The sequence below is a fragment of the Trichosurus vulpecula genome, chromosome 6, assembly GCF_011100635.1.
Source record: "Trichosurus vulpecula isolate mTriVul1 chromosome 6, mTriVul1.pri, whole genome shotgun sequence".
Lineage (NCBI taxonomy): Eukaryota > Metazoa > Chordata > Mammalia > Diprotodontia > Phalangeridae > Trichosurus > Trichosurus vulpecula.
This window is the reverse complement of record NC_050578.1, coordinates 98201574-98345752: the sequence shown is the minus strand read 5'-3', so window position 1 is coordinate 98345752 and position 144179 is coordinate 98201574. Positions and strand designations below refer to the sequence as shown.

The window sequence follows — 144179 nt, the reverse complement described above, 5'->3', positions numbered from 1 at the left end:
TATAATAGTTAATCACTGTGGATAAACAAAACAGCATTCTTAAGTATGACAAAATTGGTCATTTTTTACAATGTTGTTGTTATAGTTTAAAATTTTCTCCTTTTTTTCTCATTTCATTCTTTATCACTTAAAATGTCTTCCCTTTTTTTTAATGATACAAACATGGTGCTGATACCTAAGCTGGGAAGAGCCAAAACAGGGAAAGAAAATTATAGACCAATTTCCCTAATAAACACGGATGTAAACATTTTAAATAAAATATTAGCAAAGAGATCACAGCAACGTATCATGAGGATAATACACTATGACCAGGTAAGATTTAAACCAGGAATGCAGGGCTGGTTCAATATTAGGAAAACTATCAGCATAACTGACTATATCAACAACAAAATTAACGGAAATCATATGATTATCTCAATAGATGCAGAGAAAACTTTTGACAAAATGCAATACCCATTCCTATTAAAAATATTAGCGAGCATAGGGATCAATGGAGTTTTCCTTAAAACCTTAAGTAGCTTCTATCTAAAATCATCAGAAAGCATTATATGTAATGGGGATCTGCTAGAAGTGTTTCCAATAAGATTGGGGGTGAAGCAAGCATGTCTATTATCACAACTGTTATTCAGTATTATCCTAGGAATGTTAGCTTTAGCAATAAGTAAAATATGTCTTCCCCAGGTACTTTGAGATTGTCTTTTTTGTCCTTTCTTACAGCACAATAGGACTCCATTACTTTCATATACCATAATTTTTTTCCAGCCATTCTCTAAATAGATGTTGTTGCTGTTAGTTGTTTGTGTCCAACTTTGGGACCCCATTTGGAGTTTTCTTGGCAAAGATACTGGAGTGGTTTGCCGTTTTTTTTCTCCAGTTCATTTCACAGATGAGAAAACTGAGGCAAACAGGGTTAAGTGACTTGCCCAGGATCGCCCAGCTGTTAAGTGACTGAGGCCACATTTGAACTCAAGTCTTCCTGACTCCAGGCCTGGCTCTCTAGCCACTGTGCCACCTATCCAACTGGAAGGTACCCCTTTAGTACTACAAAGAGACCTGCTATAAATATGTTGGAACATATAGGACAATTTCCTATTTCTTTGATCTCTTTGGGGTGTGGCTCTAGTAGTGGTACCTCTGGGTCAAAGGACATGCACAGTATAGTACTTTGGGGGGGCATAGCTCCAAATTGCTTTTCAGAATGGTTGTAGACAGCCTCAGCATCAGTAGACCTGTTTTCTCACACTCTCCAACATTTTCCATTCTTGTTTTTTGTGAATTTTGCCAACCTGTAAGTCATGAGATAGAAACTCAGAGTTCCTTTAATGTGCATTTCTCTAATTATTAGTAAGTTGGAACATTATTTCATATAGCTATATAATTTGGATTTCTTCTCTTGAGAATGGCCCATTCATAGACTTTGATAATTTGTCAACTGGAGAGTGGCTCTTATTCTTATAAATCTGAATCAGTTCCTTATATATCCTAGAAAAGATATCTTTATCAGAGAAACTGTATTCAAAGATTTTTTTTTCTAAAATTAACTTTTTCCTTTAAATCTTAGTCACACTGGATTGTCTGTGCAAAAGCTGTTTAATTTATGTAATTGAAATTACCCATTTTATCTTCTGTGATTCTCTCAATTTCTCGTTTGGTTATGAGCAGGGATGAAATCTCATAGCCAGTATAAAGTTTGTGTTACTCAGAGCAGACCAGGAAGGGGACTGTTTAATGCAAGGAAAAAAGGGAGGTAGATATTCTTCATCTAGAGGAGGCAGAAGGGATTAGATTAGAGGCCTGATTAGAATAAGGGCCAGATAAGTAATAAATTCTCATTCCCCTATGCTATGAAGCACTGATTGAAGAACATCTTCCTTTTCCCTCCTATTTTTCTCCCCTTCTTCTGTTTAGGTGGAGCTGGAAATAGCTGGACTGTTCTGTTTTGCTATCTACCACTGCTGGATATATTTTGTGATTCTCTTTTTATAAATTATTTTTATAAATTATTTCATCCTCATATAAATCATTTCATTCTCGTGTATGCATGTTGCTGCTTGAGATTAGAGGACACGGAGGGACAGATCTGAGGAATTTTCCATTTCTACGAAATCTACTGTGAAGACTGCAATTCTAACTGTGTGGTGTACTCCCTTAGGGACATTGAGTAAGATTAGTCTTATGAATGATCCTTTAATTCTTCGAAGCAGAACCATAAAGTTTGTACCAACGGCTTAGTAAGAGTAAGTGAGAGTCCCTTGGAAAAATGAGCCATTCAAATGTGGTACTGCAAAAAGGTGTGAGCCAAAAGCTACACAGGGCAAAGGGGAAGGAAAGGAGGAAGACGGAAGGGTAGGGAATGGAAGGGAGCAGGGAAGTGAAGAGGGTGAGAAAGGACGGGAATAGCACCAAAGTGCTGTGCTATATAGTGACACCTAGGGTGATAATAATACCACAAAAAGCTGCTTTTCAGTTAAATGTTATGTAGATAGGTCTGTTGACCCATTTAAAAAGGTGTTTACTGAATAATGTACAAAATATTTTAGTAGTGAAAATGGTACTTCTTTTTCATCAAAAATGGGAGTACAAGGATGACATTTGGCTGAGCCACTGTTTTTGTGGCATGGTAGAAGGTGGCAACTACCTCAAATAAGAAATGGCAAGGGCCAATAATAGCAGGTTGTTCTCTAGGTAGCCAGAAACCAAAATAATGCAATGTCAACAGGCACATACTGCACATCTGGGAAAAAATGCACCAAGCAAATCAGCTCAATTCATTTCAACAAGCCTTTATAAATTACCTACTGTATATCTACTATATCTCTGGGGATACCAACACCAGCACTCAAGAAGCTTCCATGAACTGAGGGGAAATAATCTGTACAGAGGTAAGTACATACAAAATATGTAAAGACTAAATACGGGAGGGGAGAGCTCTAACAGGTCAGGGATTCAGGAGAGTTCTCCTCTGGGAGGTGGTACCTGAGTTACACTTTGAAGGAAGCTGAGGATTCTATAAGACAGATGTAGAAGGAAAACATTCTAGGCATGGAAAAACCATATACTCACAACCCAAGTTAGGAAGCAAAATATGTGCAGAGAAATCCGATTTCCCTTCCTCTAATCTCTATATCAGACATTCTGCATGTTGTTCTAGTAATCAACTGACATAAACATAACATGGTACTTTCCACTAATACATTACAACCTATTGGAAAAAACAAAAAAAAATTTATGGTACACTTTCCAACAAAAAACTCACTGGTTTGCCTAAGGATAGTCTGTCAATAGCAGAACAAAGTAAAGTATTACTTTCCTCAAAATATTCACTTGTTAGGTTTGCTTCTCTACTACAAGGAGGTCCTTTTAAAAGACAAACTCTATTTTTATCCTCTAGCTTACTTTCCCCCCCTGTTTAAAGATTCTTTTTTTTTTAAATTTTGAGTTCCAAATTTTTTCCCTCCCTCCTGTCCCTCCTTCACCCAATGAAAAGCAATATGATACCCATTATACATGTGAAGTCATACAAAACATATTTCTACATTAACCATATTGAAAAAAAATAAAGAAAAATAAAGAAAATGAAAAAAAATGCTTTAATTTGTGTCAGTCTCTCTGTGGAGGTGAACAGCACTTTTCACCACAAGATTTTTTATTATGTTGTGGATCATTATATAGATCAGAGTAGCAAAGTCTTTAAGAGTCAATCATCATTACTGTATTGTCATTTCTGTTTACAATGTTCTCCTGGTTCTGCTCATTTTACTTTGTAACAATTCACATAAGTCTTCCCAGGTTTCTCTAAACCCATTCCCCTTGTCATTTCTCATAGCAAAATAGTATTCCTTCTCAATCATATACCACAATTTGCTCAACCATTCCTTCAATTTCTAATTCTTTGCCACCACAAAAAGAGCTGCTATAAATATATTTGTATTTATACGTTCTTTCCCTTTTTCTTTGATCTCTTAGGAATACAGACCGTGTAGTGGTATTGCTGGGTCAAAGAGCATGGCAAAATTTTATCGCCCTTTGGGCATATTATCAAATTGTTCTCCTAAATGGCTGGACCAGTTCACAACTCTATCAACAATGCATTAGTGTACCTACTTTGCCACATTCCCTCCAACATTTGTCATTTTCTTTTTCTGTAGTGTTAGCTAATCTGATAGCTGTGAGGTGTTGCTTCAGAGTTTTTTAAATTTGTATTTCTCCAAATCAATAGTGATTTAGAGCATTTTTTCCCATATAGCTTTGATTTCTTCATCTGAAAATGGCTTGTTTATGTCTTTTGACCATTTATCAATTGGGGAATGGCTCTTACTTTTATAAATTAGGCTCTATTACCTATATACTTGAGAAATGAGGCCTTTAAAGAAACGTGCCTTCAGCTTAGTTTTGAAATAAGCTCAGCTCCTTTTCAAAAATACTCTTTGTTCCTTTGGACAGCTATTAAATGTTTCCTTCGACTTTACTTGTGTTAGCAAACTAGCCCCCAGTCATTCATCAAGGAGCCACCTAATACTAAACAATGAATTCACTACATTCCACTCAGAGAACCCTTTATAATTTCAAATTCACACTTTACTATAACCTTAGAAAGAAGATCACTAGAAGAAAAGTCTCTCTCTATTACCTTAGATTTGTTTGACCCTTTAGGAATTTTACCTAAAGAATGGTTACTCAATCATTTTCTAGGTAAATCACCTTTGACAATTTTTCCACTAGGGAAAATTTTTCCCTTATTTTTTGGACCCAATTTTTTCTTTAGGGTAAACTATGCACATTCTGTACCCCATGATCTGTTACGCATTATCTAGAAAAGATTTATCTTTTTGAGTTTACTTCAGGATTCAATTTGGTAGACAGCAAAGATATAATTGAGAGCATGCTTCAAAGGAAACCAAGTTGAGAGGGAGACTGTGGGGAGGAGGGGAGAATTGAACAACAAGAGGAGATATTAAGCCAATAAATGAATAAAAACCAAGACCTATTATTACTGAGAACAAAAATTCCAAGTTCTTTAGCCAATATTTATGAGACTAACCAGCAGTTTTATAGCTCTCTATATCTTTTATCACCACAGGCTACAAATTCCCTTGTTTATTTCTTCTTGGTCACCAACCTGGAAGGCATATTCTTCATGTACAGGGTTAGTCAAGAAGCACCAAAAGCCCCAAATTAAAACACTATAGCCTAGATATTAAGGTAAACAGCTAGAAGAACCACTATATCTTGGGCAAGCCATTTATCTTCTTTGGGCCTCAGTCTCCTAATACGTTGAATGTATTAGGCTGCCTTTCTGGTTTGTCCCAGCTCTGAAATCTATTGTCCTATAGGGAGATAGCTGGCCGGACTCTGGAGCCAAGGAGTGCTTGCTAAATGGATCTAGCCCAAGGAAGGCATAGAGAATGTCAAAGGGAGATCTGTTCACTCCTTGCCTGCTCAGATGCTTTGAAAGAGTAAGCCTGGCCAATCCTGCATATAGGCTGTAAATAGTTTTGGAGTCACTTCTTTGGAACTTGATAATCTGATTCCTTTCTTACTATGCTAATGTTCTGCCTCCTTTCTCTTTAATTTCATCAAACACCACAAGAAAAGTTAACAGTTGGTTGTGAATCTCCTTCTGGCTGCTGCTTGTCATTAGGTTTTGTCACCTAAGGTTAAGAAGCTCAATGGTGCCCTTTGGACGGCCCAAAGCGTAAGTAAAAGCTTCCTAATGCAGATTTAGAATTTGCTACAGTACGAAAGCACCGAGCTGAAGTGTGCTCCAGCATTTTAATAATACTAGCTCAAATTCATACTGTATTTTTTAAGGTAACAGATCATTTTCACCTTCATCACAACCCTGTGAGGTAGAGAAGGAAAATGAGGCTGATAAGACTAAATTGATTTGCTCAAGATTACCCAGCTAGTAAGGGTCTAAGGCAGTCCAACACCCAACCCATTAAATCACCTGGCTGGCTCTATACATAATTTGCTGTGGAAGTCAACAAGGTTGCAGAAAGAAAGGATACGCTACTCAGATGAATAAATAGATTTCTAGCACCTACAAGTCTTTTAGAAACATCTATTCATTATTTTATTTAAAAGATAACAGAGGGGTAGCTAGGTGGTGTACTGAATACAGCACCCGCCCTGGAGTCAGGAGGACCTCAGTTCAAATGTAGCCTCAGACATTGGACACTTACTAGCTATGTGACCTTGGGCAAATCATTTAATCCAAATTGCCTTGCCTTCCCCCCTTCCAAAAAAAAAAAAGTTAATAGATCTAGAAGGGTCCTCAGAGGCTATCTCATTCAAACCAAGGTCACCAAAAGGCAGGATTTGAGCTTACATTTTCTGACCGCAAAGACAGAGTTCTTTCTAATGCAACATAACAATGCTCCCTTATCACAGTCACAGGCTCCCTCAACTACTCACTAAGCATATTCCTCTAAGGATTTCTACTAGTCAGCGCTGCTAGATCCTGTTATCTATGTATCCAAAAGGAATACTTGCATTTTCATTTTACGAATAATCTTCAAACCAGACTTTGGACAAATAAAGACTGATCTTTTCTCCAATTAGCTTGAGTTAATGTGTTTTTATTCTAAAGTAAATTCAGAACCAGGTGCACTGTGGTTCAGTAGCCACCCTTTGGTTATAAGAGCTTAGTCCTCACAGGTAAGAAGGTGAGCTGTGGCATAGGCATTATAGCTATCAGAGGGAACACTCTTATCCAAGTGACCTAGTTTTCACCCCAAACACTTATCTAGTAGGTGGGAGGAGTATAGGAAAAGATACCTCCAAGGAGCTGGCCTTGCTAGAGGACCCCTGGGGCTGGGAGCGTGTTGCCTCTAACATATTCACCCTTATATTAAGACAAGTAAATATGACAGTTTTCTTTGTGCTCAAATTTGTTCAAGAAGACTCAGACAAGTACTTCTGGCTGCTGAGTTTTAAAAAGCCAATACTAACCTAGGCTAAACCATGAGAAAAAGAGTGCTCAGAAAGTATGATGTGCTAGCCTTTACTGGACTCTGTCTGCCTTTTGGAATACGAGCCCATTACTAGTCACGTGTTAGGAAACACGCTAGAGTGTAAAGAGAAAAGGGCAACCAGCATGGTGAGAGAAGAAGATCACAGCACACGGATCATGGCATGGCCTTTGGAGGCACTGTGGAGAGTTAGTCTGGATGAGAGAAGACTGGGCAGGGGAAACATGAAGGCTCTTTTCAAACATTTCAAAGGCTATCATGTGGAAGAAGGATGAGATTTGGGTTTTTGTTTTGTTTTGGGGCCCAGAGAGAACAGAACTGGGAAAAACCAGTAGAAACTACAGAAATTCAGATTTAAGCTTGGTATCAGGACAAAAAATCCTTTTCTAAGTGGAACTGCCCAAATGTGGAAGAGGTTGGCTGGGGAGGGAATGAATTTTATTTCCCTGGGGGTCTGTGGGCAGAGGATGGATGATGGCTTGCTTGTCTGCCATGATGTAGAGAATGTTCAGCTAGAGGTGGGGCAAATGACCTTTGAGTTCCTTACAAGATTCTTGGAATACAATATTTATATAATCCTTTGGCCTATTAGTAATAGTTATTGTCAAGTTTTAAATATATGTTGATGAGAGATTAAACATCAACGAACATTTTAAGTACCCCCTGTGTGAAAGGCACATTGCTAACTTTTTTTTTTCTTTTTTAAGCTGAGACTCATTTTCTATCCCAATTAGGTAGCACAGGGGTAGGGAACTTGCAGCTTTGAGTCTTCTAGATCCTTAAGTGGGGCCTTTGATTCACATGGCCTCCAGGCTGCAGGTTCCTCACCCTGATCTAGATCCTAAGGTACCAATTTAGCTTCAATCAGAAGAGTTGAAGATTTTTAAGTTTTAGAAGAAATATATTATTGGAGTATCCAGTGGAGATAAGGAAATACATTGAGGTAATCATTAAAGCAATCTGACCTTGATTTTTTTTAAAGTGAGGTCAGTCAATAGAACAAACTACATTTGCAAACAAATAGAGTAGCATAGTATTTGATAAGCCCAAAGACCTTCCTTACTGGGGAAAGGAGTGAGTATTCAACAAAAACTGCTGGGAAAACTGGAGAGGAGTCTAGCAGAGATTAGTTTTAAATCTATATCTAGTGCCATTTACCAAGATAAGCTCTAAATGTATATGTGAGTTAGATATAAAAGATCAGATTATAAATAAAGGAGTTAGAAATGCAAGGAAGAAATTGCCTTTCAGATATATGGTTGGGGAAGAGTTCATAAGTGACCAAGATAATTTCCAAAAGATAAAAATGAAGATTTTGGTTATATAACATTATAAATTTTTGCACACTAGAAGGTAATCAGGTAACTGGAAGAAAAATCTTTACATTTTGTTTCTCTGATAAAGCTTTCAATCCCAAGATAAGGATTCAAGGCTATAAGAACAAGAGCCAAAGATAAATGGTCAAGAACATGCCCGGCATTTTTCAATTCCTTCAAAGGAAGAAATATCAGTAACTATATTTCTAAAAAGCTCTAAATCACTAATAATTAGAGAAATGCAAATTTTCTACCTCACAGCTATCAGACTGGCATAGATGGCAAAAGAGGAAAAACGACAAATCTCGGAAGGGTTGTGGGAAAACAAGAACACGAGAGCACTAATGGTGGCATCCTTAATTGATCTAGCCATTCTAGAAAGCAATTTGGAAGTATTCCCAGAAGGCTGCCAGACTGGGCATACACTGCCTCTAAACACTACCTGGCCTATGCCCAAAGAAGTCACAGAGAGAAAAAGGAACTATATAAACAGAAATATTTATAGCATTTCTTAACATAGTAGCCAAAAAAATCAGAAACTAAGGCAGTATCTTCCTTTGCATCTTTGCCACTGCTTACCAAGCACCATGGGACCTTTCCATCTGACTTGCAGCTGAGACCTTCCATACATGTCCCCTCCTTCATTAGAATGTGAGCTCCTTGTGAACTGTCTTTCCAGCTTATATGCCCAGTGCTTAGTACAGAAGATGCTCTTAATAAATGCTTCATTCACTCATTCATTTATGTTCTATTGGGAATGGATAAACATATGGCATATGAATGTAAAAGCATATTATCATTCCATAAGAAATGAAATGGACAATTTCAGAGATATCTGGGAAGATTTTTATAAACTGATGTTGAGCAAAGTGAACAGAACTAGGAGAACAATTTATACATTAATAACATTATAGAGAAAAATGACTTTGAAAGACTTTAGAATTCTGATCAGTGCAATGATAAACCATGAGTCCAGAGGCCTAAAGAAGAAATATGCCATTCAACTCCTAACAGATGGGTAATAAACTTAAAATGCAGAAAAAGACATTTCAGATGTAGCTAATGTGGGAATTTGTTTTGTGGGCCTATGCATCGTATGTCCTGAGGGCTTCACATATACATTCATTCATTTAGTCTTGCGCATGTCAGAGAAGTGGGATGGTAGTGGAAGAGACAGATTGATAAAAAAATTGCTACTTGAATTTCAAAAAGTAGATATTTTACTTGTATTTATAACCTATCCTGCCCAAATGAACCACAGCAAATAAAACTTGTACCATAAACATGTATAATTCAGCAAAATGAACCGCCACATATGACATGTTTAAAAATCTTGGATATGAGACCTTTATTGTTGCAAAGACTCCCCCTAGTCAGTTTCGTTTCCCTTCTAATTTTTACTACATTAAGTTTGTTTATGCCAAAACTTTTAAATATTACATAATCAAAATTATCATTTTATCTTTTGGGATCTTCTTTGGCACTTGTCACGAATATAGTTATGAATTCTTCCCCTAAACACACATCTGAAAGGTAATTTCTTCCTTGCTCCTCTAAAACCATTATTTAGGATATTACTTTTTATATCTAGGTCATATTTCCCTTGGAGCTTATTTTGATGTAAGGTGTGAGGTGCTGGTCTAAATCTAATTTCTGCCAGATGACTGTCCAATTCTCCCAGAAGTTTTTGTTAAATCTTGATTCTTTCCCCCACTGACTGGAGTCTTTAGGTTTATTGAACACTATACTACTGTGTTTATTTGCTTTCCTATGTTGTTCTTCAAAGCCTAGAAAATTGGCACAATGGCTTTGTGGAGAACCCCCTTGTTCTCAGGAAGAAGAAAAATGCAATTCGTTCTTCGTTACAAGTGCAGAGGGCAACCCTTTCCACAGATATATATGTGTGTGTGTGTGTGTGTGTGTGTATGTATATATATACACACACATATATGTATATAGATACACACACATATATATACACACATATGTGTGTATATATATATATTAATAACACTAATAGCTAGCATTTATATAATGCTTTAAGGTTTGCAAAGTCCAATAATGTTTTGTTATGCTCACAACAGCCCTGAGAAGTTGGTACTCTTATTATCTCCACTTTACATATGAGGAAACTGAGGCTGAAAAGTTAACTGGCTTGCCTAGGGTCATCTAGCTAGTAAGTAACTAAAGGAGAATTTAAACTCAGGTCTTCTCAACTCCAAGATATGCATTCTCTCTACTTTATTCACTAGGCCACCAACATGACACGTACTATCCAGACCAAGGAAGTAAGCATGTCATTTCTCACAGAGGCTGTATAAGCTTTCCCTTCATCCCTCCAGCCTAGCCGGTTATTCTTCCATCTCTCTCTCCTTCACTGTTAAAACTTATGGAAAAAGCTGTTGATACCAGACACCTCTATTTCCTTACTACTCCCCCCCCCTTTTTTTTTTTTTACTAAATTCCTTTAACCTGGGTTTTTTCTAACTTTAAAACTCTGATCAATGCAATGACAAACCACAAATCCAAAAGAATATTGATGAAATAAACCAAAGAGGTGATGAACTTAAAAGGCAAAGAGATAAACATCTTTGGAGATGGCTAATGTGGAAGTATGTTTTGCTGGGCTACATACACATGTATTGAAGACTTTAGTTTTCCTTTCTCTCTGTTTAAAAAAAAGATCAATTGGAGACAGGGGGATGTAGTGGGAGGGATGGATTAATAAAAGAAAAAAAAACATTAGTTTTTTGACCACTCTACTCAAATTATTCTCTCTAAGCAAGTGTGGGGGTTTTTTGGTTTCCTTTAAGATGCTCTGTATTTTATTTTCTGTATTTATATTGTTCTGAGAAGAGTCTGGTTTTCACCAAACTGCCAAAGGGGCCCATGATGTAAAAAATCTTAAGATCTCCTTAACAAGGTAATGTCCAAGATTTCTTCCAGCTCTAACAGTCTATGACCTAAGATCCCTCCAGGCTACGACATTCTGTGTTCCAAGGCCCCTCCCAGCTCTGACATTCTTTGTTCTAAGACACCTCCCAGCTCTGACATCCTATGTTCTTTTCTTAAAGTTAATTTATTATTATTATTATTATTATTATTATTATTATTATTATTATTATTTTTAGTTTACAACACTCAGTTCCACAAGTTTTTGAGTTCCAAATTTTCTCCTCCCCCCAGCAAGACGGCATGTGATCTGACATAGGTTCTACATATACCTTCACATTAAATTTATTTTCCCAATAATCAAGTTGTAAAGAAGAATTATAACCAATTAAATGAACCATGAGAAAAATGAAACAAAACCAATAATAAAATAAAATAAAAGAGAGAAAACGGTTTGCTTCACTCTGCATTCAGACTCCGTAATTCTTTCCTTGGATGTGGATACCCTTTTCCATCATGAGTCTTTTGGAGCTGTCTTAGAACCTTGCATCGTTGAGAAGAACCAAGTCTATCAAAGTTAGTCATCACAGAAGCAATGTGTCTGTGGCTGTGTACAATGTTTTCCTGGTTCTGCTCCCTTCACTCATCATCAGATCATATAAGTTTCTCCAGGTTTTTATGAAGTCCGTCTGCTCCTCATTTCATGTAGCACAATAGTATTCCATTACATTCATATACTACAATTTGTTTAGCCATTCCCCAAATGATGGGCATCCCCTTGATTTCCAATTCTTTGCCACCACAAAAAGAGCTGCTATAAATATTTTTTCACACACAGGTCTTTTTTCCCCTTGTATGATCTCTTTGGGATATAGTCCTGGAATTGGTATTGCTGGGTCAAAGGGTATGCACATTTTTATAGCCCTTTGGTCATAGTTCCAAATTGCTCTCCAGAATGGCTGGATCAGTTCACAACTCCACCAACAATACAATTGTGTTCCAATTTTCCCACATCTTCTCCAGCATTTATCATTTTCCTGTTTTGTCATGTTAGCCAATCTGACAGGAGAGATGTGCTACCTAAGAGTTGTTTTGATTTAAGCAAGTGTTCTTAACCTTTTTTTCTGTGATGGACTCTGTCATTCTGGTGAAACCTGTGGACCCTTTCTCAGAATAATGTTTTTAAACACATAAAATCAAATACATAGGATAAGAAAAGAAACCAATCATATCAACATTCAATTATCAAAACAAAGAAAAAAAGTCCAGATAATTCTGGTAGATAAATAGGATACCATCCTCTCTGGATTTTTGTGACAATACTCTCTCTTATTTCTCTTCCTAATTCTGGATCTCCTTTTTTGGATTATCTACATCCTGCCCCCTAACGTCAGTCCTCCAAGGCTTTGTCCTGTGTCTTCTCTCTATACATCTTCTCTCTTGGTGATCTCATCAGTGCCCATGGGTTCTTCTGATTCTCCTATCAGCTAATTGCTCCTTCTCTGCCTTCTAAAACAACATACTTCATACTTTTAATTCTGAGACAGAATATTCTCCTGATTCTCCATCCCTTCAACATCTTTTAAATCAGTTAATCCCCCTTAGACCTCGCATAACATTTGTTTTATATCTCAATAATGCAATTGCTGGGGGGCAGTTAGGTGGCATAATGGATAGAGGACTGGGCATAGAGTGAGGAAGATTCATCTTCCTGAGTTCAAATCTGACCTCAGACATTACTAGCTGTGTGACCCCGGGCAAGTCACTTAACCCTGTGTGCCTCAGTTTCCTCATCTGAAAAAACAAACATGAGAAGGAAATGGCAAAGGCTTCCAGCATCTTTGCCAAGAACACCCCAAATGGAGTCACTAAGAGCCAGACACGATTGAAATGACTGAACGACAACAATGCAATTGTCAGGTAATACTGAAGTAAAAGCCAATTTAAAACAACACCAACTATGACAAAAGGCTGGTATATGGGGCAAGATAGCCCATAGATTTCAACTGTAATATAATTAAGCTGCAGTTCGTCAGCCATTGTGAACATTACAAGTAGGCTGGCAGGCACTTCAACCATATGGATTTAGAGTGAAATTATGCTTAACAGAGTTCCAGGGCTAGAATCCTTTGTTCAGCTCCTCTTACAATTCCATATACTCTCTCTTCCCTTTCCTTTTGAGAAGATGCTAGCAACTGCATCCTCCCGGAAATGAAGAGCAACGTCCTACCACAACTGCAAAGAACAAGAACCCAATTATACGAGAACTGAAGGGAGGGGCTCAGCTGAGAAGGACCCCTCCCCGGGGGGGGGGGGGCGGCAATGAAGTTCCCAATCTGACTCCCAAGAACACAGGGGCACCCTTATTGATTTTGCTCTGTCCCACACATCCTTTGGGGCCCGGGCACCGTGGAACATGCACACACATGTAAGAGCTGCTTGAAATTGGCCTACGTCTCCTCTTCTCATTGTGAAAGAAGGGAGGATCAGCTTAAAGATTCACGAAGTTGGAAGGAACTCTGAAAGATTAACCAGCTCAGTACGTGCTCTTCATTCATACTAAGCTATATAAAAGAAATGAGAATCTATTGGCAGAAGGAGATTCTACTTCAGGAGGCAGCACCAGCGAGGTAGTTTCTTTGTGTCTAACAATTTTTTTTCATGCTGCAATTTAAGCACTTGTCTTTCAGAGGTTACAAGAACAAAAACAGTTTGTTCCGTATGACAACATAAATGATGTTCCAGTCCTCATTTATGGCCATCTCCAATACACTACCTGAACTTTAATAATTCTTCGTGTTGCACATGATATTAATAAAGGCTGCCAACCAGAAATGCCAATGTAGAGCTAGGTCTGTCAGCTCAGTCGGTTAATAATAATAACTCATATTTATAAAGCACTTTAAAGTATTCAACGTACTTTACTCAATGAAAGGAGGGAGCTGAGGCTGAGGAAGGCAGCATGATTTGCCCAAGGTCACATAGCTAAATAATAATAATTGACTTTATACAGTAGCTTAAGATTTGCAAAATGTTTGACATAATTTAATTTGATCCTGATAATAGCCCCATGAAATGAAGGGATATAGGCATTATTATTCTCACTTTTCAAATGAAGAAACTGACTCTTGGAGGTCATGTAACTTGTCCAGGCTTACAACAGCTAGTAAATATCAGAGCCGGCAACACAAATCTGGTTTTCTTAATTCAGATTCAGTGTGTGTGGTCCCCTATAATCAAATTAGCATTGGACCAAGCAAAGGTCTTTTATATATAGCAACAGACGGCAGCCTTGACACTGGCCAACCCTCTGGGAGATGCAGGTTGCTAACCACAAGAGTAAACACTACCAGCCTGAATCATCACTACTTCTGAGGGAAAAAAACCCCTCAAAGCACACATCATATTTGTGTATGAAGGATACAGCATAGCTAAGAAAGTTCAGCTAAAGACAATACCTTAGAAAAAGAGATGTCCAATCAGTTTGGGTATGAAAGGTCAGGTGGCCAGCTGGAGATTTAAATAAACATATTAAGTAGGAATAAAAACTTACACTTTAAAGCACTGATAATCTGCCTGGGCCTGTATGCTGAAGAAGTATTTCCATGTCTTTTAGATTGCCATTTCTGACAGATGCCAAATAAATGAGGGCCTTTTCTCTCTGTGCCAGGACTTGGAGAATTCTGACACCACTAATGAGTAAGCTAGTGTTCCTATTTTGGGTGGATCTGTGCCATTCCTGAGAAATAAGGAAAGGAGGGAACTTTAATGCCTGCCTGGAAAAAGCTGACCCATAAACTTGTACCAGAATAATTAACTTTTCTGTTTCAAATGAAGCCATTCACTTTTCATTTCTTTTATTGGGGGGAGAATCGGACTGAAGACAACCAGCCCATCCCCAGCTAAAAACATGCTTTGCAATCACATTCCATTGCTTTTTCTTGCTTTTGCTCAGGGAGGTTTTCTTGGGGTGGTTAGTTATGACCAAGTCTCTGTACATATTAATAAAGAAAAAATGAAAATGGTCCTGAACAACTAAAGAAGCCTCTGCTGCAGCTAGTCAAGTATCTTAAACAATTCCCAAATTTTGTTTTGCCAGCTAACTTGCCAGCACCTACGATGTCAGACACTTTGTTAAGAGTTGAGGATACAAAGAAAAGCAAACAAAGCAATTAAGCAGTGCTCACTCTCAAAGAGCTCACAATCTAATGGGACAGACAACATGCAAACGGTGTACAAACAACACACACACAGGATAAATTGGAGATGGTCCCAGAGGAAAGGCATTGGGGAGACCTCCCAGAAGGTGGGGCTTTGGCTGTGACCCGAAGGAAGCCAGGGAAGTCAGGAGAATGAAAAGAAGAGGCAAGAGGTCTAGCTGTGAGAAGCAACCAGGGAAAATGTCCTGTATGCCTAGCTATCCTCACTATATTTCTAGTTAATGTGTATTTTTTCCTCTTAGTATTCATTATATTCTTTTAAAAATAATTTTATTTCTTTACTTTGTTTTTACATTGCCAAAATTTTCCCCAGTATCCCTGTCTCCCTATCCCTTATGACAGATTTTTAAAAAAGAGAAACAAGGGAAAAATTAAGCAAACTGCCCAATACAATTGTAAAGAGAGGGCAAACATTCTTCATCACCACCATCAGTAACATCTGACTGAATGCCACCAACAGGCAGGTTGCCCAGGAGCCCTGGGTAGTGCAGCTTCTCCCATACCACCAGTCCAGCTTCCGGCTCTGCCTACCCTCACAGGCAGCATCCAGGTAGAGGCTCTTGTGGAGAAAGGGCCATGGATTCCCACTAACTTCCAACCATCTGCACACAGACAGCTGGCAAGCCAGCCTAGCTGAAGCACCAGGCCCCCTGAGGGAGACACAGGAGGCAGCAAGTGCCAAGCAAGAAGGCAAACTGACCACACCACCCTGATAACCATCTCTACTCAGACCCAGAGAAAAACAGCCCAGGACCCTGAACCCACGAGCCTGGGGAACAGCACTGCTTCCAGCCCAGTGCCCTCAGCCAGCATCCTGGGAAGATGCAGTCTGGCCACTGTTTCTGCAGGTGCTATAAGCCATAGTTACTTTAGACTCAGAAAGAAAGTTCTTACCACCAAAAAGTCCTTGGCATTGGCAGATGGTATGAATCAGAAACTGATATGATTTTAATGTAAATTTAGAGGAAATGATAGTAAAGAAGAGGTATTAATACCTGATTTGCTGCTATAACTTAAGACCATTTTTCCATCTGATTGGCATCTGAAGCTTTCCACATGAGTTGTCTCTGCCACTAGAATGTGAACTTCTCAGAAGCAGGGACTGTCTTACTTTTTCTGTTTGTATTCCCAGCACTTAAAACAGTGCTAAGGGCTTAATCAGTGCTTTACTTACAAACAAACATCTGAAAATATGTGCAGTGTTCCACACTGGTGCACCTCCCACTTCTGTAAAGGATTGGGATGATGCTGTCTTCTTATCTCTTCTTTGGGGTCAGGCTTGTTTTCTGTAGTTTTGTAACATTTGCTTTTGGTTTTGTGGTTCTTGTTCTTTCTGTTTGCATAGTTGTAGCCATCGTGTGTATGGCTGTGTTGTCTCTGCTTACCTCACTCAGCACAGAACACTATTGTTCTGCCATATTCACGTACACAACTTGTTCAGCCATTCCCAGGTGATGGGCGTCTACTTTGCTTCTGGTTCTTTGCCATTGCAAAAAGCACAGCTATAAATATTTTGGAGGCATAAGGGGGTTTTCCCCTTACAAATGACTTAACTGGGGTACATGTCTAGTAGTGGAATCTCTAGGTGAAACAGTGTAGACATTTTAGTCACCTCACTCCATATTACTTTCTAAAATGTTTGTGCTGATTCACAGTTCCATCTACAATGCATTAGTGAGTCTATCTTCCCCCAATTCCTTCAACATTGATTATTTATTTTCTTTGCCAATTTGCCGGGTGTGAAATGAAGCCTAGGTGTTATGATTTGCAGGTCTCTTGTTATTAGTGATTTGGACCATTCCAAATGGTTACTAATGGTATTTAATAGTTTAATTAAAAACCACATTGGTTATTAGTAGTTTGCCATTCTTTTTCTGACAACTGTTTGCTCATTTATCTGTCTGGAAATGGCTTTTGGTCACACACACATACCTATACACATGCATACATACATACACAAATGAACATGTATATATTGGGGCTTTTGGTCACACGATACATACATACATACACATATGTACATGTATATATTGGGGCAGCAAGGTGAGGCAGGGCCTGGAGTCTGGGAGATTCATCTTCCTGAGTTCAAACCTGGCCTTAGACATTTAGCAGCTGTATGACCCTGGGCAAGTCACTTAACCCTGTTTGTCTCAGGTGAAGAAAATGGCAAAACAAAAATATCTTTGCCAAGAAAACCCTAAATGGGGTCACGAAGAGTCAGATGTGACTGCAAAGGAATGAACAACAAAAGCAACAAAATATTAATTGTCTATATCTATCTTGGACACCTGAGAAGTCTGGTACAGATTTTCTCCCCCATTTTTTAACCTAGATGTTTTAGTTTTGTTTGTGCAGAAGATTTTCAGTATCATGTCATCAAAGTTATCTATTTTATCCTTAGTAAGGGTCTCTAGCTTTTGTTTGTTTAAGAGTACATCTCCAACTCATAGCCATGGAAAGATTATGATTTGTTTCTCTCCTAATTTTTGATGGCGTGACATTAATATTAGGGATATGCACCCATTTAGGACGTATTGTGGAACGTGTCGTAAGATGCTGGTCCAGTTCCTGCCAGATGGCTTTCTGGTTATCCCGAGGCTCTTGCTTTCTACGTGACTTGTTTCCAGCTGCTGGATTAGGGAGCCGATGGTTTCTGGCTCTCCTCTGTCCAGTCTGTTTCACTGATCTGCTTCTGTATTTTTAACCAATACCAAGGGGTTTTTATAGCTGCTGATCTGGAAGTGCTACTTCCCCTTCGTTTCTACCTTTTTGCTTTATATCCACTGATATTCTAGATTTTTTTTTCTCCAAATAATTACCTTCTAATTCTGCTTCTTTCATCCCAGGATGCCCTTGCGCTTCACCTTCAGGTAACTACAGGCCATTGGCTAAAGCAGTAGAGTTAGAATCAGAAAGGCTTGCGTTCAAATCATGCCCTGGCTACTGTGTGATCCCATACAGTCATTTAAGCTCTTGGGGTTAAGTTTCTACATCTGTAAAATGGGGGTAGTAACAGTACCTACCTCAGAGGGTCGTTTTAGCGTCAAATGAGATAATCTACATAAGGCACTTCAAAAAACTTAAAATACTATGTGAATGTTGGCTGCATTATTGTTTCCAGGGTGGTTTTCTATTTATTATTTTATTAAGGGGCACAGGGCGGCACAGTGGACAGAGTGCTGGAGCCAGGAAGCCCAGGTTCAGATCCTGCTTTCCATACTGACTGGCTGTGTTAATATACATTAGACCACCCAAGCTTCTGAGCCTCACATTTCTCATGTTTAAAATGAGGGGAATCGATGCTCGTAGTACCTCCCACACAGCATTATTATGAGGCTCAAGTGAGAGGATGAAGGTAAGGTTCTTTGAAAACCTTAAGCCACTATGTTGGTAATGTTGGTAATTATTACTAATAATATCATTATTATTCTTATTATTGATCTCTTCCTGCTTCTCAGGATTATCATACTATTAATTCTGATACATAATGAAAAAAGGAAGTGCTAAAAAGAATGTCATTCACAGAAGGATTCTGAAGAACAAAACCAGAGGGTGTCCCAAAAGTCTTAGTGCAGCCTTTTAGCTAGATGGGAGCTTAAAACTGCACCGCGGCTTTGGGGACATTTGGGGGCCATGCCCTAGGACGACAGCTACATCCGGGTCAGAATAGTAGCTTACACCTGGAACTTTCCTCACCTCTGACTCCTAGGCACCTTGGTTTACAGCCTTTCCCCTCCCCACCTTAAGCCACTGCCTTTCTTCCCTCTGTCCGTTTTCTCCAATTCATTCTGTAAGTAGCTTGTCTGGACATAATTGCTTGCATGCAGCGTCCTCTGCTAGACTGAGAGCCCCTTGAGAACAGGAGGGCTGTCTTTTCCTTTTCTTTGCATCCTTGGCACTTCGTTTAGTCCCTGGCACACAGCAGGTGCTTAATAAGTGCTGACTGACCATGTCTGTCTTTGAAGCCTGGCTGACATTTCTCGGCTGGGTGACATCGGGCAGGTTATTTTGCTACTCTACCTCAATTTCCTCCTTTGTCAAATATCCTATGTTCGACCTCCCCCAAGGATGCTTTGTAAAGTTTCATGTGTTCACTTTGCAAACATGAGCTGCTGTTATTCCAACTGTTCACAGATAGTGCGTAAAACCCATTTATTAAGATTTTAATATAGAAAATACAGATTTGACAGGAAAGTAATATAGGCATGATGTTCTAGGAAACCTGTTGAATAGGGAGCTTTTGATTTCCCTTCCTGCAACCTACAATTACTCCAATGGGTGGAATTTGGCAGATTATAAACTTCCTAAGGGCAGGTATTCATTTCATCTTTTAATCCCTAAAAATGACATCCTAAGGGCTTAATGAAGTTGTGGCATTGAATGTCTTTTAAATTGAATTGCACCAATATGGGTCTATCAAGTTAAAGAGGTTTACTGAAGGATCACAGAATTTAGAGCGGGAAGGAACCTTAGAGATTTACCCCAAACCCCTGGGTTTTGTTTTTCAGAATAAGTACCTGAGGCAATGAAGCTTGTCCTAAGGTCACACAGATAAGCAGCAGGATTCGAATCCGGGTCTTCTGATTCCACACTAACATATGACAACCTGGTTCTGTGGCTAGGCCCCCATAGATTGCCTCACTGAGGTTCTTAAGAGTTTTTCTGTTCTGTTGCTCCTTGACAAAGACTGACAAAGTGAGGAGGCTGAGCTAGATCAGAGATTTCCGCCATGTGGCCAGCACACTGGGCCCAGCATGCTCGCTCTGGAGTGAGTCCTAAACTGGAATGCACAATCTCTAGGTCCCCTTTCAGCTCAAATTCTGTGAGAAGTGATGTTAAAACACCATACTCTTTGCAACTCCTGAAAAAGGACTTTCCCCCGTAACACAAAATAACACCTCCACCTAGTGACTACTTAGGAACCTACAACTCCTGATACTACAATCTTATGGGGCTGTTTCAGGGTTGATTTTTAATCTCCAAATGAGAAATCAGCGATTTGATATTTAATTATCCCAGATCATTTCAGCAGTCAGCTGTGAAAAGAAAATTATTTGGAGCTACTTATTTATCGTCACTTCCTCTAAGGTTGTGCCCCAAGTCTCATGAAGGCAGGGAAATGGTCCCAGATTCTCCAATGATACCATTGATTCTGAGAGACCTCTGAGCCATTAAGCTCTGGCAGGTGTGACCAAGATGGAGACACAACACCGGGCCTGGTCATGAAATGCAAATGGAGAAAGAGCCTAGCTAAATTCAGGGAGGCCCACCACTGGGCTGTTTTGCTGCTGCACAATGAGTTTTTTATTCATACCATCCTCTGTATATTGTCTGCTAAAGTAAGAGTGGTTGGTTTTTAAAACTTTTACTTTTGGCATAGACATGATTTCATCTTGTTTGGACGTTTCTACTTTTTCTTCGCTATGCTTAAGCGTACAGCTAAGTGCTTGATGAGTGCTTTCTAGGAGGCTGCCAGATAGCATGCCAGGCCTGGAGTCAGGTAGATTCATTTTCCCGAGTTCAAATCCTGCCTCAGACACTTACTACCCTGTGCAAGTCACTTAATCCTATTTGCCTCAGTTTCTTCATCTGTAAAATGAAAAGGAGAAGGAAATGGCAAACTGTAAGAAATGGGAGGAGGAGTTTTGTTTCCACAGAACTAAAGGTGTGCTTCCCTGCCCTCCCCCACCCCAGCTTTAGCAGAGACCAGGCCTCAAGGTCGGTCAGGTGAGAGGTCAGAGGCTTGTACGCATGTGCATACTTTTTGAGAAGGCAGTCTGGGGAATTAGAGAGGCCAAACCCACTTGAACCAGTTCAAGCTTATCTAGGGTCTGGTCTTGGTCAAGAATCCAGGCCTACTGATTTGCATCATTTGCATATGTTAAAGAGGGAAAGTAGGGGAAATAAAAGAATATAGTTTAATCCTAAACTAAGACAAGGAAAATCTAATTAACTTCACTTTTGCTTCTGCATCCTTATTACCCTATTTATATAAACTATATCACCTAGGGAAACTATGTAAAAAACAAAGATTGTAAACTAACCATGACTCTAGCAGGAGTGGAGGGAATGGTTACCCCTGCTCCTGCAGCTGTATCAGTGTGAGTGTTCCCGCGAGCACTACACCCGCTCTCCCGGGGAGCGTAATAAAATGCCTTCCTCTGCCCACTCTGGTCCTGAATTCTTTGGGTGTGAATGGGCAAATCACATGGATTTTCCTAAGGTCAAGTGAAGGGAAGCAACAGGCAGCGGAAGCTCGCCAGGCTTACTCCTGGATCTTGTCTTGGGGTGTCCTGTGATCCCCACTGCGGTGTTAAGAGGGCTACCACTCTGGATTCCCTTGGGGAACCCTGTGGTCTGCACGGCCTTCTTAAGGGGACATCACATGGGACTTCCGGCCCTGTCTCGGGAGCCTTGTGATCTTACTGCCATCCTAAGGGGCCATCACTTGGGTCTTCTTTAGGGTCTGACCCGTAGGAGGCCCTGTGATCCCCACAGATTAAGGGATGGCTACCACTTGGTCTTCCTCTGGGAGTCCTGTGGTCTGTACAGCCTTCCCTAGGGATTATCACAGGGTTCTTCTTCAGGACTTTGGCCCTGCCTAGGAAGTCCAGTGATCGCCAAAACCACGTTTCTCACACAAACTATTCCAGATCTTTGCCAGGTAAACTCCAAATGGGCTTATGAAGAGTTGGACATGAATGAAAAACAATTGTAATATATATATTTTTTCCTAATTCTGCGTATTTCACTTTGCATCAGTTAGTATGAGTTTTCCTATGATTCTCTATATTCTTCATCCTCATTGTAATGCTTCCTTACATTCATGTACCACAGATTGTATGGTCATTCAAGGGAAACTGTTAAATCCCTCTTCCAGGGTCACATAGTCAGCATGCGTCAGATATAGGACTTGATGGTAGGTCTTCTGTACTCCTGAGGCCAGCTCTCTAAATACCAGGCCAGGCTCCCTCATCAGACTTACAGGACTAGAATTTGTTGAAGCATTGATTGAAGCTATTTGTTGGCCACTTTTGTATTTTTCCCTCAATGTTTTTTCCATATTTTATTTGTAATACAGCTATTAACGTTTATTCCTCCATTATATTTTCCATAAACAGAACTTTCAATAAATGCAGACTAGCCTATGGAAGCACAAAAATGAGATGCTTCTTTTCATTAAAAGTGACTAATTAAAATGACTTAACTGCATTAAAAACTAAAAATGCTTCTTTTGTATTTTCATGAATGGGCTGCCCATTACTGATTTATTTTATCCTGTTTTTAAAGGTACTTTAGTGGAAGGAGTTGGTGAACAGGAGAACGGAGTTCGCATCCAAGCCCTGCTCCTGTGTGTCTTTCAGCAAATTACTTCATTTCTATCTCTAAAATGAGGGCATTGGACAAGGCTGTTTAGAATACCTTGGGCCCTGTATCCATCAGATTTTAAGATTGAGGTATGCCACTTTGGACAGAACCTGATTTTACAGCTTTTCATAATCTTTTTATTTTTTACACATATACAAGACAGTGCATCTTTGTAAGATAAGTGGGTAGGCTAGGAGATGGGACACTTTGGCAACCGTGTTATAACTTGGTTGGTTGGCAATTTTAATGGTACTTCTGGCCACAGTGAAATGTTAAATTTCCTTAAAATGATGACCCAAATTATTATATAATTTCACATATTTATTGCTCTCCTTTGAATGAATGAAGTTAGTAACAATGAACTTTGTGCATCTAAAAATAATGAAAAAGAATTCAACATAGTTAACTACATCACCTACTTCTTGTTGTTGAGTTTAGTCGTGTCTGACTCTTCACGGCCCCATTTGGGGTTTTCTTGGCAAAGATACTGGAGGGGTTTTGCCATTTTCTTCTCCAGCTCATTTTAGAGATGAGGAATCTGAGGCAAACAGGATTAAGTGACTTGCCCAGGGTCACACAGCTTGTATGTGTCTGAGGTTGAATTTGAATTCAGGTTCTCCTGACTCCAGGCCTGGTGCTCTATTCACTTTGCCACCAAGGTGCCCTTTTTCAGGGTTACAAGTGCGAGATCCAGGATGAGATTCAAACTTGTGTCAATTCTAATCCAGATAGCAGAAGTGACTGAATATAAGTAACACATTTTTGTTCAATCGTTTCAGCTGTATCCAACTGTTTGTGACCCCATTTTGGGGTTTTCTTGACAAAGATACTGGAGTGGTTTGCCATTTCCTTCTCCGGCTCATTTTAGAGATGAGGAAACTGAGGCAAACAGGGTTAAGTGACTTGCCCGGGGTCACACAGCTAGTAAGTATCTGAGGCCAGATTTGAGTTTAGGAAAATAAGTCTTCCTGACTCCAGGCCCGGCACTCTATCCACTTGGCCACCTACCTATCTACTTGTACAGATCAGCTATAGCAGATCTCCTATCATTTAAAAGACTGGTGATTTCAGTGTCGCGGGTACTGTCTGTGCCAAAACTGCCTCCTTTCAGCTTGTAGCTTCATGAATTGCAGTAGCCAAAAAATTGTTGGGCAATCCCCTGTGGTAATGAGCCTTTATGTACTTAATTAGGCTTCTCTCCACTCAGTCTTTCTTCTTTTGGTGTGATCAGAGTTTTTAGAAAACCCATGGCAGAACTTTAGTGGAGGAGGCAATTTCCTGTGAGCTCTTTCTGGCTTATTCTATGTATAAAAACCCTTTACAATCACTGCTCAATCTTTCCTCGTTTATTTTGATCTCTGAGGAAGATGTGGCCCTTCTCCAGGGCTGACCCCTCTCCTAGTCCCCCTGATTGCACTCTCCCCTTAAGCAATCATCATCTTTCTTTTTAGTTTTCAGTAAGGCATCTTCCATTTTTAAAACTTTCCTTAGACTTTACCAACCTCTCAACCTATCACCCTATATCTTTCCTCCCTTTCCTAGCCACATTTCTAGAAAAAAAACAAAACAAAAAAACTGTCTACACTCCTTACCCATTTCTCTCCTTTCACTTACTTCTCAACACTTTGCAAAGTCTTCCAACTCACTGTTCAATTGAAACACCTCTCTCCAAAGTTACCAGTGATTTCCCAATTACTAAATGATGGCCTTTTCTCAGTCCTCATCCTTCTTCATCTTTATGGAGCATTAAATACTGTCGACTTCCCTCTCTTTCTGGATATTCTCTCCTCCCTTGGTTCTTTTCCTGTACATCTGATCGCTCTTCCTCAGTCTCTTGTGCTCTATGATTATCCATGACTCACCTTTTAAATATGGGTGTACCTCAAGGTTCTGATCTCAGTCCTTTTCTCCCAGTGATCTAGTCAATTCTCATGTGTTCAATTATCATCTGTTTGCACATGAATTGCAGATCTTTATATCCAGTCTGCATTTCTCTACTGAGATACCCACATACTGAGTCTGGGGGCAGTGGATCTGCCTATGTTTTAGTTTGGGGGCCTGTGATATGGTTAAAACCAGATTGTGTGGTCAAATCAGGATGTGACTGCTGTTCAGTAGGGCCCATAAGGAAGCTAGAATATTGGGGCTGGGGCAGCTCTATTAGGACTCCTTGATATCTTAAGCATGCACCTCCATCCCTCCAGTCACATCATCAACCTTTCACCTGGACTACCAAAATAATCTAATTAGTTTTCCTGCTTTAAGTTTCTCCTTATTGAAATCCATCCTCCACACAGCTGTCAAAGTGGTATTTTTAAGACATAGCCCTGACCTTGTCATTCCTGACTCCAGGAGCTCCAGATCTTAATGTCCTCTTGGTTCTAGGATCACATATGAGCTTATTTGTTTGGTTTTAAGGTCCACTGTCAACTGGTTCCAACTAATATTTTCCAGGCTTACATATTACTCCCCTTCTTATTCTGCTACAGGACCATAAAAATATGGTGGCCAAGATTCATTTCACTTGTGGCTGCTATAAGATTTGTTAGAACTTTTAAAACTGCAAATGCTACGCTATTTCACTCTGGGGAATACAGAGTAATTGATGATGTTTGCTATAGATTATTTACATGCATATAGACATTTATACATAACTACATTAATAACTAAGGACTTCCCTCCTTCCCCTCTACCTTTTTAGGATCTTTGTGCATTGGAAGGAATACAAAGATACCCTCTCTTCTAGAGAATCTGGACTGGTTCCTTTTCAGAATCCTGAGGAGAAAGCCACATGAGGCTCTATAAAGCCTTTGGTCCTCACTCTGACATAACTCCAGTATAGGGAACTTCATCCCAATTTAGACATGTATTTGGGGCCCTGCTGCATCACAATCTACTATCCAGTTGGCTATAAAGAATATCTCTTTACAAATCTCTTTTCAATGTTGTATATGTGTTTCTTTTCTCCTTTTCCGGTCTGAAAATGGATCCCCACATTACCAGTCACTCATTTGGAGGAGACAACTGCCACTACATGAAGGAATTAAAATGGGAAGAGAAAAAATTCATCTGTTTCTTCATTTTAAAACTCCTTCAAATAAGACATCCCTCGTTCAGATTTCTCCACTGAATGGCCTTAATTTATGCACTTTGCTTGGCCAAACTAGTCTCAATGTTCCATATACTTACTGTCTGCATGTTTTTGTACAGGCTGTCTTCCAAGGCTGGGATGTAGCTCCTTCTCTGCCTATTGGAGTCCCTAGCTCCTTTCAAAGCTCAGCTGAAGTTATTCCACTGACAAAGCATCTTCCCTGATCTTCCCAAATACTTATTAATGCCTGCCCCCCATTATTATTTATTTATCTAAGGATGCTGGGGAAAAGCCACTTTCTTCCCTGGAAGGGTAATCTGCATATGAAAGAGTTCCCTTTCACCCTTAAATGTATCTGACAAAAATACACTTTGTATGTACTTATGCATATATGTGGTTGTTCTTCCTGCCCTCCCACCCCCCAGTTTTGGTTTTGTTTTTTTTTAAAAGATACTTGAAGGCAGGGACTGTTTAGCGTTTGTCTCTGTATTCTCGCCCTACCATCTAGCTTGGCACCTTGAAAGCATTTAAATTGTTCGCTGAATTGAATTCAACTCAATTTCATTTGATATAGTGGCAATGAGCATTATTAAAGTCTGTGATTAGACCAGAAATCTCCCAGGCAAGTGTGCTTTGAAGTATAAGCCTTATGAACTGACAGGAAAACCTGGTTCCAAGATGTCCATAACTATAAAATACTAAATTAGTTTATCTGAAGTAACTGTAGTTTCTGATTTACTTAGATGTTCCTTATTTGCTTTACCAGCTCTGTTAGACAACTTCTTCTGCTTATGTTTTGGTGGTATGTCTTTTTTTTTAATTGAATTATCCATTTTATGAAGAGCAGAATGTGTTGTTCAATGGCCAAAATGTGTTAACTGCATGCCAGCAATTTTATGGATAACTGTGACTTTTTGAGGTCACTTGGTTCACATAAGGAAAGGGGTAGAGGTATAAAGTGACCTCTCCAAAGTCATAAGCCAAAAAAGGCCTCCAATTAGGTCTTTTGACTCACCATTCAGTAGTGAACCTCTTCTTTCCCTTAGTTTGATCAGTACTATAATCAGCATTTACAATTCTGGATTTCAAAGTCACACCCATGAGCCCTTCATAAAGATATATGCCTATGTTAGAAACCCAGGGAGACTCGTTGCTTAGGATGAAATCACAGTCACAAACACCAGCCCTGCAAACCCAAATCCAGAAAGTGCCAGTCAGCTCCCAGGAAAGATTCGTGCTCCCAAACCTACGTTCGAAAATTGTGCCCCCTATGCACAGCTACCCCTTGGAGGCTTCCAGCTGTAAGTAAAATAACTTGTACCAAATAAGTATCTTGATGCCTTGAACAGAAAATTTCTAGCACTAAAATGCAAATATGTATACATATATATACAAATAGACTATAAGTTCCTTGAGAGCAAGAAGGAAGGAAAGAAACATTTAAGTGCCTACTATGTGCCAGGTACTTTACTCATAAATATCTCATTTCAGCTTCACAGCAATCCTGGGAGGTAGGTGCTACAATTATCCCCAATTTGCAGCCGAGGAAACTGAGGCAAAATGGGGTTATGTGGTCACCTGGCTCCTTTATATCCCCAGGGCTTAGCACTGTACCTGTTAAATAGTATTAATCATTTATTAAGTGCCTACTGCGTACTGGACACTCATTGCAAAATGAGGCAAAACACAAAGTAGGTGCTTCATTAATGCTTGTTGATCGGTACACATAAATTCACATATTTATAGGTTACATATTGTATATAAAGTATGTTGTTCATCTAACTAGAGGAAGGTGACACTTCCGCCATCCAATCAGCTTATTAAGGAGGTGCATATTTTTGGATTTTTTAAAAAGTGTTCTCTGCTGAGTTAATTTTAAAACTAATTTGATAACTGTAATTTGAAGATGATTGATAATTGCAAAGGATTGCAACTCTAGGTTTTTTCTTTTAAATGCATTTAAAGTTAGCATTCAGAGAAAGGGTCCACAGGGTCTTCCAGACCGCTAATGTGGCTCTCTGAAACAAACAAGTACAAACCCCTCCCCTATAACCTTCTTCCCTAAGTTTCCACCTCTCCCGACAGTTCACTTGACAAATAATTAGTCAATTGAAAACAAAACGCCACCGCACCTTCAGCTACGCAACTTTTCACCGGAGCAGGTTCCCCTCCGCCACGTGCGCCCTACCTCGAAGTAGCCCTTCTTGATTGGCTTCCCCAAAACATTTCTGGGCCGGAGCTTCTCCTCCATTGGCTACCCTCCTTGCCCGTCCGAACCATCGGGCCCGCCCATTTCTGCGTCTCGGATCATTCCCACCAAGTGAGCAGCAGTCTGGGTGGGGGGAGGGGGCCGCTCTTTCTCCCAGCCCTCCCACCTCCGGGGGCCCCTAGGGGCTGGCGCCTGATTGGCTGGGAGCGGCCCCGGCTCCGGCGGGCGGGGAGGTCTCGACGCGGGCCGGTGGAGTACGCCGGGCGCTGGTGCCTGCGCTCGGGGCGCGAGCGGCCGAGGCTGAGGCGCGAGGACAGCGCGAGCCCCTCCCACCCCCCGGCCCCCGCTCCCCGGCTGCCGCTGCTGCTGCTGCAGCTGTCGCTGCTGCAGCTGCCCCCTGCCCGCCTCCCCTCTCCCCGCGGCAGCCCCCACACGGCCCGCTGGGTCCCCGAAGCAGCGGCGACGGTTTGTGGTCGTTGGTCCCAGAGACTTGTGACCAACATCCGGAGACCGAAGGGGTGAGGAGGGGAGAGGGGGGCGCCACCAAACCGCCGGTAACGGCCGGACCCCCCCCGCCCCCCGCCTCGCCCCTCCCCCAGGCACCCACACGCGCTTACACACTCGGACTCACGCTCACCTCCAGCGCCCGGGGCCGCCGCAGGCGTGTAAGAAGCTTTGGCCGCCCCTCCCCTTCACCGCCCCGAGGTGGGGTGAGGGTTCGGGGGTGTCCGGGCCGGGTAAAGGCCGTTATAGGTTCAGCCTCCCGGGGACCTCGCCCGGCGGTGACCTGCCCAGCCCCCTCGCCCCTTCTGGGCCAGCCGAGGTCAGCCTCCCACACTCCTCCCCCACCTGCCGCCTCCAGGGGTCCCCCACTGGGCCAAACCCATGCTGTGCTCAGCCCCTTGGCCCTTTTCGAGACTTCCCCATTCTTCCTTCCCGGGCGTTTTATCTTCCTTACCTGTAGTTCACTCCTTCACGGCCCCTCGGGGGCTGGACAGGTAAATTCCACTCCGGGCCCTTCCCCCAACCTGTAGGAAGGACGCGCAGACCGAGGCACGAAACCTAGGGCTCCCCCTTCCCCCAAAACTTTTAGGTAATAACGCTCCCTTCCCCTCGTTGTTTTGTAGAGGTCTTCCCCCGGGTGGATGCTCGGAACCGTAGGATTCCTCTGCCTTTGACTCCCGGGATCTTATCTTTATTGATTATTGTGCATTGGAAGGCTTCTGGAGGGACAGGAACCACACCAGCTGATCCTTCTCAACCGTAATACGAGGGCAGGCAGCCAGACACGGTAATCGATAGTTAAAAAGGGATATACCGCCTCGATCCCTCAGTAATGGCAGGAGAGCGCTATTGGACCGTCCCTTGCCCTTGTTGATGTGTAAAGAGCGCTGGACGGGGAGTCCAGAAGATGCGGTTCTGCCCCACCCCCCCCACCCCCCGCGTTAATATTAGCAGTGAAGGAATCGTACTGTATGTACTTCAAGGGAACCCTAGTTCTTTAGACCAGTCACCCGCTTTGGGGCCGGGTTTCCTTATCGGCAACATCAAGGGCTCTAATTAGTGATCAGTCATCATTAGCTATCGGATGGCTACCGAAAGGTGTGAGATAAGAACCGGGGGTGTCCCGTGATCTCATTGCATAGGCGTTAAGAAATAGAGCGGAGTCTTGCTTTTAGACCTTTAGTGTTGTTTATCAGGAGTCTCTTGGGGTTTAATCATTGGAAGCTTCAGAAGGCTTTGTAATAATATAACCCGACCTGCGGCTTTGTCTCGGACTAGATGGACGCGAGGCTAGCATTAAAAGAAAGGTGGCTGTGTATGTCAGTATATATCTGCATACATATATCTGCATCCAGATACGTGTGTGTAAATTATCCGTGGCTGGGGTGGTTTCTTTGATTATTTAAAAAAAAAATTGGAAGAGGTTTTCCTGCAAACATCACCAGTAGCACTAGGGCATTCGACAGTTTATGGATGTGAAGAAAAAAAAAGAACGAAAGCATTTTTTACGTAAAGTTAAAAGGCATATCACATGATAGTAATTATTTTCAAATAATCTGACACCCGCTTTTTACAGTGGAAAGGTAAAAGACACAGAATTCACATTGAATATTTACATTATTAAAGATCTGGCCATAAATTTAATGGACTCTAGGTATTTTCGAAATGTGTATTTTAAAATTCCAGGTGTTTGCAGTTATTTCATCAGTTCTGCAAGGCACTGTGCTAAATTCAAAAAGTTGAAACCTCCTGTTCTCAAGGAGTTTATGTTCTACCTTTGACATTAAGTAGTGAAGATTACTATTGGTTTTATAACTCCTCCTTATTTGCTAAAAATTAAAAGTGCTACTCGTTGCCCTGTAAAGCATATATTCTCCATTGAAATAATTTTGTAACCTGACTTTTCACATAAATGATGACGTTAGGACCAGACTGATGGTATGGTTATATATTCTAATGCGTTGCTTACCATCGTATCTCCCTTTTTAAATCTTAAACTCCATGTTGGTCTCTAGCTGTGTAGCATGAGATAATAACATTTCTTTAATGGGTAGGATGCAGGCGCACTTCATAACATTTCCATTTTACAATTAGAAAATCTTAGCAAGTAGGCTTTGATTTGTGAGATCACGTACATAAACAACTGTTGGCCATAGAGTCCATGTTTGCACATAGGAATAGTTTGTACTAGTTCTATATTATTATGACAACTCTTGTATAACCTTTGAAATTTTTGTCACTAAGGTCCACCGAGCTCCCCATGCACTCATTCATTTTAATTTACTACCTGATGATTGGTGAAAGAGGGAAGAAAATAAAAATCAATATTTTCACAGAAGACCTTGGAGAATATTACGTAAGGAATTGTAGTGTATTTCATGAGGAAGAGAGTTCTTGTCTTAGGAAAAGAAAGGTCTTTAATCTAGGGTCAAACACGTTGCCTCTTGACATTCATAATAATTTAAAAATTCTAACTCCAGTATAAGATGGTTATATATTTTTAAAAATTTTATAACTTAGCCATTCTAAACTTAAAGCAAATCTGACATTATTCCTAAAATATATGAAGCATCCTTTTGAAAATATTTTAATAAGTTCTTTGTAGATCTATGAAAATAATGTGTTGGCCACATAATGCTGTGTATTATACTGTATGCCCAATATATTTGTGGTGATCCAGCCACACTTCTTTGGCTAATTCCTTTTGTTATAAATGTTTTAGTGGTGGGTTCCATGACTGGAACAGTGAACTTCATGGCTCAACCATTCGTTGAGTGAACTACGAACCCTAGCCATACCACCCTTGAAACCGTCAGACGAAAAGGCTAGAAACTTAGCTACTCCATATTATATGTAATGCATTACAGGATTGACTTAACGTAGTTTTGGATCTTAAGCCAATGTTTTAAATTTTTGATTTCATTTAAAAGTTCAGGTAAAGTAGTGATCATTTAAAAAACTTTACAACAACACTTCATGACTTGCTTTAGGAAAGGGGAATTTCTATAAAAGGATTTAAATTTGATAAATGAAATATAATTCTATGGACTAATTGTTTACATTTATCAAGTTATAATTATGTTTAGTTATAAAACTACTTTCCTGAGTATCACTATCTGTTGCTGCTGCTGCTGTTCAGTTTTTCAGTCATGTCCAACTCTTCTTAATAGCATTTGGGGTTTCTTGGCAGAGATACTGGAGTGCTTTCTCATCTTCTTCACCAGCTCATTTTATAGATGACATAAACAGGGTTAAGTGACTGACTTGCCTCGTAGTGTCTTAGGAGCTCTATCCACTGCACTACCTAGCTGTCTACTATTTTTTTAAAAGGCAACAAAAATTTTACAGTCTTGATTATTACTGAAAACAAGATTTTAAAATGTAAAAAATTTACAGTCAATACTTAAACCTAATGGTCCTTTTTTTGGCTATGTTATTTCCTTGCCTCTGTGGCTTGCTGGTTTTATCATTGCCCCTTAGCGTCAGGAGACATCTTTGAAAGTTCACAGTCTTGGTCTAGAGAATTGTCTGTAGAGATCACACTTAGGTGTGGTACTGCATTTTCTACCTTATAATTTACACTTTTATATGAGCAGTGCCCTGATTACATTCTCATGTCCATCACCTTTGCTCTTGAAAGCACAAGATTGTATTGTGGCTTAGGCTAACACTAGTAAGCTTGTGACAGTGCTTTGGGTGACAGCTAGGATTCAAGTAGTAACTGAGAAGGCAGTAATTAGTTTTGGCACCTCATTTGAGAATGGGACACTTTCAGATAGGTAATCAGCGTGTATAGCTCATTACCTATGATTGCTAAACTGTTAAAGGGAACTCACTAGTGGATTTTCCCAGGATCAAATGTAAAGATGATTTTTCTCATTGAAACTAAAAGAAAATCCAACTCTCCTGGAAGTGAACTTAAACATAAACCGCTCAGATTAGATATGAGAATTTCTTGACAGTAAAGATGCCTGGGCATTTGAAATTTGAAGGGGTCTATAAAGAAAACTATGTAATCTCTTCCCTGGAAATCTTACATTTTAATAATTCTCCTTTCGTCATGGCTTCAGTTAGTGATTTCTTCATTTTCCTGCTATTTCTTCATTTGTATGATTTCAAGATTCTGTGCTTAACTTTGTTCAGTGTATATTCCCTACTTATTCCTTTGCTTCCTGGAGTAAGAGGGTTGAAGTACTTCTCATGAGGAAAATCCTAGATATTCCCTGGGGAAAAACCTGCAACAGTGTTCTCCAGAGCTTAGTATGACAGGATGTGACTCCCAAATAAATTTGTTTTGGAATAAATTAGCGACTTAATAGCTTGCTGGTGTTGAAAATGTTAACAAAGCTTTAATTATTACTAGAAAAAATAAATTTTCACAGTGAACTTCAGGATAGAAGGTTAAAAACAAATCAGTGACAATTTGTGAGAATCTCAGAAAAACCGAAAGGTTTAAATAAAAAAAATGGTGTTATTAAGTAATCTGGAGTCTCTTCAGGGGATACTTTAAGGGAAGGATTAGGCAAAAGAAAATCTTAAATACGGAACAGATGGCAGTCAGTAGAATTTCAAAATCTCGGAATTTCAAAATGATACTATTGTGAGTGATGGGGAAGTTCAAGAGGTACTGGTAAGTTGCTGAAGTAGAGAATGATTTAATAGAATATCAGTGAAGTCAAATTCTTCATCATCAATGTGGACAAGAGTCTACTCTGTTAATATTCCTGGTTCAGAAAGCGTTTTGCCTCAGATGACCTTTTAGATGACACTTTCCAATTTTATGATTCTCTAAAAAAAAACCAGTATGTACAGTAAGGGCTAGGAATGTTTAGCCTTGTTCTCTTTGGAAAATTCTTGCAACTTCACCCTTCAATTTAACTTATTTTCAAAACTTAACTCCTTTAGTAGACTCCTTTATGATATGATTCTTTATAGTACATATTTGTATGTCATTAATCAGATTATGTCCCCAAAAATACACTGTGGCATGCTATTAGCTTGTAATTTAGTTGGAAACTTGATTGTGAGGTTTATCCCAATACTAATTCTATAAAGAAAGTTTTTCTATTTCTAATGAAATTGATCATGATTACTAAAATAAACATGATATCAAAATTTTAAAAGATGTTTGTGGATTTAGTTATATGGAGTTTGGTTGTAATACTTCAGTTGTATTGTTACTAGTGCACATTTAACTGTATATTTCAGAATTTGAGATTAATTTGATTAATGGAAATTGCAGTATTGGGGAAATCAGGCTAATACGCTTTTCTGGTGGGGGTTATTTGGGGAGGCAGCCAGATAAAGAGGAAAGTGCCCCAAAAGTGGAGTGCCAGGAACTGATTTCAAGGCCCTCCCACTACTTGTGTGACCGTGGGTAAATCAGTGTCTCTTGGCATTAATTTATTTTGAGCTATAAAATGAAGGGGCTGTACAAAATGTTTTCTAAGGTCTTTTTCCATGACCCTAGCCCTAGGGTGTGATCTTAATTGATGAAATTAACTAGATAATTATCCTGGGAATATTTGATTAACGAAGCAGGAATAATTGTATTTTATATTGACTATATGTTTTTGGGAGGTTTTTACTTAGACTAAATTTTTTGAGTTACACTGTTTCTTCAAGAAATCTTGGGCTATGTTCTTCAGTTCATTTATTTATTTTTAATTACACTTAGGAAGTATTTCAGTGTACCTAGAAAAAAGCTATAATGATAAGTCTTGAGTGTACACAGAGAAGATATTTGTTAAATTCATTTGTGTTTAATTTTTATAATATCTCTAATGGTGGTGGTGGTGTTAATGGTAGTAGTAGTATCTTAATTGCTTTAATATGATTACTCCATGCATGATTTTTTTTTCTGGACTAGAGCTATGATTTCATTAGCATAGCAAACTCCCAAACAGCCCCTTCTACCAATGCATATTGGCACAGTCTCTTAAATTAGAGAGTTGCCTGTTTGGCAGTGATCACATAGCAAGTATGTCAGAGGTGGAACATAAAGTCAGTATTTCCAAATTCTCAGGCTAGTTCTTTACCCATCATACCTTACTGCTTATCTGTAGGAATTTTCCCTCTAATTTTATTACTTTTTAAGCTCTGTAGATAAGGGATTATTCCTAAGTTGAAAAGGGAAGTTTTTGAAAATCTTTGTGTTCTTCAACACAATGAAAATAATGAAAATGAAAATTAATAATTTTTTATGTTTTCCCCTAAATAAGCATATGTTCTTCAGTAGAAGTCAGTGGAAGGTTTTTAAAGAACAGTATTAATAAGAAATTCAGACCTCTGTTCCTCACATCCTTTAATGAACTGTTTGTGGAACCAAATCTGTTTAATAGAACTTAATCCAGAGAATTTTAGTGTTGGGAGGAACATTAGAGATCAGCTAGTCAGACTCATGAACACTATGTGACTTGATCAACTAGTTTTACTAAGTGAGTAGATTTTTTTACTCTCACTCGTGTTCTTTCACTGTTCCGTGCTGTGGGACTTCCATTGTCACTTACTTTTAATTAAAACTCAAGTGATACTTTCTCTAGAGGTTATCTCTGGGTTTTTTAGAGACTCCTGAAAGGAAATTGTGGTTGCAGTCTTATCAGGGAAGGTTACCTCAACCTTTCCCTCACACCAATCTGGTTTTATACTTTTTTGTTCTAAGATTGATTGCAGCAAAAACAATAGCAACAACAAATAGCCTTGATTTCTTGGAGGACTAATTAAATAGGTTGGAATTTAATGCTTGATTACTGGGTTGATTATTATATATGATAATTAGTTTAAAAATCTTCCCAAAGGGTATATGTAAGTTTTTTTTAATTGTTGCTTTTTATTTTGTTTTGTTTGTGGCTTTAGGAGGCGGTAGATAAAGGAACTTCGGATGCAAAGCAGTGTGATGAATCTTAGTGCTCTCTTAAGATTCAATGGAACTTTGGAGATTATTGCTTTTACTACTATGCCAATTATGACTTGTTTTTTGCTTATACCTATGAGAGTGCTACTTTAAGGCAAAGTGGATTACACAATTTTGTACCCAGCAACTGACTTTTTTTCCTTTAGAAGAAATGCCACTTAGAAATAAAGGAATACAGAATTCACTCAAGTAGAACCCTAGTGACAAATATGCATACGTATATCTATATGTTGATATATATAGCTGTAAACTTCCTAGGCAGCAAGAATGGAGTGTGTACATAATTTAGAAAGATAGAGAAAACCAGATGAAGTCCAATGTGGTTTTTTTGAGAGATAACAACACCAATATAGCATCCCTAAATGAGATGCTATATCTCATTTAGATGAGATATATGTGAATGTCTGGCACACATAGCAGGGCAGCGTGGTTCTGTAAAAGACAAAACAAAGCACTGAATTTTGAATTTTTCTTAATTGGGGAGGTAGTGTAGAAAAGATAGGGTTCCCTATTCTTATGAACTTACAGAAGATGGGATAAAGTTTCTAAGGTTAAAACAGGCTTCTCCCCACCCAAATTGCTGTAATTTTATTTTGTGGGATCTTGGATCTCTGCTTCAGTTGCTAATTAGCCCTTATACAACAAGAAATTTCCCCAAACCTCTGTTTCTCCTTCAGCAGCTTTGAGCAATCACTTATTGGCATCTACATAAGCAGCTGAGCCACAGAGAATATCAGTAGCATTGGGATGAGGTGAGACTTTAGTTTTGCCTTTTTTTTTATTGATACCTTAAGATTTAATATCACCTTAATTTCCTAATCTCTCTACCTTACTCAAATAAATCTTTGAACAACAATTTTAAAAAGAAAAAAAATTCAGTAAAACTAATCACATTAGTTGTATCTGGCAGTACAGTCAATATCCTACACCTATAATTTGTTAACCTGTGCAAAGTGGGGAGGTATGGTTTGTCAACTTTTCTCTGGGGCCAGGCTTTTAGCTCTTTGTTATTTGGGGGAAATGGTAGAGGGAATAAGTATATAGTGTCTATGACGTGCCAGGTACTATACTAAGTGCTTTACAGTTATCGTATTTGATCCTCATAAAAACCTTGGGAAATAGGTGCTATTATTTTCCCCATTTTTCATTTGAGGAAACTGAGGCAAATGGAGGTTGAGGGATTTGCCCAGGGTCATGCAGCTAGTAAGTGTCTGAGGTCAAATGTGAACTCCAGTCTTCCTGATTCCAGGATTAATGCTCTATTCACTACACCATTGAATGTATTAGGAAAAAATCAGGTTGCCTCACCTCTACATTGTATCATCCTTCTTTTATGTACTCTGTATGCATCTTAACTTTTTTTTTCACTCAGTTTTACTTTTCCTTTTTCCTTACTACTTTTCCTTTATTCATTACTTTTTTCTTTTCTTCTGTCTGCTTTTGACTTGGGCCTTTTCTAAGCATTTGTAGGTTTTAATGTTCTTCTGAATTAAAGAAGGTGCTGAAATTTGCTCTAGGTCAGATTGAAGAGGTACAAAGGCATGATAGTGTTCAAGCTTTTTTGTAATTACTGTAGTTGTATAGTTAATCTTGAGCCACTTAATATCACCTGTTAACCACCTTTCTTACTGTTGAAAGGACCTATGTAGGTTTTTCCTTCACTGATGAAGGTCACAATCCTTCCATAGTTTAGTGGATGGTTTAAATCAGTTGCTGTAGTTATAAAACATGACCAATTGTAGTGCTAAATGTCTCGGAACCTTCCTTCAGCTGGTCCTTGGATAACAGGCATATGAATAGGAACTTTTTGGTCTGATAGGATCTGCTAGAGATGGACTCCACTGGCATAGACTTTGAGAACCTGGAGTAAGATTTTTAGTGAGTTTTAACTAGCCACATTCTATTTGTTAAATACCTACAGAAAAGCTCTGAGCTAGGTATCAAGGATACAAAGACAAAACAATCTACAGTCTACTGGCAAGATAAAGAATTTCTACAAGTAAAATACAAGATTATTTGGGGAGAGGAAGAGCGTATTTGGTGTTAAGTACTAAAAATAGCAGGAGCATTCATATATTTGATATTACTGATACACTTGGCATTATATGCTAATGAAATTTTATTTATTTTACTTTTTTCTCTTTTTAAATTAGTTTAAACTTAAATACACAATAAGTAAAAAAAAGAAACAATATAAAGAAATATTAAAACTTAAATACAAAATTTAAAAAGGAAAAGCATTGCCATGTGCACAGCAGAATGTAAGAGGATTCAAAATATATAATAGTAATTTTCCATTTCAAGAAAGCCTACGTAATAATGTGAATACATTGTGTTCACAGCTGTCCATCTTTGCTTGTAAGTTTTCTTTTGTTTTCTGCTGTATACTTTTTTACTTCGTTCTTATTTTTCCCTTTCTCCCACTCCTTCCCCCTCCCAAGAAGGCTACAATTAAATGTGGATATATTTATATATATATAATATATAAATACATATACATATATGTACATATACACACGTACAGATACATATACTTAGATATCTATAATCATTTTCGTACATAGACATATACATTCACATTTATCTTATGTAAGACCGTACTAATTTGTCCTGTTTCTCTGAGGGTAGGTAACCTCTTCCTTCATCAGTCTGAGTCGTTCCATATTTTTCTAAGTCCACCAACCATTTCCTGTACCACGGCAATATTCCAGCCTTATACTGTAGTTATTTTAAATAGTCTAAAACAGTATTAATATGGCTGACATATAGTATATTTTCCCTGTTTTTTGATTAAATCTGCTTTAGCTTTAACTTTGAGATCTTGATTATTACCTCTGCTTTTTTTTCTAGTAAATTCTGCTTCTAATCTTTTTTTATGTTTGTATGTATGTTATTTCCTATCCCTCCTGACTCCTCTATTTCACTACTACATGCTATCTTGCCCTTCTGTTACTTTAACCTTCCCCCCCCCCAGGATCTCTCCCTTCTTCTCCCATTCCCCATAATCTAAACACCCTTTTATACCCCCCCTTATTCTATTCCCTTACTTTCCATTCTAAAAATACATCCCTTATCCTTTCTCTGCTTCGTATCCCCTTAGCCTTTCTGAATTTATTTCTTTCTGAATTTAGAAGACTTTTATGCATACATACATGCAAACGTATATGTGGATGTGTTAAACCCATTCCCGATGAAAGTAAGGTTCTAGAACTGCTAGCCCTCCTCCCCATCTAATTCCTCTGTATCAGTTCTTCCTCTTGCACCTCATTTATATAAGATATTCTTTTTACCTTTTCCTAAATGGTTTTCCTTTTTAGAATCATATCATACTCAAATCTACCCCAGTCTTTCTTTTGAACTACCCAATTACTAATAACAATCTTAGAAATACATTTTATATTTCCTCATATAAAAAGTAAACAGCCTGTCCTTATTGAATCCCTTGTAATTAGTCTTTGATACATATCTTATATTTCTCTTCAATCTTATATGTCAAATCTTCTATTAAGTTCAGGGTTTTTTTTTTTTTTAAACAAAATCCTGAAAGTCTGGCAATTCATTAAATGTCTATACTTTTTCCATTCAGGATTAATCTTAACTTTGCTAGGAATGAGATTTTCAGCCGCAACGCCATTTCTTTTGCTCTTCAATATATAGTGTTTCAAGACTGGTCTTTTAGTGTCGCTGCTGTTATGTGTTGTGTGATTCTAATTGTGGCACCCCCATGTTTTTTTCTTGTTGCTTGCAATATTTTATCCTTGAGCTGGGGGTTTCATAATTTGACTATGATATTCCTGTAGGTTTTCTTCATAGGATTTCTTGCAGGTGGTAATAAGTGGATTTTTTTCTATTTCTACTTTCCCCTATTGTTGTAATGCTTCAGGACAATTTTAATTATTTCTTGTATTATTGTATCAAGATTATCTTTTTGATCATAGCTACCAGGCAGTCTGATTATTCTTATGTTTTCTCTTCTTGATCTGTTCTCCAGATCAGTTATTTTTCTTAAGAGATGTTTCACATTCACTTCTATTTTTTCGTTCTTTATATTTTGTTTTATTATTTCTTAGTCTCTTATAACTTTGCTGGCTTTCCCTTGCCCAATTGTAATTTTTAAGGAGTTGTTTTCTTTCTTAAGATTCTGAATCTCCTTTTCTAGTTGGTTGTTGTTTTTCTTGAATTGTCCTTAATTTTTTGAAATATTCTCAATCTCATTTGATTTTTAAAGTCTTTCTAAAGTTCTCTGAATTCTTTTTGGGCTATTCTTCTGTGTCTTTAATTTTATGTTATTACAAGAACTATTCCTTCCAGAAGAAATGACACTAGAAATACACAGGAATACAAAATTTACTCAGAAATAAGGAGTCCACCCAACATCCCGTAGGCTTTCCTCAGTTTCTCCTGATATTATGAAAATATCAGGGGCATATTCTGTCACTCTGTCATTCATGTCATCACTCTTCCCATCCCATCTTCTCTTCCAGTCATATTTTACCCTGATGGCATCTTTTACTTCCTTTTTAATTTGAAGTTCCTCATTGGCTATATAGTCTTTTTAACATTTGTCATGTGCCTCTTTCTGTTGCTATGTGTGTCATACTAATTTTTGAATTGAAGACTGTTGTGTTCAATGTCTAGCTGGCCTATACCCACAAGTAGTAGGATTGTTGGTATTAGAAAAGGATGAGCCTTTTTTTTCTTGGAAGATAAATCTGTTCTGCACTCCTTCCCCTGTTCAACTTCAGGCTTAACTCCTTATCCATTTATACTGTCCTAGATACATTGTACGTATTGATGGACAAACTATGGGTTGATGATCTCACTATGCTCAATGGACAATCTATCCCCTCAGTCTTACCTGTGTAAGTGGTAAGGCAATGATTAGTGGTTATTTATCTCTTTTAGGAGTTTTCACAGTGTTCTAGATCTTGCAGACATGTGCAAGTAGGTGCATGTGGAGGATCTCACATTCCAAGGGACACAACTTGCATGCACTAGATTTCCTCTATCATAGTGGTAAGCACCTTTTGCCAGCAGATATATCCTGTTTCTATGCCTTACATGACCTTTATGATGGGAGGGTGGTTGAACTAGGGTTATTTGTTATAGCTTTTAAGGAATTTGGAATGATTTTGATGTGTAGATGGGTGACACCTTGTTGGATAAGAGATGTTTTGCTCCGCTGAATCAATGTTTTGTTTTTTTTTTTTAAATCAGTGAACAGTAAGCAAAATAGTAATGTGTACTCTATATCTTTGAGTAAGTTGTAAAATGATAAAACTGTGGTCCATTTTTTGATATTGCTTGTGAATATGTATTTTTTCCTTGCTACTAGTTAGGTGGTACAGTAGATAGCGTGCTAGGCCTGGAGTCAGGAAGACTCATTTTCCTGAGTTCAAATCCTGCCCCAGACATTTAATAGCTGTGTGACCTGGGCAAATCACTTAACCCAGTTTGCGTCAGTTTCCTCATCGGTAAAATGAGCTGGAGAAGGAAATGGCAGTATCTTTGCCTAGGTCATAAAGAGTTGGACATGACTGTGATAACTGAGCAACTACCTTCATCATAAAGGAGGACTTACCAAGGTTTTGTGGTGGAAAAGTAGGTGTATAGGTTGGTAGTTGTTGCCATTTTTGTTGCATTTTGTTTTGGTCCTAATAAAGTTTAATTTTTTCCAACTCTTTTGGTGTATTCTCCTATTTCAGATGCCTTTATTGATCCCTTAAGACTCAAAATTTGTCCACCTGAAGCACAGATCCCTTATACACTTGGTCCAGTCCAGCTGTTCTTCCTCATCATTGTTGCCTTTAGTACCATTTCTGTCTTTCCTCTAAACATCTTAAAGCCTATCTGTTGCGGTGCCCATGTGCTTGATGGTAAAAACAATTAACTATAATAATCTTCACAGCTCTTTTCTACTGCTTTTTTGTATTCCTTTCATTTTTATCCTTTTGTTTTTTAAAATAATATTTTATTATCTTTTGCTTTATGGCATCAAAATTTTCCTCAGTATTCCTTTCTGTTTTCCCTCCTGGACAATCATATTTTTTAAGAAAGATTTTTTTTGAATAAAAAGAGGAAAGGAGAGAAAAAATAAGCTAAGTTGGGTCAGGACATTAAAAAATAACTTGCAGCATTCTCTATCAGTGGACCTCCCATTTCTTGAAGGGAATGGGGGGAGCTGTCTTTTCATATTTCTCTTTGAGGCCATGCTTATTCTTTGTAATTTTGCAACATTCTTTTTTTATTATTTTGTGGTAATTTTAATTTACATTGTTATAGTCATTGTATATGTTGTTTTCTTGGCTCTCTTCATTTTGCATCAATTCCTTCATGTTATTTCCATGTTTTTCTGTATTAATATGAATTCACTATTTCTCGCAAGCATAGTAATATTCCTTTACATTCATGTAATGCAGTTTGTTTAGCCGTCCCACAGTTGATGGAGCTTTGCTACCACAAAAGCATTGCTATAAATATTTTCATGTATATGAGTACTTTATTTTTATGAATGAGCTCTTTTGGGCATTTGCCTAGTATGGAATCTCTGGGTGAAAGGGTATGGATATTTTAGTGACTTTATTCACATAATTCTAAAATGCTTTCCAGAATGGTTATATTGATTCTTCACCTCCACAATGCACTAATGTGCCTATCTTCCTTAAATCCCATGGAACATTGGCTTTCCCCATCTTTTGTCATCTGCCCTGTTTTTTTAGTGTGAGATGAAATTCCAGGATTATTTTGATTTATATTCCTCTTATTGTTAGTGATTTGGAGCTTTCTTATGATTGTTAAGAGTTTGTAATTCTTCTTTTCAGGAATGCTTGTTCAAGTCTTTTGGCCACTTAACTATTGGGAATGACTTTTGGTATTTATATATGTTTATTAATTGTCTATATATATTGGATACCAAGGCTTTAATTCAAGAAAATTTACCTATTCGATTGCTTCCTTTCTTATCCTAGATGCATTAATTTTTATTTGTGCAGAAGTATTTGTTTCATATAATCAAAATTACTTAATCTTTTGTAATTGTCTTTATTGTTGTTCAAAAATACATCTCCTCATAGCTGTGAAAGGTAAATGATCTGCTATTCTAACTCTTTTATAAAAGTGTGATATTAAAGTCACATAGCCATTTTGAATTTATTGTGAAACAAGGTATAAGATGTTGGCCCAAACCTAATTTCTGCTATACTACATTCCATTTGTTCCAGCAGTTCTTATTAAATAGAGAATTCTTTCCCAATGTCAAAATGCCAATCAGAAATTCAAAAGACTCATAATAAAATATGCAATCTCCCTCTAGGTAGAAAGCTGTTGGACTCATAATGCAGATTGAATTAATCCATCCTTCCTCCCTCCCTCCCTCCCTCCATCTCCCCCCTTCTTCCTCTCCTTTTTTATGGACATGTTTAATTTTAATGTAGGAATTCATTTTTGTTTGACTGTATGGTTTAGGTAGTATAGTAGATAAAGCATAGGGCTTGGAATCAGGAAGACTCACCTTCATGAGTTCAAATATGGTCTTATATGCTTACTAGGTATTTGACTCGGGGCGAGTCACTGTTTGCCTGAGTTTCTTCATTTGTAAAATGGACTGGAGAAGGACAGGCAAACCACTGCAGTATCTTTGCCAAAAAAAAAGCCCAAAATGGGGTTACAAAGAATCAGACACAACTGAAACAACCAAACATCAACAATATATTTGTAAATGGTTTTGTTTTTCTTACCTTCTAATAGAATAGGGGAGGGAGAGAGGTAAGAAGGTGAGAATTAAGAACTTAATTAAAAAAATTGTTTTCTAGTTTAACACACATTAGGTTATTGTGTTTTTATTTTTCATTCTTCCTTGGGTAAGCCTCTTCTCTTAATCTTCTGTTTTAAAAAACCAATAGCAAATAATCTTGGTGACTGCTGCTTTATAATATAGCTTAAGCTCTAGAAGTGTTATTTGCCCTTTTTATTCCAACCTTTTCATTATCTCTCTTGATATTTTAAATATTTTGTGTCTTCTGATGAATTTTATTATCATATTATCATATTCTGCAAGGTATTCTTTTGATAATTTGGTATAGTACTAAAACTTTAATTTTGATAATGTTGACATTTTAATTATGTTAGCATCGCCCAATCATAAGCAATGAACATTCCTTCATCTGCTTAAGTTGTACTTTATTTAAAGAGTACCTTGTAATTTAATTGATTCAGGTATTGAATGTGCTTTGGTAGACTGATTTCCAAATATTGTATGCATTTTTTAGCTATTTTGGATAGTATTTATTTCCCTTTCCATTATTGCATCTTCAACTTTGTTATTATGAAGTGATTGTTCTTGTTTGTTAATGGATTTATTTCATAGACTGTAACTTTGCTGGGGCTATTAATTGTCTCAATTAGTAAACCATTGCATCATCAGCAGATAGTTTTATCTGCCTTCTACACCTTTAATTTTTTTCTCTGGTGTTAATGCTATTGCTGCCATTTCTAGAACTATATCAAATAATACTGGGGACATTGGGTCTCTTTGTTTTATTCCTGTATTGATATGAAAAGCATCTAGTTTATTTCCATTGCATATGTTGCTTGCTTTTGTTTTTAGGCAAGTAATTTTAATGGTGTTTTTAAAAAGTTCCTCTATTCCTATGCTTTGTAGCATAGTTTATAGCATACTCATGTGGTTTTGGATATTGTCATTTTTAATATGATTATATTGATTATTTTACTAATGCTAACCATCTTTTGCATTCCTGGTATTAGTCCAGCTTGGTCATATTAGATTATTTCTTGGATGAATTGCTATTGTGTTTTTGACAGAATTTTATTTACTTTTTTAAATTTTATATTCATTGATGATTTTGGTCTATAGTTCTCCTTTTTTGCTTTATACTTGGTTCAAGTTTTAGAGTGAAATTATTTTATAAAAGGAATTTGTTAGAGCACTTCTCATTTTTAAAGAATATGTTGTGTAGAATTAGTCTTAACTGTCTAAGAGTTTCATAGAATTATCCAGTAAAGCCATTAGAACCACAAGTTTAGGTTTTTTCCCTCTTTAGTGGTTTCTTTTATACCTTTTTTTTGGTGATTGGATTAAAATCTCTGGTCTTCCGTCAGTTTGGGTAATTTTTATTTTTGAAGATATGCCTTTATTTTGTGTTCTTAATTTTGTTATTACTAAGCCTGAACTATGCATAGTATGGTCAAATAATTCTTTTTATTTCTTCTGGTTTTGTTATGACTTCACCTTATTTATTTTCTGTTTTATTGATTTGATTTTGACTTCTTATCAACCAGTTTGGCTAAAAGGTTTGTCGATTTTGTTAGTCTTTTCAAAATGCCACTTTTTAGTTTTGCTTTTTCCTTACTATGGCATTTTTGGCCTCCAGTTTTGCTATTTACCCTCTATTTTTACTCTCTCCTCTTCTGTGCTTTTATTAGGTTTATTTATATGTTGACTTTCTAATTTCTAACAATGTATACGTATTGTTACTTAATCTTTTCCTTTTTGGTTTTGTTAACATGTGTTTTAGGGAATATCATTTTTCCTGACTACTTTAGTTGCATGCCGCAAAATTTGGCATGTTGGTTTAATCGTTATCATTGTTTTTCATATAATTAATATTCTCTCTGATTTGTTATTTGATTCATTCAGTATTTAGGATGTCACGATTAAGTCTATTTGGGTCTGTCTTTTGTTTGTGTTCCCTCAAGTGGTTATTGTTTTGGTTTTTTTTTTTTTTGCTTTGTGATCTATAAAGGATACATTTATCATTTCTGACCTTTTACATTATTTGCAATATCTCTTTGCCCTAAGACATGGTAAATTGTTGTAAAAATTCCATGTGGTGATAAGAACCATATATATTCTTTAATGTTGTTATTTGTCCTTCATTCATAACATCAGGCAGATGATGCCGTGTTGTTATCTCTTTCTTAAATTATATTTTATTTCTTTCAGTCAACCAAAGTCCACACTCACCCTCCTCCCTCTTTATCCCAATTGAGAATGAAAGAAAAATAAAACCCCTTTTACAGACATGTATAGCCCAGAAAAACAAATATCTTCATTGTCCTTGTCCCCATCAAAAATGTATTATTCTTCACTGTGAATCCTTTACTTTTCTTTCAGGAGGTGGGTACTCTTGAATCATTGTTGGTCATTATGCTGAAGAGAATTTCTTTAAAGTTATCTTTATTATTATCATTGTATAACTTTTTCTTCTAGTTATGTTCACTTCCCTCTGCATCAGTTCATGTAAGTCTTCCCCAAACTTCTCTGAAACCATGCCCTTCATTATTTCTTACAGCACAATAGTATTCCATCACATTTATATACCATAACTTGTTCAGCCATTGCCCAGTTAACAGACACCCCCTCAGATTTCCTTCCAGAAAGAGCTAGAAATAGTTTTCTATATCTTCAGGGTTTGTTTTGCGTGGGAGACTAATCTACTCTCACTCTAGTTTCCTATTCCCTCTTCTCCCCTTTCATTCCTAATACACTTTTGAGTAAAATAATATTTCTGTTTCCAAATGAATGTGTCTTTGTCAAGTGGATTTTTCATTCTTGTGCATTTCAAATGAGGGTGAGGTTCAAGTGTTAACCACTTCCCCAACCCTTTTTCCTTATGTCTTTTTGCACACCTTGATTATGTGAGATAATTTTACCTAACCTACTTTTCCTTCCCTCCCACCCCCAGTGTATTTCCTTCCCCCACTCTTTCCATTATCTTCTTAAGATCATCTAACGATAACAAAACTACTTGTTGCAGTTGTTTTTAATTCTTTGTGACCCCATTTGGGTTTTTCTTGGCAAAGATATTGGGGTAGTTTTACATTTCCTCCAAAAACTGGATCTTTCCTAGTTAGCCTTTCCCTATCAGAAGGGGGCACATCATCTCTGTATATATTATAATGTAGGGAACTTATCTTTGTTTAAACTCATGGTTAATCATTCCTATTTACCTTTTTATGTTTCTCCTGTGTTTGAACTTAAAAAGTTTCTGTGGAACTCTTGTGTTTTCATCAGGAATGCTTGGAAGTCCTTTATTTCATTAAAGGTTCCTACAGTAGCACTGTTCATCTTTTTGGAGTAAGCTGTTCTTGGCTGTAAGCTTTCTAGATGATCATATTACAGTTTCTCTGGTGCTTTATAATGGTGGTTGTATTATATCTGATCCTAACCGTGGTTCTCTTGCTTATTTTTTTTTCTATTTGTGATATTTTTCTTTGACCTGGAAGCTCTGGATTTTCCATATAATGTTCCAGGGATTTTCATTTTCGGATTTATTTTAGAAGGAGGCTGGCCAGTTTATTTTTTCTTTTTTAACTTGGCCCTGTGGTTCTAAACGATCTGGTCAGGGTGTTTTGTTTTTGTTTTTCTTCTAAGATTGCTTGAAAGGCGATGTCTAGTCACTTTTTTTGGTCATGGCAGTATGTTCGGGTAACTCAATGATTCTTAAAATTTCTTCTTCTCAATCTGTTTTCCAAGTCAGTTGTTTGCATTTTATTCTATTATTTTCAGTCTTTTGACTGTTTTAATATTTCTTGCAGTCTCTTGGAGTCTTTGGCTTTTTTAATCCATTCTAGTTTTCAAGAACTTTGTTGTTTGGTCAATGTTTTGTACCATGTTTTATCAAATTATTAATTGCCGTTCCAGTTCTTTCATAGCTGTAATTTCACTTCAGATTTTTTTTTTTTAGTACTCATTGCATTTATAAACATTTTAACTCTTCTAAAAACACTTCCTTTATCTCATCTAGGAATTCTAATTGAATTTGTACCCAATCTGTTGGGGTGGGTGTTTTTCTTTTGGTTATTGTTTTATTTGTTTTTAGGTTTAGCTCTTTATTTTGGAGTTATTCTCTTATTTGGCCATTGTATTTTGAGCTTTCCTGTCACTATACTAGCTTTTTATGATGGGATTCTTTTTTCATTTACTCATTCTTCCAGTCTACTTCCTGACTTTGAACTTGGTATTAGGGCTGAGGTCTGTACACTTTCGGAGGGAAGGTCCAAGCTGATCCCATTTCTGCTTTCTTGAGCTATTGGAAGTTGTTTTATTCCTGGATCTCAGGGACCGCTCAGGGTTCTGGAAAGTTCTCAGTGCTTCCAAAGTGGTCTCCTGCAGCACAGTGTCTGAGTTCTACCCAGCTTGAGTTCTGCAGGTTACTGACCTGGATTTGGGTCTTAGAAACATTGTGTACTGCTCCCACTTCTGCCCTTACCAGCCATTTGGGAAGTTCTATTGGTTGAAAGTGTGAGAACCTCAAGATCCCCTTTGGTCCAGGATTCCTGCCTGGGTTATTCCTCTGCAGGCTTATGACTTGGATAGAAGCTGGACTCTTTTCTACTTTTGGGGTTGAAGCTACATGAAGTTTGCTAATCAGATCCTCTCCTAGTATACCACCTATAGCTTTCAGCTGGTCTTTACCCCAAAATACTACCCCCGGGCACGGTTGCTTCCTCTCCCTATTGGTGACCTAGAACGTAGTATAGTGGGTGAAAGAGATGCCAGTTGTCATCTGTTCCTGTTGCAATGCCCAGGTATGGTTCTGGGACAACTTGCCTTATTGCTCTGCCTTTCATTTGAGCTGGAATGCTCAGTACTTCTGCCTCTGGCCAGACTCAGTCTGCAGTATCCCCAATTATCTTGTTTCCCTGGGCTGATTTGGGCTAGAAAAATAACTCATTATGATTTTTTATTTGAGTTTCCTGATCAAGATTTGGTCTAATGTGAGTGGGAGAGTTTGCTGTACCTCCCACTACTCTACAATACTACTTTTAGCTTTAGTTTTTCCAGCAGTTTGTTTATTCCTGCATTTTACTTTTTGTTTATATTTGTTGGATTTGTATAATTTTAGAAGCTAAGACATTTGGAGCATATAAGTTTTTTATTGATACTGGTTTTTTATCTGTGTTTTCTTACTGTATAACGTAATTTCTTTTTTTATTCCTATTTATATTGTAATTATTTGCGTTTTCTTTTTCTGATAGAATGATTGCAAATCTTCCTTTGGGGTTCGCCTGATGTATAATAAATTTTGTTCCAGCCTCTCATTTTTAATCTTTGTATGTCTGTTTTCTAGATTTTCTGGTAAGCATAGCATTATGGGGTTTTGTTTTCTTATCCAATCTGAGTCACACCTTTCATTGTATTGTTTAATCCATTCACATTTAAAGTTAAGAGGATTATATTTATATTTTTCTCTATTGTTTCTCCGATATAGCTTTTTCTTTCTTAATTAGGACTTTTTAGGTTGCTTATTCTATTTCCAGGCAGTACTCTGTCCCTACAGTTATTTTTGTTTGATCTACCTTAAAGCAACCCTGTACCCACAGGTTCTCTTTCCCTGGTGTTCAACTTGTACCCCCTCACATTTGTCACTCCTTTCACCTGGAGTTTTGCTTACTGATTTCTTTTTATTTTATTTAGTTATATAATTCTTTGTCTCCTTTTTTCCTTTCTCAGTTGAATAATTAAAATATTTCCTGCTTCTTATTTTTCCTTCAACTTGTTTTGATTTTATGGTCCCCCCTCCAATTTTCTATACCTTTTTCTTAAAAAATATTTCTTTACCTTTTCTTTTCATCATTTCCCTTCCCTTTATGTATATTCTAAACTTTATTCTGTGATACTTATTTATGCCCTCTTTTGGAAGTACAGCTTCTAAGATACCCATTTTGAGTTCCTTCTAATTTTGATTTGTTGCCTTGTAGATTTTATCCCTTTTCCCCCTTTTTTCTTTTGTCCCTTGCTCTTGTATCAATTCCTGGAGGAGTTAGAGAGGATAGGACTATTATTATCATAATATGGTAGAGATCTCCCTGTGTTACTGATACTATGGTTTATGCCCTCTTTATTCTATCATCTTTTTCCATTGCAGTGGAATATCTTTTCTGGGTCCATGGCATTCCCATCCTTCTGGGTACTAGTTGCTCTCAGGAGCTTTTATTTTTCTTCTCTTAGATCATGTTGTCCAGGAAGTAGTCTCTCTGCATATCAAATCTCACCAGATCATGCCTATTGTAGAGTCCCTATTTCCCATTAGAGAATCTACCTTTATAGCCCGATGGCACCCAGTTCTGCCTCTGTGCCAAAGTTTCCTCTTTTTTTCCCCCTTTCTTAACAATTCTTCCCTTTGCCACCTTACCCACTCTTCTTGCTAAGCAACTTGAGGAGTTGTTTTCCTTTTGTTGTTTACTATTGACTTAATTAGGGTATCTTTTCCCACCTCCATCCCTTTATGTACACCTTCCCATTCTGTAGTTTAGTCTCACAGAATCATTTGATTAGTCTAGGGTGATGGTATAGGCCTGTTTCTCCACTATTGTCACTTTTCCTATTTCTTCTTTCAGTTTTATCTCCTTATGTGCTTTCAGAAAAACATCTCCCAATTGTTAGTTTCTCCTTTTTTAAAAAAAATCCTGTAGCTTTATCTTTTAAGTTTTTTTTTTAATACTTTCTAGGCACAGGGTAATTGATTTCATTATTCGTGCTTTTCTTGGTAATTTTCGTTGAATAATCTGCTCATGTATGTTTTTTTTAAAAGGAATATTTCATGTGCTTCTCTTTTATTCAGTGTTCATCTTTTTCATTGATAATTAGGCTTAGGATTTTAGGGTATTGTCATTTTGGGTTGTATCGTGAACTGCTTTGTTTTTTAGAATGTATTCATTCTCTTATATACACATATATATTATAATATATGTTATATATTCTCTTACATTCTGGTTGGTATAGAACTGACTTAGGTTATTTAAATTTTCTTTCCTTTATATTTGAAGATTTTCCTCCAGGTCACTTGTAGAACTTAATGTTTTTCATTGGAGTTCTTGGATTTAACCACTCTGGGTCTTGAAGTTTGAAGCATAGGTTTTCTTTTTTTGAAGGTTATCTGTAGATCTTCCTTAGTTGGTGCTTTGTTTTCTACATTCATAAATTCTGGACAGTTTTCTAGTATTACTTTTTACTTTGCTGTATTTAGGGTTTTTTTTGTCTTGTTATGTTTTTCTATGAGACATATGATCCTTAATGATCTCAGCACAGCTGTCTTTGAGATTGTTGTGTTTTGCCTAGAGATCATGTGTTCTTTTGACGGTATTGCTTTTTGCTTCTCTTTTTCCGGGTGTTTTTTCACTTCACTATATTTGTATTCTCAATCAATTGTTTTCTCTTTTGCTTTTTTGGGGAAACTAGCCATTGTGGATTCAGGTTTTTCTATTTTGCTTATTATTTTTTCTGGGCAATTCAAAAATTATGCCATTTGCTCCCTTTTTCTTTCAAGGTTTTGAATGCTCTTTTGAAGCATTTTGGAATATCCTCTGTTCTAAGCCCTCTTTGGAATTAACAGGATCCTATGTTTTCTCAAGTGTTTGTTCAGTTCCCTTTATCTTGCAATAGTTAATGATATTGGAAATCATTTAGATATCTTCCCATCTCTTTTTATGTCTTTCTGTTGATTTATTACTGCTGTTTTTTTAATTGAGTTTTATTTCTCCTGAGGTCTTTGACAGTTTTAGCTTTTTCCCTTCATATTCTGTTACTCACTTTCTGACTCTTTTGAAAGAGTCATGGACCTCAAAGCTGTTTCAGTCTCTTCCTTTGTTGGGGAATTCTCATTTTTTGTGCTTAGTTGAGTTCCTGTCCCAGTGACTTGTAGGAGGTGGGGTGTATGTGTGCACAGATGCACTTGCTCCAGCAGGATGTCTTCCCTCCCTTCCCGCCCCGCCCCCCCACCGGTCTTTTCTGTTCTTTAGTTCGATGAATAAGTGAAACTGTGCAGAGTTGAAGTCTACTGCTTGTTGCCACAGAATGATGGCATGAGGGCCTGTGCATGTCAGGGTATGTTGACAGAGACTTCAGTGAGTATGTAAGGGTTATAAGTTCTGGGCAGGGTAAGGGACTAGTGTTCTCCACTGGGAATTCATAGGGCTTTTATCTGGTCATACTTTTTGGTATTTTGACCTATGGGTACAACTATAATTTCTCTACTTATGGCACCTAATTCTTCATTGGGCTTTTTGTTTTTGCAAGTTAATAGGCACTAGACAAAATGTCTAGTCTTCTGTTATGTTGGTCCTTTGATGTAAATCTTCCCATTTTTATCCTTAAATACCCTTGAGATGATTTTGCTTTGTTGAATCTCTTGCTTAGATCTTTAAAATAGATTTTGCTTGCTATTGCTTCTCATTATGAAACAATATTTTTTAATAGTGACCAATCATCTGTTGCAACATTGTATAAATGAGTTTGTGTTCTAAACTGCCTTTGGCCATCCTCTCTTCACTTCGCAATTATGCTAAGTATTTACTAAGGTGTGTAATCACTTACTTGGTTTTATTGTTGTGATAATTGATTTATATTAGTTAAAATCCACATAAAATTGATATAATTAGTGATGATGTGATTTCTGTTGTCCATTTCTCATTTTTATTCTCATATTTTTTTTGAATAATTAAATCCACAGAATCTTACTCTAATGCTTCACCTTGGCACAGAGATGACCCTGACTTCTTGAAGATTAGTCCTGTGAGTGGCAAACTCTGTTAGGTTCTCCCATGCTTGTAGGACTTTATGTATGGTTGTGACAATAGGATGAGTCTGCTTTCTGAGGACTGGCCTAGCTAAATACAGAAAGGCTTTTCACAAGTAATCTGATTAAGGCAATTATTTATTGGATGTGGCAATCCATGAAACTGAAAAATACAAAATGCTTTAGACTTGTGTTATTTGCTTTCTGCATCTGTAATAGAATGGTAGACATGGGAAAAGAGGATTCTAAGAAACATAGTTTCTAAAATATCAAACTTTTTTAATTTTGCTGTTGGTACTTTAAATGTAAAATCCTTGTCTAGTGACCAACAAGGGGATAAATACATTGCTGGAGAAGCTGAATCAATTAGTCTTCCTATTCTTTCTATAAATGAAACCACAACAAATAAGGAGGTTGCAGCCAAATGGAAAGATAGTGCAGTGGATAGAGTGTTAGCCCCGGAGTAAGACTCATCTTACTAAGTTCAAATCTTGTCTCAGACACTTTGTAGCTGTGTGATGCTGGGCAAGTCACTTGACCCTGTTTGTTTCAGTTTCCTCATCTAAAAAATGAGCTGGAGAAGGAATTGGCAAACCACTCCACTATCATTGCCAAGAAAACCCTAAATGGAACAACTGAAACAACTGAGCAACAATGACGTTTCCTTGGAGAGACCAAAAAATGAGACATGATGGTCTTAAAAATAGAAATATTTTTCATAGGCTATATGGTTGTCTTATAGTACTCATAATAAACATATGCAAAAAACCCCACCATGAAAATAAATAATTGCAATGTATCCACCAGCATTTTTAGGGATGGAGAGGTTGAGAATTGTGTTTTTTTTTTTTTTTTTTTTTTTTGGTTAAAAAAATTTTTAGGACTCTACCCCTTTACATGAAATTAACATATACTCTGAAATTTGGTGACTTCATTAAAAGGGGGAAGGGAGGCTAGAATAGTGAGAAATAAGTGGGAAAATGTGACTCAGGAAGAAGGAATAAAAGAGACCAAAGACTTGTAGACTTCACAGAAGTATTGTAACTTTACATCATGAATACTTTGAGAAAAGAATTGGTAGGTATTGCACATAGTGAGCATCAAATTACATAACAAAAGAAATGAAATTGATTAGATTTGTTACTGAAATATCTCCAGGTTGGCTGTCTGTGTATAGGCATAGTGCCAGCTTTTCAGAGCAAAGGTCAAAATTAGCAAAAAGCTAAAAGAAATGATGAGCTTCTGAGATGCTGAGAAAAAAGATATGACTTGCAATTGAGATAATTTACTCCTAATCTGTTTCATTAAGCATTCTTGAATTATTGTGTATAAATTGTCTTTTAATAAATTGCCTTAAGTGTTTTATTGACTTGCGACTTAACAGAATATTTTTATCTTCATTTAGTATTAATGCTCAGTTGGTGATTCTCTCAGTGCCACATTCTAGGTGTCAACACAGTGACTTAATCGATGGAGGGAATTTTCTCATTGGGAGATAAACTTATATTGGTGACTCATAGGGAACCATTAAAATAATAATAAAAATGCAGTTGTTTTGTAGAAAGAATATCAGAATAATTTTTCTTAACTCTTCTTGGTTTGTAAAGAACTATGAATTTTTTTTGTATGTGTACACTTTAAGGCATATTAAGGGTCCTCACCTTGCTATCCCTTGCCGCATTATATATGCTCTTCTGTATGTAATGATCTGCCAGCCATTCAGCTTTTATTCACTGTGGTTACCACCCTGATCTCTTGACTGCCTTTGTCCACAAGGATTCATCATAAACCTGGTTAGTCAGAAATTGGAAAAGCAAAGTTCAGAAACCCGGTACATTCTTAAATACTCATTGGGAAACAGAATAGTTAAAGGAAGTTCAAAAAGTGACTAGAGATTCATTATAGAATGGTATCAGGATTGTTGAGTGCCTATTTGTGGATTTCTTGGGAAAGAACTATTAGTATTCTACCTCTTCACTTATTTTTGTGAACAGAATATGATTTTTTTTTGAGTATGATATTTGTGAGAGGGAGTGACTTCAATAGAAATAGCCTTTATTAAGTGCCTGCTATGTTCCAGGCACGGTGATAGGCATTGGTGACAAAAACACAAAAAAAGAAATAATTCTTAACCTTAAGAAGCTTACATTCTATCAGGGATATGTGTATACACACATATAATATGTATTATATATAAATATAAACATAAACATACACATAACTATACAGAATAAATGCGAAGTAAATACAAGGTAGCTAAATATATGGTGCTAAGGGTACTAGAAGTTGGGAGAGTAGGAAAGACTTTGTATGGAGCTGCATCTTGAAAGAAGGGGATTCTGTGAGGTGGATGTGAGAAGGCAATGCCTTCCATTTGTGAAGGAATTCCAGTGCAGAGGCACAGGATTAATGTGAGAGCGCCATGTGTGAAGAAAAGGGGAAAGCTATTTTGGCTTGACCCTAAAATTCAAGAAAGGGAGTAGTATATAAAAAAGTTTGAAAGATAGGTTGGAGCCAGGTTGTGAAGAGCTTTAAAAGTCTAACAGATAAATTTATATTTAATCCTAGAAGCAAGAGGGAACCACTAGAGTTGGGGAGCAGCAAAATTAAATCTTTGCTTAAGGGAAATATCTTTGGCAACTACATAAGATAGATTGAAGTGAGGAGAGGCTATTTAGAAGGCTTTTGTCATTCAGGTGAGAGATGATTAGGACCTGTGGGAACATAAACGAGTCAGTCAAATGCAAAGTAAGATTTGACAACTGATTAGGTTTCTGAGGTGAGGAAGAGTGAGGCATCTAGGATCATGATGAGGTTATAAGCCTGGGAGACTGGAAAAATGTTAGTGCCTTCAACAAAAATAGGGAAGTTTGGAAAAGAGGTATGCTATTTTAGAGATGTTAAATTTGATTTGTCTCTGGAATATTTAGTTTGATATGTCCGTTAGGCATTTGGTGATATGATTGAAGTTCAGGGAGTTATATTGGGTGGTGTTTATAGATCTGAGTCGTCTGGCTGTGAAGATATTTAGATAAATAAATTTATGGAGTTGATGAGGTTAGCAAGATTGTATAGGAAGAGAAGAAGGCCTAGGGTGAAGGCTTGTGGAACTCCCACAGATAGGGGGATATGGATGATGAACCAGCAAAGGAGATTGAAGAGTAAGACAGGTAAGTAAACCCTGTGAGAATAGTGTCATGAAAACTCAGGTAGGAGAGAATATCCAGGAAAAGAGTGAGGTCAGCAGTGTCATGGATTGGAAGGGTTATGAAAGGTGATGACTGGGAAAAGACCATTACGTTAAGCAATTTAGATCATTCTAACTTTAGAGAGAGCTGTTTGAATTTTGAGATCAGACATCAGATTCTAGAGGGTTGAATGAGTGAGAGGAGAGGAAATGCGCATAGAAAGATTTTTTTTTTCTGGAAATTAGGTTGAGAAGGAATAGAGATACCTGATAATAGCTTGAGGGGATGGATGGAAGGATTTAGGAAACTTTTTTAAGGTCAGGGAAAATTTGGGTATGTTTTAGGCAGTAGAGAAGGAACAGTATAAATAGGTAAGGATTGAAGACAAAAGAGAAGGGGAATGATGAAGGGGCCAGTTCCCTGGGGAAGATAGGAGATAGGATCAAGGGCATATGAAGAGAGATTGACATTGGCAAAGATGTTATTTCATCTAAAGTGAGTGATGATGTCACGGGGTTTTGTAATAAGAAGGGGGAAAGGGAGCTTATAGTGAATTGGCTTCAGCCTCAATTTTCTTAGCAAAATAAGAGGGAGTTCTTCAGTGAAAAAAATGGGAGGAGGGACAGTGTGGAAGATGAGAGAAAAAAGTTTTGAAATATATTTTATGGGAAGTGAGATAGGAAACTAGGAATTAATTGTCTTGCTGCTGTGAAGGCACAGTTGAAGTTAGGGAAGTTTTTAGTGAACCTAGTCAGTGAGGTTGTGACTTCCTCTAGTTCTCTGTACTACCATGTGATTTAGGAACAAAGTAGGTAAATAGTGGGAGTGATCTAGGGTTGGGGTTTTGGATGGATTTACCGTGGGTGAGGTGATGGGAGATATGGGATGATAAGAGGTTATGGTCAGATAGAAGATTGTTGGAAGGTCATAGGATCATAGATTTAGAGCTGAAAGGGACCTTCAAGGCCATCAAGTCAACATTTCACAGATCAGGGAACTGAGACTCAGGTTGAATGACGTTATCCAGGATTATACAGCTAGTGTTGGTAGGATTTTTTGATCCAAGAAGTAGAATATTAGTGAGTATTGGTGAGATTTAGAGTGTGACCATCTTAATGTGTAGCTGAGATGGAATAGAGGAATAAGCTATGAGATTTGAGTAGACTAGGGAACTGAGAGGCTTAGGTGTTGAAGGAAACATTGGCCTATAAATGCTGAAGTACCCACTTGTGAGGGCATAAGTTGGAGAGGAGACAAAGATGGCTGCTAAACTACTTTAGAAATGAGAGAGGGTGGAGCCAAGATGGTGGGGGAAAAGGCAAGGACACCTGAACTTTCCCACAAACCCCTCCAAATAATTTTAAATAATGCCTTGAAATAAATTCTGTGGTGGAAGAACTCAAAAGAGGAAGGGGTGAAACAATTTTGCAGCCCAAGACAACTTAGAAAATTGTCAGGAAAGGTCCGTTACACTGGTGTGAGAGTGGAATGCAGTCCAGCACAGCCTATGCCCCAGCAAACCAACAGTAGGCCTTGGTGTTGGGGTGGTGTGAGACTGAATCAGTGGTGGCAGCGGTGGTTTCTGGACCTCTCAGCCCACAGTAAGGCGGAGGGGGGTGGGGCCTGTTAGTTGATCAGAAGGAGATTACAGGGGTCCTTTTGCTGGTGTATTGCCCATACTTGGATCTGGGTTGCAGTCCCAGGTCTCAGTCTTGAGAGCGAGGAGGAGCATTAGCATACCAGAGCTTGTAGCCTCAGTGGAGCTGGGACCCTCTGGTCACAGTTCCATGGTGGAAAAAAGTGCTTGTGGTCACGGACCAGAGGACAAGCCAGGAGAGTAGTGAACTCACCTCTTCCTATATCATTCCACCTTGGAAGAAGCGAAAACTTACAGGTCCCTAGAATTATCTCTGAAAGTAGCTGCACAAAAAACCTGAAGCTTGGGAAAGTGCCCTCTCCACTCTGGAAGCAGAGCCCCACTTTAGCATAGAGTTAAAAGTCAAGAAATAGGCAGGAAAAATGGGAAAACAGCCAAAAACAATCTTGACTTATAGAAAGTTTCCTTGGTGACAGGAAAGATCAAAACAAACTCAGAAGAAGACAAAAAAGTCAAAACTCCTATATCTGAAACCTCAAAGGAAAATAATGAATTGGTGTCAGGCCATGGGTGACCTCAAAAAGAATTTTAAAAAGAGAGGTGGAAGAAAAATTAGGAAAAGCAATGAGAGTAATGCAAGTAAATCATAAAAAGAGTCAACATCTGGGTAAAAGAGGCACAAAAACACTTAAGAAAATAACACTTAAAAAACAAAATAGCCTAAACGATGAAAGAGGCACAAGATTGTAGAGATGAGAAGAATGCCTTGAAAAATAGAATTAGCCAAATGGTAAAAAAGATACACAGTTATCTCTTCCGTGTTGTAGAGGTTAGGGATATGGTGTTCACATGATGTGGAAAATCTGTGTAAAATTTTTTGGACCTCCCTTCAGACCAGAGAAGTCTGATTTTTTTTTTCTTTTATGGAGTGTTTGCAGTACCTTATTGTAAAATTGTGTTAAGTATTTGGTCACAGGCTCCATGTCATCTGCTGGCCATTATTTGTCATCTGCAACTTCTGCAAAACTCCCCCCAAAATTCCCATTTAATTTCTTAGGTAATATATTGAAACCTCAGTTGGGTAAGTCACAATATGGAAGGGATAACTACAAAAATTCATTGAAGAGAACTCTTTAAAAAGCAGAATTGGCCAAATGGAAAAAAAGAGTTAGAAAAATTAACTGAAGAAAAAACTTCTTAAAAAAACAAAACGCCTTAAAAAGTAGAATTGGACAAATGGAAAAGGAGGTACAAAATCTCACTAAAGAAAATAATTTCCTTAAAAATTAGAATTGGGCAAGTGGGAACTAATAACTTCATGAGACATCAAGAAACAATAAGACAAAATCAAAAGAATGAAAAATAGATAAAAATGTGAAATATCTCATTGGAAAAACAACTGACCTGGAAAATAGATCTAGGAGAGAGAATGTAAAAATTAATCAACTTCCTGAAAGCAATGATCAAAAAAAGGAGTCTACATAGCATCTTTCAAGAAATTATCAAGGAAGACTGCCCTAATATTTAGAACCAGAGGGTAATCACCTCCTGAAAGAGATCCTAAAATGAAAACTCCTGGGAAGCCAATATAGCCAAATTCTGAGTTCCCAGGTCAAGGTGAGAATATTGTAAGCAGCCAGAAAGGAACAATTCAAATGTTGTGGAAGCACAGTCAGGATAACACAAGATTTAGCAGCTTCTACCTGAAAGTATCAGCAGGCTTGGGATGTGATATTCTGGAGGGCAAAAGATCTAGGATTACACTAAATTACCTCTACCCGTCAATACTGAGTATATAGGGGGAAAAAAAGAATATTCAGTGAGATAGAGAACTTTTAAGCATTCCTGATTGAAGAGACTAGAGCTAAGTAGAAAATTTGTCTTTACATACAAGACTTGAGAAGAAAAAACATAAACAGGAAAGAGAAAGCATAAGGGATTCAATAGGTTAAACTGTTTACATTCCTACATAGGAAAATCATACTTGTAACTCCTAAAAGCTTTCACATCATTAGGGCAGTTGGAAGTATACATAGACAGAAGGCATGGGTTTGAGTTGAATATAATGGGATTATTAGAAAATGAAATTAATGGGTGAGGAGGAATGCATTGGGAGGAGAAAGGGAGAGGTAGAATAGGGTAAATTATCTGACATGTAAGAGGCACCAAAGAACTTTCACAGTGGGGAGGAAGATGGGGGAGACTACACGAACCTTACTCTCATCAGAATTGGCTCAAAGAGGGAATAATATACACACTCAGTTGGGTATAGAAATATGTCTTGCCATCCAGGAAAGTAGGAAGGGAAAGGGATGGTGGGGCACCGATGGAAAAAAGGGCAGATTTGGGGAGGTAAAAGTTAGAAGCAAAACACTTTTTTAAAAATAAGTTTATTTTTAGTTTTCAGCATTCACTTCCATGAGTTCTCCAAGATGGCATGCAATCCAATATACTACATATACATTCCTATTAAACATATTTTCACATTAGTCATGTTGTATAGAAGAATTAGAACTAATGGGAGTAGCCATGAGAAAGAAAAACATAAAACAAAGAAAATAGTTGCTTCAATATGTATTCAGTCTCCGTGTTTTTTTTTTTTTTCTGGTTGTGGATGGCATATTCCATCATGAGTCTTGGAATTGTTTTACATCCTTGCATTGCTGTGAAGAGCTAAGTCTATCAAAGTCAGCCATCGAACACTGTGGCTGTTACTGTATGTAATGTTCTGGTTCTGCATCAGTTCATATATGTCTTTCCAGGTTTTTCTGAAGTCTGCCTGTTCATCATTTCTTACAGCACAATAGTATTCCATTACATTCATATACCACAACTTGTTTAGCCATTCCCCAATTGATGGGCATCCCCTCAATTTCCAGGTCTTGGCTACCATTAAAAGAGCTGCGATAAATATTTTGGTTTATGCGGGTCCTTTCCCCACTTGTATGATCTCTTTGGGATACAGCCCTAGAAGTGGTATTGCTGGGTAAAAGGATATGCACATTTTTATAGCCCTTTGGCATGGTTCCAAATTGTTCTCCAGAATGGTTGGATCAGTTCACAGCTCCACCAGCAATGAATTAGTGTTCCAAGTTTCTCACATCTCCAACATTTATCATTTTCCTCTTTTGTCGTGTTAGCCAATCTGATAGCTGTGATGCAGTACCTCAGAGTTGTTTTGATTTGCATTTCTCTAATCAATAATGATTTAGAGCATTTTTTTCATATGACTATAGATAGCTTTAATTTCTTCCTCTGAAAACTGCTTGTTCATATCCTTTGACCATTTATCAATTGGGGAATGACTTGTATTCTTGTAAATTTGACTCAGTACTCTATGTATTTTAGAAATGAGGCCTTTTTCAGAGACACTATTTGTAAAAATTCTTTCAGAAGTGAGTGTTCCTGTGAGCACTACACCCGCTCTCTCGAGGAGCGTAATAAAATGCCTTCCTCTGCCCAAAAAAAAAAATTCTTTCAGAGTTTTCTCAGAAGCAAAACACTTGAGAAATGGGACAGGGTGAAAGGAGAGAGAGAGAGTAGGATAAACAAGGAGAAAATAGGATAGAGGAAATACATAGTAATCATAACTTGCAAAATTTCTTTTACAGCAAGTAGGTCTGTATCTCAGATAAAAAAACAAAAAAGGAAAAGGAATTACAGGCACAAAAATACAGTACCTCTTATAGTGGTGGCAAAGAATTGGAAATTGAGGAGATGTCAAGATGTCCATCAATTGGGGAATGGCTGAACAAATTGTATACAATTGTGATGGAATACTAAAATCTGGAAAGACTTGCATGCACTGATGCAGAGTGAAATGAGCAGAATCAGGAGAACATTGTATACATTAATACCAATGTTGTATGATGCTCAACTCTGAATGACTTAGCTGTTTCCAACAATGCAATGATCCAAGACAGTTCTGAAGGTCTTAAGACAAAAAATGCTATCCTTCTTGAGAGAAAGAACTGATGGGAGTCTAAATGCACATTGAAGCATACTTCTTTAAAATTTTTTCTTTTTTGTCTGTTTTTTCTTTCACAACATGACTAACATGGAAATACATTTTACATGACTGCACATGTATAAACCTGTATTAAATTGATTGCCTTTTCAATGAGGGAGGAAGGGTAAGGAGGGAATTTGGAACTCAAAATTTTTTAAATGAGTGTTAAATTTGTTTTTACATGTAATTTGGAAAAATTTAAATAGTAAATTTTTTTTAAAAGGAGAGAATAATTTGGGAGATAGTAAAAAGTAGACAATAGCCACCATGATTTGTGTGGGAGTGAAAAATTTTAATAGAGTGAATTTCAAAGGATGAGAGGCTGCTGGGTATTGGTGTTAAAGGGATACTCTAGATGTAGCATTGGGTAGCAAGGTGTAGTCTGATCTTGTAGGACCATTGGTTTGGGGAATGTGAGTAAAGGTACAACTAGTGGTAGAGAGAATAGTCAAGGATATGGTTGTCTGTGGGAAGAAGGCAAGCTTAGAGCAAGTGGATAGAAGAAAATTGAAAGGTAATTATGCAAAATATAGAGATTTTGTTTTATTATTGTTTGCATTATTATTATTATTATAACAGGAATTCCAGCAGGCATAGTGTAGGGAGTGAGCAAAGTTGGAATTGGACATGGTTAGTGTAGAGTTGAGGAGGGTGGGGATTTGAGAATAGGAGATGAGAAGGGAGGGCTAATGGATAGAGGGTCATTGCTAGAGTGAGAAAAGATTCAGATTTAAGTTCTATACATACTAGTTAATACATATTAGGTCTATCACCTTGGGGAAGTCACAACTTCTAAGTGCTGTAGATCTCAGGTTGCAGAATGGGACATGTAAAACTCCCATTCTGCGTTAGTAGAGGGGAATTTCTAAGGTAATAATTCCTTTTGCTGATGAAATCATAGATCTAGACGAAGAAAGAAAAAGGTGGGGAATGACTGATTATAGAGGTAACTTGTTATAGTGGATAGAATTTTGGCTTTGGAGTCAGAAATTCAAATAACTTCAAAATATTTATTAAATTCCTACTTTCTCAGACTCTGGGGATAAACTAACTTACATTCTAATCAGAAAAAAACTTGGGAAACCATGGGCAACTCATTTAGCCTATCTAAACTCAAGACATTTCTGTAATGTTATAAATTGTTGACTGGTTGTGTTCTACATTGGTGAGAAAAGAAAAAAAATGAGAAAACCACATCCTTAGTGTAGTAATGTCTGATATTTATGATGTTGATAACAGACTATAAGTATTCTTTGCCAAGTTTTCCAAATAATATATTATTTTAAAGAACTTGAAAATTTATTTCTTATACAAGATACCTCAATATTTCAAAAGATCTATAACACTTCTTCCACTGAAGCAGATTACACCCCATCTAATAACCTTAGTATCAGATGATATATTGTTAACATAAAATTAATAGGTTCAGTATTTGATAATTCCACATTTAACTAGGCAGGGCAAATATTTGAAACATTCTCATTTGGGTCAGATTGGGTAGAGCTTGTGCTCCGTTGTAGTCTTTGAGAACTTGGGTCACCTTCATACCATGACTTGTGAAACTCTTGAGTAGTTTTCCCTTTGTGAGGTTTAGTAAACCCTAATCATTGCTGTAGTATTGGGGCAGAGCTTTAGAGTAGGTGTAACATACAGCAGATTCGTTAGCTGTTTCTATGAACCCATTGAGGCCATAAGATTATAGTGGCAAAAACTATACTACTGTGTTACTGCACACTGCTACTTTAAACCTTTTCTTAATCTTTTTATATAGAAATTGCAACTATGAATGAAGAAAATCTAGATGTAACAAATGGATGCAGCAAAGTTCGGAGTGGTACTCAGAATGAAGCAGCCTTGTTAGCTTTAATGGAAAAAACTGGTTACAACATGGTTCAAGAAAATGGACAAAGGAAATTTGGTGGGCCACCTCCAGGTGAGGATTGTCTGTGTACCAAATCTTTTTAAACCTTTACTGTAGGCATTCATATTATCAGTATCTTCTTGCCTAGTACAAATGTCTTTAGCAGAAATTTTTTCTTTCTAGCCTCTTCTTAACTGTCAAGTTGTGTTTAATTTTTGAGAAAGAAAAAAAAAATTGCTCCTGAGTATTTTTCTCTGGAACTTTCTTATAGCTAATCCATCAACTCTTTGTTTATTTTAGAAGACCAGCTTTGGGAGAGAGGGTGATGATGGGAATTAAGGAACAATGTTAAGGTTGTAATGATGGACTAATAAGAGCTGTCTTACTTTAGAATCATAGAAAGTTAGAGCTGGAAGGTTACTTAAAAGATCATCTACTCTGACCTCCACATTTGAGAGATAATGAGACTGAGGCCCAGAGAGGCTAAACTGACTTGCCCAGGACTACAAAGGCTATTAAGGGGCAGAGCTAGAAATCAAACTCAACTTTTCTAAGTCCCTTTTTGTCATTTTATCATACTTGGAGAGTTTGACTGGCTGAGTAGTGGGTATTGAAGTAATGGAAGTGAGAACGAATCAGTAAAACCAAGGTATAGATAGATACTATGTTTGCCTTATCTTCAAATAATAAGCAATCTCCCAATATCAAACCAGTAAACAGGTGTGATTTACAAATATCTTCCTTGAAAATTATTCTTCCCTTTCAGGTTGGGAAGGTCCACCTCCACCTAGAGGGTGTGAAGTTTTTGTAGGAAAGATCCCTCGTGATATGTATGAAGATGAATTAGTTCCTGTTTTTGAAAGAGCTGGAAAGATATATGAATTCCGACTTATGATGGAGTTTAGTGGTGAAAATCGAGGATATGCTTTTGTTATGTATACAACTAAAGAAGAAGCCCAATTAGCCATTAGAATTCTTAATAATTATGAGATTCGTCCAGGGAAATTTATTGGTGTGTGTGTAAGTTTGGATAATTGCAGATTATTTATTGGAGCTATTCCCAAAGAAAAGAAAAAAGAAGAAATACTTGATGAAATGAAGAAAGTTACAGAAGGAGTTGTGGATGTCATTGTTTATCCAAGTGCAACTGATAAGACCAAAAATCGTGGTTTCGCATTTGTGGAATATGAGTCCCACAGAGCTGCTGCCATGGCAAGGAGAAAACTGATTCCAGGTGAACAAATAATTTTTTGTTTCTGGTTTTTTTTTTTTTAATCTGGAGCTGTGATTTCATTGATGTAGGGAACTCCTAGTGAGGAAATTCTCTCTACTGGTGCGGGTCAGTAAGTGTTCTTCATCTTACAGTTGTAGAGCATACCTGGGACACTGAAAAATTAAGTGACTTGCCAGGCTTATGTAGCCAGTATGTGTCAGAGGTAGGACTTTAATGTAGATCTGATTCTGAGCTTCTGTATGCTGTGTGCTACACTGCTGCTGGAAAAAAAAATCAATTTTTAAAGGAAAATGAGGGATTATTATTTTTTTCCCTAAAAGGGTTATATAGCTTTTGAGGTCAATTTTATAAAACCCTACATAAAAAAATAAAAACAAATTTTCTGAGTAAACAGAAGTAAAATATTTCAGAAGCCTTACAATTAGATTTTTAAAAGTCAAGCAGGCTATTTATTACAGGAGGAAGTAATTTGTAAAAAATGCTTTTTGGTAATAATTTTCTCATTTATTTTAACAATGTGCATTATTTGAATTTCTCTTTTTTGCGGTGAAACTTAGAAATGGAGCTTGAAAAATATGAAGGCCAGTATTTATTACTTTGACTTAAACAGTTTCAAACTATGTATGCCCAAGTTGGATTTTATTTGAACAGAAAAAAATTGTTTCAGAGTTACAAATATTTGAGATATATCAGTTTCTCCTTTCTAGGGAGGAATTAGTCAAATCTTTGACTTTCATTTTGTCCATTTTAATTTTACCTGTAAGTGAATATTATTTGTAACTTTTACAGGAACATTCCAGCTGTGGGGCCACACTATACAGGTAGATTGGGCAGATCCAGAGAAAGAAGTTGATGAAGAAACAATGCAGAGAGTTAAAGTTTTATATGTAAGAAATTTAATGATCTCTACCACAGAGGAAACAATTAAAGCAGAATTCAACAAATTCAAACCTGGCGCTGTTGAAAGGGTGAAGAAACTTAGAGATTATGCTTTTGTTCATTTTTTTAACCGAGAAGATGCAGTGGCTGCTATGTCTGTTATGAATGGAAAATGTATTGATGGAGCAAGTATTGAAGTAACACTGGCTAAACCAGTAAACAAAGAAAGCACTTGGAGACAACATCTCAATGGTCAAATTAGCCCAAATTCTGAAAATCTGTTGGTATTTGCTAACAAAGAAGAGGGACACCAAAAAACTCTAGGAAAACCAACAAGTCTTCCAGCTCGCCTAAATGGTCAGCACAGCCCAAGCCCCCCAGAAATTGAAAGATGCACTTACCCATTTTTCCCTGGAACAAAGCTTACACCAATAAGTATGTATTCTCTAAAATCTAATCACTTCAATTCTGCAGTAATGCATTTGGATTATTACTGCAACAAAAATAATTGGGCACCACCAGAATATTATTTATATTCGACAACAAGTCAAGATGGAAAAGTACTCTTGGTATATAAAATAGTTATTCCTGCTATTGCAAATGGATCTCAGAGTTACTTCATGCCAGACAAACTATGTACAACACTAGAAGATGCAAAGGAATTGGCAGCCCAGTTTACTTTGCTTCATTTAGGTAAGTTAAATGCTCACATTAAAAATTGCAACATGAAACTAGAAAAATGTTATTACAGATTGTGACTAAATCAGTAGATTTTTTTGGCAATTGAATAGCAGCTATGGTTTTTAAATGAATTTTACCTCAACTTTACAAAGTTATGGTAGAATTCTTTTTTCTTGATTCTAATATAGCTTTTTAAAATGTTATTTTCTTGTGATACATGTAAAGTGACACTACCTTAGAGGATATAGCCCTGTTATTTATTCTCTTTTTCTGGAGTTATCACTTTGATTAATAACCTTAATTGAAATGATCTTTTTTAGAGGCGGTAAGTACAGTATCTGCTACTAAACTCAGTTCATGATTCCCGCATCTTAGGCAGTGTCTTCACATTGTTCTGACATTTGGTCTATAGTTAAGTCAGTTGATTAAATAATCATTTGATGTACTTAAAATATCAGTTAATTCAGTTGTTTGGGTAAATTGATCAGTCTTTTTGGTCAAAACAGCCAATCCATTTAACTGTGTAGACACAGACTTAAGTTCACCAATCTGGAATTTTGTCACTATTACTCATGATAAGCAATAAGCATCTTTAAGAAATCTTTTGTGGTCATTCTGATATATTCAAGCATTTTTAAAAAGTAAAAAATATTCTTCACGATGTGTGGGATGATTAATTCATAAAAACAACACAAGAGACTGAATTTTTCACAGTCTTCTGTGTTTTTACACTTTAACACTTAATGTGTTAAAGAAAGTATTTGAAATTATGAAGAAGGGGGTTGTAATACTGCTTTGGTTCCTGATTTTTTTCTATCTTAAAAAAATTTACATTTTTTTTTCTCCTCTTATTGGTCTCCATTTACAATGCTGTCCCAGTTATGTCATTTCTACTGGAAACACTCAATTATCAATGGTTTCTTGAAAGTCAACAGTAAAAAAAAAAAGATGCCTTTTTCAGTAATGGCTGCATACTCTTATGAAGTATTTGAAATGGTCCTTGGCAACCACAGGTTTAGCCATTAAGCCTTTAAAGTTTGTCTATTGGGTCCTAGCAAGAGTACTGAGAACAGACAGCAAAAGGAAATAGACCAAATAGTCCACAAGAGAGGGTATTCATGTATATTATTTTTTTAGTTTTTCTAAATACAACCACATTGTTGTTTGGATTCATTACATACTCTGGTTCCTGAGTCTGAACCTTTGGCTGCAGTAGTATCTGAACTATTAGATTGAGAGAGAAAAGGAAATAGAATATGCAGTTCTGATAGAGAGAATTTAGATAAGACTGCATTCAGTCAGTTAATATTCTCATGATTTCTCTTGATCATGTAGGCATTTGTAAAATCTACCCTCCTAATAAGTAAATCTGTTTTAAAATTATCATAGTGTAAAAAAGTGTCAATAATCTTTGACTTTGGAAGGAAATAGCTGACCTTTTAGGGGAGGAGGGAATGGTGGTTTGGAAGTGACCGCAGAAGCATTTAGTCCATGAGTGAGGAGGCCATGTGTAGCCTCGAGGTCCTTGGGTACAGCCTTTTGACTGTGTCCAAGTTTTACAAAACAAAAATTTTTATTAAGGGGGTTTGTTCTGTGAAGTTTGGATTCAGTCAAAGGGCTGCACTTGAGGACCTTGAAGGCCACAGGTTCCCCACTCCTAATTAGTCAGATAGTTCTCTTGGTAAGATTTCCTAGAACAGTTGTCAGTGAACTAGCGTAGTCATGTAGAAAATTATTATTGATATAGCGTCTCCTTTTTCCTTTCTTTACAAACTCTTAAAATCTTGACACCTTATAAAACCTAGCAAGATGCTTTCTATCCACTAATCTGTTAGTTCCTTTGATTGCTTTTTTATCTCTGCTTATTTTGTTATTTCCATGAAAAGTTCATAGCATAAGAGGAAATTGCATGATATCAGAAGTGTGTATTAATTGTTGCCTCCGTTATTGGAGGACTTTGGCATATAGAGTAGGTAAGAGGACAGTCATTGTTAAGTTGTTACTGACTTAAATAAAACCAAATATCTATTCAGATTCAGTAAGAATCCTAATTATCTTTGCTAATGGGTGCCAGGGGTTTGGGAGAGAGGAGGGGGAAAATTAATATGTCTTACTTAAAAATATGTAGCTATACCCTAAGTTCACTGTAGCCATTGATTTTGTCCTTTTAGCAAACCTTTTTATGGGCTGCAAATAAGCAGCAAGATTTTTTTTACTAATTGGAGTTTCTTTTCTCTCAGTCTCTTCGTGCTTTCTGAGGGAAGGGCTAACAAGGAGTTCGCATGGCCAAAAGGTAGGAAATGGGTGGAGTACAGGATTGAATATTCTTTTTGTATGGAAAACATAGGGCCTGGGCCTTAACCTATTTGACCAGGATATGGACCCATATGGTTGATAAGTGCTAGGCTCAAGAGCAGGAATGATGAAGGTAAAGGCTTGGGAATTAGAAGTAGGAGATATATTCAGAGAGCCAGTGTTTAGGAGGGTGAGGGTAAAGGAGCTCTGAAGTCCAGGAAAATTGAGATCCAGGGAATTTAAGATTCTAGCAAAACTGGATCAAGAGATAAATGCCAGAACCTTGATGAGCAGTGAAAGAGCCAAGACTAAGCACTATAAGCATAACCAGCCAAGTCAGTTCAATACACACACAGACACACACACACATACACACACACGCACGCACACGCACGCAGCCTGCTATGTGCAAGCCGCTGTGCTAGAATGTAGGTATATGAAGACAAAATGAACAACAGTCCCTGCCTTCAGTGAGCCTGCATGAATGTTGCTTCACCTTTGACTTAGAATAGTTGAATGCTTTTCTGGATCTTGTGGGGGGCAAGCTCCATTGTCTCCAACCTGTCATGGTTAAAGGATTGATATCTTCTGTACAAGCTGGTTTCATCAGGTGATTGGGGTCTCTCTTTAAAATCAGATATAGTTGTAACAGCTCCACATCCTCAAGGTTTGAGAAGTACTTTTGGGATTCCTACCAGGTGCCTGTTTTCTTAGTTTGAAGTTTCTAATAGGGTTGTTTGTTAGGTCTTCAAGATGATTTCTTTTCTGGGGAACAGGAAGCCTAAGTTATTCCTAGAGTTCACTGTGAACAATTGATGGTTGTTTATTTTTCCTCTTAGATCTTGTATTTAATTTTCTAGAAAGCCCTGTTAAACATTTAAGCTCAATTTCTAGTTTCGAGTAGTAAGACTTTTTAATTGGACCTCTACCTTAGATTTAAATTTGTCATATTTTTAAAGGTGGGCTGGCTTTGATAGACTTTTATTCATAGTATTTTTGAGTTTCATGTTAAAATGGTGCTGTCTAGTATTTATTCACATTGTTATACTCTTGGAACTATAACCTATCTGATCTTAAAAATACTTCAGTGGATCCCTGATCTCATGAATGTGGGGATACTTTCCATTGATTCAGATCATGACCCTGCCCTTAATTGTACAAGTCTTGTCTGTGTTTTACTAGAGATGTGTTTTCTGGAAGCCTTCTTCTAAGTCTCTTTAATATTATTGGGCTGCCCTTTTGTTATGTACAGTGCTCTACTTCACATGATTAATCTAACTTATTTTTTGATTATAAAATTCCTAGATGGTATCTTTTATGCCACTTCTTTGGATGTGTATCCTTCTTGGTAATATGCTGCCACCTACTTATATTCACCACGCTTCTAACCTTTGTCCTTGGGCTTATCTCCAATTTTACTTGTTCAAAAATCTGAGATAGAAATCTTGGTATTGGTATTGTAAAGATGGGTTTTTTATGTTAGGGAGCAGTTTTGGTTCACTGAAAATGCTGCACAAGTTCCTTTTTGCATTGTAGACCTTTCCCCTGCCCATTGTTGACCTATGATGCCTATACATGTGTAGAGTCCTACAGGTGTCACACACACAGACACACACACACGTATGTATGTATAAATACATACACGTATGTGTGTATTTGTTGCTCATCCAGCTACATGTCATGTTCTGGAAAATAAATACTTTTCATTATACTTTTTTCCTATATAGATTGCTAGGCTAATCACTTTTGAGAGGCTGTGGATTTTGTTTAGGAGTTATATAGCATTCTTGGGCTTGTTATAGTCAGCACATTTGCATATAGAAGTAGGGACATGTAATTGACCTCATCGTTTATAAGGAATCTTGTTATATTTTGATTTTGTACGAGACATTATCTGTGACATTCGGAGGATCTTTGCCAAGCATTATTTTTCCCGTTTTATGTTTTGCTCCATATTGATAGTCATCAGAGGAACAGTGAGCAAAATTATATTGGTGATTGCATCCATGAAGAAATCCTGTAAGATTTTTACTTATGTATGGGAAATAACTTTATTGGAAAAGTGCTCTTAAAGTAGCATTTTTTCCATTGAGCCAGGTGATTTTTTGTAATTAATAGGTAAACACAATTGGATCTCGCATTCCTTGCTCAATTGTATTCTTTTATTGTTAACATGTGGTCTCCTATAGGAAGTAACCTACCGAAGTCTGCCTACTCTATTATATTTTCATCAGTTCACATGTAGATGATTCACATAAAGATTTTGAGTCAAGCAAGTGAACCACGGGTCATTAGTTGTGCTAATATCTTTATAGTCTTCTTTTTCTGGTGATAACTCTGATTTTTTCCCCCCATCCTTTTGGTGCTATGTCTTGAAAATCAATTCCTCAGTGCTATTACCGTTGTTACCTCCAGCAGTTTTTAAAGTACGTGTACTTCAGCTGATAAAACTGCTTTCCTTGACCTTCCACTTTTAACAAATTGCTTGGAACAAGTATTAACTTGGATATAGTTTTATTTTGTTTCAGCATTGGTCATGCATGTGTGTTTCTGCTGACTCTACGTTGACTCAGAACATCACTTCTTGACCAGATGAAACAATCTAGCTAGTTTTCCCACCCTTAGTTCTCTATCATTTGTGTGCTAGATTTTGTGTCATAAAAGTGTTTCATTGCTTTCTTTTGTTGTGTTTTTAATTCTTTGGTTTAAACATGGATATTATGCTATTTAAAATGTCCAAACTTCATAAGTCTTAAAGAGCACACTTCATTAACTCATAGAGATGCTGTAGTGTGTTGGTTTGGAAAAACCAGATATTTCAAGCACCCTTTATGCCTACAATGAAGCAAGAACTAGAAGAAAAGTGAAGCTGAAAATGAAAAATAATGCCAAGACATGACAAACTGTTTCTCCTGAAACAACCTTAATTCTCAGAAAAACCCCAAAAAACCAACATGCCAATATACCTTCAGAAGGACCCAGCAATTGGAGAGACTGTTATTGATTGTTCTCCAGTATGTTGTTGGCTTCTTGAATTTGGAAGAATAACCAGAAAAGCAATAAATAACTGATAACCTATATCAAAGAGAAAAATACTTGCAATAGGCAAGATTCGGCAAAAGCTAGACTACTAAAGATGGAGTAAAGAGTAATTTTTACCGATAAAACTTAACTTTTTCATTCAAGGGTATACCAAAATTATTGTTAGAAGTCCAGGTGAGCCTGTAATATCTGGGTATTTTCTTTCTTTTTTTTTAATTAAGATTTTTTATTTTTTAGTTTACAACACTCAGTTCTGCATGTTTTTGAGTTCCAGATTTTCTTCCCTGCCATTCTCTCCTCCCTCCCCTCCCCCAAGATGGCATGGAATCCAGTATATCTTCTACATATAGCTTCGCATTGAACTTATTTACACAGCAGTCAAGTTGTAAAGAAGAATTATGACCACTGGAATGAATCACAAGAAAAAAGAAACAAAAACAAAATAGAAGAGAAAAAAGGAAAGCAAACAGTTTGCCTCAATCTGCATTCAGACCCCATAGTTCTTTCTCTGGATGTAGATAGCTCTTTCCATCATGAGTCCTTTGGAGTTGTCTTTGAACCTTGTATTGCTGAGAAGAGCCAGGTCTTATCAAAGTTAGTCATCACAGAATCAAAATATCTGTGGTTGTGTACAGTGTTTTCCTGGTTCTGCTCCTCTCACTCAGCATCATATCATATAGGTCTTTCCAGGTTATTATGAAGTCCGTATCTTTCCCATTTCTTATAACAATAGTAGTCTATTACATTCATATACCATAACTTGTTTAGCCATTCCCCAATTGATTGGCATCCCCTTGATTTCCAATTCTCTGCTACCAAAAAAGAGCTGCTATAAATATTTTTGTACATACAGGTCTCTTTCCCACTTGTGTGATCTCTTTGGAATACAGCCCTAGAAGAGGTATTGCTGGGTCAAAGGGTATGCACACTTTTATAGCCCTTTGGGCATAGTTCCAAATTGCTTTCCAGAATGGCTGGATCCATTCACAACTCCACCAACAGTGTAACAGTGTTTCAATTTTCCCACATCCTTTCCAGCATTTACCATTTTCCTGTTTTGTCATGTTAGTCAATATGACAGGAAAGATGTGGTACCTATAAGTTGTTTTGATTTGCATTTCTCTAATCACTAGTGATTTAGAGCATTTTTTCATATGACTATAGATATCTTTAATTTCTTCCTCTGAAAACTCCCTGTTCATATCATTTGACCATTTCTCAATTGGGGAATGACTTGTATTCCTATAAATTTGGTTCAGTTCCCTGTATATTTTAGAGATGAAGCCTTTATCAGAGACACTGGTTGGAAAGATTTTTTTCCCAATTTTCTGCTTCCCTCCTAATCTTTGTTGCATTGGCTTTGTTTATACAAAAACTTTTCAATTTAACATAGTCATAGTTATCCATTTTGTAACTCTCTCTATCTCTTGTTGGTTCATGAATTCTTCCCTTTCCCATAAATCTGGTAGGTAAACTATTCCTTGCTCTCCCAAATTGCTTATAATATCAGCCTTTATTACTAAATCATGAACCCATTCTGACTTTATTTTGGTATACGGTATAAGATACTGGTCTATGCCCACTTTCTGCCCTGTCATTTTCCAGTTTTCCCAGCAGTTTTTGTGAAATAGTGAATTCTGAGCCCAGAAGCTGGATTCTTTGGGTTTGTCAAAGAGTAGATTGCTGTAGTCATTGACTATTGTGTCTTGCGTACTTGACCTATTCCACTGATTCAGCACTTTGTTTCTTAGCCAGTACCAAGTAGTTTGGATGACTGCTACTTTATAGTACAACTTAATATCTGGTATAGCTAGGCCACCTTACCTAGCATTTCTTTTCATTAATTCCCTTGATATTCTGGACCTTTTGTTCTTCCAGATGAATTTTGTTATTATTTTATCCAGCTCTGTAAAATAATTTTTTGGTAGTTAAATTGGTACGGCACTAAATAAGTAAATTAACTTAGGTAAAATTGTCATTTTTAGTACATTAGCTTGGCCTAACCACAAGGAACTGATGTTTCTTTCCATTTATTTAGATCTGACTTTATTTGTGTGAAACATGTTTCATAATTATGTTCATATAGGCCCTGGATTTGTCTTGACAGGTAGACTCCCAAATATTTTATAGTGTCTATAGTAACTTTAAATGGAATTTCTCTTTCTGTCTCTTGCTGTTGGGCTTTGTTAGTAATATATAGGAATGTTGAGAATTTATGTGTGTTTATTTTATATCCTGCAACTTTGCTGAAGTTGTTTATTATTTCTAGTAGTGTTTTACTTGATTCTCTAGGATTCTCTAAGTAAATCATCATATCATCTGCAAAAAGTGATAATTTAATTTCTTCTTTGCCTATTCTAATTCCTTCAATTTCTTTTTCTTCTGTTATTGCTACAGCTAACATTTCTAGTACCCAATTGAATAATAGGGGTGATAATGGACATCCTTATTTCACCCCTGATCTTATTGGGAATGCATCTAGCCTATCCCCATTACATATAATGCTTGCTGATGGTTTTAGGTAGATGCTATTTATGATGTTAAGGAAGGCTCCATTTATTCCTATGCTTTCTAGTGTTTTTAATAGGAATGGGTGTTGTATTTTGTCAAAGGCTTTTCTGCATCTATTGGTTTCTGCTGGTTTTGTTATTGATATGATAAATTATGCTGAGAGTTTTCCTAATATTGAACCAGCCTTGCATTCTTGGAATAAATCCTGCTTGGTTGTAGTGTATTATTCTCGTGATAAGTTGCTGGAATCTTTTTGCTAATATTTTATTTAAAATTTTTGCATCAATATTCATTAGGGAAATTGGTCTATAATTTTCTTTCTCTGTTTTGACTCTTTCTGGTTTAGCTATTAGTACCATATTTGTGTCATAAAAAGAATTTGGTAGGACTCCTTCACCTGTTTTCCCAAATAGTCTATAAAGAATAAGAATTAATTGTTCTTTAAATGTTTGATAGAATTCACATGTAAAACCATCTGGCCCTGGAGATTTTTTCCTAGGGAGTTCATTGATGGTTTGCTCAATTTCTTTTTCTGAGATGGGGATTCAGGTATTTTACTTCCTCTTCTGTTAACCTGGGCAATTTATGTTTTTGTAAATATTCATCCATTTCCCTAAGGTTGTCAAATTTATGGACATACAGTTGGGCAAAATAGTTCCTAATTATTGTGTTAATTTCCTCTTCATTGGAGGTGAATTCACCCTTTTCATTTTTGATACTGGTAATTTGGTTTTCTTTTTTCTTTTTTTAAATCAAATTGACCAAATGTTTATCAATTTTATTGGTTTTTTCATGAAACCAGCTCTTAGTTTTATTTATTAATTTAATAGTTTTCTTGATTTCAATTTTATTATCTCCTTTGATTTTCAGTATTTCTAATTTGGTATTTAATTGGGGATTTTCAGTTTGTTCTTTTTCTAGCTTTTTCAGTTGCATGCCCAATTCATTGATCTCCTTTTTCTGTATTTTATTCATGTGAGCATTTAGAGATATAAAACTTCCCCTAAGAACTGCTTGTGCTTCGTCCCATAAGTTTTGGTGTGTCGTCTCATTATTGTCATTCTCTTTTAGGAAGTTATTAATTGTTCATGTGATTTGTTCTTTGGCCCACTCATTCTTTAGATTAGATTATTTAGGTTCCAGTTAATTTTTAGTTTATTTTTCCATGGTCCTTTATTACAAATAATTTTTATTGCGTCATGATCTGAAAAGGATGCTTTGACTGCTTCTGCCTTTCTGCACTTGAATTGTGAGGTCTTTATGCCCTAGTACATGGTCAGTTTTTGAGTATGTTCCATGTACTGTTGAGAAAAAAGTACATTCTTTTTTATCCCCATGCAGTTTTTTCCAGAGGTCTATCATATCTGCCTTTTCTAAAATTCTACTCAATTCCTTAACTTCTTTCTTGTTTATTTTGAGGTTAGATTTATCAAGTTCAGTGAGGGGGAGGTTAAGGTCCCCCATTTGTATAGCTATACTGTCTGTTTCCTCCTGTAACTCCCTTAACTTCTCCTCTAAGAATTTGTATGCTATACCACTTGGTGCATATATGTCAAATAATGATATTGCCTCATTGTTTATGGTGCCTTTTAGCAGGATATAGTGTCCGTCCTTATCTCTTTTAATTAGATCAATCTTTGATTTTGCTTTGTCTGAGAATAGGATTGCCACCCCTACTTTTTTTACTTTAGCTGAAGCACAAAATAGTCTACTCCAGCCTTTTACTTTTACCTTGTGTGTGTCCCCGTTTCAAATGTGTTTCTTGTAGACAACATATTGTAGGTTTATGGTTTTTAATCCACTCTTATGTCCGCTTCCGTTTTATGGGAGTGTTCATCCCATTCACATTCACAGTTATGATTATTATCTGTATCTTTTTCTCCCTCCTATTTACCCCCTGTTTATGCTTTTATTTCTCCCTTCTCCCTTCCACTCCTCAACAAAGTTTTACTTTTGACCACTGCCTTCCTCAGTTTCCCCTCCCTCTTGATTCCCCTCCGGTATCTTACCTTTTTCCCCTTGCTACTTCTACCCTCCCTTCTGACCACCTCCCTCCCTTTTCTTTTCCCTTTCTCTTCCTACTGCCTGTAGGACAAGTTTGATTTCTATACTTAATCAGAATATGTTATGCCCTTTTGAACCAAATCCGATGAGAGTAAAGCTCAAATACTGCTCTTCTCCCTCTCTTCTTTCCCTCTACTATAATATGTTTTTGTGCCTTTCCATGTGATGTAATTTACCCTTTTATGCTGCCTCTTTACCTCTTCTCCCAGAACCATCCCTTTATATCTCTTAATTGTGTTTTTATCATTGTACCAGTTATTTTATACTGACACCCACAGTCTATGTACATCCTTTTCAATTGTCATAATAACTGTACTATTCTCAAGATCGACATATATATATGTAAATATATATAAAGCCGTATAATCCTATGTAAGAATGTAAATAATTTGCCTTATTAATTAACAAGGGGTTTTCCCCCCACTTGCCTTTTTATGTCTCTCTTTAGTTTTGCATTTGAGGATCAAATTTTCCATTGAGCTCTGGCCTTTTCATCAGGAAGGTCTGGAATTCCCTTATTTCATTGAATGATGCCTGAAAAATTATGCTCAATTTTGCTGGGTAGTTGATCCTTGGTTGTATTCCAGGCTCTTTTGCTTTTTGGAATATCATATTCCAATTTCTCCTCTCATTTAATGTAGAAGCTGAAAGATCCTGCGTAATCCTGACTGTAGTTCCATGATATTTGAATTGTTTCTTTCTGGCTGCTCCCAGCATTTTCTCCTTGACCTGATAATTCTGGAATTTGGCTATAATATTTTTTGGAGTTTTCAATTTGGGATCTCAGGGGGTCATCAGTGGATTCTTTAGATGGTTATTTTACCCTCCGGTTCTAGGACCTCAGGGAAGTTATCCTTAATGATTTCTTGGAAGATATTGTCCAGCCTCTTTTTTTCATCATGACTCTCTGGTAGACCAATAATTCTTAAATTGTCTCTCCTCGATCTATTTTCCATCTCAATTGTTCTTCCAATCAGATATTTCATATTTTCTTCTATTTTTTCATTCTTTAGATTTTGTTTGACTAAGTCTTGGTGTCTCATAGCATCATTAGCTTCTACTTGCCCAGTTCTAAGTTTTAACAAATTGTTTTCTTCCTTTAGCTTCTCTATCTTCTTTTCCATTTGGTTGATTTTACTTTTCAATGAGACATTTTCTCCATTTATATTCTGAATCTCCTTAACCATTTTGCCGATTTTACTTTTTAAAGATTTGTTTTCATCAGTGAATTTTTTTCCAGATTTGTTTTCATCAGTGAATTTTTTTCTATTTTTTCTGTATTTTTCTTTTGCCTCTCTAATTTGGATTTTAAAGTCCTCCTTGAGTTTTCCAGGAATACTTTTTAGGCCAGAGATCAGTTCACATTCTCTTTTGACATTTCAGATGTGGATATAGTGTTCATCCTGTCCTCTTCTGAATTGGTATTTTGATCTTCCCTGTCCTCGTAATAGGAATCAATGGTCCATGGCTTTTTAGGGTGCTTTTTCATGGTGTTTTATTTTCCTCCTGATTTCTAAAGTGGATCTCTGCCTCTGAGGCTCAGGGAGCTTTGTCCCAAGCTTCTTGTGTTGGTATCTGTGAGCCTGCTCACTGGCTTTGTGTGCTATGGCTTCTGGTTTTGTGAGGTGTGGGGAAATGGTGGTCTTGCTGCTAGAAATCTCCTCTTCCCCAGGAGTGCTCTACAGCACAGGTGGTCTCAGCTTTTGTCTGTATTGGTGTCTGACCCTTCCCCTGGCTGTGCAAAGGCACGTCTGGGGTCCTGGTGTTGACGTTTGCTGGCTCCATCCCCCTGGTGCTCCTTGTTCTGCTGAGGTGGGGCCTGCAGGGACACGTCTCTTCCCGCACTAGTTTCCTTCCACCACCACAAGAAGAGCCCTCTCCCTAACTTCTGTTGCCAAAAGGCTGCTGAAGCCCCACTTCTCTCTTCTCTGATTCTCACAAGGTAGTATTCTTTGGGGGAAGAAGGGAGGGAGAGGCTATTTACATGGCCATCATGGCTCCCAGAAGTTCAAAAAGGCGAGTTTCAAACCTTTAGGCTGTGGGCTGGGGGCCTCCAGGGTAACTGCTCCCACAGCTGCAGGGTCTGTGCTGGAGTCTCCTGTAGCTCTGACGAGAGGCCTGTGGCTTGATCCCTGCTGTAGCCAGTACTTCTGCCCTGGGCTTGCTCCTATTCCTGCATTTTGCTTGCCCAGCGCGCTTCCAGACCAGCACAATGACTGGGTTCATCTTCTGTTCCCCGTTGGTGTGGTCTGGTGCCCTTCCTTGTGTCTGGCGCTTCTACCCCTCTCAGTCTACTAGTGGCTTCTAACTCTCTCAAATCTGCTCAGATTCACATTTTTTAGACATATCTGACAATTTGTGAGATAGCTCCAGTAGTTCCCTCCTTTCACAGTGCCATCTTGGCTCAGCCCCCATATCTGGCTATTTTCAAAAGACTGGAAAACATCCACTTGGGAAAAAAAAAATTGTTTTAGGGATTGTTTACTGACTCTGGGCCTTGAAGTCTTGTCCCCATTAAGAAAATTATGAGCGCTGATAAATATACTGATCTGCTAACACAAAATTATCCCGGAAATTCAGAAATTCCCCAAGGAAGATGGAAAGCTGCAGTTTGATTTGTCCCATGCAAAATATCATTAAAAGTTGAGAGAGTTATCCAAGAGATGGAAATAAGCATGCTTTAGTGTGAACTCAGTTGATTTAAATCACATTCAAAAATCTATGGGCTACAATCAAGGATAGACTTGTGAAAATTGATTATTTGTCAAAGATACACTTCATATCCAATATTGTGTGTAGTTTCATGATGAAGAATTAATAAATATTCATAAAAATTCTGTAAACTCAATACCAAACCATATAAATCAAGTCACATTGCAAAAGTGCATCTTACATATTAAAAGTGATTTTAATGATTTAAAAAAATTGTCATGTATATCAATAAAGTTAATTCTTTTTTCCTTATCCCAGTTAATTTGCACATTGGTACTCAGTTGTTTGAATCCAAATACAGTAATTCTACTGTATTTGATGAATGAACAGAAATCATCACAATGGTTAACAACGTAAACAGCATTTTTCCTAGTTCTTCAGTCTTCTTTTCTCTATTATTGCAAGAATATTATTATTAATGTGATTCAATTGTTCCAGTAATATATGTCATTTGTATTAGTTGAATAAAGCTCTCCAATTTGGATTCAAGATTTGGATTCTGTCACATCTGTTTTATGTTGTTTCTAGTTGTCTTTCTTTGAGATTTATCTATATCCTTGAGTAATCTGAATTATTTTCATGCTAAGCTTTTTGTAGGTTGATTTTTTTCCCCTCAGCCATGTTTTCTTTTTTTGTTTGTTTTATGATACAACACTACTTGAACTGCCCTCCTCTGCAGTGTTCTGTAGAGGAACTTAGACTTTAAATCAATGTTGACTTTGCCTTGTGCTCTCTCTCCTTGGCAAGAAGCCAAGTGTTTGTTCTTGCAGCAGTTTCTTGGCTTTTTTGCCTCCCCATTGTGCCAAATGCTTTTCTTTGTTAAATTTTTCTAAGAAATGATGTGAGTCAATCTCTTTATCTGTTTTTCATTTTTTAACATCAGTGGATTATGTCCGCAAACATTAAAGTGACTACTGGATTTTGAGCATTGAGGATACAATAATGAATGAAAAATAGTTCTTACTCTATGTTCTACTTAAGGAAATAATAGCTAACAAGCAGTTTTTAAGAGGGAATGCATTAGCAGTTTTAGGGGAAAGAAGGGGACCATCAGGCAAGATGTCATTTAAAAGGTGATACTTGAATTTTTAAGGAAGCAAAGAACTCTTAAGAGGTAAATGTGAAGTAGTAGTACATTTCAGAAATGGGTGAAGTGTGAGATGACAGAGATGTAGGATAAAGGGGCTGTGTGTATGAAACAGCACGAAGGCCACAATGGCTAGAGCATAGTGTGTGTGAAAAGGAGTGATATATAGTAAGGCTGAAAAGATAAATTGGGGTTGGATAATATAGAGCTTTGAATGCCAAGTAGAAGAGTTTATATTTGATCCTAGAGATAAAATAGAAGCAGTAGGGAACCTATGGAATTTATTGAGTAAGGGAGTACTTTAGGAAGATCACTTTCCAGTTGTGTAGAAGGTGGACTGGAGTGGGGCTGGAGATATGAGGCAACTAAGAGACTATGGCAGCAGTCTAAGTGAGAAAAGATGAGGTCCTTAACTATGTGGCTGCATGAGCAGAGAGGAGACAGATTACATGCTGTGTTGTCATATTTTTTTCCTCTAATCTATTTTAGGTTTTTAAACATTATTCTGAACTAATTAATAGCGTGACTTAAAACAGTCCACTGACTCAGAAGTGGCACCCATGTTGGTAAAGCACTTGTTTTACGTCTGTTAAGTTCATTACTATCATCTTTGGGTGACGTTCAGTATTCATCCTGTTAAGTACCCCCCTCACTTTCCTTGACTAAAACACTTGTGATAGCCAAATATCAGGCCTCTGAGTAGTCTATAATCTTTGTACTCCTTTGATCTTGAAACGTTTTTCTAGCATTTTTTGTTGATCTTTAAATTGAAATCACTATATATCAAGGTACGTGGTGACTTGATTGTAAGGATTTTAATTGAATTCTAAATAGAATTTTCAAGTTCTGAACATTGTTACAGGTGTTGATGCATATGTTTCAATGATTTTTTCAGTGGTCTCTTTGCTTGTGCCCCTCACGAATATTGCAAGGTGAGATGGCAGCATTTCCAAGTATTTTTTTCTTTCCCTTAGCCTTACATTCAGTAAATGACATGGATTCTACTAACAATTTGACCTTGAGAACCTGTGAGCTCTTCCTTCCATTTAGCTATAACTTTATACCATCTTTTAAAAAAAGGTTTATTGATGCTTTTGTTATTATTACATCAAGGTCATTTCCCTCTTCCTGATTTAACTCCACCCTGTTACGTAGAAAAACACCCGAACAAAAACATCCAGTACAGAAGACAGTGTCTGTCTGATAATGCAAACAATATTTTGTCCTAGTTCTTCATTTCTACTTTTCTTAGAGTAAGAATATCACTATTAATGTGGTTCATTTCGTCCAGTGGTATATCTACTTATTTATAGTTGATCAAAAAAAATCAAATTTAAAGTGTCAGTGCCTTAGTTAATACTTAAAAGTGTATAAGTATGTGATTGATTTAAAAGCCATATGCCCAGTCAAGGACAGCTGCTTTACAAGGCTGCCAAGGAGCTTTGGCTGAATGACTACTCAGAGTCCTGTAGTTAGGCAAGCTACAACCCTGAGCTACCAGATAACTGTGCAGGCCTCTCTTATACTGGGTCATGAGGTAGCAGCTCACTCCCTGGCCTCATTTGCAAACAAGATCACTGTCCCTGAATCACTGGGCCATCCCTTCTAGTGCCTTTCCATATTCCTATCCCAGATATATGAATATTTCCAAGAACAATTGATAGTTTTTCAAATAACTATCCCAATTCCTTGTTCCCATTTCAGCACGACCTTGATAGGTGTACTTATCTACGGATTAAAGTATATCTTCTGAAGCTAAACTAAAATGAAGAGGCATAGTGTTAGAATCGTGGAGCAGCAAAGCCTTTTCTGGGCAGATTCTGAAATCTCAATTCCTACTCTAATGTATCTGACTTGCAGAGGAGCACTGAAAGACCTTTGCAGGGAAGTGCTCCTAAGTTTTTTTTCTAGATCATCTCAGGAGAAGGAGAAATCATCCCATTACCCTTGGTTCCCACTTCCTTGACTACTTCCTCTGAAACTCCTCACTCTTCACTATGCAAAGCTACTGCTTACTAACTTTACTGGCAGTTCACTGCCTGTCTAGCTACCTTCTCCTGGTGTCACTGCTAGGATCCAGGGTGTGATCCCAAGTCAGACTGAAAATATATCACCTGTTAGTCACATGGTACAAGCACCAGTGCCCTAGAGAGTTTCTTATTTGTTTAAAAGCCTCTCAGTCTCACATGATCTTGTGTGATTCTATCTACTGCAATTTCCTGAGGTTATTTCAAGCTCTTTGAAACATCAGCATGTAGACAATGGTGGAGTCACAAAGTGGTTACCTTGGAGGTCTGCTGCTAGATGCTACATTAACACCTCCTTTCCAGCACTTCACCAGCATTACTATGGAAGACTTGAGGACTATTTTGAAATTTTTGGTTTTTCATTTCATTGATCAAATGGTTCACTACCATATAGATGTTGTATATGTTCATATTTAGGTAGGCCAAATCTTGGACATGGAGTAGGCCTGCTGCTGGTATCTTATCTAAAGCCCTTCCGTTTTGGTATAGAACCTTCTGAAGCTTTTGCTTTGTTGTCATAAGCAAGCAGTTATTAAAGACCAAGTATGTGGTATTGATAGGACCTGACTTTCTATTTAAAACTCTTCATTAACACTTCTTTTTTCCACATCTTTTTAGTAAGATTATATTAATCTGCCTTAGGCATTTCTGTGCATTTTTCATTGAAGGAATGGTTTGATGACCACCATTTGGTGGTAGTTAGGATCTTTGAGAGAAGAGCAAACCTGAGTACTCAGATGCAAGAAATATACACTCTGATGGCATTTTGGTGCTTCTAACCAGAGTCCTGGAATTGGGTTATTTAAGCTCTATTTTCCACTCTTATTTGCTTTTTTCCCTTAAAATGGGAGTATATCTTAAGCAGATTAGCCTACAGAAAATGGGTGAGGGTAAGACACAGGAACATCATCACCTATTCCTACATTTTTCTGCTCTTAAGAATTTATAGATTATTTGATCCATCAACTGCAGGACATTTTCCATCTTAACATGATTGTTTAAGGTTATTCATTTACTCATTTTCTACATTCAGAAGCTTATAGTTAGTAGGTTATAAACTATTTCCATAATTGAGTTAATGCATAAGATTACAGGCTTGAAAATTATGTGAAACAAATACTATTTATTTTTTATGATGCATGGAATAAGCTTAGGAAGCTCACTACATCTCCATTGCATTTACTATTTTATACTTACATACACAATACTTAATGGTGAAGGGAACCATTGATATTACCACTATAAAATGACTAATGATTATCCCCTCTCCTGCTTTTGCTTTGATTCCCTGCGACCTCTAAAACATTGTTTTTATACTGTTGAACTCATCAAGGATATATTAAGCAGCTACTATTTGTAAAGTATAAGGAGCATAAATTAGATAGACTGTTTAGATAGAGAAGAAAATATAAGATAATTCAGGGAGGGGGAAAGTGTCAACAACTAGGGACATAGAAAAGGCTTCTGATGGGAAATGGCACTAGAGTTGAACTTCAAAGGAAGATAAGGATTAAGAGACAGACAAGAGAGGACTTGTAATTATCAGGCATGCAGGACACCCTGTGCAAGTGGGGAAATGGAATTCTGAATTTGGGAAACAACAAGTTGTCCACTTTAGCTGGAATGTAGTATGTGAAAGGTAGTAATGTGAATTAAATTAGAAATACAGACTAGAGCCTGACTGTGACTTTAGGGCTTTAAATACCAAACTGAGGTGTTGTATTTTAACCTAGAGGCAGTAGGGAGTTAGTAAATATTCTGGAGTGTAGGAGTTATGGGGTTAGACTTCTGCTTTAGGCAGATTATTTTGGAATCTATGTGTAGGATAGGTTGGAGGAAAGACAGACTGGAGGGATACCAATTGGAAGACTGTTGGCATAGTCCAGATAAGGTGATGAGGGCCAAAAGTAAGGGTAGTAACTTTGTGAGGGGAGCAGAGAATGATAACAGATTTTTGTGAAGGAAGAATTGACAAGATTTTTTTTAACTAATTGGATGTGGGAGGTGAAGGAGAGTAAAGGAAAGTTCCTGAATGTGTTATTGATGAAGTTTAGGAAATTTAAGAAGACTTGAGAAGTTAGAATTATGGTAGTGAAAGACCTGGAAAACGTTAGCTGGGGGAAATCAAGAGTATGCAGTTAAGCCCACAATGTTCATTAATTTATATACGTCATTGAAAATTGCCTGTATATACAGGGAGTATGAACAACAACTGTTCCCAACAACTGCATATGTACTTGAAGTAATGAAGTGAACATCTGCAGTATCTGGGACATTGAGAACAGCTTTATGTTATCAGTATGGCTACATTAAATGTTTGGAGTGGACTATAGATTTAAGTGCCATTTTACCTATAGGTAACACTGCTGTCTCCACAGTTGTAAATGATGGCAGATATCCCTTTTTTCTTTTCTTTAGGAATGTAAACAAAACAGTTCAACTTTAGTAAGTCCCTTGCAATTTCTTTTTCTTGTTCTTTTTCTTGATTACCTTTTCATGCTTCTCTTGATTCTTGTGTTTGAAAGTCAAATTTTCTATTCAGCTCTGGTCTTTCCACTGAGAAAGCTTGAAAGTCCTCTATTTTATTGAAAGTCCATATTTTGCCTTGGAACAGGATACTCAGTTTTTCTGGGTAGGCGATTCTAGGTTTTAATCCTAGCTCCATTGACCTCCGGAATATCAATCTGTTAATGTAGAAGCTGCCAGATCTTGGGTTATTCTGATTGTATTTCTGCAATACCCAAATTGTTTCTTTCTGGCTGCTTGCAGTATTTTCTCCTTGATCTGGGAGCTCTGGAATTTGGCAACAATATTCTAGGAGATTTCTTTTTGGGATCTATTTGAGGAGGCGATTGATGGATTCTTTCAATTTCTATTTTGCCCTGTGGCTCTAGAATATCAGGACAGTCCCCTTGATTATTTCTTGAAAGATGATATCTAGGCTCTTTTTTGATCATGGCTTTCAGGTAGTCCAATAATTTTTAAATTATCTCTCCTGGATCTATTCTCCAGGTCAGTGGTTTTTCCAATAAGATATTTGACATTGTCTTCCATTTTTTCATTCCTTTGGTTCTGTTTTATAATATCTTGATTTCTCATCAAGTCACTAGCTTCCACTTGCTCCAATCTAATATTTAAGGTAGTATTTTCTTCAGTGGTCTTTTGGACCTCCTTTTCCATTTGGCTAATTCTGCCTTTCAAGGCATTCTTCTCCTCATTGGCTTTTTGGAGCTCTTTTGCCATTTGAGTTAGTCAATTTTTAAGGTGTTGTTTTCTTCAGTGTATTTTTCAGTATTTTTTTGGGTCTCCTTTAGCAAGTCATTGACTTGTTTTTCATGGTTTTTTCGCATCCTTCTCATTTCTCTTCCCAATTTTTCCTCTACTTCTCTAACTTGCTTTTCCATATCCTTTTTGAGCTCTTCCATGGCCTGGGACCAGGTCATGTTTTTCTTGGAGGTTTCTGCTGTAGCCTCTTTGACTTTGTTATCTTCTTCTGTCTGTATGTTTTGGTCTTCTTTGTCACCAAAGAAAGAATGCAAAGTCTGAGACTGAATCTGGGTGTGTTTTCGCTGCCTGGCCACATTCCCAACCAGCTAACTTGACCCTTGAGTTTTTCAGCGCGGTATGACTGCTTGTAGACTATAGAGTTCTATGTTCCACGTTTCGGGGGGATGTGCCAGCTCTGCCACACCAGCACTCCTCCTTCCCCAAGAACCCCCAACCCGGACTGGGCTTAAATCTTCAGCAGGCTGTGCACTCCTGCTCTGATTTGCCACTTAATTCCTCCCACCAGGTGGGCCTGGGGTCGGAAGCAACTGCTGCTATAGCTGCCCCACCTCTGCTGCCCTGGGGGCGGTGGCCAAACCTTGAACTCCTTCCACTCCCGCAGCTTTTCCCACTAACCTTCTCTGTTGTCTTTGGTGTTTGTGGGCTGAGAAGTCTGGTAACTGCTGCAGCTCACTGATTCAGGGCGCTAGGGTACGTTCCACCCGGTTCCGGGTCTGGTTGGTCCGGGCTGCTCACGCTGGGCTCTGCTCCACTCCCGACTCCCAGACCTCAGCTCCCAGCTCCATGTGATCCAAAGACCATCCGGGCTGTCCTGGGCTGGAGCCCTGCTTCCTTCTGCTGTTTTGTGGGTTCTGCAGTTATAGAATTGATTCAGAGCCATTTTTTATAGGTTTTTGGAGGGACTCGGCGGGGAGCTCACGGCTAGTCCCTGCTTTCCAGTCACCATCTTGGCTCCGCCCCCCAGATATCCCATTTAGAGTGGCTTCAGTTAAATTAAAAGAATTAAAAGCATTTGGAAAACTTTAAGAAATGGGTAATAAGTTAATCACAATTTTAGAGGATAATAACAGAAAGCGCTGATTTTGAGGCTGATTAGCCCAACTTCGCATGACAGTAACTGCTTAATTTAGCTGATAGACCTCAGAACATTAATTTTTATATATATTTCTGTTTGCTACTCTTTCCTTCATGTGTCTCTTAGTGTTTTTTCTTCTTCTTTTCTTTGTGTGACTCTGATCCTCTGTCCATTTCTTTCTCCTCTTATATTCTTTTCCTTTGTCTTTTTACTTCTATTTTCTCTCCTTTATTTCTGCCTTTCTTTCTCCCTCATTTCCTCATTCTCCACTTTCAGTGTCTGTAATGCGGAGCTAAAATTCATTTTTCTCTTCGTATTTACTGTATTAACTAGATTTTTATGTTTCCTCTTCTTAATTTAAAGAGCAGGCAAGTTAAATACTGTATCTTTAATTTTAAAAAAACTCAAGAGGGAGCATGAAGGATCATTGGGTGGAAAACTGGCTTTAGTTGGGGAAACCCCGCCTTGTCACGGTACAATCACTTAATCACTGACACCAGTGTTAAGTTGCAGTGTTGCTGGAGGGGGTTTCCTCACATGAGAACACTTTATGCTGATGAAATTGCAGGTTTGGAAACCCCACTTCCTCCTCCCCCAATATGATAAGAAAAGTTGCTTTTTTATTTTGTGTGACCCCTGAATTGTGTGTGAGGAAGTAGTATACTTTCTTATCAATCATAAGATTTCACAATTCTCATTTAGAGATAGGGAATGTGTATTTCTTGTGGATACTTTCTTCTTGCATGTTTTATAGGTAGTTGGTTTTTCTACTAAAAATGTTGTTTTTAGTAGACAGACTACTTAATTCCATTCCTGTAATAGCCTGTCTATTCCTTTTGACTTTAACATGTGTGAATGTGTATCTTTTATATATTTTTGTCATTTATGAAATTTCCTTTTTTACTATAACCTTATTGTTGATTACCATTGACTATTACTTTCTTTAGTGGAAATAATTCAGTACTCAGGACATCGGTACAACAGTATGATAATAAATGACATGCACTATTAATATCTTACATGAATAGTGTAATTGCTTATGGGACATTTTTTAAACTTCTATGTTCTGGGCTCTATTTTCCTTATATAGTTCTAGCAGTAGTTCAGTTAGCCTAGCTTTTACTTTTACTTTTCACTGTTGACTTTGTCAAAAAGTGGTGTAATAGGAGACATGGCAGGGGAGAAAGAATACTATACTCAAAAGGCCTTCGTGCCACAAAATTGAAATGTTTAATTGGTGTTTTCATTTACACTTCATGAGCTGTCATTATTTCCAGATTGATGGGCAGAAATGCAGAGAAAGAAAACAATTCAATTGTTCTCTTTCTAGCTAGTTTACTTATTATTTTGAAATAAATAATGTCTTCCCAAAGTTTTTTTTTTATTTTAGAAGTATTCTTTTAAAAAAATTTAAGACTAAATAATATAGTTTTTTAAGAAATATAAAGAACTGTAATTTACTAATAAATATTTAATGCTATGTTTAGAAATTAATTCTATTTCCAGTTTTATAACCTGTTGTTATTTCCAAAAACAAAAGAATTATTTATTCAAATTGGTTTTAATTCACTTGATAAAATAGAATGTAGCTGTTAATGGTAAAATTTTATGTATTCCTTCATTTTAATGACCAATTTGTGAGTAGAAAAAAATTCCACTAACTCAACTATGTGTCTTTGAGGCAAATGGGATCATGACAGGCATGTCTTGAATGTTAACTTTTTTTTTTCTGGAAAGAATCTTTTTTTGTACACTGGTATTATGGATACTTTTCAGCTTATAAATGTATTTCATTAATAAACTTAATGAATATTAAGCTTGATTAGTATTAGAAAGGTCTCAAATTGAGATTAACTCTTTAGTCCACACTATGCCACTCACAAGCTAATCACTTGACCTCTCTGGATTCAGTTTCCTCACCAGGAAAATGAGGGGATTGAATTAAATATACTTTCAAGCCATTTCCATCTTTAAGCATTTGAAATCTGATCAAAAGTATTAGAATTTCCAAGATAGGAAGGACCAAAGATAAATCATATTGAATTCTTCATATGATTACTAGAAGTATTATTATTATTATTTTAGTTCTACTTCGTTTAAAACTGAAATATTTATTAGGAACCCCCCCCCCCGAGTAATGAACTGAAAATTATATTGCCATCACCCCAAAGCTTTTGATTAAAAATGAACAGTTTAGGTATTTAACCATTTCATCTGTTTCAGGCTAATTTTTTTTTTGCTGAATTTACTAAAATCATTATTTTCTAAACAGTTGATTATTAACAACTGAAAGGCTGTATTTTCTGAAACAAAATGTCCAATTAAATAATTACTCTTAATACATGGTATATTGAGCCAGTATTCTACAGTTATGAATTTTGTTTATTTTTAGTGTCTTGTTTCTTTCATGTCGTAATTTTGGTAACTGATGAATAAATTTCTAAAGAAAAACGTGAAAAACTAGTTTGTAATATTTAACATTTTGCTTTAAATTTCAACATCATTTAGTTTAGATTTTTTTAGTGTCATCTTTTTTCTTCAACATACTTGTTTAATTTTTCTTTATATCAAATGCCATAATTAATACTCTGTATTAGTATTGCTGAATTGTTATTCTATAGCAGCAGTACATGATTTGCCACACATAATCAGCTAACATATGTAATATATATGTATTATGTACGTAATATATATGTGTATGTGTGTATATATATGACTTTATAGATGGATTCTGAATAGTATTGAGTAGTAGTGCTATTTTATTATTGTCTGTTTTAATGCAGGGAATAATATTGATCTTTGAGAATTACTTAATTATAGTTTATATTTGACATCCACTGGTTATATACTGGTTTAACTATGAGTTTTTATTTTAGTATGACGTTTTAAATTTCTACCTTCTACTAGATATTCCATAGACCATTACAGTTTATTCATAGACAATTATATATTGCTTATGTGACTTAGTGAGTGGAGCTGAAATGAAACAGAAACTGGAATAACAGAAGAAGCTTTGGAGTCCTATCTTCAACTCTGACGAGTTTACCTAAGAGGCCAGTTATGCTTTTAAGCACTTAAAAATGTTTCAATGCACCCCTTATCTTAAAATGTATTCCTAAAAAGTTTTAAATCACAAGAATGTTAGTAGCAATACTTAACTTCTTGATCTTTAAATTTATAATATTTCAGTTGATAAATTATTAATTGACTGTGTAATTATAATTTGCATCATTATAGACCTTGTATAAACACTGTTTATGAGTTTTGTGAAAAATCATTGTGTATACATTTGTTTTAGCACTACTCATCACTTTACATAAATAAAATCCATAGAATTTATATGCCCGGCAATAGAATGGTTCCATATGTAGTTCCTACTCTAAAGATTGATCAACTTTTATTCATGGCAGCATGATCATCAGAAACTTCGTGGTATTTGGTTGGTACACTCACTCCAATATGTACAAGGACGTCATTGATAGTTTGATGAAAAGCAGCAGTTGGAGTGGTTTGCAAAAGTGAAATGATGTAGGGTGTGAAAGCAGGTATTCACATAAATGCAATTTAAAAACTGCTTGTTAAAAAGAGAGGTTTTTCCTCCAGATTTGCTAAATTGTTCTAATTCATTCTACCTCTTTTGTACTACTTTCTCAGAAATAATTTTATCCTTTCTTTCATGGTGTGGGTAATGAAGTAAAAGAAGCATAGGACTGGGAGGGAGTCAGTATGCTTATTTTATAATCTAAATTCTACCACTATGTGTACTTTCTTGAGGAAATTATTTTGGAATAGATAATGTAACAAATAAATAATGAACCACTAATAGCTACAAATTTCCTGGTATTCTGAGTTTTAGCTTATGTAGTTGCCTATATGCATTTGATGATACTTTATCATGAAAGGCCATTTAGTGTAATTTTTCTAAAATTTGTTTCCACAGTATGTTTCATGGTCTGTTTTGTGAGAAGATAATAAAGTATAAACATTAACATGATTAATTTTGCAGGTGTGAGACTTTTGAAGGTTTTTTCCCCCAGCAGTCCTTTTTGTTTATTTGAATATATATTCTATATATTTTTATGTTTTCACTTACATTGTAATTTGTTAGGGAAAAACATCCATCCTAACCAGTTTGCTTCTAATTAGACATTTCTTTTACTCCTCATGCCTTGGTTACTGTTTTGGTTACCCATTTTTCCCCGCCTTTGCTGATCTTGTTACACATTTGCCATTCTTTCATCTACCCTTCATCTCCTCTCATCTGCTTATTTATTTACAAATCTACATACTTTGTTTCTAATTTCTTTTTTCCCCTTTTGTCTTATTTCTTTACTGTGTATATGTTTGTCCTACATATATGTGTGTGTGTGTGTGTGTGTGTATGTATAAACAAATCCTTAACATCTGAAGAGATTGATAACTAAGATGTTAATTGTATTGATAACTAACATCTTAATTGTATTTGTTGGGGTGATGAGTATAACTGGTCTTTGATGGTTGATGCTGGAATAATTTATCAAGGGATTAAAAACTAAGGGCCCTGTGAGATCCACTTGCCACAATGCCAGAATCGTTATGGTTAGGGCACCAGAGATTATCAGGATGAGCTGGAGCAATAGAAGGACTGGGGACAGAAGGAGATTTTCCTAGCTATCTGTATTTAGTATCTCTAAAACCATCATCGTTAGTTTAGAATCATCTTTAGTTTAGAACTGGTCTTCCAACCAGTGTTAATAATTTCTGCACTGCTGGATTGTGTTTATGAAAATGTCATGTAGCTTCAATCTTAAAGTCAAACTAGGATTATGACATTGTTTTCATAGATTTATGAAGTTGCCAACTATTTTTACATCAGTAATCAATAATAAAAGTGTAGTGGCATCCCTTTATTTTTTTGGCTCTTTGAAGAGTCACTCATTGGAAATGATTAATTTACTGCAGCCAATTCTAGTCACTGGTAGCAGTCATACTTTTAGGAAATCAGTGGCATTATCAACCTCTTTGTGATATTTCCACCACTTGTTTATACTTGGCCTAGGTACAGCCTAGACCAGACCCCAGTAGGAGCTGTGATGAATACCCTGCTGCCACCCTAGAGATGGCATTGAATCAAACTGTTTATCATCATCCCCACTAGTAATGAAATTATGATTAAAGTATGACATCAACCTTAAATTCTATTGAGATTTATACATTGCATCATTACGGGAAATGATTCTTCTTTCTAGCCTTGATTAGGGAACAAAACAGCTTTATGGGGAAGACAGAAATCTTTCCGAATTAAAACTTTACAGTACATCATCATTTTTTTAAGTGTTGTGAATTTTTGGAATGTCAGATGTACCTGTATTCAAATGTAAGTACATAAAGGTATTCCAAGGTTAATATTGCGTAATTTCTAGGTACTGTTTCAAATTATCTATACTGTTACATAGTATGGGTAATTGAAAGTTGATTGTACAGTTATTCCTTGTTATAAGACTTGTTTTAGAATTTAATAATTAAAAATTAAGATAGGACATTTATAAAAGTTGCAGACTAAGAGAATGCTGAGTCTTTGGACCATGACATAAATTATCTGATATATCAATTCAGATGACAAAATGAGCCACCACTGTTGATCTCTCAAATTGCTGCAGCTTTTTAGGGAACGGGGCTGGGAAGATACTGTCTGTTTTCTAACACCCCTTCCCTCCCCCCACATAGGAGAGCAGGGATCCTCTGTTTCTGCTTCCTTCTACAACATGTATGGTTCTTTGATTTTCCATTTTCTCCTTGTATTGTCTTTAGGATTCTACATGTAAATTTTTAAAAATTTTATGCTAAGAGAGAACTGTACACCTTGTACTTTTGGTAGGTTTTCAGATGTTTTGCTCTCCCACTTTTAAGTTCACTGTCTTTTGATTTTAGTACAGTGAGGACCAGAGACTCTTGCCCTTGTTTTTAAATGGCGGCATGATGTATTAGAACAAAGGACAGGGGTTTAAGAGATGAATCTAGTTCTGTCCCTGTTACTGACCAGCTTTGGGCAAGTCGCTTAGCCTTTCTGAGCCTCAGTTTTCTCACATGTAGAAAAAAAAAAAGATTGGACCAGATGATTTTGGTGGACATTCATAATTGTGTCATTTGGTAATACTGTATACTCTTGTTTCATGCCCAGATTGTTTGGAATGGAACTATTCCGTAGACTTAGGAATATCTATTTGGGTTATATTTGAAATAATTCAGATGTCATCCAAATGTTGGACCTTCGCAATTAGCTGTTTCATGAACAAATGTGCAAAATATATTAGAGATTTTATTTGGAATGGTGTTAGAAGCAAAATGTGGTAAAACACGTGTCATTCAGTCCTTAAGAAAATGAAACTTGTCATCCAATGGAAAGATCATGGGCTCAGGGCCATAGGGAGGTGGTGGGAGTGGCATTCAGGGAGCCTAGGCTTCAAATCCCACCACTGATACTTAGCCCTTATGTACCCTTGGGCAAGTCATTTCTCTGGCTCTCAGTCCTCAAATATAAAATGAAGACATTGAACTAGATAAATTCTTAGATGTCTTCAAGCTGTAGATTGATGATCCTGTGAACTGGCTAGAAGACTTAGACATTGAACATCCATGAGAAGAACAAAACAGAAACAAAGACACAAAATTTAAATAAGCTTTGTGTTTGGTCACTTTGCTTATCAAAAGGAAGGAATACGATAAACAGAGAAAAGCTGTAAAAACTAAATTTTGTGTGGACTGATCAGGGAAAATTGAGGAAACAGAAGAGAACAGTGGAGCAAGGTAGATACCAGAGGCATTGGACAGAATTGGGTTGAGGACAGGGAGGAGTGTCATTTAAGAAACCACCAAATGTTGCCATGAAGAGTTGGGAGTAGATAGGAGGAAAAGAGCTGAAACAATGATAATCTGGAGATTGAGGTAATAAAGATCTAAGAGACCTCAGATACCTGAGCAATGTTAGTAGGACACAATATTTTTCAAAAAAAGTATGTAGATATTTAACAATAATAAAGACATGAGTAGAAAACTAAAATGTAATTTTTTAAAAATATGCTGTCAATGCACAAATATAGTATATACTCAGGAGTTAATGCTTATTTTAGGAATAAATTGTAGAAGAACCATTCTACTATTCATAGAAGTATTTTCCCTTTTTTTTTTATTTTTATTTTATTTTTATTTTATTTTTTTTTATTTTTTTTTATTTTTTTTTATTTTCCCTTTTTTAATGAGCTTTGTACCAGAGAAAGGAGCATCGTCTAATAGTTTCACTGAAAATTTAATTGCGTGCAGAGCACAACAAGTTTTCAACAGTTTAGTCAAGCATCACACCTGTCCTTTCTGACCCACTCGCATATTGCATCCAAATATACCTCCACCTATGTGTCTCTGCCCTCTCCCTCAAATAACCTAGTACAATGTGGTGGCCTTTAACACACAAATAGGTGAAGAATTGAATTGAGTAATGGTAAATGGGGTCCTATTCCAAGTAAATTTGGCCATTTTAGATTTGAATATTAATATATATATATATATATACATATACATATATGTGTGTGTGTGCATATATATATATATATTATATATTTATATCCCCTGTCCAAGCCTCTTATCCACACTCCACTTACGTAAAATTGTCTGTAACACAGATGCCGTTGCTCTCTGAAGAACAGTATGCAACTAATCATCTTCCCTTTTAACAAAAAATCCTACCTAAGACTAAATCCTTTTTATATACCTTCCCAGTTTTGACAGTATTATTCACCTAGTCTCCTAGGCTTAAATCCTTGGAGCCATTCTATGTTTTCATTTTCCTTACATATTTGTTATCAAGTTACTATATTTTCTTCCCCTTTATAATGTTTTACTTCATTCTTTGTTCTCCGTCTCTATTAACATACAACCTTGTGTATTAGCAAGGCAATAAACACAACGTTGATGATAATTGTGAATATGCCTATCTAATTCTATATCACAAAATATGAGAGACTCTTCATATAGAAGGTAGAAGAAGTAAAACATTTATTCAGACACCAGAGGACCACATCCCATAACCAATAAGTCCAACCCATCCAAGCGGCATGCAACTCCCCAAACCAGTAAGCCCACTTTATCATAACAGCAGGGAACTTAAAACAGTATCACAGCATGGAGCCTCACCATCCCATAATATTCCACCCCCCCTGCTGGGGCCTTGCCACTAACAAACTCACAGCACAGCTAGCATGTGTGTTCTCTCTCTCAGTTCTAACTGTTCTCTCTCTGCATTTCCCATGACACACTTTCATTTTCCTCTCAGCAAGCTCCTCCCACCACATGTGACTTAGACTTCCTGTGATGTAAGCAGATTGCATGGCCTATTAATGGGTAGGAAAGATCTTCAAATCTAAGTTGTTATTACACCTTGTTACTACCATATATCTAAATTACTCCATTATTCTTACTGTGATACCCCATATATAATAATTTACCAAGTTTTATAATTCTTATCCCTTTGTGATATGTTTTTTCTAGGTTCTCATTACTACCGTTCTATTGGTGTTCCTTATCATTGTTCCTAAGAATTATTTTTATTATTATATTTTGATATTCATTAACTAGTCTCCCTACCTATAATTCCTCCCCAGTCCTGTCCTTTCTGGGATGCTGAAATTGTTTTACAACACCGTTTTCTTTTATTCCAAAATCTTCAATGGCTTCTTGTCCAGGAGAGTCAAGTAAAAAGTCCTTAATTTGTCCTCTAAAATCTTGCCCCATCTTCTCACCTAACACTATCTAACGTGTATTCTTTGTTCGGGTCTTGTTACTATCATCCACATGTACTGTGTCTATTCTTACCCTTTCTCTTTTGTTAATGCTTGTAACTTTTGCCTGAAAAGCACCGTTTCGTCCCCTCTCCATCTGTCTTTTAAGATATTCCTCAAGTCCTGAGCCTTCCTGGACTGTGTTAGCTGATACTGCTTTATCCATTTTCAGAAATTCTATAGCACTTGTACTATAAACTGCACACTTTGACAATTTATTTATTGTCTTACACTCATTGTGATTATTTCCCTTCAATATTTTTTTCCTAAACTTTCTCTCTCAAATACATTATAACCTTCTGAAAGCATGATCCATATTTTATACTTTATTTTGCCCTAATCCTACCATAGAATTGTGATATTTGCTATATATAACCTTCATGGTACCTAACACAGAGTAAGTACTTAACAAATAGACGATAGGATTTGAGAGAGGGTTTTCTTTTGTGCTTAGAGGAAAGATGAGCCTATGAATTTTTTAAGAGTACACTAGTAGTCAGCTATGTTTATGGGAGGCATGACGTACGGTATATTAGAAAGGGTACTGGGTTAGAGTCAAAAGACCTAGGTTAAAGTTTTAGTTCTTCCACTTAGTTGTGTTATCACCCATGCCCAAGCTTAATTTTCCTCATTTGTAGTACAGGAATAATAACTTGTACTACCAAGTAGTTTTGAGAAAGGTTCTTTGTAAATCTAAAAGTGCTATATAAATGTGAGTTGTTATGTGCTGAGTAACTATGTTAGTTGGGGTTGGCTAATAAGGCAGAGGGAAAAGAAAAAGTTGAAGTCTAAGAAGGAGAAAGGAAAAAAAGAATGGTCTCTATTTTTAGGGACCACATGTTTACCATCTTACAACTAATTGAAAGATGTAGATGAAGATAAAACTTTTGTTTGTTGTTATAAAAAAAAGCATTTGATTCATTAGAGCAAAATACCATCTTAATGGCCAATCCTTACATCAAAGTCATTCAAGATTAAGGTAAAAATTAAGACAGAGATAGCCTTCTTCATTGTCCTTCTACCAGAGGCATTCTCTGCTGTGATTGAAGAGATCCAACGCAGCCTCTCAGTTAAGCAGCATTTCCTGTGGATGGTGAAGATCCTCAGATGTTCTTTTTTGCAGCTGGCATAGTGCTGACTGCATCAAGCCCTTGAACATAGCAGAGCCTCCTAGAAGAGAGCTATAATTATTCAAAGGAGTTTGACTTGACAGGAGAGATCAAGTAGAAGATGAATTTTTACTGTTCAGATGCATTTGGATGGGCACCCTATGGAACTTAATAATTATGTTTATCTTGGACAGATAGCACAGAAGGACAAATTAGATCCTGACCTGAATAAGAGATTTTTGAAGCATGCTGCATTCTTTTTGGGAAATCATAAAATTCCATTAATGACTTTTCTCCTACCACCACTCCCCTTCTACCATCAAGCTTCCTATTATGAAAGCAATAGCCCATCTTTTTAATACCACCTTTCTATTAGCACTGCTGTATAGCAGAAAAACTTGGAATATAATAGTCTCTAGATAATTAAAAATTATAAGCCCCAGCTATGCTTTGCTTCACTCCTGACTCTTTGGTCACCGCCACTATTTCCTTACCAACCTACCTGGTTGTGTTATTAAACTTTTGGAGGGAACTTCCAAATCAATGTGATCACAGATCCTTTTGAGTGTCATAGACAGGGGAACAGTTTAGATGATTCACAACTAGTTAAACTAAGTAGACTAACAGTTACATTTCTATAATGCTAAAAGTTTTAGAGTACTTTTTTCGTCACAGCACAGTAAACTGTAGGTAGTTACAAGCATTATTTTTACCAGTTTAACAGATGAGGAAACTGAGGCTCAGCGCAGTTAAGTGACTTGACCTGTCTATTGATTTCAGTTTCATTGTTCTTTCTACTATTATAGATTACCTTCTGAGAAACTTTATTTTTTCCCTTTGTCTACTTCCTGAGCTTAGGTCAAGTTATTAACAGTATTGTAAGTAGTGTAAGATAATCAAGATTTTAAGTACAATTTTTAAAAAGTTTTATTGCTTCCCTTTGTTTTTACACCAAAGTAATTTCTCCTTAATTATCCTTCACTATTGAACCCGTTTTTGAAACAGAAAAATATTTTAAACTCACTGTACGACTGTGTCAGATAGTGTATATACATACCATAGTCTACCTTCGTAGCCTCTTGCCTCTACTTAGAGGAAGGAAAGTTTTCATCATCAGTTCCTGAGGATCAAGATTGGTCATTACAATTAATCAGAATTAAACTACTTTTTTGGCTTTAAAAAAGTTACATTATTGTATGCATGCATGAATGACAAAAACATTTTAAAAATGCTTACTATGTAACAGTTACTATGATAAATCCTGAGGTTTAAAAAAAGTCAAGAGGGCCCCTGCACCCAAGGAGTTTACATTCTAAGATGGGAAACAGTGTATATAAGGACATGGTGCCTAAGGAAGGGATTTTTAGTCTGTGGATCACAGGTACTTGGTCATCTGGTCAGTTGACATGCTCCTTGCAGGAAGCAATGGCAGTATTTCATTGTATTGATTTGATACTGTACCCAAAATGAGAAATGGAAAGGGGGGGGTAATTGGTAGCACATGTGTGACAGAACAGATGACAGGTTGGCATGGATGGATGGAAGGATCAGAGAGGAAAGTGGTCTGTGACTGCCTGGGCTAAGTAAGTTTGCACTTAGTCATGGCTCAGCCCCAGGATTGGAGTTCCAGAAGTTACTGGATGAATTTCCCAAGGTCCAAGAGCATGTATTCTAAAGGACTGATAAGGTTGTTGTTTCTTGTTAGAAGCAAGACAGTGGCAGTAGAGCAGATAGCAGAGTGTCCTGTAGATTACTGGGTGGAATGTGAAATGTAGTCTAGTGATCTGAGTCTGTATAGAATAGTGGACAAGGGGCATATGTCATTCTCTTGGGTTCTACTTAATTAGCTTTTCATCAGTTCATGAACATTTTTCCATGTTCCTCTGAATCTTTTTCATCATTTATATGGTAGAAATATTTCACTATATTCCTATGCCACAACTTGTTTAGCCATTTCCCAACAATTAGTGTGTACCCACTTTTCCCCTAATTGTTTCTCCTTCATAAAAAGTACTGTCATAATATATTGCTGTGTATGGGATCTTTTCCTGTCTTTGACTTCTTTGGGGTAGTATCACTGGGTCAGAGGGTGTGAACAGTTCAGTTTAGCCTTATCTTACATAATTCCAAATTGTTCTGCAAAAAGGTTGGATCAGTTTATGGCTCCATTTAAAAGTAACCCTATACTTCCAGAAACAAAGACTAATCTTAGTATCAATATTTTATTGGTATGATTTAGCTGTGAGCCATGGGAACATAGTCTTTGAAGAATTAAAAATGAGTATCACAGAGGTCAGTAAAGAGGTGCATTATGTTAGCAAACTACAACATAGAAAACAAAGAACTTCAAAAAATCATTGGAGCAAAAGATGTTATTAGGGAAACGTATGAAAAAGAAGATCTGCATGTGTGACAGGAGTGAAGGGTAACAGGTGGAGAACCATGCACTACGCCGATGTCTTTACAATATTTGGAAAAAGCATATTAAGATGTCTCCTTGTGACAAATATATGGGAGAATGTGGGTAAGAGTCACACAGAAGAGGCAGCATAGATGAGTTGATTTACAAATCTTGGAGAGAGCAGCCAAATCAGTGAGTTCACAAAGACATTTGATTAGTTGAGTATCGTCTGTTGCCACTTTGACAGTTGTAAGGTGAAATTTAAGAAGTGCTTGAATTTTTTGTTTCTCTTAGTAATGTGGAACAATCCTTTATCACGTCAATGTTTCAGAATTTTGAAAACTGTTCGTATCCTTGAACTAAGTAGCTATTGGGAAATGGCTCTTTTTATGTGTACCTTAAGTACAGTTTTGTAACTTTGAGTCATACTGCTACTTAAATTTATAATCTACAGATGTTTAATATGAATGAAACATTTTATTGCCATCTACAACAGTTTTATAAGTGTTTTAGTATGGATAATTTAAAATAGCCCATTTTACGTACTATTTGAGAGCTTTAATTAGACTAGCCTTGCATTTCTTCTTCATTCTCCTACAAAGGTCTAGACTGAGGGGTTGGCATTCTTTCTAGTATGTTTATGGAGATAGAAAAACTAAAAACTGAAACTTCAGGATATTGCTATTTCCTCATTTGGAGTGCATTGGAATCCTGCTCATTCAGTTATTTTCTGTCTTCAAAAGAGAAAATAACTGTGACAGCTTTGTATAAGAATCAGAGAAACATCTTCATTATTAGTTATCTTTGTCCTTCCTCATTCTTCAACCCAGTAAAACACTCATCCTGTGAAGTTCCGTTTTAAACAGGACCATGAAAAATTTCCTTTCTATCATAAAGTTTTTTGAAAAAAATTTGAGAGAAAGGATGAGAGTTTCACCTAGTTTATTTACTTTCCTACCTCAAATACTTAAGTGGATCTCATATCTCATTGATATGGGGTGAAGTTGTAATAACCTGAAGTGATATTAAGTCATATCTATCCATTTCTTCCTATTCGATGTGATTCTTGTCTATGACCTTCTGTAATTTTGTTATAGGTGAAACCACTTGACATGCTAGAGGCTTTCCTCACTTTTTTGTTGTGGTCAGGGTATCAGTGGAATACCTGGGCCATCCCTTGCTGTCTCCACAAGTCCAGCGCTGATTATTTTTCATTGATTTATTTCTATGATGATATTCTTCTCTTCAGTTCATAATTCGTTTTTTATAATTTGTTTTACCTACATCCACTTGACACACCTTTCTAGTGTTCTCTAATTTAAATTTTTCATAGACTGTAAAGTTCCATGACTTGCATCCATAGCAACACTGGTAAAAGATGGATATTTGTTACAAAATTCCTAAAAATAATGTAAGAGTAGAAATGTTATACTAAAATTTGAATTTTATGGAAGACATCAATAAAATTAAGTTAATCAGAATATTAAAAAGATTTTACTTCTATTAGTCTTTAAGTTGGAGTTCATCCTATTCTGATTCACTCACCTTTCTGCTAGTGATTACTGTGAACAAATGTAGCAGTAGGAGTATTTTGCTCAAAACAATCATCCTTTTTCATTTTTTCTTTGCATTATATTTTGACAAAATCCACCATTTCTGAAGTCATTTTTCAAAATTTCTTTTATTGTAAGATGTTTGAGAAAAGAATGGAACTATTAATAGAATTATATTGTTTTACCCCTCCAATAAATGCCTTACATTAGATATTGCCAGTCTCTTAATTGATACTGGAAGCTTGGTAGTCAGGTTTAAATAATCTGACAAATTTTTACCATTTTATTTCTTTGTTTTCATATTAAACTAAGGATTGGTAAAGAAGTAATTCCAGAGACCAGATGTTAACTACTGTAAACATTAAAAAGAGAGAAAGGGTTGTCTTCCCATACATTATCACTATTTCTACTTAGTGCTTCTCTGGGACAATCTCCATTAAAACTTGTTTTACAATGTTATTGCCACTAGCTTAGGTTATTATGGTCATAGGATTGAAGATCTTAAATCATTTTCTTTTAATTCTGTTATCCTTTCTCCTAGGTGCCTTTATTTCATGGTCAGTGAGTAATTCTTTTTGGTTTCTTATAATATCACCATCTTTTTGCGCATTTTCATTCTACTGCCATATTTGTGAATTCTTAATAGGGATATTTACCTAATAAAAATAAAAGACCTCATGAGGAAATGAAAATTATGTTCTATACTGGTTCTATTTATAAGGAATATATCAAAAGTAGAGTCTTCTATTGATCACCAGACTTCTAAACTAATATAAAATCTTAAGCAAAATCAATTGGAGGAACAATTAGACCATGATTTTTCACGGACACGAAGAGAAAACCTTTAAGCGGTCGTTCCTAATTGTGGAGTATTGTTTCCAGTTGAATTAGGTCTTCTACAGGCAAAGCTTTTAAGTGTTTAAGGTAGAGTATCTTTTATTGCCATGAGTTTGAGTACTCAGGCAGTCTTTCACGCCTTTTCCAACAGGACAGAACTGTATTTCACTGTTTAATGCAGTTCCACTTTATCCTATTTACATATTTCAGATTTGCTACAATAATGTCTTTGATATTTGCTTTTAGAAGAAGTCTGAAGCCAGTTAATATCTTTAAATATTTTTATTTTTCTTTATCTTACTAGTTTGGCCACAGTTCTTGAAAAGACCTGTTTATTTGTGCCTGTGTAGAAAAGTTAAAGAGAAAAATTTAATTTTTATCTGCTAATTTATTACCTCATAATTCTCTTTGGCAGATTCAAACATCATTTTCTTCTGCAGTAAATCTCTGCAGTCCTTCAGAAAGTATAACTGTTTATAACTTGTTTCTTTCTAATTAATTTCTTTGCTGCTTAAGTGGTTTTAAATTTTTTTAATCTGAAGGTACCAGGGTTCCATACACTTCCAGGTTAGGGATAACATCATCCTAAAGATTCAATTCTTTTCTGTCTCCCTGCTTACAGACAGGGAACACAATCTCTTCAGCCTGGACCTGTGTAGGAGAATTTGGAGAAAATAAATTAAGAGGTAAGAAATAGACCAGTAGGAATATTTTATTCTGTTGCTGAAGAAATATTTTATATGATGTGTTTGGTTTTTTAAAAGCTAGTATCATGAAAATAAATACTAAAAGCTGTCAATTGAAATTAAGTAAATGCTGATACCTATCTTGCTGTAATCAAATTATATTCTCATTTTATCATAAAAGTCGAGTTCTCTTTGTTTTTATTAAACAGCAGTTGTTAATGTATTTAACATAATTATATATTATTAGGATTTGTTTTACAGCTATTTTTGCATTTTCAGTGCATAATAAAAATGAACTATGGCAGTTTTATTGTAAAGAGCTGAAAGTACACAACAGATGCATTAATATTAGAGCTATCCCTTATGCCTTTTAGTATAACTTCCTCCACTCTTACATATGAAGAAAATCCTGAAATCACGATATGAAAATCAGTAATAAATCACAAAATGTGGTATTACTACACATTTAGAGAGTTCAAATTGTGGGGTGGAAATTGATGATTATGATCACAAGAACTTAGTTTTTATAGTGGTTCCTAGAAAGAAGTGCTGTATTTACTTCCATTACACATACCACTGATTTACATAGATTTTAAAAGCAAAAAGACATCAGGAGATTTTTAAGTAACATTGCTCCACTGGTAATGAACCCTATGAGTGATCGATACATTTTTATGTTTATATGTGTGTGTGTATACACACACACACACACACACACACATACATACATATATGTACACACACACGTATATACAGGCATATATATACACATATATATATTTGCCCCTTTGCAATCTGAGATATAAAGAGTGATTATTTTAATAGCTGAAAAGTTTTCTGCTGAATTTGTGTTTTTATTCACAGGCACATTCTTTTCTCCTTAAGTATTCTCTTGATCAGGAAAACAGAAAAGATTTAAAATGGAAATAAATGCTGGTCCCTTATGTAACTGTTATGTATTATTCAGTCTTAGTCTTTGAGAAATAAATGTACCATCTTTGAACCGGACTATAGTTATGTAAATTGATGGACAAAAATAAAATCTCTCTAATAAAAACTCTAAAATCAAATGAATTTAAAAGAATTTCATGGAAAATTTTTAAAAACTGAAAAATAAACTCTTAAGTTTGAAAATGAAAGCAGATATTCTGATTCTAAGCCTGTACAGAAATGGTTGTTTCTTCAATAGCAAATGTTGTAATACCTAAATCACGATTTAAAAGGATAGTGATTGCAAGTAATACAGCCTACTGTTTACCCACACCTCCCATGAGTATCATTTCAAAACCTACCATAATATTCTAGAAATTAATAGAAGAGTTGAAAAAAATGTTTTAATTTTTGAAATAAAATTTCAAAAAATATTTATGGAGACATGGGAACTGCAGTGCTACTCTCAGGAAAAACAGAAACAGGAGTTTCTTCAAATTTATCATTTATGGGGGCAGCTAGGTGGCGCAGTGAGTAGAGCACTGGCCCTGGAGTCAGGAGAACCTGAGTTCAAATCCCGCCTCAGACACTCAACACATGTACTAGCTGTGTGACCTTGGGCAAGTCACTTAACCCCAATTGCCTTGCCTTCCCCCTCAAAAAAAAAAAAAAAAAAATTTATCATTTATGAGAAAATGTTTCAGAGGGAGTAAGTTGTGGGGGGGAGTCTTGTAATTAATTCTTGTAATTGGGGTAGAAGAGAGAGTAGTGGGGGGTGGGGTATGTGAAAATATACTAGTAAATACAGTGACTCCAAATCTAAACTTATAAAATGTACCTGAGAATGAATTAGCTAACTTTTATGAGTTGTAGATAGCTTTTTAATAGAATATTTGTAGTCTGTAATTCTGAATAATTCTTATTTCATACTGCACTACAGTAAAATCTAGGTTATGTTGGTGGAAGGGAGCAATAACATAGACAATTAAAAATAATTTACATTTGGCTTGGGAAAGCATTTTTGGGCTTATATTCTAATACTGTGTTTCTGTTTTGATAATTCATAAAATGTTAAAGCTATGTTTCCTAGGAGAGAGAACTATTACAAAGCAAGAAAATATGATTATTGAATTATAGAAAAGGGAACTAAGTAAAATGGGGCCATTAGGGAAAATCTAAAGAAATAATTTTAAAGGGAAACAATCTACAAGACTGTTCTGGGTCTTGTAGGTACAAAAGACCAGACAGTCAGTGAACAAAAAATAAAAACAATTCTGCTTGGCTAATAAGTAAAAATAATGGAATCCATTACAAGAAAGAGGACATCTTCTCTTACCCTGAATAGAAAGATTGCCCACGTGGGCAATAAGTTTCAAAAACTATGAATGAAGTGGTCAGAATTATTTGAGGAAAATCATCTAGGGAACTCGTAAATCATATCTAAAGTTGTCTCTGGGTTGCCCAGAGGTAAAGCGAACTGAGCAATGGGATTAGATAAACAAGAATGTAGAACAGGTAAGAAGGGAGCCAAGGAAGATGGGGTAGTGTATATGAAGACTCATTTATTTGGTGATGAAGTTCTCAGGAATTTCAGAGACTTTGGTATTGTTTTCTTTCTCTTCACATTAAACCTAGAGAAGTAATTGTACCTTTGAGACTACAAAACTTTCATGTAGCCTCTAGGGATTCTACTAGCTAAGTGATCTATAATAATAATAATAATAGTAAATGAATTTGTATTTTTATCCTAAGTCTGGATATTTTAATGAATACTCTCTAATCATCATAGTATTGTTTTGTTTTTCTTTTGAAATACATCTAGCTTTGTCTCATTAAGATGTAAATTTCTTGAGAGGCAGGACAATTATTTTTATTATTGCTGACTTTTTAATCTTTGTAACCCCTATTTTGGCACATGCTGATACACAGTAAATTTTTGTGTTGAATTCTTAAATTTCTCAGAGATTTTTTTAAATGCCTATAATTTTTCATGGACTTTCTGATGTCTTTGTAAAATTCGGAGGAAAGATTTGTTTTTGCCCATTCTCGTTAGACTTCATTCAGAGTAAGATGGCACCAAAGAACACAGGCTTAATTGTGGAATAGGACTTATTTTACAGAAGAAACTGGGGGCTGGAGATACTAAATGGCTTGTCCAACATAACACACAGAGGTAGTGTTAACTAATTTAATACTAGGAATGGATGCAGTCATTTTCCCAAACATTCTTAATTTAAAAAAAAGAGATTAAATAACCTTTTAGTTTGGAAAACTGAATGTGAAGTCAGAACTTAGGTTCTCATCACTCTGCTCTTTCCTAGTTTTGTAACCTTGGACCAGGGGTGGGGAACCTGCTGCCTGGAGGCCATATGTAGCCCTCTAGATCCTCAAGTGTGGCCCTTTGACGGAATCCTTTAGTCAGAGAATTTAGAGAATATTGGCAATCTGCTATGTACATGGTATACTCAAGATACAGGCTCAGGCTATTGACTGAATCCTTTAGTCAAAGGGCCATGCTTAAGGCCACATGTGGCCTCGAGACTTCAGGTTCCCTGCCCCTGCCTTGGACAAATCACTTATATGGAGTAGAATTGAATTTTTACTCCTGTAAAATGAAGGGATTGGAGGAAGTTCCCTGTCAGTTCTGAATCCTCACCATAGGAATTGTTTCTCTTTCCACATTTTTGTAGTTCATATTTTCTTAGGGCAGAAATATAACTTTTTTTGGCTTAAGGATTTGCTCTTCAAGATCTTTTAGGAATAAACAAGGATGTTTTTGTCAGTAGCCAGATTGATTAAAAAAAAAAACAAAACACTAAGGTTTTTTTTTAAAGATATACTATAGAAGGGTAGATAATCCAAAAAGAACTTACTTTGTATTAATAGTTACCAGAAGGTAGTTAGTTTCTTAATCTTTTGGTACCAATTTGTATAATAATACTGCTGAGGGGATGGGATTTTAAAAAAAGTACTTTTGAGATCACCTCATAATCACCTTTTGAGATCACATCCACTAATATTTGTGTTTAGTGTGCCTAGTGTACCCTTAAGCTCTACTTAATGTAGTTCATTTTATAACTAACTTTTCAGAAACGAACTGCTAATCCAAGGGAGAGAATAGTACTTTTTTCACTATGGTTTTTAGAGGCATCTCATTTTGAAAAAAGAAAATAAAAATCCTTTATTAAATATGAACCTAACTGAAAGGATATTGAACCTGATGTTATAAATATATTTCTTTACTATAGTCCAAATCATTTCACTTCCTACATTAATGGTGCAATATATACGCATGAAATAAAATATTCTCAATGAAGATAGACTTTATAATACTAAAATCAGTGCTTTATAAGCAATTTTTAATTTTTGCATTTTTCTTTTTCTTAACTAGGTCCTTTCTGATGTTGCTTGAGCTTATTCTCCTGATGTCGGTCTCATTCCTGTTGGCTAAACATTGTCTCATTGACCACATTAAGTTAATGCTTATATATATTCTAGGTGCCTCACTTTATAGTAATAAGAAAATAATACAGTGCAAACATTAACCTGTGCATTAAATGACCTAATTTGTCCTTTTCTTCCATTCCTAGATAACATCATACCTTTTGGAAATAATACTTTTTGTAGCCTACTTCAGATCCTTTTAGGCTTTTCCTACACTGAAGAGCATAGTTGAGTTTTTGGAAAGTTCAGGATTTATAAATTTGGTCTTTGTTACGTATCAAATTACAATTAATGATGCAGGAAAATTACTGGAAATAAGATATATGTGTTTATTGTGGAATAATTTGCAAATATAATTGTATTTTAAACATTTTGCTTCAACATTTTGATATTTTTCTATAATACAAGTTGATTATGGTTGACTGAAGTTTTATTTTAAGAGGTGATTAGTTTGATGTGTTTATGTGACTAATAGTACTACAACTTTAAATTGGTGAGTTAAGAGTTGTATAAAAGGTTTATAGTAGTATTTAACCATGAAATACTGGTAGTTACTTTGTAAACACCAAATATTTCTATAGTCCAGGAAGATGAGTGGTTCTGCTAGTTAAGTCTTAATAACCATAATTAATAAAAAAGGTAAAAATGAATTGGCCTTTTTAGCTTTTTCTTTGAGACTATACACCTTAGCTTCAGTACCAAATTTAATCCAAACAAAGCTTCACTGTGGAGCCAGATAAGTTGGAGGTTTTCTTTTCCTAAATATAAAAAGACACAAAGTGAAACTAATGGCAAAAAAAGTTTTTTTTCACCCATAAAAATCTCTGGAGAATTGTGTCAATGAAGGGCAAATAATACTGATAAAAAACTATCAAGATTTGCAGTGTTATGCAGGCTGAAAACAGTCTTTACTAATAACATCAAGATTTTGAGTGTTAGAACATATTATGTTAAAATGTGATTAGTATTTCAATGCTTGTCTCTTTGAATTAAATTTGTATCCATAAAGATATGCAAAGTAACTGTTCATGTATTTATTTACAGACTACAATTTCCGTCGCAGCTCAGTAAATAGTATTTCCCCTGTTAGTGCTACCCTCTCTTCTGGGACACCCAGCGTGCTTCCTTATACATCAAGGCCTTATTCTTATCCAAGCTACCCCTTGTCACCAACAATATCGCTTGCTAATGGCAGCCATGTTGGACAACGACTATATATCTCCAATCAGGCCTCATTCTTCTGAAGAAAATGTTGTAACATTAATGTAAAAATTTCTTTGTAAAGCTTACATATTAAAATACTGTTTTATTTTTAGATCGGGTTTGCACATTTGGTTTAAAAGGAAAAATGTTTATTTCAGTATAGTAACCGTTGCTACGTATGAACCTATGTATGTTTATTGAACTTGTCAGAAACAAGTTTAAAAAGTTATTCAATGGTTTCCCTTGAATTAGGGTTCAGTAGGCTGCTATTCTTTTTAAATTTTTAGATTTTAAGTATTGCCAATTCCTGATCTAATAGTGGGCAGTAGAACCCAATGGTTTATGTTGAATGTTTTTCAAATAATTCCTTTGCTGACCAGCATATCTTTAATTGTAACACATGCAGACAGTAGTTATATTATATTTAGTTACCAAGGATCACTTACAGTGTCGGAGATTAAAACAGTTATTTAACCAGAAGCATCTAACCATTATGTGGCCAGAGAATGATGAGGAAAAAAGATTAAGAAGTAAATTTTATTTAATAGTAAATAAAAAACAATTTACTATTGTGGTCCTTGAAAATCATTATAAGTATTTTAGTTAATAAATACTTGTTATAAAAATTATCATAATTTTTGCTGTTAATTTATTGAGTTACTCTAGTTATTTTATTTGAGTTTGTGATATTCATTGTATAGTAGTTGAAATAAGTGTTATGGTTTTTTAATGTTGAAATCATGTGTTGTTTAATTTCTGTACTTGAATTCAAACACTTTGACATTAAATTTAACATGTGTCTTTAACATGTGTCCGTTGTTTTTGTTTTTTAGATTGCTCAAAATTATTTACAGTTCCTATTTACTTTTTCACATTTCTTTTCCTTCGAGAATAGTACGGAACCCTTGCAAGGAAATCACAGTCTATGCATACATAAAATCAATTAATCAAACATTTTATATAAAAATTTGTTGATGTTGCGCAAAAGCACAACTTCAGTAAACCTCTTTTTAGGAGTAAATAAAAATAGTTAGTGGTTGGACCTTTCTTCAGTGGCTGATTACATTTTTTTTTCTCCCCAACTTTTTCATCACCATTTTTGAAGAATTTGTTGAAGCAAGCCTATGGCAAAGACATAATTGGAAACACATCATTTCCAAAGCAGTATGTTATGGAATTGGAAAGTGGACTTTCTTCAACTCTTCTAAGACAAACCTGACATTGTTCACAACTTCCAACTATACATCTTAACTCAAATGATTTTCATTAATATATTCAGTAAAAATATTCCATATGCATTAAAGGGCAAGTCTTAAATACTACATAATCTATATATAAAGTATATCTGTGGCTTTAATAGCCTTAGCAACATTTTTTTCCCAGGTGCATAAGTTAAGAGGTGCCAGTGCGGAATTTAAACTGTATCATTTCCCTTCATGAAGAGCCACTCAAGTGAGATTGGAGTTTTCATTTTCCTTGCCTTACTTCTGAGTGCTTTGTGGCTGCTGGCTAATGAGGTGGCAAAAATAGCAGTCCAAACCAAAGGAAAGACACTAATTTAGTTGTGCTATTCGTTGAAATGTTTTGAATGTCCTTTTTCTTTTTATAGTTCTGAACTTAAACACTGCCCTTTCCTCTCAAAAAAGCATTTCAATATATACAACAGAACACAGGATTCTAAACTGTCATAGCATTTGCTTTATAATAAATTATACACTTTACTTTCAAAACTGCCCTGCTTGTTTGTTGTTTTAAGAAATATTCTAAAGACCCTCTTATAGCATTACTAATGATATGCTTCCTGTTTCAGATGAGTGAGGCCTACTTTCCTTACCCTTTCCTTGATGTTTATGTAGTCCTGAGAAATAGCTGGTTCTTTACCCTTTTTCCTCCTTCCTACACTCATATGTCCCTTTTACCCTCCTTTTTCTTTCCTTTTTTCAAACTGTTGGAACAGAACCATTCTACCATGAGTAGCTGTGTTCTCATTTAACTTTCTTAGTATGCTCCGAAGATACAAAGGTTCTGAAGGGGGACACTTTTTTCTTTACTTATTTGGATATTCTATCTCGAAAGTCCTTTATTCCATTAACAATTTGTTTTACCCCTGTAGAATTAATTATACTCAGCTTTGCAACATCAATTATTCTTGGTTGGCCCATCTCTTGCCTTCTGGAATATTGCATTTCCTTTTGCTTTTACTAGCAGTTGCTGGTCTCAGGTGATCATGATCATGGTTTCTTTGTACTTGAACTTCTTACTAGATACTTGCAATATTTTTTTCTTTGATATGGAAGTTCTAGATTTTGGCCAACACATTCCTGCTACTTCTCTTTGGGGATCTCTTTTAGGAGATAACCAGTGAATTTTTTCTGTCTTCAGATTCTTTGACTTTGATTCTAAAACATTTGGGCAGTTAGCATGTTAATCATGTCTTGAAATATTGTGTCCATACATGTAAAAGTAAAAAATTTAGTTTTAAGGAGTCTGGTGATTTTTAAATGAATGCTCCTTGATCTGTTTTCCAGGTCAGTGGTTTTTACAATCAGGTATTTTATAATTTTCTCTGGTTTTTTTCAGTCTATATTAGTTCTAACAATTTTCATCTTATTCAGTCGTTAATTTCTGTTTGATTTGTTCTGGTTTTTAAGGGTTCAGTTTCTTGATCAGGTTTACTAATTATCCCCCAACAAGTCTAGGCTATTTATTCCAATTTTTCTTCTAGAGCTTTTATTTAATTTCACCTTTCCATTTCTTCTAGGCATTCTTGTAGTCTATATGGGAAATCCATTTTTTCCCTTTGAGTCAGTGCTTGAAACTGCGTATCTTGACAGTCTATAACGCTGGACCTAATATCAAACAATAAGTAATTGAGATAATGTAATCTCTTCATTGGGTTTTCAGAGTCACAAGTCACAGGCTTAGGGAGGCATGTTAAAGTAATAGAATGAAAAAGGCCAGTTGTAGTGACTGCAATCTCAATATGAGTGGACAATAAAATGGCATCAGAAAAGGTAAAACAATCTTGAGCTACATTGAGGGGCATAACTTCCAAGAATGCAGACTAGCTGTCTTACTATGCTCTGACGTGGTCAGACGTACTTGGAGCATTCATTTAGTTCTGAGCGTTATACTTTAGGAAAGACATTGATTAGCTGGAGAAAAGAGAAGAGGGTGAAAAACCGTGACTCATACCATATGAAGGTAAGTTGAATTGGAGATATTAGTAAGTATGAATTACAGTATACTAAGTGCTAGGGATAGAAACAAAAACATGTCCTCTTCAAGGAGCTGAAATGGAAAAGAGCATCCCCCCCAAAATTGTGTATACAGTATTAGGGAAGGTAATCCCACAAGAAAGATGCTAGCAATGATAGTGGTGGGATTTGGAGAAAGGGAGGACCAGAAAGACCTCTTGAAGATTTGAGCTGTATGTTTAAGGAAACCATGGAATGGAGATATAGGACAGTGAATAACAAGGGTGATTGAATAAGGCAAAGGTTTTTTGTTTTGTTTTTAAAGGGTGGAGGTAGATGTGTTGTTAGGCAGCAGGGAAGCAGCCATTAGCAAGGAAGACATTGAAATTTAGAGGGGATGATATGGTAGTCTGGAAAATACAGGATATAATGGAATCAGAGATGTAAAGGGTGTGGTATATTGTGTTTTGTCGCCCATAGTATAGGTTATATGTATCCCCATGTGTCTGTCTAGATGTGGCTCCCAGGGAGGAGGCATGGGCAAGTGTCTCCACGGTCTCCATCCAAACTTCTCTAAGGGAGACTAATTCCTGCCAGGAGGGAAAGGAGAACAATGGAGTCAGGCTGGCCACTGTTCTTAGAGAGGCAGTGAACCAAGGTAGAGTTGTATCTCTCCCTGACTGCCCCATGTGCACTGCCCTGCCCTGCATATTGTTAGTCTAGGGGAAATAATTTTTAGGCTCAAGTTGAGCTCTTGATCACCATCCCTTAGTGGGGAAGGGAATCCCCAAGCTATATATCCAAGATGTGACACCCCATTAGATGCCAGTTCCCCAAGAATGCACATAGCAAATAGCAAGTAAACCCCACTTATCCAAGCCAATAACGTATCAGGGGAAGTAATGCAGATGAGAATATATACCAGAAATTCACAGAGTAAATTAGTTCTGCCATTGGGGAAGAGCTCAGACAAGAGAGAGCCCAGGATTTCTTGTGGACTAAGCTAAGAATAAGTACATGGCAGAATTGCTAGGTCAGTTTCTTCTCAGCCCTTCTTTCACTCTAGAGACCTGAAGAGAACCTGGAATCATGATTTTCTCTTAAAGGTGAAATGAAAGCCAGAAGACTAGGATCTGTCTTCTCCTAAGCTCTTCCCAACTCTGCCTCTCATGTAGGCAAGGAGGTTTGAGTGATCAGTCTTACCCAATTAGTTTTACACAAATAGACTTTGAGCCTGGGCTTATAGGTAAGTAGGGGTTTATCTTGGGAAGAAGGGCCACCTCTTCATGTAAGCTGGGTAGAGGAGATAATATAGGAAAACATCTGAGCAAAATGAGAAGGGGAGAAGAGGAAACTTTCAGCAAAAGGGTTTGTTTTTCTTTTTTACTCCTTTTGCTGATTCTTGGAGTGAACAAAACTACAAGAATATGTAACGTTCCTTTGAAGAACTAGAGTTTAGGAAACCGAAATGCTTAGAATACAGAAGGAATATATTGTCAGCTCTTCTTCCTTTTGAAACTAATGAATTATGAAGAGAAGGAAGGATATAGAAAGTCAGCAGCTAGTTATACAAGGTGTCCCAGAAGTGTTAGTGCAGTTTTAAGCTTAAAAACTTTAATAGCTTAAAACTGCACAAATTCCAGGACCCCTTGAATAGGTAGCAGCAAAGAAGAGGAATTAATTTCTCTGGATCTTGGATATCTATATACCAATACAAAAATTGTCATTGAGATTTTAACTCAGTATGGTAAATCTGTGGGCAGCATTTGAGGGATGAGATGTGTTGAGAACATGACAGTAGAAATGTATATTTTCAAAAGAAATGACTAACAGGAGGATAGATTTTTGCTATAACTCAACATTCTGACCTCCTTATTGTGCCAGTTTCCTCGCTCTGCATTCTTACTGGTTTTATCCCCCACGCCTAGAATGCTTCTCCCTTATTTCTACATCCTGGTTTCACTGAATTCTTTCAAATCCCAGCTAAAATCCTACCTTCGTTCTAAAGCTTTCGTTGCTTATATCTGATTTATCATACTCATGTGTATACATGCCTGAGCTCCTTGAGAGTAGGAAACGTGTGTGTGTGTGTGTGTGTGTGTGTGTGTGTATTTACCTTTCTTTGTATCCCAGTTCCTGTTGCCCGCCCCACAGTTGGCCCTTAGGGAATGCTTGCTGATGACTGGAAGACATTCCTCTTCTTGACAATCTATTAAATGACAAGAGTGATAAGAATTTGGCTCAAGATTAAAAAATGGTTAAAAAGTGATACTGTGATGGTACTTGTGTTCAGATGGAACAAATAGATTTTTTCTTTTAAAGAATGATATACATTTGACATCATAAAGTCATAGAATCTAAGAATTAGTTTGATGGGTCCTCTGTGGCCACCTAGTCTGAAACATAACTGACCAAAAATCCCCTCTATGACTTTATAGTCTTTGCTTGAAGATTTCCAGTGAAGAAGATACTATCTCTTCCCCACCCCCACCCCCAAGCAGGTTGTTGCACTTCTGGACATCTTTAATTTTTAAGTTCTTTACATCAAACCAAATTCGTTTCCCTGAAATTTCTAGCAATTGATCCTAATTCTGTCCTTTGGGAAAGAAATGTTTTCTCCTGTAGGCTAAACATCCCCAGGCCCTCATAGCCTCAGGTGTTCTCTCTAGGCTATTTATCATTTAAGTGCTTCTGATTGCCTAGGTCTTTTCTAAAATTCAGTGTCCAGATGTGGCCTGGCCAGGATAGAGAACAGCCAAATTGTCTCTTCACTTAGTCTAAACATTGTATCGCTCAATACCCCTTAGCTTTTTGGGATGACGCACTATATTCTTGACTGCTGCTGGGTTTGTGTCACAGGCAGCCAGTGCATCGACATTCTATTCGAGTGTCATCTGTCAGATTTGAATCCCAATGTGTAGCAGTTTACTGGTGGACCTAATAAATGACCCACCATATTCAATAATGTGGACCATGTGTTGTCAATCAAGTATTCATTCCCCACTTGTGTAATATCAATTAAGTTGGGTGTCTTTGATTGAGCCTTTCTAGACGCTAAACCCCAGGCCCCAAAGCCCTATCTATTAGATGCTAAGCCTATGTGGGTGTGAATTGGTAACTAAGGTGGGGCTCCAGGTGGGGCCAATGAAGGGAGGTGCTAACTCCAGAGCCAATAGTAAGAGCCTAAGTTCTGGTCGCTCAGATGACTAATGACGGCTGAAGAGTGCATAAAAAGAGAAGACAGAGCTATTTGCTTAGGGCTCTCTCTCTTGGTGGCCCGCTGATGTGGAGACTCTGGGCAGCTGTAGAGCCCTCCAGCTTGTAAACTCTGATACTGGGACTTTGTAAACTCTGATACATAGTTACTCTGGTAACTATGCATTGAGATTTGAATCAGACAAGGTCTGTCTGTTGATGTTTGTAATTTGTTTGTATTTGCTTTGAAGTTCAGGGTGCTGGCTTTTCCCCCTGAACTGAGTGAATGATATTTGTATGTTGGATTAAAGTAAGATTGTTAACCCCTTAATGTTGCTTTCCTTAGTAAAGCAGATCAAAAGAACCTGGGCTTGCAGTGTTCTGTGAGCTGGTTGTTGTTGGTTTTACCACAGCAGCTGCTAGCTGGATTGTTGAAACAAATGGCGTAGTCGGCAGGATCTGCATTTTAAAAGGAAAGTATGGCATTTTGGGGTACTGGAGTGGTTGAATGTTGCCCAGTTTTTGGATTACTCTTTATACTTGGGGTGGCTATGGTTCTGTGGAGCCCCAGGAGCAACAAAAGCCTGAAGGAAAATATGCTGGTGGAAGTGGGAGATAATCTGGGAGATAATCCCTCCTTCCCTTTCCCCACTGCACTAGCACTCCAGAAGAGACAGGCTGGAGCAAAGGCTGTGGGAGGAAAAGCCCACACATGGGGAAGGATTGGATGGCTGGAGTGAGGGCTTGAGCTGATAAGCCTGGCCCTGGAGGACTGTGCTGAAAGGGTGAGTGTTTTGAGATCATATTATATTTGGAGTTTTAAAACAGGAGCAGAGAACAGCCTTTCTACAGACTTGAGAGGAAAATCAGAGAATGGCCTTCATGCAGATTTGGTGGACGCAGCTGATGAGGAGAAAGAAGAAGCAGATGATGGCTGCTGACATACTGACCCAGACAGAGCAAAAGATTGCCTGCATGAGAACTTTGGAAAGGTGAGAGCGATGAGCTGTCTTCTAGCCAACTTTGGTGAGGCAAGAGCTAAGGTGGGGAACCACCTGCATCGGGATTCCAGCAGGAGCCAGGTGAGACCAGCCAGAGCTAGACAACCAGGAACCCAGGGGCTTGGAATTCAGCCCTGGGGCAAGATGGAAATTTTTCAGCAAGGAGCTGAGTGTGCCTTTTTGGCCCCTTCCACTGGGACTGCTTGGTACCCAGGAGGGAGGGGTGGATTGGTCTATGGTGTGGTGGAGGAAGTGCCTTGGACCCCCAGGGACCCCACCCTGTTGGCTTTATTGGCCAGCCGCCTCTCAGGATTTGGGGGCAGCAATTGGAACAGCATGGAGAGGACAGACCCCCAACAGAATTTTGTTTGGACTTTTCTTTGAGTTGGGACTTTGGGTACCAAGAGGCAGCCTGCAACTGCAGTGTGGAGAGAAGGAGACATCCCCAAGAGAACTTTATTTGGACACTGTATTAGCTAAAGAGATTAACTTGCTTTGACCTGGGGGTGGACATTTGAATCTCTTCAATCAATCATTCCCAAAATACTTGTTTACAATCTTAATTTAATCCAGCATACAAACACTTAGCTCAGGGGAAAAAGCCAGCACCCTGAACTTCAGAGCAAATACAAACAAATTACAAACATCAACAGATCAAATACAATTCATAGTTACCAAGAAAAACATTAACATCTGAGTTCAGCCAGAAGGCCCTTAGAATGGCTGTCCAGAGTCCCCCAGGCCTCCAGGAGTGAGAGCCTTAAACAAATAACTCTGTTCTCTGTTTTTATACAGTTTCAGACATCATCAAACGTAATCTGAGAGACCAGAACTTAGGCTCTTACTATTGGAATACTGTTATGCCATAAGAAATGTTGAGCAGGATGGTTTCAGAAAAATCTGGAAAAATTTACATGAACTAATGCAAAGTTAAGGGAGCAGAACCAAGATAATAATATACATAGTAACAGATACTTGTACAGTGATCACCTGTGAGTGACTTGGCTATTCTCAGTAATACCATGATCTAGTACAATTCTGAAGGACTCAAGATGAAAGATGCTATCCCCCTCCAGAGAAAGAAGTGATGGAGTCTGAATGCAGATGGAAGCATCCTTTTTTAACTTTATTTTTATCGTTTCTTTTTTCTTTCACAACTAATATGGATAAGTTTTGCATGATTGCACATGTATAACCTGTATCATAGTGCTTGCCTTCTCAACAAGGTAGGGAGGGGAGAGAGGAAGAGGCAGAATTTGGATCTCGACGTTTCAAAAAATGAATGTAAAATTTTTACATGTAGTTGGAAAAAATTTTAAAATAAATGAAAAAGAAAAAAGATGAGTCAATCTGCATGACAATGAAATTTCAGGGTTATGAGCTTATCCTGGACAATGCATGATGTTTGTGTAGTCAAAGCCAAGTAGAATCACTGGTGGAAAATGATGGTAGTACCAATTAATTGGCATTTCCTCCACTTTGTTAGCCAGAAAACTCACTCACACTTCCTCTTCTCCCATCCCTATAATTCAATTACTAGATGCTGAGGCAAAATCCCTCTTTCCCCTTCTACCATTCTTTGATGTTGACCCTATTCACCTCAGCCCTTGCCCCCATACAACCTGTACGTATACTCTTCCTTGTTTCATTTTTTTGTCTTTGTATTTTCAACACCCAGTACGGTACATGTCACATAGTAAGCACATGATAAATGTTTGTGGATTGATCTTTGCCTCCCACTTCTGTTGTGCCGTTTGGAGCACCTATCGTAGGAATTCTGGGGAAGCAAACTTGCCTTCATCTTAGATCTTTGTCTCACGCTTGCCATCTCCTACTTTTCATCTTGCCATTTTTTGCCAGTGCCTAACAATATTTTGAACAAAGCTGATTCCTAATGTGTATTGATTGAGTTGTTGAGTATAAACCTGACTCCTTACAGAATACACTATGTCCTTAGTCTTCCTCTCCAGTAATTCTCCAGTACTCTCCATACCTCTTCTCATGAAGATCAGATATATTTCTTCATCCTGACTGCCCCTTGCTACCATCCCTTTAACACTATAACTCAAAAACATCTCCTTTGAAGTTGCCATGTGGGGTATAGGCAAGATTCCCTGGAGAATGGGTAACCACCTTCTCCCAGTGCAACTGTGCTGACAGGCAAACTGGGCCGGAGTCCATGCCTGTCTCCCTTTCTCTATGAGAGTGTTCTCCAAGACTCTTCCCCCATAGGGCCTTATATCTTTCCCTACTCCCACCCAAGAACTTTGCTCTTGGAGCTGGAATTCCTAGTTATAGCTCTTCCTAGAGGTGATTCTTATACTTAAAAAGGCAGATTGGACTAGATTACCACTGGTGTCCCTTCCTCCTCTGAGATTCCGATTACCCAGGCTTCAGTTTACTCACTTGTATAATGATAGAGTCATGGGGTATAGAATTTGAACTTGGAAGAGTTAATAGAAATCATCTAAATATAATTCCTTCCTTGTGTATACAAGACCCAGAAAGATTAAAAGACTTGCTAAAGATCTTTTATGTAGTAAGTGTATTACACAGTTTCTTAGGTACTTTCCAGCTAAAATATGATTCTTTGACATCATAAACTTCTAGAAAGCAGAAATTTAAAAAAAAAGTCAGAAAAAAAGAAGTATGATCCATGGCCAAAGCTAAAGATTGGAAAATTTTCCAACTTGAAATTCTAATGTTAAAGTTACAAATGATACCAGTTAAAATATTAAGAATGAAAGTGCCCATGCAGAATGGTCTGTTGAGTTCACATTTTTAAAGGGCATTGACACTAGGTCTTCCACTTTTACCCCCTTTGTCTCACTATGATATGGACATCATCCTGGGTTCCTGAAGCTTGTACAAGAAGAGCACAAATTTTGGAATCCCCTCCCATGGGAAAAAAGTTTGGAGTATGGGACCTAATGATGAATGGGTAGTGTCTACTGCCCAAAGGCCATCTAGCAAGGATCAGAGCGGCTAATTACCCACTTGGTCACAGGGTGAATAATTTTACAGCTATAGAAACTCTCAAAAAACCACCCACCGAGCTTTGAAGAATTGTGATCCACACTGGGAGAGAAGGTGTTACATCGATGAAATCATAGATCTTTCAGTATGGAAGTTCAGACAAGAGATGAATGTAGGAAAACCTGAATGCAAAAGAGTGGCCCAACCACTTGTGAGATCCTAGTCTTTCTGTTAGACTGAAGCTTTGAATGAACTGAGATTTATAAATAATAGCAATGATAGCGATGATCATAAGAACAATAATAATTGTCAAGGACAACTAAGTTGAAAGCAAGAAGAATGAGGAAGGGAAAGGCTCATTGCTTGGGGTGGTTAGTGGAGCTAAAACATGGATGGGGTGACAGCTTTTTTTTCAAGGTGCCAAAATTTAGCGGGTGCCAACAGCATGATACCATTTTATCATGTCAAAACAACTAAATACTTAGGAAGAATAACTGCAATTTTAGTTTAGCAATAATAGCAACTTAGTACTTGCTTAGGAAAATTAATTAGTATAATCTGTATCGAATTATGCTTGCCCTCTCAATGAGGAGGTGTGGGGTGGGAGGAAAGGAAAGAATTTGGAACTCTAAATTTTAAAAACAAACGTTAAAAATTGTTTTTATGTAACTGGGGAAAAATGAAATACTAAATAAATACAAAAAAAGAAAATTAATTAATTAAAATGGAAAGTTCCCTGTTGTAACCATATTGGAGAACTTTCCCCCAGCCCAAGTATACCCTGCTTCCTCCTCCGGTGGTATCCTTCTTGGTAGTGAACTCATGGCATTCTGATGTGTCTTCTCATGGGAATCAGTGACCTGAGGTCTTTTTCTTGTCCCTGCTGAGTGATGTCCCAGGGTCTCTCCTCTTGTGCTAAGATTTAATGGTTCTTACCAGGATCCACCCTTGATGCTCATTAGCTACCAACTCCTCTACTCCCGCTTAACTGAATTTGTCTTAAATTATTGATTCTAGGGCACCTTTTGCACTGCTTGCCCCAGCTATGTTTTTTTTTTTGGCCTTTGTTTCAGGGTTAGATTGATTGTTATGGCTTTGGTGTATATCATAATATTAACTTATGACAGAAGGTAGAACTATTCAGCTTCCATTTTGCCTCAGTCATCTCTGTCACGAATGTATTCCTCCAAGTACACAGGTCTGTTTTTATACTGATAGTCCAGGGAACATTTACAGCTACCCTTCAAAGGAATGGAGATGGTAGTTTACTCCTCCTTAAAGATTGTTGCAACAATTCTGGTAGCAGCTGTTGTGGGGGTGAAAGACCAATACCAGCTCAACAACAAGAACAGTGCCAGCACAGGTTCTTTTGATCTGCTTTACTAAGGAAAGTAGCGTTAAGGGGTTAACAATCTTATTTCAATCCAACATACAAATATCATTCACTTAGTTCAGGGGAAAAAGCCAGCACCCTGAACTTAAGAGCAAATACAAACAAATTACAAACATACATTATAAACAGACCAAATACAATTCATAGTTACCAAGAAAACATTTGGGTTGACAAGCTGGAGGGCTCTTAACTACAGCTGCCTGGAGTCTCCGCATCAACACTCCTCCGAGAGTGAGAGCTCCGTGCTCCCCACCCTGCAAAGAGCTCTGTTCTCTCTTTTTACACACTCTTTAGCCTTCATCAAATATCATCTCAGCGACCAGAACTCAGGCTCCTACTATTGGCTCTGGTCTTAGCAACTTCCCTTAGGACCCCAAGGGCTTCATGCCCACATAGGCTTAGCACCTAGTAGATAGGGGTTTGGGCCTGGGGCTTTGCACCCAGTAAGGCTCAGTCAGAAACAATTAATTTTTCATTCTAAAACAGTAAAAAAGTCCCAACTCGATATTACAGAGATTATCAATGAAAATCTGGATAATTCCTCATCTGCTCTGTGTTGTGGGTGTTCCTGTTCAGGTATTATTTAGACTATGTAGTGTCTGAGGTCCTTTTCAACTCTGAGAAAGTGAGTTTCATGCCTCATATTTACCTTGTATACATAGGCACTTGGGAAGGAAAGAATGGTGATCAGTCACCATCTTAGCCTTGAGATTTCTCATGGTTTAAACTGGGAGGTGTGTGCATATCCAAGAAGGCATCTCCTCTTTTAACCCTGCTACCAGAACTCCTAAAGAGAAGCTTCTTTTGACTCAAGCCTTTCTGAGAATGCACATGTACTCTTCTATGAAAGTGTGTTATGGCTAGCATTTTCCTGTAGAGGGAAACATGAACCAACTTATGAAGGAAAATTTTTAAAAAAAAATTATTTTAAGTTATCTTGCAATTGCAGCAAGGTAAACTTTCTTAGAATACTGTACAACGTGTGATATTTGTTGTTTTCTTTACCCCCCTTTATATTGCCTTGTAATAGAGAGGCAAAGGAAGCTCAGATTCATTCTACTGGAAAACTGTCCTGCCTATGGAAAGAAATTATATTTTCTATGGACAGTGCTGATAACAATAACTCATATCCGTTTTATATTGTCCATTAGGGCTTATAAAGTACTTCTTCCCCTCATAAATTGGGTAGTACAAATGTTATCCCCATTTCACAGGTGAGAATTCCAGGGCCTAGTCAAGTGACTTGTTGATATTTATACCTTCAGTAAGTATAAGAGCTGAGATACAAACTTAGGTCCCCTAGTTTCAAGGGCAATGTTTTCCCCCAACACCATATTGATATCTCAGATGGTCTTGCAAAGTGTAAGTAGTCACACATTCATATGGTTGTCCTCAGAGTCACAAGGTCCTGTCAGGGTAACCAGAACAGAAAAGCAAAGAGAATGGCTAAGGGCAGGGTTTAATTTAAGGATGGTTGGAGGAGTAATGAATGTATTGAAATTCTGATTCCTACTGATTCTTCCATTTCGTTCTTACAGCCATTTTCAAAGGTAGGTATGCAGAGGGTATCATTATAACATACTATTACATTTGGCTTTGGACTAGACCTGTGATTTCATTAGTATAGGGAGTCGCTGATGAGAAAATATCCTCTCTCAATCCAGCTTCACAAATATTATCTCATTTGATCCTTACTAAAAAGAACAAAAAAAAACTTGTGATCCTTACAAAGGCCCATGCCCATTTTATAGATAAGGAAACTGATTGCTGTTGGTCACACAGCTAATCAATGTCAGAAGCAGAATTCCTGCTTACGTCTTCCTGGCTCCGAGTTCAGTACTATATTCACTATACATTTCCTTCTTACTGGTGAGAATTCAGTCAAATGTCTATTCTGGGCAGCTCCCCAAATTTCAGGTCCTGGGAGAAACGTTACCCATAGAAAAATGAGGCCAGCACGGCAGAGGGACATTCCAGGTAAAAAGGCCATAGAGATGGATTGATGTTCCAGGACAAGGAGGCCCCAGGTTCTGAGGGAAATTACAGAATGAAGCCTCAGGGGGGAAAAGTGCGGGAAGTCAGAAGCAGATTTGGGAGGGGATATTAGAAATGCCAGCATCCTTTGATGAAGCTGTGACTTCAGGACATCCACCTCAAGTTTGTCAATCTGTGAATTGTCATCTTTGACTGTCTGCTGTTTTCTTCATCTTCTTCCTCCTAACCACCTCCATCCACTTCAAGGCCCTGAAAGTTAAATGCCTTTAGAAAAACGACAACAGAGTGTTAAAAGAAGCCTCTTTAAGAATGCTCTCTGTCATATAAAGTGATTTCCTCACAACAGTCCTGTGCGTCGTTTACCTAGGCAGGATGCCACTGGGGACACACACATGCTCCCTTCTCTTCACACCATTCTCAAGCTTAAAATGTCAGTGTCTTGACTCCCCAATCTCAGCACAAAAAGGTTACAATTTCCCTGGGAAGAAGTTGTGCTGACCTTGGGCTTTTGTCAGAAGTGTGGCATTTCTGTGCTGTTGCATAGCCTGCTGAAATTCTACTCAAAATATCCTGGAACTGAACAGCCTATGTGAGTAAGGCGCAGCCTATGAAGAGGAAAGCACCACCACATTCTCTCCTCCCACCTGGTCCTTCCTTCCCTTTTTCCTCTACTACACTATACTGTGAAAGGTATATGCCACTTCCCAAGAGGTCGGAAATGAGCCAGGCTCTTTTCAGAAACCTAGCTGCTCCCTTTGGCCAAGAGTGTTCATTGGAAATTCTAAGGATCATGGGATAGATAACAGTCTTAGAGTTAGGAGGGATCTTAAGTCATTGATTCCCGCTGTCTCCTTGACAGGAGGTTAGTTGACTTACCCAGGGTCACCCAGGTAGTAAGAGAGACATCAGAATTTAAACACATGAGTACTCTGAGTCCAGATGTAGCATTTTTTGATTTTGCCACCACCTCCTACTTGACCTAAAGAAGAAAGCCTTATCTCCTGATAATAGCAACAAACCAGGAGTTAGCTTACCAAAGCCAAGTCACTTGACCTTCCTGGCTTTTAATTTACCCATCTATAAAAATGGGGAGAATCATCTCACTGGGATGCTCTTAGGATAAGTGAGGTAAATCGCCACCGAGTGCTTTGTTTTTGTTGATGTTTATGCCTCCAATAAATAGAAGAGCTGTGATTCAAACCTACGTCCCATAGTTTCAAGGGCAACATTTTCCAACAAAGTCCCTATGCAAATATACTTCTATGTCAAATATTGGTTGATGCCATCTAAAATTTTTGAAAATTAAAGGTGGCAAGAAAAAATAAAAAAGAAAGAAATTTACGTGATAATTTTGCTTGAAAAGAATAGCAAGTTGTGTATAGTGGATCTGCAGTTTCATGTACAATCATCTTTTTTATAAATGTACTATTATGGAAATACTTCTTTTATTCCATAAATTAAAACTAAAATTAAAAAAGAAAAAAAAGAATTCAGTCACATGGATCCTATCCTCATTGAAACTATGTCTATACAGCAAATAAAAACTGTTCATGGCATAGAGATGAGAAATGCATACAAAGTCCCTACAGTTAAAGAGCTTGGTTTTGTTTCCACTTCTTGTACCAAATATTCTTGGCACATGGTAGGCACTTAATAAATATGCTTCTATTCTATTCAGAGCTAGTTTGACCCCAATACTAGAGAACACTGATTTTACTATTTAATATTCATATTTTATTTTGTAACTTTAAACTGTATCCCTCAGTTTCATGAATGAATGAATGCAAAAACATATAGACGCTTATTTAGTGTGTACCAAGCACTGTGCAAAGTCCTAGTGATACAAATAGAAAAGGCAAGACAGTTCCTACTTTCAAAGAGCTCCCATTCTAAATGGGGGAGACAACTCATAAAAGCTTCAGAGCTGATGGAAAGTTCACAAAGTCCTGAGGGCTTATTGGTAGAGTGGATGGTGAGGCTTAGAGGGTCTTAGGTAGTTAAGATGACAGAGCTGGGAGATTTCAGGTCATGAAGGTGGCTGCACAGATGGTAGGCTTGATGGTCCTTCTCTTCATCAGAATGAATGGAGTTATCACTTCCCATCTCATCCAAGCCCTGTGAGCAAACAGACGGCAAATTGGGAGGAAAGTTGCTCCTCCATCACACTAAATGGGCTTTGCTTGTAACTAGGGGAGAGAAGTTTACATAACTTCAGAGAGTTGAAGGCCAATCCTATTTATGAGACTTAACTCTGAATGACTAATGTAGAAAGCCTAGTTGAGAGCAGGGAGGTGAAGGGAAAGGGGGCAGTTACATGATAGCCATCTGAAAGTATTTGAAACACTGTTGTATGGAAGAAGGATTAGACTTGTTCTCTTTGGTTCCAGAGAGAAGAACTGGGAACAATGGATAGAAATTATAAAGAAGCACATTTAGTTTTGAAATAAGGAAAAAAACCTTTCTAGCAATAAGGGCTATCCAAAAGTGTGATGGGCTGCCCTGGAAGTCCTGGGTTCTCTCTCATTGGAGGTCATAAAAAGACTGATCACTAGTTAGTGATATCGTAGAAGGGGAATCTTGTTCAGGTATAGGTTGAACTAGATTGCCTCTGAGGTTCCTTCCAACTATGAATGCATCCTCCAAAAGACTGAGGATATTAAAAAAAATAGCATGTACCTTTGACTCAGCAGGCACTTCTAAATGAGAAGTATTTAGTTAAGTATTGAAAAGGTTGAAAAATAGCTAAACTAAGGTCCAAGGTCATTAATTTGAATGGAAAAGTTCTCGTATTGTATCAGTAAGGCAAGATTAATGACTTTGATGATGACCATGAATATGCCCATATAGTTCAGAATTGCAAAGTGTAAGAGATTCTCTAGGTAGAAGGCAGAGGAAGTATAATGTTTATTTAGACACTGGAGGATCAAACCCCAAGACCAATAACTCCAACCCTGCATAGCAACAGTTGTATTCCAAAGTCAGCAAGTCCACTTCAATGTAGCAACAAGGAAATTATAACATAGTATTACAGCAAGGAACCCAGTCATCCTGTAACCTTCCCCCTTGCTGGGGCCTTCCCATCAACACTCACGAAGCCCAACTGTCTGCTTGCCTGCATTCTCTCCCCCCTCAGTTCTCTGGTCTCCGCAGCTCTCTGGTTTCTACTCTTTGCTCTGCACTCTCTCTGCAGCTCTGTCATCTCGAAGTTCTTACTTCTCCTCCTTGGGCTGAATTCTGAATTCTGAACTTACGATGGCTATCTTCTGGGTGTATGTACTCTTTTTAGGGTCCAAGGGCTTCAACCTCAATCAGCCAAAGGGTATCCCTGGGGCTTAGTGCTTAGTAAGTAAAGGGTATAGGCCTGCCTACAAACAAACCTCTAATGAAGCTTCCCTTAACTGCCCCCACCTGAGGCCTATGGAATGGGGGAGGGGGGAAGGTCTTTAATCACTGATTGGCATCACACATATGATTCTTGCAAAACTGCTGTTGTATCTGAAACAAACAAACTTGAATTTGTAATGCAACATATGAAGACACTTTTACTGCTTCAGTGTTTTTGTTGTTGCTTGTTATTAGTTTTTAAAAATCATTTTTCTCTTAAAGAATAATAGTAGCTAATTGTAGAGAGATCTAGAAAGTTTTCCCAGGACTTGGGAGCTGGCGTACCTTGTGCTTGCTCTGTGGAGAATTCATCCATCCATTAGAGTTAATAATACAAGACACGTACTAGGAGAGCAGTTCTGTCCTTCGGCTCTTAATCCGTGAAAGGAAATGACAATGCAGCATGTTCAGTAAGAGCCATCTTCATTATATTAAATGGAGTTTGGCCTTAATGGACTCCAAGCTCTGGTTATTTGACCTTGCTTTTCAGACCTGCTTTAGGATTTGGCCAAGTAATGTTTGAGGAATCATGGGTATTACTGTTGTTTCAGGCTTTTTTCATTAATGGAGGTACTTCTTCGATAAATATCAACAAATTTAGCATGTTCTTAGCGTGTTTATAGCACTGCGCTAGGTGCTGGGAGTCCAAAGATGAAAAATAACAGTATCTACCCTTAGCTGCCTTAGAAAATAGTGAAGTCGAAGAAAGTGCATTGAGTAGAGTGCTGGACCTGGAGTCAGGAAGTCCTGAATCCTTATCCAGCCTCGGACACTTACTAGCTCTGTGACAATGGATAACTCACTTAACCTCTGTTTGCCTCAGTTTCCTTATCTGAAAATTGGAGATAATAATAGTCCCTACCTCTCAGGATTGTTTTGAGGATCAAACGAAATGATAATTGTAAAGCACTTAGCACAGCAGCAGACATATGGTGAGTGCCATGTAAACATTAGCTATTATCATCATACAGAGGAGAACCTGATAAAAGGTGGCAATTGAGCCTTCTAACTTCTTGTTTCGTGTGTTTTCTTAGTATCTTACCTCCCTGCTGGTGGTGTGGAAAACTTTGGGAGCATGTACCCCACTTTTTCATCTTTCGAGGGGTATTTTCTCATGTCCTTTTAATTTACTGTGCTCTTTGATCACATCTTTCCTTTGAATTAATGTGTCCTCTGGCTTGCTCCCATAGCACTGGGGCTCATGAGCTGTGGTTTTGAATGGGTGCTGACCCACAGAAGGTCTTGAGCTTGGCGTAGTTCTCTGGAAGTATTCACATGTGAGAAAAGGTCCTACATTTATATAAATTACTTTATTTTGCCTTCACAATAATCTGTAGAGGTAAGTGAGGTATGTATTATTAGCGAATATTGTTTGGAGAAAAAGAAGCTGAGACTTGGGAGAGATTCAGTGGTTTGCTGAGGTCACAGAATTAGTTCATCACAGAACAAGGTTTACGAGGCTGTGCACCCATGTGGGGCTACAGATCCCTGAAGCACTCAAGTAAACAGAGGAAATAGAAGTATTGACTGATAATCCTCCCCTTGATTTGATTATTACTTCAGTACTTCAGGGAGCTGTGATTGTGTGTGTGTGTGTGTGTGTGTGTGTGTGTGTGTGTGTATGTATGGGTATTCTCCTTATGACAATGTAGATAATAGTCCTGGCACAACTTAGTAGATAGTCTTTGTGAGTTTCCATGGCCTCCAAACTCATCAACCTGCAGCCAACCTGATGAGGAGCTTTGCTGACCTTAGCTAGACTGGTCCTCAGCTATCACACACACACACACACACACACACACACATACACACACACACACACACACACACACACACACACACACCCATACACTCACACATCGTCTGTCATTGGACCCTGTGACCATTAGGTGGGGCTTCAGTGTGAATTATTTGTTGTCCTTGAGGGAGAATTACTTGAGCCTCTAAAGGAAAAGGGAGAAGCTAGAGGATAATGAAGTATATGATAACTCAACTCACAAAGTACTTAATGCTTCAGAATGCCTCACCATTGTTCCTGTTTTCAAGATTCAGTTATTCATTTCTAAATTAAGTTTATTTTTCAAGTAACAAGCATTGCTAAATGAACAATTTCAATTGTTAATTGATCTCCCCCTTCCCATTGGAAAAATATAGAAAAGAAAAAGGAAGCCTTTAAAACAAATATGCACAGTCAAGCAAATTCCTGCATTGATCATGTCTCAAAATGTAGGTCTCATTCTACACCTTGAATCTATCATCTCCTATCATCATTGGTCCTCTGGAGTTTCGGTGGACTTAACTTTGTTCTTCCCACTCTAAACATATTCTCTCAGAGCAACTGGTGTCTGCTAGGTATGAGGAGAGCAACCTGATGGAATGGATTCACATTAATGGGATTGATAGCCTTCTAACTCTTCCAGGGGTATTTGTATTTTTAAAAGGAGCCACTAGCCAATCTAAGAGAATCTCTAAATTCTGTACCTCCAGGCAGTGTAGCTAAATCCAGATTCATATGTCATGTATTCTTACTGCATCTGTCATAATTTCAGGTTTACTTTATTCTCCGTTTCCAGGTTAGAGAGCCCAAGTTATTTCAACATATCCTCATATGCCATAATCTTGAAACATTTTACCGTCTTGGTTACCCTTCTCTGGATACTCTTAAGTGTTCTCAATGCCTTTCCTGAAATATAATGCCTATAGTTGAATATAAAACTACGGATGTGGTTGGGCCAGGGCAGGATACAACGGGATATTCAACTCCTTATTCTTTGACATTATGCCTCTTCTGATAGCCTAAGGTTTTGCTGTTGACACACATAGAGCTTGCAGTCCACTAGAATCTCCAGGTCCTTTTCAGGTATCTCTCTCTCTGTTTTTCTATCTCTGGCTCTCTGGCTCTGTCTTTCTCTGTCTCTCTATCTCTGTCGCTGTCTTTCTATACTTGTCAGGAACCTACAATTACCTCCATTGGCTCAGGTCCAAATTCTTCACCTTGGCATTCAAAGCCCTTTGTTATTTTGCTTCACCTTACCTTCAACTTCATTCCTTAGAATGAATTAAAGAATATACTTTGCTATGGTCATACTGGTTTCATCACTGTTATCCCTATACTTCCTGCTCATTCTGTTCTCTATATCTTTGCATATATGATTTCTTCCCATCCGAAATACCCCTCTCTACCCATCTAAGACACCTCTACCTTCTCTACCTACTTATCCTTTAAGACTCAACCCCAAATTTGTCTCCTCCGTGAAGTCTGCAAAAGATTCCAGCCCCCATGGGCCTTTTTCTTCTCTCACAACCCATAGCATTGATTGATGGGAGCCACACCATTTATCTTTTCATCAGCTACTCTCTGGCATTGATGACGACCACGATGGCTAACATTTACATAGCATTTTAGGGTTTGTAAAGCACTTTACATGACATTGTCACATTGGGTCTTCAGAATGAGGCTATGAATGGGCACTGTTACTATCCCCTTTATATAGATGAAGAAACGGTGATTCCAATAAGTGGCCACTGGCAGAACCGGCTCTGAAACCAAATTTTAATTGTTCAAGTTGTCAAGTTCTTGTCTATTGTGACTTCCCAGAATTGTAGAATCTTGAAGGATAGGAGTTATATTTTGTACTTCTTTATTATTTTCTCCCACCGCCTAATGCAGCGCTTGAAAAATGCTAATAGTAGTAATAGGAGTAACAGTTAACATTTGTTTAGCCGCTTTACAATTCATGAGACATTCAAGAAACACTTGCTGGAGAAGTGTGGCTGTATAGTAGAAAAAACTGCTTGGGATCAGGAAATGCCAATTTGACTTCTGTCTCCGATAGTTTGTAAGCTGCATGATCTTGGACAAGTTAGATAAACTCTGAACTTCACGTAACTCAACTCTAAAATGGAAATAATAATACATGCGCTGCACGTATCACCGGGTATTTGCAAGGAAACATTTAAATACCATATAAGGGCGAGTTATTTTTATTGACTGAAGTTCCCTGAATATGTTACACGTCAAGATCGAGTCACTTTGGCAGGTGACCAAGTCTGTCCATCACTCCTCTTAAACATTCTAGGGCTTTGAAAATTCATTGCACGATGGCTCCCAAATGCTCTGTGATATCTCAGCTAGAGAATCTCTCAGAGTAACTTGCCATGGAGCGGAGCCAGAATGCTGCAGAGAATTCAGCCTGAGAGTATTCCTGGGATTCCACAAAGGGGATAACTGTTGGCATGGACAAAAATTGTACTACTGGCTTGGGAATCAATTTGAAAGGTCCAAGTCATGTGCTTATCCCATTGACTGCCTGTAGGGTAGTCACACATTCATGTCTAAAGTATGCAAAGATTTCCTTGGAATTACTTAATTGGAATGTGCTATTTAATTTTTGAGTTGACTTTTAAAAGGGTATAAGGTGGTTTGGATAGATCCCTGACAAAGAAAAGATAAATCCTGCTGGACCAAAGACAGCAGAACTAAGGATCTTGGGTGGAACTTACAAAGAAGCTGAATTGCATTTGATGAATGTAAAAACTTCCTAATAATTACCGCCACCCAAAAGTGGAATGGACTGCCTAGAGAGGTGGTAGATTCACCCTCACTGAAGGTCATTGAGTCAAGGTTGTATACGTTTCAGAAGGGATTTTTGTTCAGATATTTTTTGCGATAGACATTCTTTGAAGGCCCTTCCTTCTTTAAGACATTTTGTTAAAAATTTTAAGACAATCTAGTTAAATATATTTTGAACTTTTGATTTGCCTTCTTTCTTAAATTTCGTGGGAGCATATCAGACCATAGAACTGAGAGCTGGAAGCAGAGACATTAGAGACTATCTAGAGAGTTCAGTCTGCTCATTTTATAGACAAGGAAATAAATAGAGGCCAGAAGAGGGAAGCTAACTTGTCCAAGAACACATGAGTGGCAAGTAACAGAGGCAAGACTCAACCCTACGTCCTCTGACTTCAGGGCCTTGTCAATATACTCACGTTCATTCCTATAGCTATGTGCATTTGATGAATAACTGGTTAAATTTATTTTGGAATTGCCATTTGTGGGGATTTTACTCACAAGTGCAATCGAATCATTTCTAGTAAAAGACAGGGAACATCTATTACTTACAGGTACACATTTATAGTGCCGTAAAACACACAGGAGGGAATGTTGGAATAAAGTTGCCTCCTTCACTTTGATATCACTGAAGATTGTGACTGACAGCCCACAGAGGCAAAGTTGGCACAGTGAAAGGAGCGGTTGATTTGGGTCAAAAGAACAAAGTGAATAGGATCCGGACTTTTCTACTCAAATAATTGCAACCTTGGGCAAGTTCCTTCATTTCTCCAGTATCGATTTTCTTCTAGAAAATGGTAGGATTAAACTAGAGATCTGACGTCCTGTTCCCTTACAAATTCTCTGGAATCTATAATCTGCTCTGCTGAAAGTAAGTGAATCAAGATAGGAGGAGTCCAAGAAATCTTTAGGATGCTATTATCTTGTTTCATCTCTCCATTCAGGATGTTACTGATTTGCCCACTAGATGGTGATCTTGGTAGCTCATCAGCCTTTGGCCCTTCCAAGTAGAACTTAGAGATTCGAAAGCTGTAGAGAGAGGGTCAGAGGATTTTGGAGGTGATGTAGTATACACTTTACACGCCAAGCTCTATATTGACACAGCATGTACCTCTATAATCAATCCTTTGTAGCCAGAGCTGTTGAAAAAATGGCATCACTGGGTCCATGCCCAGCTACTCTAAAATCTGGAGAATGCTGACAACATGCCGCCTCTCTCAACTGTGTAGAAATAACTGAACTTTTTCACTAGTTAGCAAGAGTATTTAATTAAAATAGCAGACAATCTCACCGTTTCCCCTTCCTTCAGATTCAAACAGTCACTCAATAAGCATTTCTTCATTATCAAACAGGAACAAAATGGTTCGTTCCTTGCCCATCTTTGTTCCTTGATGGTTTTGTCCCCAATTACTGTGAGTGGAGCATGGCCCCATAAATAGGGGATACTCCATCTGCACTTGATATTTCCCTTTATCTTGATCCTATTTCCCTTTCTTCTATACTTAGTGAGTCCTGCTTCTAGGCAATCAATTTAGCTTTTGAAGACAATTTTCAAACCTGATTCTTTCGAACCTTCTTTTCTTCTGCTCATAAACACTCCCTTCTTTCTTTCCCAGAAGTTTTTGCATCTGTAATTACAATATTTTCTTCTCACTTTGGCTTTGAGCTTTTCTTTGTATTCATACTTTTTTGTCTCGTATCTGATGGGTGGGTGTGATGGGTGGAGGATTGAGCTGAAACTGAGTTCTTGAACTGTGCTTTAAACACTTTAAATTTGGAGTGGCAGAAGCTGTTGCTGTGTGCGCAGACTACTAGTGTCTCACATGGTTTGTGGGCATAAAACACCAGGAGAGAAGATGGTCACTCACAACTACCTAACTGAAATTTAAAAAGAGCCAGTGACATTTCAGTGCTATTGTCATGAGGCCTAAGATCAGCACCAGCTGTGGGATAAAATGAGCATTTTAAAAGGACATAAGGAAGTGTATTATTTAACTGTATGAAGGAAAAATTGTGACAAAAAATAGAGTAGCAAAGGAGCAGGTTGCTTTGCACACTAATGATGTACAAGGAAGGGAAGCTTTGCAGTGAATGTAGATTGATTTTTCTGGCTTTTGACCTTCATGAAAAGTAAACCTGGGCATAAGTTCAATTTTTAAATAGGATCTACATAATTCACTCAATCAACCATTTTCCTGTCAACTCAGTTGTTTGGGCAGGCTTGACAGTTGATTGGTCAGATCAGCCAGTCAGATGAATTTAGTTATCTTAAAAACAAATAGCCAGACTCTGGCAGCCATTTATTATTAGGCCAAATCTATTTCAATGTCAAAAGGATAGAATTAGTAACATCATGTAGATACAACCCAAATGTTTCCTGGCTGTCAGATATGTTTCTTCTCTACTCCACAGACTTGTTCAAGGGATCACTTGCATTTTGGAAAGTACCTTTAGTTCTTTTTAATTAGGCACTACATACATATGAATCATATCATCACATTATTATTAATAACAACACTTAGGAAGCAGAAAACTGTACTGTTCAGAAGATGGAAATCTTACCTGAGAATTTTGTTAAAATCCAGGCCCAGCTCACATTAACCTTTTCAAAATGATATGATCTACTTTGGTGTCCAGTGAATCTAAGAAAGAGAGATGACCACAAGATGAAAATGCAATCCAAACAGATGCAGCTCCAAATGAAACTCAGTGGAAAGTCAACAATTTGTCTTACACTTTACAGAGAATCCCCATTTGGAAAAGATGATTCAGAGCCATATAATATGCTGGAACTGGAGTCAGGGACCTGAGTTCGAATTGGTGTTTTTTGCCTTTTTTTATATAACCAGAGCTTTATCACAGTGCCTGGAACATAGTAAGAGCTTGACAAATACTTATTGATTGACCAAACTGTGACACTTACTAGCTATGTGATCAAAGACAAGTAACAAGCCCTCTCCTCTGTAAAATGTGGGTAATATTAGCTGTAATATCTCCCTCACAAGGTTGATATATGGCTCAAATGAGTTAATATAAAGCACTTTATGAATCTGATACTCCCATAAGATATTCTCTTAACTGGTACAATTTGATCTTTATCTATGACTGTTCATCCTACATGCCTCTCATCTGTATTTGTTCTCCCATGAATTCAACTACATGGTTGTAACATGTTGAATTGAAGACAGAGGACCTCTTTAAATCTATTGCTCAGCCACTTAACTAAAAACCTGTATGATCTCAATCAAGTCTGTTATGAGCCAAAATTTCTTCATTTTGAAAAGGAAGGGAGTGGATCTGATGACACTTGCAGTTATGGTTTTTTTTATTTTGGAGGGGGGAAGGCAGGGCAATTGGGGTTAAGTGATTTGCCCAAGGTCACATAGCTAGTAAGTGTGTCAAGTGTCTGAGGCCAGATTGGAACTCAGATCTTTCTGACTCCAGGGCTAGTGCTCTACTCACTGTGCCACCCAGCTGCCCCAACCCTTGCAGTGCTAAATCTATGATCCTACGATGTTGACAGAATACAAGCGGGCAGCTAGGTGACACAGTGGATAGAGCACTGGGCCTGGAGTCAGGAAGACCTGAGTCTAAATCTAGCCTCAGATACTTCCTAACTATGTGACCCTGGGCAAGTCACTTAATCTTGATTGCCTCAGTTTCCTCTTCTGTACAATGAACTGGAAAAGGAAATGGCAAACCATGCAGTATCTTTGCTGAGAAAACCCCAAAATAGGGTCACAAAGAACCAGACGCGACTGAAATGACTAAACAACGATAGTGAACATATATAAGCAGGGAATGTGAGTCATTCCTTGCTCTTCTATTATAACCAGTCCGTCGTTTTCCCGTGATCATACAATTTCTCTGATGAGACCATTACACTTCCATAACTCTTCACTTGCATTGAATTGTATAACATCATGCCCGCCACGCACCTACCTCTCCATTACCCTTTAGAGTGGTATCCAAATGACTAGCGACGTTCAGTGACTGTACATGGTTTCATTTTGTGATAGCTGTGGTTGTGCATGTGCTTCTAATGACAACAGGCTGACTTGGAAGTCTGACATTGACCAGATAAAAGAGAATTGAATGAGTTTCCTCAGCATTGTGAGCCTAATGCTAGATTTTTGAAGTGTACACTGCTATTTCATTGCTCTCTTTTGTTGTGCTTTTAGTTCTCTGGTTTTAAGAGTGGATATTACTCCAAGGAAACATGCAGAAAATGTAGCTTTTAAAAAAATGCACTTCATTGACCATTAAAGACCATTGTAGTAGCTGTTGGTGGGGGGGAAATGAAGCGTTTCAGGGACTAATGATGTGCATGATGGAACAGGATCAGTCACACTGAATCGCAAAGGAAAAAGTGTAGTCAAAGAGGAAAAAGCAAAAACTCAAAACAAAGAGTTGACAAATGATTGCTTTAAAATTAAAAAAAAAATGAACTAATGAGGCCTCAGAAAACAAATACCAGTAGAGGGACCTGGAAGCTAGAGGTGTCCATAGTGTATGGCTATTGATTCCTTTACCACACAGCATAGGCTTTTTGAAGCTGAAAGAAAAGCAAGGAGGCTAGTTTAAATTAAAAAAAAAACACAACTTAGCTACTAACTGTTGCTATGAAGTTAAGAAAAAATAGCTTGTCAAGGATAAGACTATAGTCCTGAAGATTAGAAAATATTAAACTGCTGAAACTTACTCTTTGTTTACAGGCTATACTAAAACTGTTGGCAGAAGTCCAAGTGAGCCTGCAAGGTTTCAGTTTCTCCATCAGATTACAAAATGTCCCCACACCCCCCAAAGTATTTTGAGGATTTTTAAAAATTTCAGTTGGGACTGGAAGTTTTGTCCCTATTGCAGGAATGCTGACCTCTGACAAGTATATTGATGTATTGAGAAACAGAATTGTTCCAGAATTAAAGAAATTCCCAAATAGACGTGGAATGATGTAATGTGATGTTGAACATCACATGCCACAAAAGTTTAAAATTTTATCTAAGCAATAAAAGATAAAAATGGTATAGGAAATGCACCTGATTTAAATCCCATTGAAAATATGGGTTATAATCAAGGCTAGACTTGGAAAAATGAATTGTTCATGAAAGGTACACTTAATGTCCAGTAGGTTGTATGCTGTTGTAATGATAAACGAAAGAATTTGTGTCAAAACCCAGTTAACTAAATTCAAAGGCATTTAAAACAAGTGACTGAAGCAAAAGAGGGCAGATCGTATATCAAAAGTTTTTAAGATGTAAAAAGTTGCAATGTTTGTTGAATGGCGGTGAATTTAATTGTTTTACTTTGTCTCAATTAATTTGCCCATGGTTGTAGGTGATCTTGAAATTAATTCTTCAGAGGTTATAATATTTTATGATTTGCAGCTATGTAACCTGAAGGATATTGAAGTAAAAAAGATGGAAGTTTAAATTTCTCAGTGGTGCCCACTCATCTCCAGTTCAATTTTGGGACCAACTTTTTTTAAAATTTGGATTGTCTTTCTCAGATATACATATAGATGGTAGAGTTCTATAGACCATCCACCCATATTCATCTCATAATGTAGGCAATTGGCATTTTTAATATACTTGAGGTGTGTGTGTGTGTGTATGTGTGTGTGTGTGTGTGTGTATACATGGATAGTTACATGTATATACATGGATAGTTAATCCAAACTCTTTAGAATTGTGGATTCATTTAGGAGGTTTTTGGGTTGGGATACAATCAGCATCTAGAAATAGTTTCTGTAGGACCTCCCTACCTACAGAAAGTCCCTTTTGGATTTGGACTTTAGCCAGATCACCTCTGTGATGGTGGTGAACACATATAAGAAGCATCTATCTCTCTGTTTTATGTTTCACTTGATGTTAATGGAAGAAAGGAAACAAGGAAACAAGCATTTAGTAAGTACCTTTTATGTACCAGACACTATGCTAAATGCTTTACACATATTTCCATTTGATTCTCATAACAACCCTGAGAAGTTGCTGCTTTATTATCTCCATTTTACAGTTGAGGAAACCAAGGCAAACAGAAGTTTAGTGTCTTGCTCAGGGTCACACAGCTAGTATGTGCCTGAGGTCAAATTTGAACTCGCATCTTCTTGACTTCAGTGCTATATCCACAGAGCGAATTGGCTGCCTCAGAAGACCATAAAAAATCCCCATTGTAGTCTCTTTTAAGGATTATTGTATATTTTTGACATATGCAAGGGTAATATCTTTTTGGAGGAAAATCTTTAAAGGAAATTCTGTTCTACTGAATTGACATTTAATCATATACTTTTTAAACAGTGAGATTTTGTGTTTTCCCATGAAATATTGCTCGTGAAAGTCTACTTCTTCCCTTCTTATGCCTTCAATTTGTGTGCAGATTATTCTTATGAAATTATATTGATGGTCTATCTGTTCCCTTTTCTTTTGTAATAAAAAGTCAGATTTTTCCATGTTTTGGTATCTCTTCCTTCCTCAAATACCTTGAGTTATATTCTTAAGTGCCCTCATAATTGGATTGCTTACAGGGATAATCGTAAGTTTCCTTTGCTTATATTAATTAGGTCTAGTCCAGCCGCTTTTCCCGTCTTTGTTTTCTGTAGTCCCATTTCTAATTCCGCATGCAGTAGCATCAGTCATGATTGTAACATTATATTCCAAATGTAGTGGATCTGCTATCCTTGGTGGTGGAAAAATTCACATACAATTTTTTACAGATTAAAGGGGTTTTTTTTTGTTTCTTTTATTTTTTCTATTTTTATCCTTAAATACCTTTGGGATGACTTTGTTAAATTTCTTGCTGGACTTTCCCCATCCATTATTATTCGTTTTTTTATGGGGTCCATAATCTTCCATTGTCCTCAATAAAATTTCATAAACAAGTTTAGATTCTAAATCACTATGGTACTTGGTTGCCATATTTCTTCACTTGGTAAAGAAATAAAATATTTGTTGGCTACAATGCAATGTTGTAACTCCTGGGTTCATTTAATCTTCTCCTAATTGAAATTGATTAAACTGTATGAAATTATTATAATTAATATCAGTGTCCTTTATATTAGTATTTGTATTATAACATATACAGTCTATACAATAAATAAGTCTATGTTATACATTCAAATCTTACAAATAAAAGATTGAGAGTCAGTATGTTGTAATGGTTAGAGAGCCTTCCTTAAAGGCACAAAGATATGGATCTCAAATCCTGCCTCTCACACATACTGGTTGGGTTCTTGGACAAGACACTTAATTTTGCTGTGCCCCAGGTGACTAAGACTATACATTACACAACACATGCCAATCTGTATTGTTAATTTCCTCAAAGGGAAATTCTCTACACTAATAAATTCATAGTTCCATCCAGACCAATTAATCAGCTTTAAGGTAGGGAGAATAATAATGCTTGTCCTTTAATAATGATAATGTGTGCTTTGATAATAAATATATGACATCAGTTCATGTCTGTATGGCAGATTTATAAAAATTTGCCAGCATTTATAGTAATTCTAGGCCTCAATGTGTAGTGATGAAATAACTCATACTTATGCCCCCCCTTAGCAAAATTCTCTAACAATGGGCTGGGGTTGGGCTCTCAGCCCAGACTGGGAAAGGTTCCTATCTCCTATGTAGTTTCCATTGTGTCTTCATGCCACGAACAAAGGGACCCAGGCAACATAAGGACAGGGTTGACCACAGGTGTTTATGAGGAATAATATTAAATCTGGAAAATATATTCTATCATAGAATCAGAAAACACAAACACAATTAAGTGGAAGGAAGGCAGAGGATGGGGTAGAGACTGCCTGTTCTTAATGGATGGCTTATTTCTCTCAGTGCTCCTGCTATTGGAACAAGTGTCTGGAACAAACACAGTCACACACTTCTCAGTTTGTCCATTTAGAAGTCATTTCTCATGGTCTTGAAGAAGAGAACTACAGATGTAGCAGACACTGTCTGCTGCCATTATAGTGCTGTTACCACGGGACGACGGTCGTTTCCTTCTTCTCAATTTGTTCTCATCAAGCACAAAATCTCCTGCTGTATCAGTATGTGAAAAAGCACCAGTCCTCTCATCTAAGAGCTGATATCTTGTTAATTTCCTCTCTCCCCAAATTGGATAGAACTACAAATCCTGGGGTTTTGTGGCCAGCCAACACCTTGCCAGGAAGATTCAGAGATAGGAAAAAATTCTGGGGACTAGAGAATTTGAGAAAAACACAGAAAAAATAGGTAAAAAAGGTGAAAGACTGGATGTAATTGTCTAAAAATCCTTCTTTTCTTTTTTTTTTCTGTCTTCTTTGAGACTCATTAGTCTTAACCCTCTTCCTGGTTCTTCAGGAAACTTCCTCACCCTGTGCTTACTTCACCTATTTAATATACTGGTCAATTCCTGGCGTAATCCTGCCTGTCATATCAGACATGAGACAGGTAGCCATGACTGAAGGACAACCTAGCCCAGTTCTATAAAACTCATGACTTCATCCATCTGCCTTGGTGTGGAGGTGATTAGGTGTCCTACCCTTTAAGTAGGAGAAATGGTACTGATCTTGAAAGGAGTAGATGGGCCGAATCTGAGGGCAGAATTTCCAAAGAACCATAGCTGACCCCACTTCTTCCTGCTGCCATGGCTAGAAAGCCATCACATCTAAGGTTCCTTGGACTTGTCTGCCCCCTTGGCAACTCAGACCCAGTGATATTGTATCCTTGGCTATCCCAGGCATTTTTGTTTGCTTGCTTGTTTTTTGTTGTTGTTGTTGTTTTAATTTTCATTTATTAATTTTAGTTTTCAACATTCACTTCCACAAGATTCTGAGTTCCAAATTTTCTCCCCATCTCTCCCCTCCCCCCATGATGGTGTGTATTCTGATAATCACTTCCCTCCAATCTGCCCTCCCTTCTATCACCCTCCCTTCTCTTATCCCCTTCCCCTTCTATTTCCCTGTGGGGTAAGATAGATTTCTATACCCCATTGCCTTTGTATCTTACTTCCCAGTTGCATGTAAAAACAATTTTTAACATTCATTTTTTAAAACTTCGAGTTACAAATTTTCTCCCTTCTTCCCTCCCCACCCTCCTTCATTGAGAGGGCAAGCAATTTCATATAGATTATCCATGTGCAATCATGCAAAACATTTCCATAATAGTCATGTTGTGAAAGACTAACTATATTTCCCTTCATTCTATCTCACCCCCCCCATTTATTCTCTTCTCTCCTTTGACCCTGTCCCTCCTCAAAAGTGTTTGCTTCTGATGTCCCCCTCCCCGAATCTGCCCTCTGTTCTATTACCTCCTCCCTTATCCCCTTCCCCTCTACTTTCCTGTAGGATAAGATAGGTTTCCATACCCAACTAAGTGTATGTGTAACAACAATTCTGCTAGCAGCTGCCGTGTCTGTGTAAGACCAACAAAAACCAGCACTCAGAGGGCTGCCAACACAGATTCTTTGATCTGCTTTTCTAAGGAAAGCAACTTTAAGGGGTTAACAATCTCAGTTTAATTAAACATACATATATCATTCACTTAGTTCAGGGGGAAAAGATTAGCCCCCTGAACTTCAAGGCAATTACAAACATCAACAGACAGACCTTATCTGATTCAAATCACAATTCATAGTTACCAGAGAAGCACCAACATGTATCTGTCTGGGTTACAAAGCCGGGGGGTGGGTGGGTTCAACAACTTGCCCAGGGTCTCATCACTCACATTCTTTTAGTGAGTGTATCCCCAAAAGTCCAATGCCAACCTCAGATCTTATATACCTGTCTCAAGGCTCTGGGGCACTTGAGGCTCATCATTTAGAGTATGAGAAATCTCTCTAACACCAAGAGTGTGGGAAAGCTCCAACCACCAGCACCACATCATATACAATTCAATGACTAATAGGTAAATTAATGTCTTAGTGCTGAGAAACATTCCAAGGCAAAAGATCCCACTATACCTGCTCCATTCAAACAAAAGCCAGTGGAAAGTCCCATTTTGCTTGCCATTACAGTATATTATTTCCTCCTTAAGCCAAATCTGATGAGAGTAAGGATCACTCATTCCTCTCACCTCTCCTCTCTCCCCCTCCAATGTAAAAGCTTTTTCCTCCCTCTTTTATGTGAGAGAATCTGCCACACTCTACCTCTCCTTTTCTCCTCCCAATACATTCCTCTCTCACCCCTTAATTTTATTTTTTAGATATCCTCCCTTCATATTCAATTCACCCTGTACCCTCTGTCTCTATATATTCCCTCCAACTACCTTAATAATGATAAAGGTCTCATGAGTTACTAATATCATCTTTCCATATAGGAATGTAAACAGTTCAGCGTTAATGAGTCCCTTATGATTTCTCTTTCCTGTTTATGTTTTCATACTTCTCTTGAGTCTTATATTTGAAAGTCAATTTTTCTGTTTAGCTCTGGTTTCTCAAGAATGCACTAAATTTCTCTATCTCATTGAATATCAAATTTTCCCCTCATTGATTACACTCAGTTTTGCTGGGTAGGTGATTCTTGGTTTTAATCCTAGCTCCTTTGACCTCTGGAATATCATATTCCAAGCCCTCTGATCCCTTAATGTAGATGCTGCTAAATCTTGTGTTATCCTAATTGTGTTTCCACAATACTTTCTTTCTGGCTGCTTGTAATATTTTCTCCTTGATGTGGGAACTCTGGTATTTGGATATCATATTCCTGGGAGTTTTCCTTTTGGGATCTCTTTCAGGAGGTGATCAGTGGATTCTTTCAATTTCTATTTTACCCTCTAGTTCTAGAATATAAAGGTAGTTTTCCTTGCTAATTTTTTGAAAGATGATGTCTAGGCTCTTTTTTATCATGGCTTTCAGGTATAATTTTTAATAATAATAATAATAATGTATTTATAAAATATGTAAATAATAAAATAATTTATAAAATTATATAAAAATTTAATAATAATTTTTAAACTATACTGGATCTATTTTCCAGGTCAGTTGTTTTTCCAATGAGGTATTTCACTTTGTCCTCTATTTTTTCATTCTTCTGGTTTTGTTTTACAATTTCTTGATTTCTCACAGAGTCTTTAGCTTCCATTTGCTCTATTCTAATTTTTAAGGAATTATTTCTTCAGTGAGCTTTTGGGACCTCCTTTTGCATTTGGCCAATTCTGCTTTTTAAGGCATTCTTGTCCTCATTGGTTTTTTGGACCTCTTTTGACATTTGGGTTAGTCTATTTTTAAGGCGTTATTTTCTTCAGTATTTTTTGGGTCCCCTTTATCAAGCTGTTGACTCTTTTTTCATGATTTCCTTGCATCACTCTCATTTCTCTTCCCAATTTTTCCTCTACTTCTCTTACTTGATTTTCAGAATCCTTATTGAGCCCTTCCGTGGCCTGAGACAAATTCACCTTTTTTCTTGGAGGCTTTGGATATAGGAGCTTTGACTATGTTGTCTTCTTCTGATCATATGTTTTGATCTTCCTTGTCACCAAAGTAAGATCTACAGTCTGAGTTTTTTTCCCTCTGTTTGCTCATTTTCCCAGTCAATTACTTGACTTTTTAACTCTTTGTTAAGGTAGGTTTGTGCTCCAGTGTGGAGGGGGAAATGTCCAAAGCTTCAGGGGTTTTGTGCAGTTGTTTTCAGAGATATTTCTAGGGACCTGTAAGTTTTCACTTCTTCCAAAGCGGTATGATTTAAGGAGAGGTGTTTACTCCTCTCCTGGCTTGTGCTCTGGTCAGTGAGTGACCACAAGCACTCTTTTCTGCCCTGGAACTGTGAGGAGGGTTTCCTCTCCACTCTTGCCACAAACTCTGCTATGCTTGTGCTCCTCCTCACCTCAGGACTGCTACCCAAGACTGTGACTCAGATCCAAGCAGGACAAAACAAGAGAATCCTGTCTCAATGTCAGCAAAGAGATCCCTGTAATCTCCTTCTGATCAATTGTTTGATCCCCTTACTGTCTGTTGGCTGAGAGCTCTGGAAGCAGCCACTGTTGCCCCGGGGCTCTACTAGGGCTGGAACTAGTCTATATTCCTCTCTTACCCAGGTCCATCAGACCTTTCCCACTGTCCTTCTAAGTTGTCTTTAGCATTTGTGGGTTGAGAAGTCTGGAAACCACCTCAGCTGCCAGTGATTCAGTCCCCTGAGGTCTGCTCCTGGTTTGCTGGGGCCTGGTCTGTGCTGGCATGGCCTACACTGGACTGTGCTCCTTTCCCAGCCTGGCAAACCAGACCTTTCCTGTCGACCATCCAGGTTGTCTGGGCCTGTAAATCTGTTTCACTCTATCTTTGTGTGGGTTCTACTGCTCTAGAATTTGTTTAGAGCCTTTTTAGAGTTATTTGGAGGGGTTTGGGAGAGAGCTCAAGTGAATCCCTGCTTGGCCCTGCTTGTTTTTTTTTCTTAAACCTTGGGCTTTCCTTTATGTCATTTTAAATCTGCCAGCAATGAAACCTGTATGAGCACTGCAAAGTATACTCTCAACTCACAGATGGTAAAGGGATCTGACAACTGGTCAGAAGGAGATTACAGGGGGTTCTTTGATGGCACTGGGTGCAGGACTCTGTTGCATTGCCCACATGAGGTTCCTGATAGCAGTCCTAGGGCAAGGAGGAGCACTAGTTCACTAGTACTTGTGATTGCTGGGGTGCAGGGGCCTGGTCATAGTTCCCGGGGCAAAGAAGAGTGTTCGTGGTTGCTGATAGACCACAGCACTAGGAAGGAGAGCAGTGACCACACCATTCGTTAGATCATACCATTTTGGAAGAACCAAAAACCTACAAACCCCCAGAGCTAGCTTTGAAAACAGCAGCAAGAAAGGCCTGAAGCTTGGGACAGTGCCCACTCTACCCCACGAGCAGAGTCCAACTTTAGCATAAAGTTTTATAAGTGACAAAATAGTCTGGAAAAATAAGCAAACAATAATAAAAAAGAACCTGATCATACAAAGTTGCTATGGTAACAAGGAAGATCAAGACACAAACTCTGAAGAAGACAATGAACTCAAAGCAGCTACATGCAAAGCTTCAAAGAAAAATGTTAATTGGTAACAGGCCCAAAAAGAATTCCTAGAAGAGTTCAAACAAAGATTTTAAAAATTAGATAAGAGAGGTAGAAGAAAAATTGGGAAAAGAAATGAAAATGATACAAGAAAATTATGAAAATAAAGTGAGCAGCTTGACAATGGAGGCATAAAAATACTGAAGAAAATACAACCTTAAAAAACAGAATAGACAAAATGGTAAGAGAGACACAAAAATCCACTGAAGAGAAGAGAAAGGGGTGAATTTACTACCAAATGAATAGGAAGTTAAAACAATTATTAGGAGCTGTTTTGCCCAGTTATATGACAATAAAATCTAACAGTCTTAGTGAAATGAATATTTATAAAAATATAAATTGCCCAGATTAACAGAAGAGGAAATAGAATACTTAAATGGCTATTTTAGAAAAAGAAATTGAACAAGCCATCGGTGCACTCCCTAAGAAAATATTCCCAGGGCCAGATGATTTACAAGTGAATTACACCAAATACTTAAAGAACAATTAATTCCAATACTATATAAACTTTTTGAAAAGTAGGTTAAGAAGGAGTCCTACCAAATTCTTTTTATGATGCAAATATAGTGCTAATACCTAAAAGAGCAAAAACAGAGAAAGAGAACTATAGACCAATTTCTTCAATGAATATTGATGCAAAAATTTTAAATAAAATACTAGCAAGGAAATTACAGCAATATATTACAAGGATCATACACTATGACTAGGTGGGATTTATACCAGGAATGCAGGTCTTGTTTAATCAATATAAGGGAATCTCTTAGTGTAATTGACTGCATCAATAACAAAACCAACAGAAACTATAAGATTATATCTGTAGATTAAGAAAAAAACTTTTTGCCAAAATACAACGCTCAATCTTATTAAAAACACTAGAAAGCATAGGAATAAATGGAGCTTTACATAACATGATAAGTAGTATCAATTTGAAACCATCAGCAAGCATTATCTGTAATGGCGATAAGGAAGAAGCCTTCCCCGTAAGATTAGGAGTGAAGCAATGATGCTTATTACCACCACTATTATTCAATCTCATACTAGAAATGCTGGCTATAGCAAGAAAAAAGAAATTACAGGAATTAGAATAGGCAGTGAGGAAACAAAACTCTCACTCTTTGTAAATGACATGATGGTATACTTAGATATCTTAGAGAATCCACTAAAACCTAGTTGGAATAATTAATAACTTTAGCAAAGTTGGAGGATATATTATACACTAAGTAAATTACACTAAGCATTACTGTGTATTACCAACAAAGTTCAGCAGCAAGAGATAAAAAGAGAAATTCCATTTAAAGTAATTGTAGATAATATAAACTACTTGAGAGTGTACCTGCAAGACAAACACAGGAACTATATGAACACAACTATAAAACACTTTTCACCCAAAATACAGATCTAAACAATTGGAGAAATATTCATTGCTCATGGGTAGGTCCAGTCAGTATCATAAAAATGACAATTCTACCTAAATTAATTTACTTATCCAGTGACATGCCAATCAAACTATGAAAAATTATTTTATAGAGCTAGAAAAAATGATAACAAAATTCATCTGGAAGAAGAAAAGGTCAAGAATATCAAGGGAATCAATAGAAAAAAAAATTGAAAGAAGGTTGCCTAGTAGTATCAGATCTCAAACTGTATTACAAAGTGGTGATCGTCAAAACAATCTGACACTGGCTAAGAAATAGAGTGGTGAACCAATGGAATAGATTAGGTACACAGGATACAGTAGTAAATAACCATAATAATCTAGTGTTTGATAAATGCAAAGACCTAAACTTTTGTGATATGAACTTGTTATTTCACAAAAATTGCTGAGTGAAATGGAAAACAGTTTGGCAGAAACTAGGTATAAACCAACATCTCACACTGTATACCAAGATAAAGTCAAAATGGGTACATGATTTAGACTTAAAGCATGATATCATAAGCAAATCAGGGGAGCATGGGATATCTTACCTGTCAGATCTGTGGATAAGGAAAGAATTTATGACCCAGCAAGAGATAGAGAGCATTGCAAGAAGTAAAAATGGATAATTCTGATGACATTAAATTAAAAAGATTTGTTTTTGGCAAATGAATCCATTGCAGGCAAAGTTAGAAGGAAAATAGAAAACTGGGGAAAATTTTTTACTCCAAGTTTCTTTGATAAAGGTCTCATTTCCCAAATACATAGAGAATTGAGTCATTCACCTGTTGATAAATGGTCAAAGGATATAAATAAGTAGTTTTGAGAAGAAATCAAAGCTATTTATAGACATATGAAAAATGCTCTAAATCATTATTGATTAGAGAAATGATCATTTTTCTCATATTAATATAACCAATCATTAAATGAAGATTAAGATCTTTCCTTGCTATCTCATTTAGAAACCAATGCTTGTAGGTTATTCAGCCAACTTCTTAAGGACATTGCTGATAGATGAGATTGCCTAAATTCTCAGGTTACAGTGCTTTTTGATTTTGGGTGGGACCCCACCCAACTAGAACACCTTACAAACAGAATACAGTCTAGGTGAGATCTTACTAGGAAATAAGTCCCTTAGTTCCATTAGAAGTTAGAGTGACCCAGCTTATAAAAGGGAAAACCAACCAGAGTAGTATCTTTTGTGTAGGCTGCTGGAGGTGGCTGAGTCTAATGATCAGGTCATATTCTCAGCAGGAGTAGCTGAAGACTGTTTGCCCACTTCCTCATTAATATATTCACTCTCTCATTGATTGTTAACTAATCAGAGTTGATTTCCACCCTCAGGTACACCCCCTTTTCCAAAGGCTTTTTAAGCATTGAATGTTCTCCAGCTGGTGTTTTTGGTTTGTGAGAGAAAGTCACTGACCTCATTTTTTTAATTATTTGCTAGCCAGAATAAATGAATATTAATTACCCGGAAATTATGTCTCTTGGACA

The 144179-nt window shown here is 37.2% G+C and overlaps 1 protein-coding gene across 1 annotated transcript; it reads left to right on the top strand.

Moving 5' to 3' along the window:
- Positions 1–28426: 28426 nt before the first annotated feature.
- On the top strand, positions 28427–107352 carry RBM46 (RNA binding motif protein 46). The gene is made up of 8 exons (XM_036764798.1): positions 28427–28735; positions 29198–29361; positions 62591–62752; positions 63447–63914; positions 64704–65486; positions 67715–67767; positions 100908–100971; positions 105293–107352. The coding sequence occupies exons 3-8, from the start codon at positions 62602–62604 to the stop codon at positions 105301–105303; spliced, it is 1530 nt and encodes a 509-aa protein (XP_036620693.1). The 5' UTR covers positions 28427–28735; positions 29198–29361; positions 62591–62601; the 3' UTR covers positions 105304–107352.
- Positions 107353–144179: the final 36827 nt, after the last annotated feature.

Excerpts from the sequence above, each read along its gene's own strand:
- RBM46 (XM_036764798.1), top strand. The coding sequence starts at position 62,602 with ATGAATGAAGAAAATCTAGATGTAACAAATGGATGCAGCAAAGTTCGG. Across the intron at positions 62,753-63,446 it reads ATTTGGTGGGCCACCTCCAG|GTTGGGAAGGTCCACCTCCA; the intron begins GTGAGGATTGTC and ends CTTCCCTTTCAG. Across the intron at positions 67,768-100,907 it reads GGAGTTCGCATGGCCAAAAG|ACAGGGAACACAATCTCTTC; the intron begins GTAGGAAATGGG and ends CCCTGCTTACAG.